The sequence below is a fragment of the Amborella trichopoda genome, chromosome 11 (assembly GCF_054954075.1).
Source record: "Amborella trichopoda isolate Santa Cruz 75 chromosome 11, AtrichopodaSantaCruz75HAP2 v2.0, whole genome shotgun sequence".
Lineage (NCBI taxonomy): Eukaryota > Viridiplantae > Streptophyta > Magnoliopsida > Amborellales > Amborellaceae > Amborella > Amborella trichopoda.
This window is the reverse complement of record NC_142346.1, coordinates 47,349,407-47,466,016: the sequence shown is the minus strand read 5'-3', so window position 1 is coordinate 47,466,016 and position 116,610 is coordinate 47,349,407. Positions and strand designations below refer to the sequence as shown.

Genomic DNA, 116,610 nt, shown 5'->3' with positions numbered 1-116,610 from the left:
CTAAAATTCAGCGTCATTCGAGGTTTGCTGTTACGCGCATAGTGCAGGCCGAACTTTTGCCACTATTGCCATGTTGCAACGATTTTTAGCCAATTATTGCCTGGCTAAAATCCTTAGTGGGAAAATTAGCTTTGTAATATTGTAATTAAGGCTTTAAAAAGCCCTAGAGCTAACATTGGGTTGATTTCATATGGTGTTTCGGGAGAGCACAAGTCCTAAACAATGGTAGAATAAAACTGAGGGAATTGCATAACAGGTAATCTGTTACTTAAATAATGGATAGCATACCATTTGAAATACGAAAATGATCTCATTTAATCTGCAACTGAAATTAAGTAGCACTTTGAAATATGAGAGAGATATCTCATTTACCCAAAAATAGCTTCAAACTCTCAATATGTGGCAATTCGAAGGAAATAATAATTGATAAGTAAGTTAATATAAAATGATGTAAGTTAAAATAAATTTCAGGTATTTTAATTTGGAAAAAGTTTATATAGAGTTTGGGCTTCAAACAATCAAATTTGAGCTTACCTCAAAAGTTTTATTAGAAGAGGTTCTTTTGATACCCAAATATCTTCAAATTGATCATCTCGACATCAAGATGCATGGACATGAGAAAAAAATAGATTTAAAGTTTTGGAAATAGTGTATTTTGTAACGCTTTTTTGGACCGTCAATTTTCAAGATTTTCAAGATTTCATATATCTATTGATCTACACTATTTTTGAAGCTTTAAATTTTATAAATAAATATGAAAATACAGGTAGGTTCTATACAAACCACACCCTTTTAATTTTATTACACATTTCAAATTATTGCCAACTTTATCATTTCTAAATTTTTTGAATATTTATGTTTTTTATTATGTGCAATTTGAGTTCATGTTTACTATTCTCAGCAACAAAAAAAAAAATGTTCCATAAGAAACAAAATATAAATTTAATTTAAAGGATATTTATCAAAATAATCATTGGAGATACACTATTTAGCATTTTACGCATTCGGTACTAATTCCGACTCAAGATCATGAACCGAGCTCTTCATGTATTAGGAAAGAAAATAATGTCTCACGATTGAACAAAGACCGTCCAATTTTTGAAGGGAAGATCTAAGTATCAAAAATCTCAAAATTCAAACTTTTTCTTTTGAAATTAATCATCCAGTGATTCTTAGGTGATAGCCAACATTTGAAACTAAAGAAATTCTCCCAAGTAGGTCTTTAGACTGAGGGAGTAGGTGCACAATATGCTCCCAGGTGAGCATAGTACATGTTTACGAACAATAAAGTCAAAAAGATTTTATGCTTCTGGGAGATCATATTGTACATTTACTCCTTCAGCTAAAATTTGACCTAAGATGGGATTTAGCCTCTTCAACGTATTATCTAATATCAAAAGAGAACTTCCATATTGCATTTTGTGTCTCCCAAGATAGAATGGAGGTCATCTGATATTTGGAGGGTATGATCAGAATGCATAAGAACCCAAAATTTAAAGTTTATTTTTTTAAATATAGGCATCCAGTTATTATTGCATGGATCCTTAAAAAGTTTATCAAAAAATCATCTTAAATAACTCTTTTGAGTAAGCATACAATACGCTCCAACAAGAGCAAGGTGAATACCCTCGCAAATACAAAGAAGAATGAGATACAGACCTACTAAAAGCTAAAAAGAAATGAGAGGGAGAGAGTAAAAAAATCAGAAAACTAAGCATGTCGATGGAGAGAGAGACTATAGAAAGATAGAAGAGCTAGGATATCAAAAGGTCTTAGTACCTTTGGATTTAAAAATACTTGTGTATGTTTCAAAATGATATAGTATCTTATGTGGGAAAAAAGTATTGGTTTTTAATCCCACATTGAAAAGGAGAGTGTGGATTGAGTGGCATTTAAGTGTAGACATCCCCACAGCGAACATTCTTAATACAAAAGTGAGAGTGATGGTCCATGTGCAGAGCACCCACACATGTTGCGGCCTCTTGAGACTTTTCTCACACAATAGACTCCATAAGGGGTTCTTTTTCTCAAAGCTTATAAATTACATTCTTTTAAGCTTATAAATTACATTCTTTTAAGATCTTTTCTCACACAATACTCCATACTCTCTACGATTTATCAAAGAGCATTCTCAAACACTCATTCATCACTTGTACTTGTTTTTTTTATCTCTCTTTCTAAAATACAAGACTTTGATGCTCTACACAATGGGATTCAAGCTTGGGTACATATAAAAAGGATTCTTTTTCCCATATACAAATTACACTAGTCTAATACCCTTTCTCACACAAAACTTCATATTCTCTACGATTTTTCAAATAGCATTCGTTTTTTTCTCTCTCTTTCAAATAGAAGACTTTGGTGCTCTACACCATGAGCTTCAAGTTTAGGTGCATAATAATAAGATAACCTTTTGTTTTCTTGTATCCCCATAACGATTACTCTTTCTTATACATATCATTTATAGTATCAAAGAGGGAAAGTTTTTTACGTGACTCGATTAGTTTTTGCCTCCTTTTTTACCCAACCGACTCCCAACAAATTGAGCTCGAGAGAGAATAAAAAAAAGAGCAAGTAAGAGAGCGAAAGAATAAGAGGAATTTATGGGAGGGACAGAAGATAGGAAGTAAAAGAGAGAGTATGAGTATGAGGAATGAGATATGGAAGGCAAGTTAAAGAGCTAATCTTGTCACCATGTCCTCCAAAATCAAGAGACAAATATCATGGCAATAGAGAGAAGAAAGAAGAAATAAGTATGCATGCATGCATGTCCTTTTGCCTTAAATCTAACGTGCCTAGAGAAAGAGAGAGAGACATGAAAGCACAAGAAAGGAAGCAGGGTAGGTAACCTCTTCGTCTTGACAAACCTGCCACCTGCCCCAATAATTGGTGACAAACAATTGGGACAGATTCTCGTATCAAAAAATCTTTCCCGTACGTTCCCTCTATCATTCATAATTTATTAAGAGAATAAAATCTACTCAAATACTTAATTTGTTGTTATACCTCTTATTTGGTTTGTTAAGAGAAGTGATATGCTTTCCATGGGTCATCATGGGTGGGAATTGGTCGGGTGGTCATGTCGACGTGACAAGTCCACCCAACTAGATTTTGGACCTAACGGGTTAAATTTGGGTCCATTTAACCTTGATTATGGATTGGGAATTGGGTTTAGGTTCACTTGATACATTGGAGTGGAGCTAGATCCGAGTCTCCCCAACCCAAAATACATGTAACCTCTCATTATTATATGGGAAAAGTTTATATAGAGCTGAGGCTCTAAACAATCACATTAGAGCTTACCTCAAATATCCTCAAATTGATCATCTTGATGTCAAGATGCGTGGACATTAAAAAAAAAAAGTAGATTTCAAGTTTTGGAAATAGTGTATTTTGTAACGCTTTTTTTTTACCATCAATTTTCAAGATTTTCAATTTTTCATGGATCTGTTGATCAATACTATTTTTGAAGCTTTAAACTTTATAAATAAACATGAAAATATATTTTAAAGCTATCACAAAGATTTTCGGTATTGAAACACATTTCTCGACACTATTTGAAGGTAGGCTCTAATTTGATCGCTTAGAGCCTAGGCTCTATACAAACCGCACCCAATATATATATATATATATATATATATATATATATATATATATATATATATATATATATATGAGAAAGATCCTGTCAGCCCACTAGCTGACCGCTACAGTAAACACCAACGACCCAGATTGAATCTGGGCCGATCTAACGATCACATATGTCCAATAGTGGTTGAATTTTAATTTTTTTTCTACAAATCGAAAAGATATGAAATTTGGAGCATGTGTACATAAAAAATAGGTGAATATTAGAAAAATATAAAACAAATATTTTACATGAAAAAATTGATCATAATACCTATGTAAAGTTTCAGGGGTATTTTGGTTATTTTTGTGGATTATTTTTTTTTATATTTTTATTAGGTGTTCCTTGATGAGAAGAACATACATCTAAAATTTTAAATGATTTGGATTTATAAAAAAAAATTAAAATTCAAATACAAAAAGAGGTCGTGATCGTCAAATTGGTACAGATTCAATCTGGGCCATTGGCGTTTACGCGGTCCGCTAGTGGGCGAACAAAATCCACTCTCATTTTTTTTAGCTTATTTAATGTTCATGAAGTTCTCTCTAAATCACCACCTCATGAATCTCAACTTTAATTTTTTTTATTTTATATGTTTAATTTTTAGGAATAATGGTCAACCCTAATTAGTTTGAAAAAAGCTTTGATGATGATGAATTTTTTGGATTAATTATTTGGACGGATCCGAATCTCTACCCTAGCGATCTCAAATGGATACAAAGGATGTACAGGTCATCTTACCTATTTGGATTTTGAAGCACTGATTATGCTTATTTTTATTTTATTTTTTTGGATAGTTTAGTAGGAATCATATACCCTATCCGTTTTTTCAAATAAATTAGGAATTAGCCTTTTAAAGTCTTAGGTTGGTGGTGGTAACGGTGGGAAGGAGGCCATGCCACTTAAGCTTAATTTCTTAAGTGTCTTCATTCTTAATTAGTCGTATTCTTTATTAAGGAATATATCAAAAGTATCGGCTTTATTACCCTTAACTTCATATAATTGACAAATACAACCAATTGGCTGTTTGGCTATACTTTTTGAAAGGAAATTTTATCGAAACAACTGTTTAATAGTTAATACATATTTTTTTTGTCTAAGTTTTAATAGCCCCTCATTTTTTGTGTTCAGATTTCAAATGGCCCATCAAATGATACATCGAAAAGGTTTTATAATTTATCAAATTACACGTGGATTAGAAATGTTATATAGTTCGTCTTTTAGATGTATTTTAATAAATTTTCCTTTTTGAATTTTAGAACTAAGTACAATAAATCTTTTACATTAGTACACTTGTGCAATGTTGCATGTATCTTGATCATCCATTCTTGTAACATATCCAAGTAGTTATAATGGTAAATTGAGTTCATTCATTGATTTTATTCAAGGGCAAATTGGATTGGCTGAGCAGTGTTCAATTTTGCCAAGAGCAGATCGACTTGGCTTCGTCCATGTCTATCAAATCTTGATCCAGTTCATCTTTATTTTAGACCCAAACATAGACATAGACCCATGTGGGGTGAATCCAGTGGACCCGCAAGTTCCGCCCACATATATACAAATACAACCAGGTTGGGTCCCAAACTTACCTAAACTTAGACCCCAGCCTGCAATGTCCACATCCAAACTCGAGTTGACCCAGTGCAATTGGTGCACATAGTTCGATCGAGAGGGAGAGAGTTGGGAATCAATGATCTAAAAAATATTAAAACATTAATGAACCAATGGGGTTAGGATTTTTAGGGGATCTATGAAGTGCGACCAATGTGAACCCCTTTATTTTTTTTATCTTTTGGCGAAGATCGCATACAAGTAGCTTTATTACAACTACTCTTGATTCAAAGAATATAAAACTTTGATGCCACTAAACCAATTTTCTTTAACGAAAGAAAATAACCACAAATTTTGTGCTTGAGAATATAAGGACGATACAATTAAATATGCAATAAACAAAAGTTAATGCTGGATATTACTTCAACCAGACTTATTACACCCCACACCGACTCACCACCATCCGATGGCACGGGATCGACGTTCTTTATTCTTATTACACCCCATACCGAGTTACCATCATCCAATGGTGCGGGATAGACGATTCTTCATTCAATTTCAACCGAGATGGCTAATTTCGACAAAGCTCTTCAATAGGACCATTAAACATTCTTTATTCAATCTCAATCAGGAAAACGAATTTCGGCAAAACTTTTTAATGTGACCCTTATGCGTAAGCAACTCTTAGGATCAATCCCCAATAAACTACTTTAAAAAAAAAATTATCCTTTTTAGTTTTTTCAAAACCCAAAGTTAGAGAGAGAAGAGAGTACCTTGAGAATGGAGGGCGTACACCCTTTTATATAGTGTTGAGGAGAGAGAATGAAGCGTAGCCCCTCCATTATCTTCTTTGGATGAGATAAAGTATGAGAGAGAATGAAGTGAACCCCATTTTTTTCTTTTAAAATATAAAGTTAACCCCATTTTTTTCTTTTAAAAGATAAAGTTTGAGTGATGAGAGAGAAAGAGGAGAGAGAGAGTGATGCGTGGTAGAGAGAAGAGAGATATGACCCTATAGTATTTGGTGCAAGGTTTCGATTGCTTGCTTCATAAAATTGAATTTTACCGTCGATGAGTACTTCAATTCAATGCCATAATACATAGGATCATCCCTTTTGGAGTCTTATATATGGATTTAAAATTTAATAAAAATATATAAATTATATAATTATAAATAAATAAGTAAATAATATAAATAAAGTAGTAGCCTCTCTTTTTTTTTTGGAAGGAATAATAATCAAGAAAAAAAAAAGAAATAATAGTTGGTGAATCGAAAACATTTGATAAGAATATAAAAAGTTTAATTTTTCTATGGAAATAATACTTTCTTGTCAATACCTCACATAAATATACCATTGATCTAGCTAAAGCAGCAGTAGTATTTATATCATTTGTAGGTGCAGCTAACTTCGCCTGAGGTAACTCTGTAATTTTCCCCTTGAGGTAACTCTATAATTTTCGAGGTAAAAGAGCGGTGACTTGTGGGGTGAGAGATTTGAGTCATTCATTTTATAGATGGGCCATCAACATTACTATGCTAAACCATTATCCTCATTTCTTTTGACCATTATCCCATCTCTTAAGGATAAAATATATCAACAAATTCAATAAATAGGGGGAGGTGCCACTCATGGGATAAGCCTCCCCTGAAAAGGTGTATTGCCACGATAGGGACTCATGGCCTTACCTTCTAGAATATGGTGGGCCCACGTGCACAATGAGTATCTATAAAAATGTTTATATATTAAAAATAAAACTAAAAATTTGAAATATTATTTGAATATTTAAATCATTAAAAAATCAATATATTTAATTTTATAAATCCAAATATTATAAATAAAATATTCATGGGTTTATAAAAATTCAAATAAAAATTCTAAAATAATATCTACCATAAAAGAAATACAGTTAAATTAATTTGATAAGAAAATGATCCATATGGTCAAGGAACGAAATCAATAATGAGGCACTCTACCTTCAATTGTGGACCATAGATCACATTTTTTTTATCATGCCAACTCAGCGTTGCCCATGACCGGTAGTTCAAGCAGGGCTCATTAGCAGGTCACCAAAATCTTGCCGATGAGCCAAGGGGTCGCAATCCCAGTCTTTAAATTTCAGGTTCTCCTCTATAGACGAGCCAATATCACCTAGACCATATGCAACCACAATTTTATAGCGCATATGGGTATCTCTCGCATATGCATACACTTTACTCTAAAAGATGACTTGCTTGCTTTTCCGAACGGTCTATCAATATGCATGTCATGTAATGGTACATGGATGAGGCTTTGGCCCCATCTCTGTAGACCATTATCACACAAGAGTCACACAGTCCATCGGCTCACTCATTCGAGCATGTACTTCCACCTCATTTGATGATCCATTAGAACCCTTCTCGATTTATTCTCTCTACCTAGGTAACATGAGTTTTTTCCAATCGACCGGCCTAGACCGTCAAGCACAGTCTGGTATCTGCAAACATCGTTTACATGGTATGATCCACGAGAGACCACACTCCCACTGATTTCATAATCTACTGTTTCAAATGTCTCGTCATAGTCACTCATAAAATCTTTAAAGGCCACATAAACCCAATAATCTAAAAATACATTAGATAATCTTAAAAAAAAAAAAAAATCATATAATTCTACAAACTTACAAAGGATATAATCATTCCTCTGCATGTAGTAGTTACATAATAGATTCAGGGTACTTTAGTAATTTATGTATCTATTAGACAATACCGCAACAACCCCCATGGATATCCAGGATCCCACAAAACCTTACGTATTCAGGCCCACCACCCTTACCCGGTCAGAGCACGTGGCCACAGATACAACTCATAGCCAATAATTTAATGCCACGCAATAAAGACAACACGTAGCAGTACCATGGGGACATGACCACGGGCTAGGCGATCTGCATATCCTTTTTGTGTTGTGAATCAAAAGGCAGACAGGCTAATTTTCCCTATTTTATTTGGCATTTGTTGCTTTTCTTTCTTTTAATTTTTTATTTTGGTTTATTTATTCCTCTACCAACAAAAAAAATGTCTATTTAATTGTTGAAAAAGAGAGGTGCAACTCAGAAGGAACAATACAATATTACCCAAAGAGGTCATAAAATATCCAAAATAACCCCCTCAAATTCTAGTTCAAATCTACGCTAAAATCCATGGAAAGATGTAGTGTGAATACGAGTGAGCATAATGTAGAAAACACTTGTGAGCATTCATAATCCACCAAGTATTTGATTAGAGAGAGAGAGAGAGAGAGAGGATCCATGGTACAAAATTACAAACCTTCAGTAGTATATAATTGTAACAAATGATGTAATTGTAGTCAACATAGTCCATACTCTTACCAATTTTGCGGTCTGGACTTGTTTGTCAAAAGCTAGTCGATAGCTAGGCGGTCACATCGGTACAAGCTACAGAATGCTCCTCATTGAATGTAATGTTTCTTCCCAAAATCTATCTTAACTTTGGGATCTCTATATATGCTAACGAGGGAGTATAATGTAGGCTTGCGGTGATATAGTCCCTAGGGAGCATTTTCTATGTTGTAGCCTTGTTGGACAGTGGAGATTGGACAATCAAATCACAAAAGTGAGTCTCTTTGCACATGTTCAATATCCACCATCCATTATCAATGAAAATATGGTGCTCACAAGGGAGGGACCACTGGTTCAATATGCTCCCTAGTTAGTGACCATAATACAGTTCCCTGCCTCAAAGTTATGGGAGATGAATTTTGTCTTAAGCCTTGGTTTTGTTACGACATGGGTCTCTATAGTTACTAACTTCGAGCATTAGCATCGAGTTTGGAGAAGGTGATCATGTACACTTATAGAATATCGATGTCCTTAACATATTAAGAAAAGATATGATATGGGGCACAATTACCACTTCAATGGCTACATAAGGAGGGAGAGTAGAGTGGGGTTAAGGCAGACAAGAAAAAGGATGGGAGCCAAAGGCCTACTCAAATCCCTCTCCGTAAGGTTCACGGCTCGGGGCTCGGTTCCAATCACGCCGATCCCTCTCTCTGGCGGCTCCGACAAGTTTATAATCGCTCGGCTCGCTTCCTCAAGCCAGGCCGAGCCCAATTGTTGCCTCAGCTTGGCTTGGCTCCTCGAAGCCCTAGACACAATTGTGACACTACAAAGCGCAGCAGCTCCGTGGCTCGAAGCCCACACTGTACATGTCAGAGCTGTCTATGTGCACTCTGAAGCCATACTAGACAACATCTTGGACTCGTGCAATGTGCTGCGCCAATCGCTTGGCTCCATGGCTCGGCTAGCTGAGTCTCTCTACTTGGCTTCTCGTGCCCTGAGTGCCTGCCCTAGCCCTGGCCCTAACCCTAGCCCTTGTCCTAAAGTACGATCTCGGGCTGCATTGGATGGCTTCATGGCTTGGGAGCTTACCTCGTGCACTGATCTAGAGAATTGCGTCACTTCACTCTCACGACTCGCTCGATCCAGTGACCTAGCACCAATGACCAAAGCCAGTGTGGCCTTGGTAATAGTGCTTCACGCATTGGCTTTTGGGCTTAACATTGAGCCAAGCCGCTCGTGCTGTCAATGGCTTAGACGAGTCGGGAGCTTATTCTCTTCAAAAAAAGGATGCAAATCTCTAGTTCAGTGCACCAGCTCAGCTCCCAACCCCGGCAGCCATGCGGCACATCTTGAACAAATTCTCAAAGAAGGGATGGGGTTGCCATTCATGGTGCAAGAAGTTGATTGGAAACACTCAGGTGAGCAAGCTACAGAGCTCAGCCGCTCTTGCGGCGACATGCAAGGGTCCAAAAGCATAAACTGTTCTTTTCCTTTGAGGAGAGAAAGAACAATAAACTACTCGATCATGGCCGAATTGTCTTCAATGGCTCGAGCCACAAGCGAGCTCCGAGCCCTCTTGTTGCCAAAACATGAGGAAAAAGAGTTAAGAGGCGAGGCAGTTTTCTGTCGACAAGAAAGTGGAGAATTAAGAGGTCAGGCCGTTTTCCAATGGGAGAAAGATAGAAAATTAGGAAGACAAGTGGTTTTCCAGTGGCAAAAAGACAAAAATCTAAGCCAAAAAGTGGTTTTCCGATTGCCAGAAAATGGGAAAGTGCAGGAAAAGCTGAGAATGGCAGCCGAAACATTAGGAATGAGAAGCGAGGAGTTAAAAAAATGAGATTACATCATCAGAAATAGCAAGAGAAGGTACAGAAACTCCAACCTTAGCCAAAGCATTTTTTTTCTTTTTATTTTTTTCTTTATTTTTATTTTTATTTTTATTTTTTCCAAGAGCTTTTGAGGAGATTTATGTTCAAGAGTTCTAAGGGACCTTTAATGTCATATCCGTATAAATACCAGTCTCGCATCTCCGTGTGGAACCTCCCAACACAATCTAATACCTTGTAGTCTTGTACATACATTTGCCTCTCTCTCCCATATAACTTGTGTAGAAATTCAATTTGGAACCATGAAAAGTAGAAACTTGTGTAGAAGTTCAATTTGGAACCATGAAAAGTAGAGGTCTTGTTCTTTTGGTTGAGTAAGAAAAATTAAAACTTGGGACTCAAAATCAATGGAAGTTTATTATTCATACAACTCAAATTTGAAAAGAATATAGCTGTTTTTACTTTCCCCATCACTTTCCTTTTGTGATTTTTCTCTTTTGTTTTCAGAAGAAATGGAAAAAGACAGAGACCCCTTTTTAAAATTTGCAATCCTAAATAAACCGTGTGGTCTACTGAAACTTTATAAGGTACTACAAAAAGCATGAGATTTAAACTTGGAATCCAAGGTTAAAAATTTCAAGGAGGCTTATAAGGTGGTGCTTGAACTTGCAACTCAAGCCCTTGTTGTCAAGAGGAGAGGAGAGGAGAAGATAGAGCAAGAATGGGGTATTTAAGGAATGAAAGTGAACTGAAGACAAACCATTTGTTCCAACTAAGAATCCTATCAATCCCCACTAATTCCCAATTCGCAATGCTATAACGAATCAACATCTCAAGAACATAAACTACACTAAAGATAGAGACTGTTGGCCTTTAGTTATTAAGGTAATAAGAATTACAAATGTGCGACTATAGCAATTAATATATACTGCACCTCATATTAGGAAGGTTATTGATTTCGTACATTGTTTTGTAACCTTATAAATTAGAGGTAATGTATACAATTTTAACATACAAAAAAACCACAAATTTCTCACAAACTGATCCTTTCCTTTGTGTCGGAATGAAGCATGCTTGCAATTCGTTTCACTTGCATAATTTTATTGTGGCTTAGCCTTACTATTCTGATCATATTGTCCTTTAAAACTTTTGTTTTATTCCATTGATACCAAGGTAATGCTCTTGCATTAATCTTCACTATATCTCTCGTATGTCTCTCCTACATTCTTTATCCGAGATACTTTCTAATGAAAAACTAAAATTAAAAAAAGGACAGAAATCCCTCTACTTTCCATAAATGAGAAATATCCTAGACACAAGATGATTCCAAAGAAATAATAAAATTCACAAAAGTTCCACCATCTTGCTCGCTTTAAAATTTTACTTGAAAAGTTGGACTTTATTTTTAAATTACAGTGAGCAACGCAAGGAATATTCCAAAAATGCAAGCCTAAAATTATGACAACTTTATCCCATATCTGTGGGGACACGTATTCACCGATGAATATGAGTCAGATGGCTGGATGGGTAATCCCGATCTTGCCAGGTTAGGTTGAATGAACCAAAATTAATATAATAAATAAAATAATCTAAAAGCAAATATACGAGCCGTACGAGGTGGGTTTTTAGGGGGACCCAAAAAGAAATTTTAACAAGCTTAAAAAGAGAAAACTATATATATATATATATATATATATATATATATATAAAGTTTATATAGAGCCGAAACTCTAAACCGTCATGTTTGAGCCGACCGCAAAAATTTTACTAGAAGAGAATGTTTTGATGCCTAAATATCTTCAAATTGATCATCTCGACATCAAGATGCATAAACACTAGAAAAAAAATAGATTCCAACGTTTGGAAATAGTGTATTTTATAACACATTTTTGGACCATCACTTTCAATATTTTCAAGCTTTTATAGATCTGTCGACCTACACTATTTTTGAAGCTTTAAATTTTATAAATAAATATGAAAATATATTATAAATTTCCGATATCGAAACCACATTTCTCGATGCTATTTGAAGTTAAGCTCTAATTTGATTGTTTAGAACCTAAGCTCTATACAAACCACACCCTCTCTCTCTCTCTCTTTTTATATATATATATATATATATATATATGGTGTAGTTGGCATACGGATGAATCGATAGTCCATAGCTGTAGAGGTAAAATGCGCCTTCAAATTTATTTTATCATGGTATGTAATTTTGATGTCAAATGTTCTTAGAATTATCTCAAAGTCTATTTTTATATCTAATTATAAAATTTTAAATTTAAAAAATGATTAAAATCAAGTAGATCTATAAATATATGAAAATCTTGAAAATGGACATATTTCTAAGACTAAAAAATCTTTTTATTTTTCATGGTCATACATCTCAATGTCGAGATGATCAATCAAATGGTTTGTCAACATTAAAACTACCTTTCCCGATGGATTTTTGAAGTGCATTTGTAACTCTACATTATAATGTTGCAACCTTATATAAACTTTTTCCATATATAAATGAACAGTGATCTAATGCAACGATTATATCATAATATAATACAACACTTCTAAAAAACCATGATCACAGTATTTGCATGAGTCAATATTTTGCCCGCACACTCTTCATCTAAATAATCAATTCCAAAAAAAAACAAAATTTCAATTAGAACACTGGTCAAAATAACTCCCCTCCAACAACAAATCTAAATCATTCATTTGTGGAATTTCAAGATCTTAACCCTTACAAACTCAAATTTTTTTTTTCCTTTTAAACATTGTTCATAATAAAGCCATCTAAAAAAAGAAAAAATGAAGAACTTCTAAATCCTAAATCCAACCATCTTATCAAAATAAACGGCTTATATTAATTGGGCTAAAAAAATATTTTTCAATTTCCATTTTCCAATTTTTCTTCTTTGCAGTTGTCCATTAGAATAAAAATAGTATATATTTCAAAATTTGGAAATAAAGCCAAACCCATCCCATCCCAAAATCAGTTCAGTCCCAACTGACTCCCATTCAAATTAAAAATTACCGGGTTCTAAAACTCTGATCAAAAAAGTGTTCATAACAGGAGAATCTTCATTTTCATCTCTTTTCAATTGTACGATCATATACATTGCAAACCATGACCAAAGCTTGCTTCCCACGAAGAGATCAATGCATTAGTTCTCAAATTTCTATATTACGTTCCAGAATTTGTGATAAGATCTAACCCAGACCAAACAATATAAACGTTCTCAAACTTCCTTTCCTTAACTTGCCACCTACCACTCCACTATAACTAAAAATGAATCTATTTTTAATGCTTCAACTTCCAAAAAAATGGAGTTCATTTCTCAATTGAAAATGGATATTGTTTTTTTGGGCGTGGGGAAGACATCAGCCCCTACCCGCTTTGTCAAATGGTTTAGACGTTAGTTTCTTAAAGGCTTGCAATGGCCAACATGGGAACCAAGGGGTGCTTACCGCCACGACGGCCCCAAAGTTTAAGGTCTCTCTCTCACCACCATCAGTATAAATGGTTTAATACTTTAAACAGTGAATCAAAACACTTTAAAGATTAACATTTAACATTTGATATTGGGAAAATATCCTATTAAACTGACTTCTATACCTCATCAGACCTAATAATTGAAAATATTACTTGTAAATAAAAAAACTCCTTTTTTTATGTTCCGATCCCCCGAAACCCTTTTGACCATATATTATTGACCTCAACAACTTATGAAATGACTCTCTCTAAAAGTCCATCTATCTTACATCATCGTCTCTCTCAAAATTCCATTTCTCTCTAAAACCCAAACTTCGTCTCTCTCACATCATCTCTCGCTCTCTCAAAACTCCATCTCTCCCCTTAAAACTCAAGCTCCATCTCTCTCTAAAACTCCGATCTCTCTCACACCCATAAGAAATATACTCGTGTTCGAACTCAAGCTAAACCTCTGGTCTGATAAACTCAATGAGAAACAAAAAGAAAAAGATGGAGTTTTAGAGAGAGACATAGTTTGAATAAGATGCCATTTTAGTACTTGTTTGGATAAAAAAATTTATAATCAAAGAGATCCAAGAAGTTGTAAGATGAAAAAGTTAAAGACATTTTGCTTACAAGTAATATTTTCAATTCTTGAGACTCATAAGATATGGAAGTTTAAAATACGGAAGGTAAAAATAAAAGATAAAAAGATATTTTCCCTTTACTATTCTCAACCATTCCAACACTCATGATCATGCATTTTTTCAACAAGCTTTTTGAAATTAAATAAAAAATAAATACAATGTCCGATACCACAACTCAAAAGTGCATTTGGAAATTTTCTCCAAGAAATTCGACAATGTTATATTTTGAGAAGAATTCATGATGCCATCATATCCAAAGTATAAATACGACGCACCCGACATAAGCCAAATATTGAATATACCAAATCTATGCAATTGTACCGTTCAGTTGGGTACACTTGCCATCTCAATAGTAAGTTTATTGGGATGGTAGTTTTTTATGAACAATGTTAAATGACTGATAACAGGCATGCAACACAAATGCGAAGGAAGGTGAACAATGATAAATGACTGATAACAGGCATACACTACTAATTTCAAAAATTAATCTTTTCAAGTTAGAAGGAAGGTGACGCATTCACAATATCAAGTTCAACGCAAATGTGAAGGCAAACAAACTGAAACATGGAAGAAAACAAAATGCTGCATAGCAATTGGGAAGGCAAAAAACTGAAAAACATGGAACAGCACAAAATGCTGCATAGCAATTTGAAATTTCCCCCCTGTATAACCCAGAGAGAGAGAGAGAGACTCAACTGCAATTTGTTCACAGAGAGAGAGAGAGAGAGAGAGAGAGAGAGAAAGAAAGAGAGAGAGGTTGCACAAACAACTGGGGCAGAGCCCATCTAAGAGCGAGCATGTCAATCTTCTGTCTAAACACGTTACATAAGTAGTCAGCGATGCTAACGAAGTCCAGCACAGAAAGGCACACGTCCATCAGGAATCAACTTTCAGTCAACCATTTAAGTTCTACCACTATTACAAAACACATCTAAATTTATCGATCTAAACACAAACACCTATTCAGAACTAAAAGCTAGCAATTAGTGCCTCCAGCCTACAGAAAACTATAGTACAAAGGGATTTGAACGAGAGAGAGATTGTCCCTGCTAAAAACCATGAACCATGAGGCAGCTAGAAAGAATTAGTGATAGGATACCTCGAGTCATATAATTGTGGGACATGCCTGGGCTGGTTTGGAGTACCAAAACGTTGATAGGCAGATTGAGGTTGTCGGTGATTTCCATAGTATGAACTAGTTTCCATTCTAGGGCCATTAGACATAGGCACTGGAGAGCAAGCTGAAGAAACAAAGAAGGAAATCTACTAATTACCATTAAAATTATTTTTTTAAAAAAAAGTTTGAACATAAAGAAAATAACCCCAAAACTAAAAACAAAGGTAACATGACTATCAAAAGGAACTCGAACAACAATAGTGAGGAACCACCAGCTGGCTCATCATCACATGATGAACGACTGAGAAAAAGGATGAAGGAAAAAGGAGTAAGAAACAAAACAACATAACTTGAAGAGATAAGGAGATATAAAAACTATTGAGCCCCATCCATCAAATTTCAAGGAAAATACAATATCCAATAGACGATCCCTTGTCAGAGGCCAACTGTCAGAGGGTAAACGGGCGATGTCAACAAGAAGAGAAAGAAACAGAAAAAAATAAGTTGAAGAGAACGGGTGAGAAGTAAGAGAGGAAAATAAGGTGAAAGACTGAATCCATTAGAGTTTGAGTGCCACAGAAAGGAAACAGTACCGTAAACATACTGCATAAAAGGCAGAGAGAAGAAGGATTTAATAAGCGGCAATGAACGAATGGTATCAGGAAAAATAATCACAATTCAGATGAAGTGATATTATGACAAAAAAACTGCAAGCAAGCAGCAGATTTATGCAACTCAAGGGCATGGCAAGGAAGAATGTGAAGAGAATAAAAAAGAGAGAAGCCACAACTCCCAAAATTTGCTCCTTTCCAACAGTATCAAAAGCAAACACCCCACCACCACCACCCCACACATACAGACATGCACGTGCACAAAAGTACCTTCGCTTGTCATGCACATGTCTAAGGGCAAGAGAATTTGCCAAGATGGTGCCTCATCAACAAATAGATGACCACATAAATTAGACATGGCATCACCAAACGCCCCAACCAGTACCTTCTATATAATTTCCAGCAGCCAAAAAATACCCACTAAACTACATGTACTACAGTTCCTAAAAAGAACTCTCCCAACTTCAATCAGTACATTTGTTTGCATGCATGTATATATGTGTATATATAATATATATATATATATACACTCATGCATGTGTGCATATACCATCTGTTGTTGGTTGATTCCCACACCTAGTGGCATTTTTTGCAGCTATTTACCAGCTGAGACAATTAACCCAAAAAAGACAACAAAATAAGAAAAATACGGGTTAGATAAAAGACAGAAGGTAACGATATTCACCTTGAGAGTAACTAGAGGCATTCGAATGCAAGTAGGCATCGGATCTGCATGGTGTAAATAATTGCGGAGAAGAATTGGAAACCTCCAAATGTTTTCTCTTACTAGGCGGCGATCTCCGAAGAGAAGGCATGTTTGGATTAGGATTGGGATCCTGAGATGCAACCTTGTTTTGACCAGACATCTGATTAAAAAAACAAAAGATTGTGAATACTCTGCTTTAACTTATCCCTTACCCATGGTTTACAAGAGCCCATCTCTCTATCTTGACCCTTGCCATGGTTTATAAGAAGCCATCCACACATTTTCTCGATATCTTTCTATGATTGTCTATCTATGGTAACAGCATAATTGCTTAAATTTCTATGTTTTTCATCTAACTATAGGGGACCAACTACTAAGCTGAGATTGGAGAATGGTTGAATGAGTAGGGAATAAATGTAGGTGACGCACCGAAAAGCGAAGGGTTTTTTTATGAATTGAAACAAGGCCTGAGAACAACTTCACAGCATACTGAGCTATCTCCTCAGTTTCATACTCTGCAAAGGCATAGCCTTTATGGCGGTTTGTTTCCTTGTCCCTTGGGATGTGCATGTCTACTATACGGCCAGCCTGAATCAGTATCTCATATAGTACTCTATCATTTACCTTCTCATCCAAATTACCTATTCAAACATTTTAGGGAAAAATATCAGAACACTGGATGAAGTAAATATGGGAAACAAAGACCCAAATAAAACCTAGAAAAAAAACACACTTTAGACATGTAAAGAAGAGATCCGGGAATGAGATTTCCATCTGAATTCCAAAACTAATAACCAGAAAAAAAAAATATGAGAGGACAAAAGAGAATACATAATTCAGGACAAGTAAAAATAAATACTGCATATTTCCAGAAAAAGGTGCATAAATACCAAAAAAAAAAAAGAACTTCCTTGTATCAAAACAAAACCATGCTGCAAAAATTCAAACTATACAATTGCTCAACAAAAACAAAACAAGAGTAGAGGGGAGGAAAAAAGATTCACTGAACAATGAAGAAAGTTTTAAACTGTGATTGTAAGTACACAGTGATTTACACTTCGTCACCATTATCAACCAACATGCACAAACCCCACATCTGAATGCTGGGGTTCAGACTCTCACAGATCAATCATGTACAAAAAAAAAATTAAAAATAAAAAATAAACTGCAGAAGAAACCTACATCTGCAACTAAAAGTTCCAAATAAAGGAGAGATGTCATGCAAAACATACCACATCAAGCAACCATCACATAAAATTAAGAAAATAGAGAGTACGGAAATATTGAAATAAAACCAAAAAAGTATGTTTGAAATATAAGAATCTATTGCTAAAAATTGTAAAGGCTAAGACAAAACTATGAGGAAATAAGTAAAAATAGATAACTTATGAGAGAAACGGAAGAACATAAGCACGAAGAGTATCCGATTTCGGATGCTCTAAATTACGCGATCAAAGACTATCTAACTCGGAGTAATAAGACGAGCAAATTCTCTAACCTTATGTTAGTCTCAACCCAGGTCACAAAAACAATACCAAGATTGGGGAAACCTAAATAATAGAGACAGCAGTTATAAAGGTAAAGTTTTCAAGCCAATAATCAAATCCAGAGGCAGATCCTCACATCACATCATTGCAAATGCAAATGATATCCAATACAAAACTATGGGATTCCGTTTGTGTTTGCCCATTTTAAGGGTTTCTGTTCACATTACTGCGTGGGCTTGTATCAATGTTCAAATTTCTTATTATTTCTATAAATTAGAGAGAAATCTCAGTTTCAAACAATTAGCCTAGAAACATACATTAGAGGCAAATCAATCAAATATTAAAACCAGTATTCAACATTTATAACCTCTTCTTGACTTTAACAAGAAGAAAGAGTACAAAAATAAAAGCAATGCCAGCTGATCACAGTATTAAATGGAATGTACTTTTCAAAGACTAAAAAGAAAAGGAAAATTGTTTCATGCGGGCTGGACCGCATTTTTACATATGCGGTCCAGAAAGTGTAAAGCATCCATCTTAAAAATGGATGCAAGTAGGTGTTCCATCTAACGGCACAAATATTTCCTTACTAGAATTATTATTTCTAGTTTTTTTAATTTATTTATTTTTTCATATTCGTGATCTGCATGTTGGAGATTACATGTCCTTACAAATTAAGTTTAAAATCCAATCTCAAAAATAGATTTATTAAGAGGCCCGCATTTCTACATATGCAGGCTTGGCGGCATAGAAACCGGGTCCAAAAGAAAAACAGAGGGAAGTGGATAACAAATAAAATATGCAATAGAAAAGGAAAACAGAAATTGCAAAAGTACAAAGCAAAAAGGAAAAGCAAAGCAATTGCAGAACCAATACCCTACAGGAATCAAATAAAAGTATCCAAATGTGATCCTTAGATGTAAAAAAGCAAAGCACAAAAATTGGAAGTCCTCTATTATAAGGCAAGAATCTGTTTAGAATATGAAAAGATGGGGAAGAGCATTTTCCTCCATTACGGTTAAGATCAACACAGATACATACACATCATACATACAGGTGGTCCTAACTTTAATGTTGAAAAGATAATGAGAAATCAACAAATACTATAACTGAAACATGAGCGTAAGAAGAAAATAAGCCCACATATAAAAAAACTACTGGTACCTGTAAAATAGATTGAAAAGAGAAAACATGAAAGTCTAATTCAAGCTAAGAGTAAGTGTCAACCAAGACCCTTCCAAGAACCCTAATTCAATGCCTTGGCCATAAGAAAAGCCAAATCCTCAAAAGAATATTATAATAAAAGGAAACGTGAACCAGTTTTAACACAGTTAATCAAACAAAAGCAACCCTAGGTATGTATCTCTAAGGGCCACACCCTACCCTAATACACAAACCCCCTACCCTAATACACAAGCCCCACTTACATGCATAACCTAATTACTAAAAAACAATATAGAGAAACCCCAGACCTAATCTAAATCTTCTCTTGGACCATCAATTCAGCCAACTAAGAAGCATAAAAAATTCAGCCCTTTTACAACAGGATGAACTAAACACGAGAAAACCTAGATCTCGATGGATAAAAACAAGAAACGCAAAATAAACCTTAACTACATGGAATACATGCAGATGCGAGCATTAGAAACCATCCAATCGATTTTGACAAAAATAAATAATCAAAAAGATACCTAGCCCAATATCACTATGGCCAAAACAAGCACAGGAAACCCTAGATATCAGAGGATACAACCAAATAACGCACTAACGAACCCTAATCACATGGAACATATGTAAAAACGATGAAGAAACTTGCCTATAAAGATGGTACAAGCAGTGTTTCCAGTCATGATTGCCTGATTACAACAAAACTAAACCCTAACAAAGACTTTGCCACGGAAATTAACAGAAGATGTCTCTCCAGCACCGGATCTGTAGCTTTCCCCGTCCAAATCACCGGCAATCGCAACGAAAAGATCTCTAGAATTCCCGGAAAACGTCGACGGCTCGCCGGTAAATTTAGAGCGCGTATGATCTCAATTAGTAGGGCGGCCACAGTTTATATGGCGCCCTTTGGTCGACACAAAACTGGGTTTTTTTTTATCTTAACAAAATAAATACCCAATTAATAAGAGAATTAGCGATCGTACCCTTTCCCTTGTGGTTTTTAAAGAGGCGGCTTTTTAATTTTTGAGTATCTCTAAAGTAATGGTCATACGTGATCCTCTTACACCCATATGCACAAAACTTTAATGGATCACTATTAAATTTGATATAAATATCTAAAAAAGTCAAATTTCATATTTATGTGATAACTTTTCTAAATATCTATATCAAATTTAATAGTAATCCTTTTGAATCTTATACACATGGGTGTGGGAAGGTCTCATATGATCATTACTCATCTCTAAAATACCAATAAAACGTGGGGAATTTATCAAAATATTTCTAAAAGACAAAACAATTTAAAACGTTACTCACAGGTTTAGTTTCAAAAAAACTACCAATAAAAAATATATATGATTTTATATTGGACTATTTGTATATATTTTTTATGTTGGACTATTTGTAATTAGGCATGTTGTTAAATAATTGACCTCTTATAGATATTGTGATAAATTTCTCATAAAATTAGTCTTATAAGACACCGACACAAGTTTCGAGTCTAGCAAGTGTTTGGGTGTCTAGTAGGTGTGGCCAAATAGCCAATACTTCTCCGATATATCCATCCATTCCTATTTATAAACTATTTTTTTTATAGGGTGCAGTTTGTATAGAGTCACTGCTCTAAACAATCAAATTAGAGCCTACTTTCAAATAGTATCGAGAAATGTGGTTTCAATATTGAAAATTTTTATGATTGCTTTAAAATATATGTTTATCTTTATTTGTAAAGTTTAATGCTTAAAAAACAGTGTAAATCGATTGATCTATGAAAACTTTAAAATCTTGAAAATTGACAGTCAAAAAATGCATTACAAAGTACACTATTTCCAAACCTTGAAATCCATTTTTATCTCATGTCCATGCTTATTATTGTCGAGATGATCAATTTGAGGATATTTGACCATCAAAACAACCTCTTCTAATGGAATTTTTGATGTAGGCTCTAATTTTACTGTTTAGAGCCTCGGCTCTAAATAAACTTTTCCCTTCTTTGTATAATAAAAAAAATTATATAAGGTTGCAACCCTAAAATGTAGAATTATAGGTGCACCTCAAAAATCCATTATAAAAGATTGTTTGACTAATTGAACATGTCGGCATCAAGATATATGAATATGAAAAGAAAAACAGATTTTGAGTATGCAAAATAGTATATCTTACAAAACATTATCTGATCCGTCTATTTTCAAGATTTTTATGTGTTTTATAGATCTATTTGACTTTAACCATTTTTAAAGTTTAAATTTCTACAATTATAGATAAAAATAGATTCTCCCTACATCCTAAGAATTTTTTATATTAAAATTACATTTATGATATAATTTATAAGTGCGCCTTAATTGGATTGTTTAAGGTTGCAACCTTATTTCCCTGAAAATATATATGATTTTGTGTTGGGCTTTTTGTAAACGGACAAGTTGTTAAATAATTTATGTCTTACCGATTTTTTGATAAATTTATCATAAAACTAATATTACAGAGACGCTGACAAAAGTGTAAGTGTCAAGCAAGTGTCTATGTGTCTAATACGTGAGGCCAAATACGTAGATATAAATTATTTTCTCTATATAATATATGAAAATAGTATAATGAAAAAGTTAGCAAAATAACTTAGTAATTATTAAATAAGAAAAAAAGGTGGAGTACTAGAATATCTAAAAAAATTTGAATAAAATTATTCTATTAAAAAATATTTAAATCCATATGTGGTATGTATGTATTGATACATATCGACACGCAACACAACCTCACGGGAAGTGTTGAGATAACACTGCATAAAACAATCGAAATATAGTAAATAACTATCCTGACCTAGCATAGGCCAAACTACGATGTAGTGTTTGACCCCATCTTTAAAATATGAACGGCTAAGGTGTGTGCATCTTTATTTATTTAATTTTTTTCTATAATTTATTTTGGTTTGAAATTTTAGGAATGGATAAAGGGAAAAGTTTATATAGAGCCGAGGCTCTAAACAAACAAATTTGAGCGTATCACAAAAAATTCACTAGAAGAGGTTGTTTTGATGTTTAAATATCTTCAAATTGATCATCTCAACATCAAGAAGCATGGAGATAAGAAAAAAACGGATTTCCAGTTTTCGAAATAATGTTTTGGAAATAATGTATTTCGTAAAGCATTTTTTGACCGTCAATTTTCAAGTTTTCATAGATCTATCAGATCTACACTATTTTGAATCTTTAAAGTTTATAAATAACTATAAAAATATATGTTAAGGCTATCACAAAGATTTCAAATATTGAAAACACATTTTTCGATACCATTTGAAAGTAGACTCTAATTTGATTGTTTAGAGCCTAGGCTCTATACAAACCACACCCATGGATAAATACCATTTCCCTTCATTCGGGGTCATGTTCGGCCATGAATTGACACATAAAAATGTCAGTAATATAGGTGCATCCAAACAAATCCTAAGATTTCATAATTCAAGCCTATTAGGACTTGATAATGATTTATTTTCCATGACAAATATAGTTTTAAGTTAGTAATAATTAGCAAATAAATTTATAACGCATATGATAATTAGTTGCATTCACAATTGTAACAGTAAAAAAAATGCATCCAAACAAGTTCCAAAACATACTTCTAGCCTCTCAAAATTCAAGCCCATCGACATCACCATTGCAAGAGTAACGGATGCATTCAAACAAGTCCTCGAGACTTTTTTATTCAAGCATGTTAAAAAAGGGAAAAGTCTACGGATGCACTTAAAAAATCCATCGAAAAATGTTGTTTTAATATTGAAAAACCCTTGAACATCTCAAAGGTGAGATGAATGACTATGAAAAAAACAGAAAAGGATTTTAAGTCTAAAAAATGGTGCATCTTACAATACATTATCTGTGACTGTCCATTTTCAATATTTTCATATATTTATAGATCTACTTGATTTTAATCATTTTTTAACCATAAAATTTTATAATTAGATATAAAAATAGATTTTGAGATAATCTTAAGAATCTTTCACATCAAAATTATATGTTATGATAAAATTTTAAGGTGCACCTTAAATGGATTGTTTAAGGTTGCAACCTTATGGAAACCACACCCATTAAGAAATTCAAATAAATTCAAATCCATTGATAATTAAGTCAAAGCCTATAACTGTTTGAAACTAATGATAATTGTGAAATTAACCCAGTGGGTTACCTGACCTCCAAGCTGAATGCTATTTTGGATATTTTTATCTATTGAATGGGTTGAAGTTTTCTCTTAGATTAATTGTCCTAGGTGCATTCCAGCCATACATCTGTTAGCTTCTAGAAACTCCTCCTTGTGCAGTGGTTTATTTTAAATTTTTAATAAATGAAATTTGTTTTGGATTCAAATGGACCCACAAAAAATTGGAATTACAAATCGCCCCATTCAAAATTGGAATCTGCTTTATCTGGAAATGGGGTTCTGCTCATGCACACCCAGTCATTTACATATTACATATTTGCTTTTTAAATTCGCTGGTCCAAATTCGTCGATCCGGATTGAGACATGTGAGCATATGAGTGAGCAAATCAAGTTTATGAATTCTTCACTTGATTCCAACTATTTTTTGATTTTTCCTCTACTATGTGTTTTGTTTCTTTGTTATTTGACCTGGAGACTAAATTGAGCCTACTACTTAAAATGGCCAAACAACGTTCCCCCAATAGGTGAATGAGTCGGTCATTGGACCGAGTTTTAGGGTAGCGGTATGCATTATTTTTAGGATTTGAAATTTTTTTTCTTTATATACACACATCTCGTAGTCGAAATGATCAATTAGACGATTTTCCAACGTCATGACTCCCTCTTCTAGAGAATTTTTGAGGCTCACATTGCTTCAATAGTTTAAAGTTGCAACCTTGTATATAAACTTTTCATTTTTTATGAGTTCGCATAAAATTACAACTTTTGAATTACCAGATCAGTAAATCAACAAGAAAAGGGATTTGGAGCACCCAACAACAATGTGCTAAACCAAAAATTTGACTACCTCTATGCAATCACAGGGTATGAATTTTCCTAGGAACTTGAAGCTTCTCTTTAAGGCTGATCTCCTAGTTGAGTAGGTTACATTCTAAATTTTGATGTCATAAAGTTGCTTCTAGGGGTCGTTTGATTCATAGAAGAGTTTTTATAGAAAGAGCTTTACACTCCACCCATGGAAAAGCTGAGTATATAAGGTATGCGTGTGCATTCCCACAAAATAGCGTCTAGGTAATCCCACACGGGAAAGTCCTTTCCCGAGGGGAAACCCATTTTTCCATAAACCAAATGAGGAAAGTGGTGGCTACCGAATGGAGTTGTTTCACGAAATAAACTCTACCACAAACTAAAGACCCTTCGAGTTTTGGTCAACAGAACAAGTATACAATTTAGTCTTATGGTATCACAAAATCTCTCCATAAATATCAACAAAACAGCATCCTTAGTAAAAATATTAAAGGAATGCGTAGATGCACTACTTGTGACAATTCAGTGCTTCAATAAATTTAATACTTATAATAAATTATCTATTGTTCATCAGTATCCATTACAAAGTGAAATAAACTTATAGCCTTTGCTAAAAAAAAAAGGAAAGGAAAAAAAAAAATTTTAGGTAGTGTTCCACATAAAGTTCATGGAAAATCTATATTTACTTTAATGAAAATGATTCGTTGAAAATCACATGTTTTCATCTAGAAATAGCTAAGAATAGTTGAGATTTTTTTAAAAAGTTAAATATTTATATTATTTGTATATAATACAGAATATGTATCAAATAACTAACAAATTAATATTATCAACAGTATACCAATTTCATATGGGTGTGGTTTGCTTAAGGCTACCGCCTTAAATGATAAAATTAAATTAAGGTGCAACCCCAATATTTATCACAAGAAGCAATTTTGGTGTTGAAAGTTTATAGGATGATGTGAGAAGTCTCTAATTATTACATTTTAAATTTAAAAAATAGTTTAAATCAAATAGCTCTATAAACATATAAAAATCTTGAAAATTGACGGTCCAAATAATGTGTTGTAGGATGTACTATTTTTAAGATTTTAAATCTCTTTTTTTTCTCCATATTTATACATCTCTATATCGAGATGATCAATTAAATATTTTTGCAACATCAAAAACAACTTTTTTTGAAGGATTTTAGATGTACACCTTAATTCTACATTTTAAAATCTAAACCTAATAGATAAAATAGAGAGCGACTGTGTACAAACATGGTTCGGGGGGCATTATTACCATTTGAAGATAAAGCTTTTTATATATATAAAAGTAATGATCTTATGATACCCTCCCACACCCATGTGTATAGGACCCCAAAGGATCACCAATAAATTTGGTACAGATCTCTAAAACAGTCAAGTCCTACACCCATGTGATGAAAGAAAGACCAATGTGATCTTTCGCTGGGGAAATACAATTTTATTTTATTTTTTAGTTATAATCATCCCTTATAATTTGGGCAACAATATCATTCACAGATAATCTTATTACAAACAATAAAAATTCCAAAATTAAATAACACATCAATAAAATAAATCTCAACTACTTGATGTCATTCATACAATCTAATATTGTGCTTGAGAATATGGAATAAATAAAAGTAAATATCAGATAAAGATGCCAGATATTACATCAACCGGGTTTCTTACACCCCATACCGAGTCACCACATCCAATGGAGTGGGATATTAGGTCTAGCTTCAATCTCGAATCGGAAAAGTTGATTTCGGCCAAACTACGTAACCACCCTTAATTCTCCACAAAACCCTAACCTCCAAAAATAACTTAGGCTTCCCTCTAATTTCTAGAACCCTTGGTTTTTTTCTCAGGTCTAAGGAAAAAAAGAGTAGTAGCTAAAGTAGGGGCGCCTTTTGAAACTTTATGATAGAGAGGGTTAGAGAGAGAAACTCAAAGGAGAGAGCGTGGGGTGTGCCCCTCAAAGAGAGAGAGAGTGGGGCCTGTCCCTCAAAGAGAGAGAGAGACAATTATAGAGAGAGATTGTTATTTTATTAGAGATGGAAAGAACTCCCCTATTTATTGAGAAAATTAGATCTAGGGTTTCTTTAGGGTTTCCCATAGTTTGCCTCCTTCATAAGATTGAATCTGTACCGTTGGTCAATGTGACTTGTGGTGCGAGAGATCTGAATTATCTATTCCATAAATGGGTCATCAACATTATGGAATGTGCTTAGACCATTATCCGCTTTTTCTTAAACCATTTTCAATGTTATCCCCATTTCCTTAAACCATTATCTCATAAATATATTTAGATAAAATAGATATCATGCATTCCATAAAAATAACATGATCATATCACATATTCCATAAGGATATGTCAAACATTATCAAGTAAATAAATACTACAAATTTTTTTAAACAAGATAAGGTCAATATTTATCATCTATTCAAATTGACCATATCCTTTTTAAAGCATACTTATCATATTACAAAATATGTCATGGCCGCTATAACATTTCTAAGATTTGATCACATGCCTCAAATCAAAATTATCATAATCTTAAAGACCTTGATCACAAAGAAACAAGATGAATCCAAAGGGTGGGGCGTGCCACCCCTTTGTGGCACATGTGGGCCCCCACCCACATGCCACATGGTGGCCCATGTGCAGTTTGGGCCCCCATGGTATTTTATAAAAAAGTTTTAAAATTAAATAAAAATAATTAATATGTATTTGAATTTTTACAACTTTTTTAAATCGATAACTGTATTTTTATAAGTAAAAAAATCATAATTAAAATATTGAGAGGTTCTTAAAAATTCAAATAATAAAACTAAAATCATTTCAATAATAAAATGAACACAATTGAATTAATATGATGGAAAAAAGATCCATATGGTTTTAGGAATTCAATCTGTAATAATAGGGTACTCCACCTTCAACTGTGGCCTATAGACCACATTAGCTTTATCGAATCGACCCAGTGTTTCCCATGACCTATAGTTCCAGTAGGGGCCCATTAACGGGTCACCAAAATTAGGTCAATGAATTAAAGGGTCGCAATCTCAGTCTGTGGATTATAAGTCCTCCCCTAAAGACGAGTTAAGGTCACCACAATCTGATGCGACTACAGCTCTATGATGCATAGGGGTATCTCTCGCCCATGTATACACTTCACCCAAAGGTGGATATCTGGCTTTCCCGAACGATCTATCAATATGCATGCTATGTGATAGAATATGGATGAGGTTTTGGTCCCTGTATCAGTAGGCCTACCATCACACACAAGGGTCACACAGTCCTTCGGCTTTTTCATCTAGGCCTAAGCTCTGACCTCATCAAGGGCTAACCCAAAACCCTTATCGGTTTATTCTTTATGCTCAGGTACTTTGGGTTTTACAACCGACTCGCCTAGATCGATAATCACAGTCTCGTATAAGCAAACATCATTCGTTTAGTATGGTCTTCGAGGGACCACACTTCCACTGAGTTTATATTTCACTATAATAAAAATATTTCAATACACATTCATAATACTTTTATATACCATATAAACCCAACGTGTGATAATTTTTTTAGAGATCTGTGCCAAATTTAATGGTGATCATTTGAAATCTAACACACATCGATGTGGGAGGATCTCATAGGATCATCACTTTATTTATATATATATATAAAATTAATTTTTTTTCTTGAAGTTGCCCTCATGTTCGGCAACAACAACGCCAAACAGGAGGGCCTCTTTCCACATAGCACAGTCCGGTATTTACAGATACCAAACAATATTTGTCTTTGTTATTTTTTGTGCCTAGTAGTATTGATACCAAACACTAATCTAAGATTATATTGCCCGGGTGTTTATATTACTGGACAACTCTTTAGAATGCCCCAAAACCCATCCTACCCTTCTTTCCCTTCTTTATTCTTCTCTCTGACGGTCTCTCTATCCTATCCCCCCACAGCCACTAATCAAACAGTTTTCAGCACCAACTCTAACAATCCGGACTTACCAAATCGGAAGTTACAGTTACAATTTGGGGTCTTTTGTCATTTGTTAAAAACTCGAGCCGGTCAAACCAGGACTGCAATTTCTTCCCCCTCTCGTCCTTTTCCTCTCTCTCATCACGGGCTCTCTCTCGTCTCTTTTCCTTTCTCTCCCATCGCAGTTTTTTCATGTGCGTTGACTCCCCTCTCTCGGACACACTCCCTCTCCAGAATTGCGTACAGGTTATTCACCAGGGATTGTCTCTGAACAAGGGTTTCTTCCTTGGAGTTTATGGATTCTCACTTTCATACCGGATTCAAGATCTACTCCTATTCGAAGATCTTCGACTCTCAACCGTCCAATTCTTCAATCGCCACCTACCAGCCGTCGGATATCTCGTTCTCTGCTTCAACACCGTGGTTTCGAGAGCTTTGGGATCTGGTTTGCAAATAGTATCGCTGTAAATTAGGTATTTCAAATTTCTGAAAATTTTATTTTGGATTTTTTAGGGTAGAAAATCCATTTTTTAATTTTTAGTTGTCAAAAGAGCCCTATATTTTTTATTGGCTTTGTGTTAGAGTTTTTTGAGTTTATCTCTGAAGGACTATTGCTTAACCTGCGATTCATGCAACAAAATTACTGAATTATTTGCTATCTGGTTATATGGAGATTATAGTTGCTTGCTTCTCTTTTGTATTTTGAATATTACGAATTCTGTTTATTCTGGTGAATTATATAGAGAAGTTCACAAAGACCAGTAATACTTAATTGGTGTGACCTTTTCGTGTCATTTTGGTCCATTTTAGCATAGAACATGTTGAAATCCCTAAAATTGTAGTAACCATTCAATTAGGTATTTTTATTGCTTTTAGCATGAAATCAATGGGGAATTTTCATACTGATGTGGGAATTTTTTGACGTATAAATTACCCAAACCGTGGCTAAAAACATTATGTGACCATAAATTTATTAGTGTTATAATGGCAAGGGCCCTTCACGATTGTTGCTATTGTGCGAATGCAATGCTTTGGAATCACCTCCACCTTGGCTACTAACTGGATTTGGCCGATTATGTACAACACAAGAAGAATGAATAAAAGTCAGAAAAATGGTGTTTTTTTTTTTAAGAAGTTAGAAATAAGAGAAAAATAAAAGAGGTCATAGGAGCCGTTAGACTAAAAACTTAAAAAAAAATCTATAGAACATGGATTATTGAAAATTTTGATTTAGAACTTTAATATCTCAAAAAAACAATTGAAAAAGGGAAAAAATATGAAAGTTCCAAATCAGCTTAAAAATTATCAAAATTGTCAAACAACTTAACTCTAACTAATATAGTGGTGTTTCCCTTTTTTTTTTGCATTTTTTTATCCTTTTACTTTTTTTTTAAGACCTTTATAAGGGTGGGGCAAGTTGCTGCAGAACTTTCCATAACTTGGCTAACATATGTGCAATGCGTTGTTTCTTTAATTTTCGCCTCTTCCATGCTTAAATCGGTTGTTAGCGCCATTATATGTTATTACAATGGTTGTGGCTTTCGGTTATTATCATGGTAAATTATGTTAACTTGACCCATAAACCTAATGTTCCCAACAATTTCAGAGGTGCAAAAATCTTCCTTTGGGTCAAGGTTTCAACCTGCCAGGTGGACCTGGTAGATCAGGTCTGGGTCCACTTGACCAGGTATGGAACCAGCTTTAGCCCGGACCTAATAGGAGCGGTGTTGAACAGACCCGGCCCTTCATACGTGTGTATGTTGTTCGGGAGCATGTGTATATATAATTATATGTATGTCATAAAATGGATATAATAAATATTTAGTATTTATTTTGTATTTTGATCTGGGCCACCCTAGAGATCTGCTCTTGACCGCAACCTGAAAACGACTCGTTTACATTCCTACCTCCATTCAATGATGTGGATGTTGGCACATACGACAAATCATGTGATTTGGTCCTCAACATTTAAAATGTTGGGAAGTGGGATATTATGCGATCTCCTCTCCCTTATTTATCAGCTTTTGTTTGTCATATATTTGTGTAGAAAGTAGAGAGGTTGAGTTCCTTCTCCTCGTAATGAGGAGGAGGGATCGTGTTCCTTCTTCTCAATCGTAGATCATGAAGGAGAATTGCTTTATCCCTTCCTCTCTATAATAGGTAGTAATCAATAAGAACTCATTTAGACTTGGACTAATATTGTCCAAGTTGGGAAAGTTTTATCGATGAAAAATTGGGGGTCCTCTAAGCTTACCTATATATAATTTTTCAGGACAATCTGACAAGCAAATGGTATCCTCGAAGGTGATAACATGATTGTATCTCTAGATGACAAGCTGGGTTTATCACATATGCTTTTGTGTATTAAAATTTTTGACAAATTTTGAAAATCTGGCAGGGCTTTTTCGTGTCAACTATGTTACTTGATTTTGATGGTAACCGAGTAGGCAACCGAACTTCTTCCACATGCAATTTTTTTTTTCTTTCGAGCTGGAGTTAGTGCTTCTTATTCTGTGAATTTTGGGTTTTAGCTACATTTTTGCTCTAAATCTAAAGAGAAGATTTAGATATACTATGACAACCTTACTTTTGGGCTACAGAGGTGAAGGTTTAGGAGTGTTTATCCAAAAATCAAAGAAAGATGTGGAATTCATAGAGTAGTTTTAGTTAATGAGGGGAGTTGTTCTAGTGGTTTTTATTGGATGACGGGTTTAGACCGAGGTTCAGGGTTTCAACAACATTTTTGGGTTTTATAAAATAAGATCTTATTGCTAAGATTTAATGCGAAGAGCTAATATATTGGTTTTGGGTGGGAGAAGGGGACAATAGTGAGAAGAAAATTCTGCTAGCAAGGTCTTTGGACTATATGCAAAAGGACGAGATTTAATGTAAACATTTAGGGAGTTGACATAACATTTTAAGAGTGGAGCTAATGTGATGGTGTTTAGGAGATAAATAATAGTGGAAGTAAGGATTGTTACCAAAGTTTTAGGCTTACAACCACATTTTAGGGCTTACTAGCAGAGTGCACATACTCCTCACGTGATTTGAATTCTATCTACATTTGGTAACTCTCTAACCGTGCATTTTCTCTTTCCAATAACATCCTTACCATGTCATTTATCTAAGTTCTTTCTCTCTGACCATGTCCTTTCTCTCTCTAACTCATCTCATTATTAAAATCCATTTCTATGCATGAAAATGCATGTAGTCCTAGATCCTTTAAACTAACTTGTGACCATCCTACATCCATGAAGTAGTCACCCAATAGAGTAGCTAATCTATTTGCTACATTTTTTATTAAAATGTGGGTTTTTATATTGATCATAAGTAAACTACTGCTTAGAACAATTCTGTGTGTTACTTTTGTGGTGGCACTATGTTGTGCGACTTGTGTCACAAGTAATATACAAATCTATTGTATATAAAAAATCATCAAGCTTGTGGCACATGTAGTAGGTAAGAAATATGTCCTCAAACCTCAGGTTTGGAGGTTCCAAACCTTAGGTTCAGACTGGCTTCATTTATTAAGATCATAGTTCTTACAAGCCAAAGAAATACCATTGCCATGACTTTACTAATATAATATAATATGACATGAGCAATCAGACAAAATAAACAAATGCCACAATGAAATATAATGTAGTAAACACATGCCATAATATAATATAATACTTTTTTAAAATCAATATTACAACCCACATTTTGGTAAAACTCATAGCAGGTAGATTATTATACACTAATGGGTGACTACTTCATGGATAGGATGGCTACAAGTTATTTTAAAGGATCTAGGGCTGCATGCATTTTCATGCATAAATATGGATTTCAAATAACATTTCCAGGCCACAAAATTCTATTTATGTACTATGAAGAACGTAGAGCATGGTTAGAGATAGAAAAGATGTGTTTAGAGAGAGAAAAGTAGATAGAGTGATATGGCAATTGGAAACAATGGATATAGTTATAGAGAGAGGAGTTAGAGAAAAAGGGCCATGGTTAGAGATAAGTGACTTAGATAAACGATATATTCAGGAAGTTCTTAGAGAGTGAAAAGATATGGTTAGAGAGTTATCTATGTAGATTGGATTCAAATCGCGTTTGACGCACATCCACTCTGCTAGTTATTTGGACACATGAAACATTGGTCTTAGGCTCGTTGTCTTATTTTTCCAGATTCCAGTACATCACCACACCATTTAATCAGTGATAGGTGTACCAGCTTGTCTCACCGCTATTCATTGGGAAGCTTACCTTTTGGAACTTGGTTGTCGCTACCAGTAGAGCAACTTTATCTTTGCAAGGAAACAAGAAATTTTTTTCCCTCTATGCCAAAAAAGTTGGTCATCTTTGATAAGATTGCAATTGCCTATGACTGCATATTTTCAGGATTGCACATAAGTAACTAGGGCTATCAAATCAATATGACTACTAAGTCATTCAACTAGAGCCTTAGGCTTTGATTATAGGATAACGATAGGTTAATGCTAATATTTTAGGACCTATCTGAGTGTCTTAGTAGTCACATTGAAGACTTAGCCCTAGTTAGCTTTAGGAGCAATCCCTAAAAATGTAATCGTTAAGTAATTATAACCGTATCAAAGGAGTTATTTTTTAGGAACATGGGAAAAATAGTGTGTTTTTCTCTGTTAGCGATAAGGGTGTATGGTGGCATTTTGGGTATAAGCAAGGTTCCAAAAGTTATCTTCCCCGTGAATAGTGGCGTGCCAAGCTGGCATGCCTGGCGCTCTTTAATGGCTGTAAAGGAATAGTAATTGTACGACTAAAAATCTGTATGCCAGAATGGGGCCACATGGTTCTCATGGTAGTGGTTCCTCCATTGATCCAAAATTTCAAACTTGAAAATGTTTCTAACACCTTATAAGCCCTTTCCCTCAACCATTACTGTAACTCCCCTCTTTAGATTGAACTTCTTCATTCCTATATCTTTAAATTCCTAGATAAATACTTTAGAAGATACCACCAGTACCCTAAAATGTGGTTAGTTGAAGCATACATCATTTTGTTCTATTTTAGAGTGGAAGGTTAACCAAAGTTCTTAATTTGATGGAAATAAAAAGCCCTAACTTCACCTTAACTTCACCTCAAGAACAAGGTTTAATATGTGCGAGAGGGAGGATTATCTCATCATGCACAATATGACTATTTAGTTATTAAAACCATATCTATATCTACATGTGCTCAATGACAAACAAAAATATGAATAGAAGAGGAAGTTGGCAAAGTTTTAGGGTGCTGATCTTCAAGCAAGGCATTTGTCTTTGCATTTATGTGATGATCTAATTAGAATCTTTGAGAGTTATGAAGTATTTGGAGAAACATTAGGAATCATCTTTAGAAGGTAGGGCATTACTATAAACTTTCTACTATTTAGCTTCTCAAGTCTCAATTTTTGAGAGTTCAATCATACCAATCCTACTGTTGCGCATTTTGAAGTTTGTCAAAATGTAAATAGTATAAAAAAACCGAGATTATAGTTCTCAATATATATCTTTACAAGTTAAAATCACACTATCCCCAATGTAAACTTAATAAACAACAAGCCCCAAATGAAATTTTCCTGTTACCAATATCATTATTTCTGTTTTTTGCTCTCATGGAGCTCGCCCATTGTGAGTAAATAATGCTATTTGCGACAAAAAATGCCCCTGCCTATTTCCTTTCCCATTGATTTTACCTCTCTCTTTGCCAAATACACCTAAATCCAAAGCTCTTTCTCTCACGTCTCATGTTTTGCTCTATCTCTCCCTCTCAATGGTCTTTAAGTTATTGCCGGGATTGCTATTTTCCCAAGTGTCCCCATTGAGTACTGATATTTGTCAAGCTCCATTAACACTAGGTCTTGGACATCCACATCAGGATTGAGTTTCATATTGAACTGGTTGATTGCTTGCATGGAACAACCCTTAGACTCTATCTCAAGAGTAATATAGTAATTGCAGGGGTGAGATAGTACCCTGCTAGATGTAGGTGTTGAGGATTGATGTCTTCTATTATGAGGAAATAGATTTGCCAAGGTGGAGGAAAAAAGACGACTCCGGAGGGCCGAAGGCCTGTAGGGTTTGAGGCCCGGAAGAAAAATTCGGATATGTCCGTACACGGGATTCGATATATCTGGGACTTAAATATATATCCATACAAGGGTATTTTGGTAATTTGTACTATCTATTTGAGACTCGATATATATTGTTGCGATTGGGGGTTCATCAAGGGTTAAAGGACAAACGCAGATTGCTTTGTAATAAGAGAGGCGTGAGGAAGAGAGCTTTTGTAACCCTATCCTCCATTGCCAGTAAAGAAGTTTTCATTTTCCGTGGACGTAGGCACGTTGTCGAACCACGTATATCATTGCGTTGTGGTTGGTTGTCTCTTTCTTTTGCGTTTGTTTCTTCTTTCTAGTTTTCGTGAATTGCTTTTCGTTTCTACGGGAGGGGCCTCTTCAGTTGTGAAATCAATTTATCCTCTACACTTTTGAAAATAGGGGCATATCTACTTTCTTCATTGCTCAAGTTCCTCATGATCTCGTCTTTTGGAACCTTCGTTACCTTGTGAATATGTCGCATTACTGGTTTCCTGTCACTATTTGCAAGGTGCAGCAGTGGCTAAAAAAAAAAATGCAGTAGTGATCCGGATTCCACAATTAGGGTTCCAGGACAATGCTTCCACACCTTTCCTTTTCTATCCTTTGACTCTAATCTAAAGAGATAAACACGCTTCTAAGTCTGTCTTTTTGGTCCAAATTAAATTTCAAAGATAAGCATGGAGTAGCAGACCTTGTGACTTTTGGCTTCAAGAACTCGCTATTTTGTGTATTCTTCCTCATCATGTCCAAGACATTGGGGTGATGATTCTTGCTTTCTTCAGTATCCCCTCCACCACTTTCATCTTGCTGATTACCTCAAGCATTTGGTCAATGCAACGTTCTGCACTCGATGTCCAAAAAATGCACCTCGTTTTCACCTCCAACATTGGCTGTTGCCATATTTGCCTTAGCCATGTCTGTGCAGGGTTATGTTCGAAGTAAGAATGCGTAGGCCTTTTTTTAGAGTCTTCTTATGCCCAAGCTATCTTGGCCTAGAAGTAGAGCCCCCTACAGCATATTCATCTTCATCTTGTCCTCCAAAAATATCTATAGATCTTGCAATATCTTTTTTATTTTGAGTAAATGTTAACAATTGTATTAAGGAAGTAGATAGAAAGTACATACTAAATCAGAAGTCAACTATGGTAGCCCACTATTCGGCTGCTCTATACATCCCAAAACATGAGATGCAACCTTAGGTGCTTTGTACAATCGGACTATCAGAGTACGGGCCATTTGGACCCCTGAAATTACTGAAAGAAAACCCAAAATTAAATGGAACCAAGCTAAAAAATTACCAAAATAATTTCACTAACGTTGCCCACAGCAGCCCCTTCTTTGGCAAGGGAGTTGATTGTGTTGAAAGGAGGGCTGAATAGGTCTGTACAGATTGAATCTTTGGTAAAAATATGTTCAAGGTGCGATGGGCAGGGGGGAGTGACTGGATGCCCAGAATATCACATTTTTTCGGTCACCCTATATCACTGAATGGGTACCCCATTCTTGATTAAATCTTTTAATGCCCTCTTAAAGGGCCATGGTTTCAGCCATAGTGGAGTTAAGGTGCCCAGTGAAACCATCGTAGAAATCAATGATGTTCCCAAAGTGGTCTTTGAATAAAACCCCCTAACCCCCAGGTCCCGAGTCGCCAGTCAAAATTTAGTTTGATTTGGCCATATTCCATTGGTCTCCTTAGGGATGACTGGGAAATCAGTCGTGACCTTGCTGTCATCATTGCTTACCAACCATTGATGGGCAATAAAATAGAAAAAAGGGGGGGCAATAAAATTGAAAAAATAAATGTGCTGCTCCTTTTCAATTTATGGACAATCTAAGGACTAATGAAGTAGAACAAAACCTAGCAGGCTTAAGTTTGTTTATGTTCTTTTATGATTGAGTTGCCTGATAAAAAAAACTCAATAAAACCTACACTGTAATAAGGGCCGATAATCCAAAGCTAATAATAAAAAGGCACAAAAACAATAACCAATTTGAGAACCTCAATATTTGTAAATATCACTAAACCCCGAATTGAGAAATGAAATACACTAATCTCTCAAAACCCAAGTGAACTTGGTTCAAATTGGTGAGCTTTGAACTGTGTACTTTTCATTTTCTTGATCGAAAAGGTTGAATTTTTTCTTGATCCAGAAAGAAAAAAACTCAAAATTCAAAATTAGGTACTCATTATTTTCGTTTTCCTTTTTCTCTGTATTGTTAATAGTAGTAATGGAGCCTTGGACACTATGTTTTTTGCCTTTTTCTCTGTAGTGTTAATGGTAGGAATGGAGCCTAAGATGTTATGTTGAGGCACCTCCCCCCTACCCACCAATGGCTCTATCTCATCCCCGCATTGTCTTGAAAAACACATACACAATGTTGCTTCAAAACTATTTTCCCTATACCAAAATCGTTTTTCTCCGGTGGGTCATTGTACAATGGATGTTGGGATAAGGCTTGAATGATGATGACAATGTACAATGGATATGCAGGTATCTGATAAATGGGCATCTTTCATGATTCTACAACAAAATTTAATAATTGAAATTCAGTTATCACTCTAAGATAACAAAAATTGAATTATGCATAACTTATCCGAGGACCATGTTCTCAAAACAATGAAATTGCATGGTAGATGATCGGATTATTAATTTCTTATAAATTAGCACCTGATAAGTTGGCTTTGAGCTGCAACAGCTTCATTCAACCACTTTTTGTTTTTTTTTATTTTTAACATAGAGTGAGTCAGAGATCTGGGCCCCTAAATTGAAAAAAACAAAATTGAAACTCAATATTCATAAATATCACTAAACCCTAAACTGAGAAATGAAATATACTAATCTCTCAAAACCGAATTGAACTTGGTTCAATCAGTGGGCTTTGAATTGAATACTTGATTGTCCCGCCTTTACTTATGTTAGAAAAGGGTTTAGGGGCTATTTAATTGACTATTGTGTGGTACTCATAGGCTAGGAGGCCATATTTTTTAAAGGCTGCGCTGTGTGGTCTATTTTAACAAAGGATGAAACTCAGGGGTGCATGGGGAACATGGTGGATATAAGGCAGGTCATTTGGTCCCTTCTTTCCTTGTGGATGGGGTGAGGAAAAATCCCTATTGAGAACTGTTGTTGGAGGGTAGCAGATGCCATAAGGAGAGACAAAATGCTATGTGTCTCTCTTTTGTAGGTGGAGCTGCCAATGGACACAGCCGGGCCTGGGCCTCAGACGCTAGCGGGCCAGTCCACATGCCAATTTCAGGCTACGGATTGGACCAGGCCGGGCTAGAATATAGATGTAGTGGTTTTTGGACGAGCCGGGCTGTTAATGGGCTGGCACTGAAAAGGCCCGTTTTTTTCATCAAGTTGGGCTGGACCTGTAAACTACCTAAGGCATGCGGCCTGGCCCATTGAGAGTTTTTTTTTTTTAAATTATTTCACTCTTCAATTTTTTATAGGTAACTATTCAATTTTTTTTATAATTAAAAAAAAAAACTTTACCTTTCCCCCTTTCTTTTTCTCAATTAACCTTTTACCCAAATAAACCTAACCCCCTCTCTCTCTCTAAACCAATGTTAGAAAAATCAGGTGATCTAACCGGTAACCGCCCGGTTCTGCCTTCACAAAGCCCCCTCTCTCTCTCTCTCTCTCTCTCTCTCTCTGTAAACCCTCTCTCTTTCTCTCGCATTTTGTCACCTCGGTCTCTCTCTCTGCTTTCTCACAAACCCCCCCACTCCTCGCTCTCTCTGGCCTCACTCACAAATCCTGCTCTCCCATAAAGCCCTCTCTCTCTCTCTAGAAGCAGATCGACCACCTCTCTCTCTCTAAAATCAGATTACCAACACAAGGATCAGATCAACCTCTCTCTGTGTGTTAAATCAGATTAACAAAAAAAGGTATGTATTTTTTGTTTGGTTCCTGAAATGGGGTTTCGTTTTTTAGGGTTTCTTATCGATATTAATCCATGGAAAATTGATGGGTTTTTTAGCCTGGAGTTGTTTCCAAAATTTCATTAGTCCTTTGTTTTTTCTTGGATATGTTTGATATATACATAGATGGGTTCTTCTTAGTCCATTGCATGGTTTTCCATTTTTGAAATTGTTTTGGTTTTGAGATGAATTCTCTGATTTCTCCTGATATTTCTCATAGCTATCCTTTTCTGAAGTTGTGTTGGTTTTTGTAAGCCGAATCCTCTGTTTTATCCTCCTCCTCCTCATGGTTTTTTATTTTCTCTGCAAATATTTGTACAATCATCATTACCCATTTGAGACAATTGGTTAAAGTTTCCAGAAGGAAAAAAAATCATTGTTCCCCTATTATTTTGCATGCATATGTAGAATCATCAGTTCCCCTTAGAATTGATTAAAAGTTTTGAGACTGAATACTTTTTTTGAAAAGCAGTCCTATGTGAGAGAATTGCTTTAAAAGTCATGAAATAAATCCTTAGGAGAACTCAATGTTTGTGGGCATTTTCATCAGATTTTACTCTCTCTCATACACCCATACATATGGAAAATCAAAAGTATCCATTATCATAATCTAATTGAAATCCTTAAACTGATTAGATTCAAATAGGTGGTTTGAATACTGGTTCTGAGAATTCATTTGGTGTGATAGAATTGCGCTTGATGATCTTTTAATATACATGTTTTAATTTATGTGGTTGTTTGTTTGTTTGTCAAGTGTTTTTGTTTTCCTCTTTGAGTTCTTTCTGTTGCATCTTTTCTTTTTCTATTTTCTAGAATTTGGAGGTTCCATTGACGATTGAGATTCAAAATTGTATTAATTGGTCTATTAGATTCTTTACTTATTTGTTTTACCTTTTTTATTTTGCTTTCCTATTCTTTTTCCTATATCAGTTTATGTGTTCTACTTCTTGATGATGATGAGAAACTAAGATTCTATTTGAGGCTTAGTTTATTCTTGCTTTCACTATTCCGTTGCTTGCTTCTTTGTTATTGGTGTTGCATTGGTAGATCATCATTTGTATATGGGCTTATGTTTGTGGCTGATTGAGCGTTTCCTTTACTGTTATTAATGCTTATATTTCTTTGCTCATATTTTTTCTTGGCAATGGTGGACTCACTGTTGGTGATTCTTTGAGTTGCTTGTCGATTCATTTATAAAATTCTGAATCGATCCCTGTGTGGTTGTATGTATGTGTGTAAGTGTACATCTGCATGTTTTTCCTTGTCTCTGAGTCACTGTTACTTCCTTTTCATGTTCTTTTTAAGTTTTTGATTTTGTTATCCATCATGGTATTGAAGAAATGGGATTGGCTAGACTTGTTTCTTTTCAACTTCCAAAGCATGATTAGAAATTTAGAATATTGCTGGCTGATCTATTGGTTTGATATTTTGAGTTCTTTTTAAGTACCAAAGAAGTGACAAATAACTATGAAAATGCCTAGTTCATTGTTTCCTATTGCTGTGGTCACACACACAGAGACATACACACATACACTCATGTAAATGCTTCCAAAACTCATGAATTTTGAACGATTTGATGCTAAATATAGATTTTTAAGAGTTAGCATCATTATGTCGGTTTGCGGGTAATTACTAACAAAGATGTCTGAAGTTAGTGAGAATGAGAACACTGTAGAAAGCCAAGTGGCTTCAATAGGTCCAACTTCTTGAAAGGAAGTTAAAATCCAAAGTTTGGGAGGATTTCACTTTAGAAATTAAACAAGATGGAACTAGAAATGCCATTTGTAAGCATTGTAATCGTACCTTTGTGGCAAAAACTAGTGCCAGAGAGAGAGGGGGTTTTGTGAGAGAGCAGAGAGAAAGACCGAGGTGACAAAATGTGTGTGTGAGAGAGAGAGAGAGAGGGCTTTGTGAAAGCAGGACCAGAGAGGCGAGTAAGAGAGACAACGAACCAAATTTTAGGGTTTAGAGAGAGAGAGAGTGGGGGTTAGGTTTATTTGGGTAAAAGGTTAATTGAGAGAGAGAAAGGTGGAAACGAAAAGTTAATTTTTTATTATAATTTTTTTTTGAATAGTGAACTAAAAATAATAATTGACGAGTAAAATAATTATTAAAAAAAGCTTCTAAATGGGCCAGGCTGGGTTCATTTGGGCCGGTTCATGGTCCCATGCCTTAAGGTAGTTTACAGGTCCAGCCCATCCCGATGGGAAAAACAGGCCTTTTGAAGGTTGGCCCGTTAACAGCCCCGGCTCGTCCAAAAACCAATGTACCAATATTCTGGTCCGCTCCGTAGCCTGAAATTGGCCCGTGGACTGGCCTGCTAGCGGCCCGAAACCGTGCCCGGCCTGGAAGACCGAGGTTCGGCCCTGTCCATTGGAAGCCCTACACATGGTGGGTTGAGGTGGGCTAATCCATCACATTTTCCGATTATGTAAGAAAAGTTGGGGCTTATACCGCATGCAACTGGCTCCTATTCAAGAAAATAAACGAGAGAGAAGGGGATACGCGAATCCTTTTAGATACAAACCACCCCCCATTCCTGCTTCTGTTCCCTTTCTTGGTCTGACTCCCTTGCTTTTATTACTAGTGAATGACTGGATTGTGATAAATAAGTTGTCCATCTCAATAATAGTGTTTAGTAGCCAACTTGTATTTAGTTTCTGCGTCACAACTTGATTCAACAACGCAGTACACTTTGATGGTGTTTTGCGATTGGGGAAATATTTTGATAAATGATTTTGAAAAATTTTCAGCATCGTTCGCATTTAGTTGTAAATTGTGTTTTCTGGTATTTGCATTTGTTGAATTTTGTGATCTCAAGAGTTGATTTTCTTCTTCTTTTTTATTTTTAACAGAGGATCATTGAGGGAATCATCTCTTTTTGAAAGATTGAATTGCTAAAGATTTACTGTTTTTGTGGGAACACAAACACGAAATACCTACAATATTTCGAAATGACTATTAGATCTGATCCCCTCCGTTCCAAAATATCTTGGAAGGGAAGGTCTTCTGGTTGGGCCGCCTTTGATCGGAAGCAGCGTGAAGCTCGTGGTGATTTACCAAAAATTGAAGCAGACCCATACCCACCAATGCCCCATTCCTCTTCATCGTCTTCAATAACCCAATCGAAAAAGATCATAAGAACTTACGACAATGGAGATAACATGGGTTATGGGAATCCTAGGGCTGCTTCGCTTATTCCATCAATCATAGTGTTGAAAGATTTCTCGCCACAAAAGTCTTTTTCTTCAGTACTAAAACCCTCCACAGATTCCGACTCATCTATTAACAATTCTAAACTCAGAGGTCAGACTACTGAAGAAACTAGCAACGAAGTTGTTATTGAGAATCTGAAGAAGCAGTATGGTTGGGCTGATCTCAGTTTGATTGGGGATGTCTTAGTTGCAGTCAATTATGACAAGGACCAGGCTTGCACCCTCTTGGAATCCATGGAATATCAACCTAGAAAATCTGAAGAATCGAAGGAAGAATCCATAGATCCAACTGGTGGTCTTTGTGAGAGGATGGAATGTGTTGAACTTGGAAAGCCATTAGCACTTGATTCGAACAGTGACTTATGTCGGACACCAGCTATGCGGAGTGTGCTTTCTGCACCTGTTGAGCCTGAGTGGGAAGAGGATGATGTATATTTGACCCATCGAAAAGATGCGATTCGGACGGTCAGGTGTGTGTGTGTGTAGGAAAAAGATCCTGTCAGTCCAAGGGCTGATGTAAAATAGTATAAGTCCAATGGCAATCTAGGCTGATCCGATTGTCACAATTGTATGTCATCTTGGAAGTTTCATTTTTTTTCTACAAATCTAAATTGCTTGAAATTTGGAGCGCCTTCTCTTGAAAACTAAGTGCACCTAATAAAAATATTTAAAAAATATTTCACAAAAAATAAATTACCCAAAATACCTTTAGAACTTTAAGGGGTATTTTGGTCAATATTTTTTTACAAATAATTTTTTTAAATATTTTTATTAGGTGCACCTTAATTAGAAGAGTGGACGCTTTAAATTTCAAGTGGTTTGGATTCATAGAAAAAAGATTAAAATTCAAATATGAAATGCAATTATGGTCATCATATTGGCCCAGATTCAATTTGGGCCACTGGGTGTCTGCTAGGCGGTGTACATCAGATAATCCCATATGTATATGACTTGTTGGTATTTTCATTTGTATTAACAATTGCATTTCATCTATCAGTATCTTGTACCATTTTTTTTTCTTAAATAACTGAAATAGGTTGCTGTTTTCTGAATTCTATAAAACTGTTGGCCTTGGATAATTATTCTTCAAAGTTCCAACCATGGTTTCAGAAATTCTTTATTTTCTTACTTCATTCATAGTGCTACTTTATTTCTTAGGGTGGCTAGTCAGCACTCACGGGCTGCCAGTAATGCATATTTAAGAGGGGACCACCATGTGGCACAACAGCTCTCATCGAAGGCCAACAAGGAGTGGTTAAAAGCCGAGCAATTAAATGCTAAGGCAGCTGAAGAAATTCTTCGTATTAGAAATAGTGAGAATGACATGTGGAAATTGGATTTACATGGCCTTCATGCATCAGAAGCAGTGCATGCCTTGGAGATTCATTTGAAAAGGATTGAGACTCAACTGATGAAGAGCAAGAATTCTTTATCTTATGATGCAATAACTAGTCTGATAGAGGGGAAAGAAGGTCCTAGTTTTGCTGGGAATGTGGATGGTTTAGATGGGGTGAAGGGTGGTGATGAAACATCACTACCTGTACTTCCACTGCCAAGGCCAAGCCAGACACTACTGCAGGTTATAACCGGTATGGAGACAACTCAACTAAGTTAGGTTTCCCCTAACTAAGTATTGCACTTTTTTTTGGGTTAATATTCGTTTCTTTCTTGGGTAGGCTAGTGTTATGGGTTTCACTTTCTACAAGTTGAGCTGCATGAGATCGAAAATTTAGGAACGTCTGTTCATGTACACCCAGTGTTTTAAAAACCGGCGTGCCGATTCGGAACTGCCCGAGCTGGCTTGGAACTGGTGGGTATTGGTCCAGGTCTCCATTTGGCCTGGTTCCCACCAGTATCTCTTTACTTTTTCTTTTTTTCTTCTATACAAATAATCCCTGCAGGACCAGTGAACAGGATCAGAACAGCTGACCCACGCCGGTTCACATAGTGATGTTCCTAGTGATATTCCTTCGTCATTGATTTGCTGGTGATCGTATTGATACTTGCTACTATTATAATCTAGTCATTTAAAAACAATAGTTATTTTTAAGTCAGTAATAACTGCTGATTTTATGTATTCTGCTCCTCAGTCAATTCACCAAGTAGGAATCATTACTCGATGACTTCTCTCAATTAGTCGTTGAACTTAGATCACTTGTTCTGCTTTTGGGTTTCATGAGATGGGAATGACAATTATGATGCCTCGTGTATTTCATCTCTCAAGAATGCATAGACTCAGTAAACTTATTTGAGCACCATAAATTAGGCTGTATGTGCATTTAATTTTTGATTGCTTTGTTGGGGATACAATATTGAAGTTTCCTGCAACTTTACTTTCCAATCGGTGTGGGCAAAACTGGGACAGACATTCTGTATCAGGATATAGCTTTTGTCTGATGGATTGATGTTGTGATAGCTATTTCATGTAGTAATTGGTCAATTTTGCTGTGCAAAAATTGGAAATAGTAGCAGAGCATATTAGTTGATATGGGAAAATTTGGCACACTTGGTGGTTCAGTACTAAATGTCCAAAATATCAATTTACAAACACAGACTGTGTACCAAATGCAATTATGATTTCCCCAAACTGCAGATGTGATGGCTTTTCTTTGGAACATATTTAAAAGTTTTTATGAATGGACTTGAAGATCTGCATGAGAGACCTTCTTAAAGTCATTTTGAATTCTTGGATATTTCTAACCTCTTTAAGATTGTGATGATGGATTTGTTTATCACCATTTCATGAACTTTGATCATTTCTAAAGTTGTTGAGATAGTCTTGTGGTTTTTTTTAGTTTGTTGACTTCGAATTTGCAGTCTCTTGCGCTGTGTTGCTAACTTGCAATCGTGTTTGGACATGTGGATAATGTTGTACCGCTTTCCTTTGACTGCAAGCTGAGCATTCCTATCTGTTCTTTTTCTCGTTTTTGTTCTTTCGGGCTTCTGAAAATGATTGAGAATTTCTGAAAGGGTAGGGAAACCCTAAAAATCAATAAGTTTTTGTTTCTAGAGGAGATAAGACTAACCATCCCTACGCTGGTTATAGGGACAGGCAACCATAGTCATGGAGGCGCATCTCTTCCTGCAGCTGTAAGAAGTTTCCTGTTGTCCAAAGGGTAAATTTACCGTAAACTTTTAACCGTTTAGCAATTTTAAAACTCTCTAAAATGCCCCATGAATATTCTTGTCATATATAAATCTGTGGTTTTCAGCAATTTTATTCATTTATCCTTCCTTGGGATTCCTGTAACGTTTTGTACCTTGCTCTGCATGCAGGTATAATTTTCACGAGGCTAGACCTGGGGTAATCGCCCTAAGGCCCAAGTTTCGCCTCAACTGAATCCTGTAATTGTACACGAGTTGTATCTAATTTATACGTTCATGTTTCTTGGTACTGTCACAATAGTAACATGAAATAAGGAGTTCACGATACAGGGGCCTCATAAACATGCACTAAAGATTTTGAAAGTATGCATCCATAACCATTTTCTGTAAGGTGGCAAGGGGCCCGGCTGTGTGGACTAGCATATGTGGCCCATTGCGCTGGGCCAGTCCGTCCTGGAGCAGTCCAAGGATGAAAGTATGCATCCATAACCGTTTTCTGTAAGGTGGCAATGGGCCCGGCTGTGTGGGCCAGCATATGTGGCCCATTGGGCTGGGCCAGTCCGTCCTGGAGCAGGCCTATCATGGCACGGCTCGACATTCTATCAGGGTGGATAGGGTCCAACCCAGCTCTGGATTCCCGGCCCGGCTCCATCGATGCTTGGCGCATTGCCACCCCTAGGTCAATTTTTTGCGCGTGCGTGCATGATTGACGAACGATGGACATAGAATTCCAAACAATCCTTTCAATCTTTTAGAGCTTACTTTTTCGAATCAAAACAAAACGTGTCTGATTGGTGGACAATGAATCCCTTGAGCGACTGCCTTTCATTTATATAAGCCCAATGGGGCACACACACGTACGCATATAGAAAACTAGTGTTTCAAAATCCGGGGTGGATCGTTCACCACAAAATCAATATCGGATTGCTGGAACGGCGATCTGGATTGGGTTTGAATCGGTTCGAATTGATGATCCAGAAAATATTAAAAATAAATGAAATAAAATTAAAATTAAAACAGGATTTGTGGAATAGGGATTTAGAAGGGGCATACACTGCACAACTACTTTGGGCAAAAGAGTAACTAGGGATGAGTTATTTTATCATAAATTTTGAGATAAAAATGATTATTTCTGAGAAAAAAAATTGGACCAAGCTTTTGAAACTTAGAATTTGCCATCCGAAAATTAGATGGCTCTTGTTGAATCAAGGGATGTTATTTTTTTTTGGCGGCACATAAAAGTCCTATTTATTGTTTATTTATTTATTTTTGAGTTTGGTTATTAGGGCCTAGAGGTTATATTCCAAGGTTAAAAAATAAGGTTCGTATACAATGAGACCATTTACCTTTGGGTGTAGTTTGTATAGAGCCTAGCTTCTAAACAATCAAATTAGAGCCTACTTTCAAATAGTATCGAGAAATGTGGTTTTATTATTGGAAATTTTTGTGTTAGCCTTAAAATATATTTTCATATGTATTTATGAAGTTTAAAGCTTCAAAAATAGTGTAGAACGACATATCTATGAAAACTTGAAAATCGTGAACATTAACGATCTAAAAATACGTTACAAAATATAGTATGTCCAAAACTCGAAATCCATTTTTTTTTTTTATGTCCATGCATCTTGATGTCGAGATGATCAATCTAAAGACATTTGGGCATCAAAACAACCTCTTCTAGTGAACTTTTTGAGGTAGGCTCAAATTTGATTGTTGAGAGCCTTGGTTCTATATAAGCTTTTTCCTTTACGTTTTTTACATGGATGTCACAATTATTTACCACCATTTCATGTGAAATCTGAGAGCTTGGGTATGTCATAAAATTCGAAAAAATTTCTTTTGAACTTTGAACCTGATCAATGAAATAAATGCAGCCACAAATTTTACATCTAATGGTCAAGTTAAATTGTGACCACCTTGTATAAAAAATAAATGGTCTCATTATATACTTTCCCAAAAAAAATATTCCTTATGTGAGTTTTAGCCGAGGGAGTAAATACACAATATGCTTTTGGGGGAACAGAAAATCTTTAAACCATTAATTGTTTGGAGTTTAGTTTTTGAGTTAAGGATGGGTTGGCAATGACCCTTGTAATTCATTAAAAAGGCAATGAAGAGGGAGAGGAGGTGGAGAGAGAGAGAGACTTCAATCAATTAATCGTTAATAAAATAATCCTAGTAACTACCCAATTTGATGGAAATAATTTACGAATAATAATTTGTGTTATTAATAATAAATCAATGATTTACTATATCAACGGTTCATTTGCAGTTTTTATATTTTTTAGTTTATTTTGTTAGTCTGAATATTTTTTTGTTTCTGAGATGGTAAATATGTTTCTGAGATGGTAAGTAGGAAAGGGTTTCCTACCGGCAGTAGTAGGAGTGGAATTTAGGAATTTTAAAAAATGGTTAAAATCAAGTAGATCTACAAACATACGAAAATCTTGAAAATAGTCGGTGTAGATAATATATTGTAAAATACACGATATCTGAGACTTAAAATCTTTTTATTTTTCATTGTCATACATCTCGATGTCAAGATGATCAATCTTTCAACATTAAAACTACTTTTTTGTATGGATTTTTGAGGTGCATTCGTAGTTCTACATTATAAGATTGCATTCTCATATAAACTTTTTCCATAAAAAAGACGGCACTTAGAGAGAGTAAGAGAGAGATTGAAGAATAGCGAGAGAGGGAGAAGAGACCAACAGTGGCACCATATTTATATGACTGAGAAAGAGAATAAGCAGGTAGAAATAACTATTAAATTAGAAATAAGGGCCTCCAATGTAAATTAGGAGATAGAGGTGGATAAAAAGGGGGAAGCTTTCTATGCTTCCCCTATAGGATAGAAGTTCTATCTTCCCCTTTATCCAACCGTCAATTCTGATTGGAGGGCTAAGATTTCCCCAATGACAATGTCACATCTCTACACTATTTTATTTTTAATTTTTTTTATAAATTATTTTGACATCAAATTTTGGATGTCCATTCCTCTATTAAACTCGCACTAGCGAAAAATATAAAAAAAATATTTTCAATAAAATAAAATGACCAAACTACCTTTGAAAGATTCAAAGGGTATTTTGTCATTATATGTTATTGAAAAATTATTTTTAATATTTTTTACAGGTGTGTTCCAATGAGAAGATGGTACGTACCAAATTTCATATTCATACAATTTGTATAAAAAAATTAAAAATAAAATACTTTGAGACGTCGAATCTAAGATCAAAAGGTAAGTGGCTCTCTTGATCAAAATTGGACGGCTGGATGGTAGGGGGAGGATAGAACTTCTATGTTGTAGAAGAAGCAAAGAAACCTTTCCCGGATAAAAAACATATCCAAAAAGATTTTAAGAAAACTAAATCTATAAAATTTAAATATAATTATCATAATTCCACAAATTATTATAACCAACATAAATCTCATATTAGTTTCTTAGCCCTAATTTAAATGTAATTAGGAAAGTATCCAAATTAGGGATGTGTCATAACAATTAACCCTAATTTTTAAAGCCAAAAACAAATTTCATATTAGGCTCTTAGCCTTAATTTAAATGCAATTAGAAAAGTATTTTTATAATTAACCGCAGTTTGTATGTCACATATCCACATAGATTATTTTTTTTGCAAAAAAAAGAAAGCATAAGAAAATTGATTTAAATGTAATTGAGAAAATTTCTAAATTAGGAATGAATCCTTAGAATTAACCATAATTTTTGTATTCCAGCATGAATTTTAATTTGGGTTCTTAGCTTAATTTAAATATAATTACGTATCCTAAGTAAACAAAATTACTCGCATATCCACATGAATCTTTTTTTTTAAAAAAAAACAAGACTTTTTGTTCAAAAAAAAAAAAACATCTCTTATCTCAAAATTTAATTAAAATGTCCGGTAATAGTGATTCTATTAGGATCACCTTACCAATAATTTACACCGTTATCTTCAAAAAACTTATTTTTTATCCTTATTAATTTTGATTAAATTATGGAAAGGTATTCTTATTTTTTTTCTTTCACAATAAGATTAGGAAACGACTTACGTGTTGCATCTAACTTAGTTTTTTTAAGAATTAAATAATATACACCTAATTTAAGTTCCTTGCAAAATGGATAGTATCTCAAGTTACAAAAGAAATAAGAATATCTAAAAAATCCTAAAAAATGGGAACTATGTGTGTGATTTTAAGATAGGATAAAACTCCATATATGGATAAAATTGAGAAATATAATTATGTATTTGTATTAAACATAATTTGTCCCATATCCTCATAGATTAAAAAAAAAGGAAAAAAAAAAAAAAAAAAAAGGCATATGAGAAATTATATATATTATATTCATCATAATTTAAATGTAATTAAAAAAGTATGAATCCTTATAAGAACCATAATTACACATTTATTTTTTTAGTGGAGGAAAAAAAAAAAAAAGAGGGGCTATGCTAAACTTCCAAGGGAGTTGTGTATTTACTCCCTCACTCAAAAAGAGATAATTGGGTTGATTTTTTTATTCTAAAATTTATGAGAACCACCTAAAAGCTATTAGACAAGAATATTAAAAATAAAAATAAAAATCATATACACTTTCTTATAGGATTGGTATCAATAGAATTCTACGATTGAATAGTGGCCGTTAAATTTTCATATTATCAAATCTAAATTTTTCGAAACCCCAAAATTCAAATATTTTATGGAAATACGCATCCAATGAAACCACAGTAGATTGCATAATTTCAAATATAAAACAACTTTGACATACCTCTTTTGCTTGTGGGACTAAATGTACATTCTTCACCCTAGGACCAACTTCCAAAGGGAAAAAAAAATCAGACCGTCCAATTTTCAGACAAACTAATCTAACGGTTTAAAAACACAAAATCCTGTTTTTATTTAAAATATTCAACTTGTTGTTAAACAAATCCCAAAATTTTAGATTAAAAAAAAAAAAATCTTAAGTATCACCCAAGAGTCTAAGCATGCTCTCCATGCACCGTTTTTTTATAGAAGAAGACCAAAGGAAATCCTTCTCTTACACAAATTATCTACGTTTGGGCAATCTCTTTCTCTCTCTCTCTTTTCTTTTGGCCAAGAAATATTTCTCTATGTGCATTCTCTCTATCTACACTTTTGGCCAAGAAATCTCTCTCCGTGCATTCTCTCTCTACACTTTTGGCAAAAAAATCTCTATCCGTGCATTATCTCTCTCTCTCTCTCTCTAATTTTGACCGAAATCTCTCTCCATACGAAATGGACGTGAGTGCACAAGAAGCAGTCATCTTGAGTAATATTATCCAAATAACGCATTAAAAGCAAAGAAATTGCTCTAAAAAAAATCTTAATATCTCATAACGGTACATGCTTTTCTTTAATAAAAAATGTTAATTTTGTTGTGTTTTATATAATGTTACATCCTGTAACTATAACCAACTAATTTTGTTAGAGATCGTTGAAGCCTTGAACAAAGATCTCTAACAAAACTAGTTAGAAGGCTAGTTTTACATGTTACAGGATGGAACATTATATGAAATGTTACAAAATTAAAGTTCAAGAAAAAAAATAAAAAAATAAAAAACACATAACCAAATTGATAACTATAACATAACACAATGTTGTAAAATTAAATAAAAGAACAAAATTACATATCTAGGAGTGAACAAAAAAAAAAAGAAAAAAAAAAGAAGAAGCAGTAGACGAGAACTGATTTCACTAGCTGCTGGCGGATCAGTCTTCAGGCAATTGGTACCTGCATATGGGACATGAATTGCTCAGCTCGAGCCACTTCAATATGCAACTCTCATGGTACTTATGAGAGCAGGGGAGCGCCCTGGCATCAGCATTGATCTCAACGATGCAAATAGTGCAAAGAACCTCTTCTTGCGCTCCAATATCCACCCTCGCCAAGGACTCTACTGCTACCCTAGATGCGGGTCTCGGAGGGCGGTGATCCTCTTGTCTGGAGGCCTCAAGCACTCGAAGTAAACCCTCATTCTCAGTTTCTGCTACAATCAATTCTCCCTCTCCTTCAATATCCACCGATCTCGGAGTGCGGTGATCCTCTTGTGCGGATGCCTCAAGCTCTCGAAGTAAACCCTCATTCTCAGTTTCTGCTGCAATCAATTCTCCCTCTCCTTCAATATCCACATCGACGTATAGCTGCAGCTTTACATCGGACTCGTGAAACCAGCGTGCCTCGGCACATACACGACGGGTGATATCCAAATATACGTTATGCTTGATGTGCGAGGGTATATGTGCGTGCTGCAACTTGTCCGAGACAAAGAGGTACGCGCTTCTGATCGTTCCCAGGTCTCGAGTCGAAGAGGCAGCAGTAACAGTACTAGAGACCGCCATGTAATCTGCTAAACGAATGTCCCCCGTTTCTGTCACGCTCCTGAATGTTGTCCTCTCATGGATAACAAATTTAAGTTCCAAGTTTTGATGGAGTCTCAAAGGGTTTGGAACTGAATCCACACGGAATGAAACTCTATAATATGGATTGTTGGATCCCATTAGGAGATTTCCAAGAACTTGTATGGTGAGGAGAGAGGGAGTTCGAATAAGAAAGAGAGAGAAGAAGGAAAAGATGGACGGTGACAAGAGACTTATTGCAGAAGAGATGAGGGAGAAGAAAGTCGAGGGAAGAGGGAGAGATTCAGTATTAGAAAGAGAAAGACGGATCAAAAGTTGAGAGTGAGGAAAAGTTCAGAGAGAGAGCAGAGGCGTAAACTTGGAAAAGAAAGAGAGGCAGGCCGCTAGAGAGAGAATCCTTATTTAATCTTAGAAATAGAAAGAGTAGGTATATTAACTCATAGAGATAATTAATTACCCTAAAAGATTTAGAGAGAGAATTAATAGTGATCCTAACTCCCAAACCAAGAAGCGTCTAGATAGAGGAATTAATAGTGATCTTAATTCCTAACCCAAGAAGCGTTTAGAGAGAGGGTTATCAGGGCCTGATCATAGTTAAATTAGGATTTAAAAAGCACGTAGAGGGAAAGAGGACGGCGTCTGGAGATAGGGTTATCAGGACATTGATCATAGTTAAATTTGGATTTGAAAAGCACGTAGAGAGAAAAGTACTGTTTATTGGGACTTATTGGAAAGGTCGTAATTTTCGTGGGATTAGGATTTAGAATAGAGAATAATCCTTCTTAAAAATAAAATAACGCCCTACATTTTAAATTAGGAGATTAAGTAATTAAAAAAATATCCAAAATTTTAAGAAAGTGATTCTTAGCTGATGTAACATATAATTAGTAGTTTTCCACATTTTTTATACGTCAACCTAAATTTCGTATTGGGTTTTTAGTCCTAAATTTCGTATTGGGTTTTTAGTCCTAATTTAAATATAATTTGAATTGTTTCTTAATAGAAATATATCCTTATAATTGAGATAAATTTAGGTTTTGAACCCTAATTTAAATGTACTGGAGAGTGTTTCCTAATAGGAATATATTCCTATAATTGAGAGAAAATTACGGGAATACCGTTATTACTAAAATGCACAGAAATATCTGAAATATTTTTCTCTCATCAAATGCGATCTGTCAAATGCATCTAAGGGACTTTGATAAACTTCAAATCTTAGAAATCCGAATCACATCTTTGTAATTTTCACAAAAAAAAAAAAAAAAAAAAACTGCACAAATTGTGTATGGATGTAACACTTGAGAAAGGGGAAATTTAATTTTGGAAGGATGTGCGCGGTAACTACTATGTAGTTAACCATAGAAAATTTGACGGTCCCTATTTGCTCCTAGATGAAGTAATTATTTTTTTGAATAGTAAAATAATTAACCATAGTCTATAAAGACTGTTTATAAGTATCCTAAATAGGAGCATATTATTATCCTGAGTAGGAATGTATCTATCAATGTTCGCGAACTCGGCTGAGTTTGACTTAGACTCGACCGAGTGAAGTTCCTGTGAGCAACATGTCATTTTAAATGCTTTTTAAAAAAGAACATTTTTTATTAAAAGCTACAATAATATGATCTAAAAGTACATTGTGGTTTATGATGATTTGGGGATCTTTCTTATTACATGCTCTAATTTTGTTATTTTTTGCTTTTCTTATTTTTGTACAATTTTTCTAAGCACAAATAAAAAATTTTAATAATTCGTCTTTTACATATTTTTTCATATTTTATAAACTTTAATGATTTCTATTGCCAATTTGTAATTCTTTTAAATTTTTTTAACTTTTTTTTTTTTTTAGTTTATGGGCATATTTTACCCTTATATATATATATGACTCGACATATTCGAATTGATCCTTACAATTAAGGATAGAGACCTTATTGTAAGCACCCTAATACGGAACGTATCCTCATAATTATCCACATAGACCTTTAACTTCTTCAACCTAGCAACCAAACTAAAGAATAAGAAGTAGAAAAACCCCAACTTTTGCGGATGTAACTTCTTTGACCTAGCAACCAAAGTCAAAAGAATAAGAAGAAGAGAAAGAACCAAATACATTGTCTTAATCTGAAAAATAATTTACTAGGATTGAACAGAGATCATCCAAAGGACGATCTAATCTAAGTATTAAAAAACTCTAAATACAGTTTTTAATTGAAAATAATAATCTAGTTCTTAAATGGATCCTAAAATTTCAGATGAGAAAAAAAAAATCCTAAATTGTTCATTACAAGACGGAAAAGGGTTTACAAAAAGTTTAGCATTCACATCACGTCACATTATCAGTGCCGGGAACGATAGCGTACAATGGTTAAGAACTTAAGAGAGATGATGGTTAGCATTTTCGTGCAGTCGTTTAGAAAATTAAACATAAGAAAAATTGTTTGCATTGTCCATAAATATGATATGGACGGTGTATAAAAAAAATTAAAAAATTATATTTTTAGTATTAAAAATTTATTTTTCTTTTCATAATTAGATCATCTTGACCTAGAAGATGAATCTAAAAAAAAAAATCTAAAATGAATTTTAGTTGGGGCGTATACATATGAGTCGGCCGACTCATAGAAGCCCATCTAAAACATAACTAGGTTGATTAAGGAAAAGTTTATGACGAGACCAGATACAAAGTGATCACAAACATTGTCACCAGATGGATGTAAAATGGGATGGGTGATGATGTGACACTAGAGCATAATGTCTTAAATTTTCTCGGAAGTTGTGATACTTTAGCACGGTAAATTTCACATCTAATAGCTAAAAAAAAGTTGAACACCTTTAAAATGTTAAATTTCACATCTAATGGAGAAGAAAAGTACACCTTTTACCAAAAATAAATTGGATTGATTTCGTTATAAATGGTTCATTCTAATAAACAAAATGCAGCTAGGATTCTTTGGGAAGGACTGGGAGGACAAGGAAAAAGGATCATGAGATATTTTCTTGATTCAACCATCCAGGAAAGTAATAAACTACTTTGTATTCAAAAAACTCATGTATCCCATGAATTCATAGTTTAAACCTGATGTTAAACCCAATCATTATCTAGATTCCTCATCTCAGGGTCTCCCATAAATATTTTAGTATTAGGGAGGCATACAATTTGTGAAGCTTGATTTTTGAAAATGTCTGTTAGTTGAATTTTGCAAACTTTATAACGAACCAATGCTTTAAAAATCACCGTTCAAGATTCGGAATAGCCGATCTCGATTGGGGATAGAGGGTGATCAGCCAATTCCCTCCGACTCAAGAATCGGCACTAATCTCTTAATCCAAATCCTAAACTTAAATCATTAAAAAACATATTCTCGATGGATGAACTGGATCAGTCCAGTGGAGTGTTGATCCACTGGGATAATCCAGGTTTTAAAACACTAGTTAAAACAGAGAGTAAACTTAAGAGAAATTATGATAAAAAAACAGAGAGTACACTAAGAGAAATTATGGTAAAAAAATGTAATTGGAAGATTCAATCTTCAACTGCTCATGAAGTAGAAGAATTAAGTAGAAGAATTGTTGCTAGGAACAAAAGCCTGCAAGGAAAAATTGTTCATTCCTAATGATAAAAATACAAATTAACTTTATACCAGCCAGAGGAAAACCCCATTCGTAAACAAAATGGCACCAATTGACAAAAACCAAATTGATGCATGGATAACAAGAATCTCATCTAATAAAACCTGCGGAGGAGCAAATAAAGTTGCCTCTTGGAAACTTCACAATAGTACCATTTGACATGTTAGGCTCCAGCTTTCTGCTTCTTGGGCATTCGGTATCCTCCAACAACACATGCGTGGTCTCTCTCAAACGGCTCGAGAGTCACTTGCTCAGCAGGCTTAAACTCTTGACTTTGCAAGGTCTTGACTTCTGATGCAAAAACAGCCTCAGCAGGGACTGTAGAGTCTATGCAGTTCGCCTGCAAAAAGGAATAGGAAATATGAAAGGAAAAACCAATGACAAATAGAATAAGCAAAATAAGAAAAAAATAAATAACTGTGAAGGAATAGGATGATCCACATATGATAGTGTTAACAATATTGTCCTTGGGGTCATCACCATCGAATCAATGGGTCCAATAGTGACAGGAAGATAGTGGTACATAGAATTGAGATATGACATTCTTTTATGACCACTATGAATAACCAGTTACCACTAGTGGGGCATTGATAATCCCTATGAAAAATGGTTTGTATGGGTCGTTATATGCTTCCTCAAACACCAAACCATTGGAGGATGACAGAAGAGGCCATGACTGAATAGGAGCACTGTGCCATTTCATTTGGTTGAGGGGAAGTTGGTTTGAATTTGATTGTTTTGAAGAGGATTTTATTGGAAGATAGCTCACATAGTAGTTTATTGTTTGATACAGAAGGGTTGTTGATTAGTTTGAGTTCAGTATTGAAGTCAGATTTGTAAATGTGAGAATGTGACAACAGTCCCTTTATAATAGTTATTAGGATGTCAAACTCTCAGTTGAAGTACTTTTTGCCTGAGATATCCAGTTAATGGAAAGAGGCAAGAGGGGTTCTTCAAACTCTCAGGTTTAGTACTTATTGATTAAAAAAGGATGTGTGTGTGTGTGTGTGCGAGAGAGAGAGAGAGAGAGAGAGGGGTTCTTCAGGGAGGGGGAAAAATACCAGAAGGAACAAATTCTTTGTATCTTAGGATATTGTTATACCCAAAGTTTTTATACTTCCGTGGGAGTGTAATGTCCATGAACTCCCTCAGACAATATTCATCCTCGGAATATTTTTTAGATCCCAAATATTGGGGACGTAATATCTAGAACCCAATGACCAACCTCAAAAGGAAAAATAAATAAATAAATTAACTTGCACTCTTTATGTAACTAAAAACATCACAAGATAGCACAGGAATCTTTCAATTTTTGGAGGGAAAGACGTAGATGTTCAAGAACCAAAATCCAAAAAATTGTAAACAATCATCTAGTGATAGATAGATCCCAAACTTTCAAATAAAGAATGCTCCGGCTGGAGCATGCTACACACACTCATTACATTATTTTCAATTTCTCTCTTTTGGTATGCTAATAATACAAATGGACTAGGCATTCACACATGTAAACCAACAAACAACACAAATACATGGGCATGACATATAATGTGCATGTGGGAAAAATGGGGTTATGGAGAAAGCCGATAAAAGGACATTGACAACATACCTTTATTGATATCACAAAATGGCCACCACTCTTTAGAAAGAAAGAAGCGTTCAAACCTATAATGCGAGCCTGCAGAAAGACACAAACCGTAGTAACAGATCCCCAAAAGTGTTGATAAGCAATAAAACAAGAAATGCCAATCGTATACAATGAGACATGATAAACGGAAGTATACAGCATTCAAACAAAATCCCACCCCCTCCCCCTCCCCCCCAACCCACCCACCCACCCACCCACCCAAAAAATAAAAACTACACAAACGCAAATACACATAAACACTCAAACTGACACCAACACAGAAAATCTGTCAAAACAGATCCTAGCTCCTCATCAGTTCCTCACACGAACACATAGACACACAAACAAATGCATCAGGTCAAACAGAGAACCTATGTATCTAGTAGCTCAAAGTTAGTGCTCCCAAGTACAACTTCATGTATAAATCAGTCTCTCCTTTTCCCTTTTTCCAATAGGTAGCAGACTCATTCCCTTTGATGAATGAATGGAATTATTCAACAAATAAATATAAAAAAAGCAGAACACAAATCAAAGACAAGATTTTCAAATAAAATAGAAACACATTTCTCACACAAAGCAATAAGCCTTAATCAGGAAACATGCCCTCATATACCTTGGCTTCTACAAAGAGATGCACCTTATGCAACTTAAAGCCACACTATTCCTCTTGGGATTGAGGAAAACAAGGACCTCCTCAGAGCTCCTTAAGGTGCAAAGCCAACTCTCCTCATCATAAGAGAGGTGTTGGGGACAGCAATGCTATAAATTTTTTTTAATATGTTAACTGTTGTGAGCAATGCTATTACTTGAAAGTTTTTTCATAATAACTTTTCGTCTCCATTGACAATGATTGGAATTAAAAATTACATGTGCATAAAATTTGTATCAGAACAGGAACTGGGTTGAGGTCAAGGTGGTAGCACCACCGTGACTCAACTATCAGTCTCTCTTTCGAAAACTACTAATGGTCTCAAAAAATTGCTAGACGACTACTAATAGTTAACGTCCAAACAAAAATGCATCAGAAACTCGAATTAACATCATCCAGGCTGTCCTGAAGGGGAATCCGAGTATTTCATCATGTGCTTAGATTTGATGCAAGCTCGCTAACATATTAATTAAAAATAAAAAAGACAATTGCCAAATATTACATATTATGAAGTGTTGGACAATGGTTGGGGTAAGCAATTTTAGAACTTAAAACCATTTCCCCTATAAATATTATCTACTTAGAACAATGACTAGATGTGAATGTTACATGTACAGCAAAGCTGCATCAGAAACTCGAATTAACATCATCCAGGTTGTCCTGAAGGGGAATCCGAGTTTCTTCATGTGCTTAGATTTGATGCAGACACGTTAAAATATTAATTAAAAAAAGAAAAAAGACAACAGCCAAATATTATATTTATGAAGTGTTGGACAATGGTTGGGGTATGCAATTTTAGAATTTAAACCATTTCCCCTACAGATATTATCTACTTAAAACAATGACAGAATTTGAATATTACATGTACAGAAAAGTTGCATCAGAAACTCGAATTAACATCATCCATGCTGTCCTGAAGGGGAATCCGAGTATTTCATCATGTGCTTGAAATCTTATCAATACTTGTTATATAAAAAATAAATAAATAAATAAGAGAACAGCCCAATATTGTATATCATGAAATGTTTTACATGTCCCAAAGAACATAAAAGTAAAAAGGAAAATAAAGCAAATAAAAATAAATAATCAATTACTAAAATTTTTTTGCCATGCAACCATAATGATGCGAATAAAAACACTGTTAAAATCCATCCAATCAAATAAAGGATACAAAATGGTAGACCTTAATGGCCACCAATTGCAAGTTCCATGTGATTAATTTGTAGGGGGGGAAAACACCTATCAAAATGATTTGCAACACTTAGAATTGTGTATCTAGCCATCAAATCGCAAAAGAACTGACTTCCTCGAATGTTGAAATTTCAAATGTCCTGAAATTTCAAATGCAAGAGGATGCAATATGGCCACTAAGACAGCCACTGAGATACAGCAACAGCTACACACACAGAGACAGACAAACAGAGAAAGAGAGAGAGAGAGACAGAGAGACAGAGAGACGCACACGCGCACACACACACATGCGCACACACACACACGCACACACACACAACAAACAAAAAAAAGAAAAAGGGTCTGCCATAGAAGTGTATCATATTTGCATTTGGGATCTAGATTTTTGTCAGAAATTATTTTAGTTAAGTACATACAGTGCTCAAAGAGTAATTGGATGAACATCAACAAAGACATATAGAATGACTAAATGAATAATCACTAGATGATATTTAAGCAGTAAAATAAACAGACAAACAAAGTTACACGTTCAAACAGACACATAAATACTCGTTGAAAACAAAAATTAAAGCCTAGATATGCACATAGACCATATAATAACACATACACGTTCATGCAAATTCAGACAAATACATTCACAAGTACGTGTGAATGTGTGTTCGAGAAATCGACACAAAAATTAAAGCCTAGATAACATGTAGACAATAAAATAGCACATACGTTCATGTGCATTCAGACACATACATTCACAAGTATGTGTCATTGTGTGTTCAAGAAAGTGTTTGCGCATCAGATTATTTTCTCACTAATTTGCACATGGACATATACACAAGCAAACAACCCTATCATTGATAAAGAGATTAAAAATATGTGCTTTGTGCATTGAATTATTTTATCACTAATTTGCACATGGAAATATACACAAGCATATGATCGCATCATTGATAAATGATATGATATATTATATATATTTGAGGTAGCCCTTCAAGAATTTTGGCTATGTCAAAACAGCAAAGAAAAAACTTACTTGATCCGGTTGGGCTACATCAGAAAATATAACATCCACCATGCCAACTAGCATCCTATATTTCCATGGATGTCTGGCATCTTCAATGATTGGTATAACATTGGGACGCTTCTTTGCCATGTTGAGCAAGTCCCTACCACTTCTTGGAGAAAACTCAACAGCATACACCATGCCCGTCTATCCATTAAAATTTCAGAAGAAATACTAGTATCAGATATCTCAAGATCCAACTAAATCACACAATAATAGTGACCAGTTCTAGAAGTAAATAAATATACATGCCTTTACAAAATCCATTCCACCAATACAGAAGCAAACAATTGAAACACCAAACTTACAGGTCCAACTATGTCGGACACATGAGATACAGTAGTTCCTGAAGCAGCACCAAGATAAAGTACACGGGACCCTGGAGCCTTCAACACAAAAGGAAGCATCGGTTTCTAAGGTCGTTGTCTTTTGTCAAAAAGCAAAAAGTTCATACATATACATATGGGTGGATTGGAGTGTTCAAAACTTCTATATCGACAACTCACTTATCATCATTGAGCACTAAAACGGGGGGAAAAGAATTTAATGCAAATGACAAACAACAAAACTTACGATCCAGATATTGTCGACACCACTGAGAACAGCCGCAGCAAGTTTTGAACGAAAAGGGTTCCAAACCCGATATTCCTCCTTCGTTCCATCCTCATTCTGGAGAAGCAAGTAGAATCAATAAAATAGCAATCTTTTGAAATTCATTAACACACCAATAGCCTAATGAACGCACATATAAATAAAACATATTTGACTATAAACTGAACCTGTGCAAAATATTATCGCACTTGAGATAAAAAACAGATTGTGTATGTAAATTTGCGACTTTGTAAGCGATCCAATACACAAAAACTAAATAAAATGAAATAGGATTATATAATGGGTGCGGTTTGTATAGAGCTGAGGCTCTAAACGACCAAATTAGAGCCCACCTTTAAATAGGATACTAGTATCGAGAAATATGGTTTTAATACTGGAAAGTTTTGCGATAGCCTTACATCATATTTTCATCTTTAGTTGTAAAATTTAAAGCTTCAAAAATAGTGTAGATCGAGCAGATCTATGAAAACTGAAAATATTTAAAATTGACGATCCAAAAATGTGTTACAAGATGTACAATTTATAAAACTTGAAATCCATTTTTTTCTTATGTCCATGCATCTTGATATGGAGATGACCAATTTAATGATATTTGGGCATCAAAACAAGCTCTTCTAGTGGAAATTTTGAGGAAGGTTCTAATTTGATTGTTTAGAGCCTAAGTTCTATATAAACATTTCCTTTGTATAATAGAACTAAATTAAATTGAATCAGACAAGAAAAAAAGACTTGCTTAATATAAATACATAGAACACGCACCATTCATGGAATTAGTTACAGAAAAATAAATAAAAAATAATCATAAAAGACTATTCACAACTGAACAATTGTAAGCAAACAAGTAGTGTATATCTTGCTTCCTGCAACGTATAAGAACATACAATAGATATAGAGCTAGAGAGAGAGAGAGAGAGAGAGAGAGAGAGAGAGAGAGAGAGAGAGAGAGAGAGAGAGAGAGAGAGAGAGAGATTGACATTACTAGCCTATTAGAATGCAAAAATTATGTAGAATAAACACTATAGAGAATGAACAAGAGAGAGAAGAAATAAAAAACAAATGTATACAAATATAGAATTACAAACTATTAAAAAAAGTACAGGGAGAGAAGAAAATAGCATTTCCCATTTATTTGAACTAAAGCCCACTTTAAAAAAAAAAGATGAACTTTATCAATATGGGTTTACAACTGTTGATAAAAACAAAAGATTAGAAAATAAAAAAAATTGAGAAAAATATTGATAAGCATGAGACCACAAAGTACTTGTAGACATAGCAATGGACGAAAAATAGCAAAAAGCAACAGAAAAACATCAATAAGAGAAAAGCCAACTACTAGTTACAATATGTGTGTGTGTCTATAGAGGAAAAAATCACAGAGAAAGAGGACCAAATGAGAACAAATATAACCACTCAATAAAATAGCAACGCACTTTCTTCTTAATCCAGACTAAAACCACAACAAAACCAACAAAACACAAAATCCTAAGCCCTAAACCCTAATCCTACCTGAACAGATATCCTCTTCTCTCCGTAGACAGCCTCTCCTGGAACGAGATTCTTAGTAACCAGAGCATCTTCCTTTCCTTTTGCCACGAATACGCCTTCATGTCTATGAGGCTCTATCAGAACCTTGATCCCTCCTCTCATGGGGCCGCCACCTCTCCCTCTTCCTCCCCCTCTTCCTCTTCCTCCTCCTCCTCCTCTACCTCTTTCACCTCCGCCTCCTCTTCCACCAAAGCCTCCTCTTCCACCACCACCACCTCTGCCCCTTCCTCTTCCTCCCCCATCTCCTCTACCCTGAAATCGACCACTTCCACCTCTACCACCACCTGAAAATCGCCAGATTCCATACAAAATAGAGGCTTTATACCAGATTACGGCCAAAAAGTCAACGGAAAAAGAAACAGAAATAGAGCATAAATTTGCAGTGAAGAGAGGATTTCAGAGAAGGGGAATGATGTCATTTCGCTTACCTCGAGGAGGTCTCATTCTGAGCTCGCTCTCTCTCTCTCTCTCTCTGAAATGAGCAGAGCACACCACTCTCTCTCTCTCTCTCTCTCTCTCGCTGTCTGAGCTTTTTAGGGTTTTAGGCTTCCAGAGCATTTAAATCGTTTTACTGAACCCTAGACCGCATGCAACCCTGTCCCGCCCCTCAAATTCGGCCTGTGGACCGGGACGCAAACTCGGGATGGGGAACGTGGCCGGTATGCATTGACACAGACCGGACCCGCCCACTGAAAATTAGCCAAAAAAGTATAAGGTGAGGGTGTACATAGTGCAAGGGTCCGATTTGTATAGAGCCCGATGCTTGAACAATCAAGTTACATGCCACCTTCAAATATTGTGAAATATGGTTTTCATGCTGAAAGTTTTTGTGATAGTCTTAAAATATATTTTTAATTTTAATTATAAAATTTAAAGCTTCCAATATAGTGTATGTCAAGTAAATCTATGAAAACCTAAAAATTGACAGTCCAAAAAATGCTTACAAGATGCACTATTTTCAAAACTTGAAACTCTTTGTTTTCTCATGTCTTTACAGTTTGATGTTTAGATGATCAATTTGATGATATTTGGGCATCAAAACAACATCTTCTAATGAAAATTTTGAAGTAGGTTCTAGTTTGATTGTTTAGATCCTAGGCTTTATATAAACTTTTCCCACAATGCAAAGGCGTGTTTGATTTATAAAAATTGCGCCTTTCATAGAAGTGGGCTCGTAGTCATACAGGTATCCACATTTCAACCATGAATAAAAGTCAAGTACATACCGCTAGATCTACTTTAATATAAGGAAAAGTATACAAGGAGACCATTATCGTCAATACAAGATGGCTACAATTAATATTGACCATTGGATGTAAAATTAGATAATTGCATTTATTTTATTGACCAAGCTCACACTTCAAAAGTAATTTTTTCAAACTTTACGACGTACCCAAGCTATCAAATTTCACATGGGATGGTTGTAAGTACTTGTGACCTCTTTGTATTAAAAGTAAATGGTCTCATTATATACAACTCCTTAATATAAAACTACCCTATTATCAATTCGGGACATGCCACAGTACTCAAATATGTAATCTTCTAGAAATCAAACACACATTAGGATTAGCCGAAGAAGATGGACCAATCAATTCGATTAAATTTTGAAATAAATAAGAAAAATAAACCGAACATGATCAATATAAAAGATATATTAGTAAAAAAATTCCACAATGTTGTTTAACTAATCAAAACTGGATGGTCCGACTAGCTAAAATCACTCAAACACTAATTTTAATTAGTTTTTGACCAAATCAATATTTTGAAACCCAATGATCCACCAATCCAAGCTATGAATGGGTTGGGACTATAGAAATGACAAGCAATCCACGAAAACTAAAAAGAAGAAACGAACACAAAAGAAAGAGACAACCAACCACAACGCAATAATATACGCTGTTCGGCAACGTGCCTACATCAACGGGGGATGAGAACTACTTTACTTATATATTGAGTCTCAGATAGATTGTGTAAATTATTCAAAATACCATTATATGGATATATATTAAATCCCAAATATATCAAATCCCATGTACGGATATATTCGAAAGTTTCCTCAGGGTCTCAAGCCCCACGGGCCTTCGGCCTTTGGGGCTTTTAATGGCCCTCCAAAGTCATCTTTTTAACTCCACATTAGCAAATCTATTTCATCAGAATACAAGACATCAATCCTCAACAGGGACCATATCAATTGTAAACCCCAACACACACACATACAAAAACCCCTGCTTTCCCCCTTTAAAACCTCCATTTCATATTTCTTTCCTTTTTTTTTTAAGTTTATTTAATATTTTATTATTCTCGTTCTAAACCCCACCCACATGCGCCTTAAATTTATTCTTTAAAATATTTCTCTGGATCGATGATTCGGAGCAATCGAGATCAACAACTCGGCAATATGGGTTTGGACCAAACAAGTTTTTACTGTAGACCACACCGGTCTGACCAAGCGTCCAATCCAATCTTGATAACTATGCTTTAGATTTTCATAACATTTGGAGCAACTGAATAAACTTTTATGCTTATGTAACCAGTCATTCCCCTTTTATTTTCATTTTAGTCCTAGAGTCGGGCCAGAAACTCAAGATGGGGGACCGAGCCAAAGCATAGGCTAGGGTTAACTGAATCGGCCCTAACAGAATATTGAAAATACACCTAACAGTTGAACTATTTAATAACATGGTAATAGTTGAAATCTCGTGAGCAGTTTAATAAATTTTATTGAATGGTGTAAAAAATGGAAAAACATCATACATAATCTAAAAATGGCTTTCCTATAAAGGGGCATTGCATTTTGGATTTTGAATTCATGGACCCCCTCCATACCACTGTAAACCAAGAAAATTTATCTTTCATGGAGTACTTTCTTTCCAAAATGAGTCCCCATTCTACATCATCTCCATTTTATTCTCTCTTTCTCCAAAATCCTCTATACAGGGGGAGTCTAGACGTGTGTTTTTTTTAGTTTTCCAGACAAAAGAATATTTCACTCTCAAATCCTACTTTTGATGATAGTTGATACTTGTCACTATATCACACTTTTAAAAAAACACCAAAATATATTTTTTTTAAAAAATAACTAAAATACCCCAATAAGTGTTTTGTGCAACAATAACAATATGGCAAAGCAAGCAATGAAGCTATTGCCGATTAGGTAGTGAGCATGAGCATAGGGGTTCTAAATTAAAGCATTTCTTTTCTTACTTGACAGGGATTAGGTTCTTGATAGGCTTTGACTATTCTTTAAGATTTGCAAAACCTCTTTGCTCTTTGCAACAATAGGAAGAGCGATAAGTTTAATTTCGTAGGAGTATTTTGGTCATTTTATTTTATTTAATTATATTTTTAATATTTTACAAGTTTATAGTTAGAAGTATGGCTGCTCAAATTTTGAGATTAAATAGATATATAAAAAAATTAAAAATATAATATTCACTGTAAAAAAGTGAGACTTGAATATAAATTATAAAGTATATGGTATTATTTTTAAAATTTAAAAATATAAATATGTTAAGTTCCATTAATTCAAAACATAGTATTTTTATGTTTCAAGGATGCTATGAAACCTTGAAATGGATGTAGTCTCCAGGAGTAGTGGGATATGAACAAAAATTAGGGTTTTTTTTTAAGTCAATTAGGATTCTTTTAAGGGTGGGTTTGTATAAGGTTTCAACCTTAAATAATCAAATTAAGTGGTACCTCCAAACTTTATCATGAGATACAATTTTGGTGTCAAAAATCATAGGATGGTAAAAGAATCCATTTTTATCTCTAATTATAAATTGTTGACCTCAAAAAATGGTTCAAATCAAGTGGACCATGAATGCATGGAAATCTTGAAAACATACGGTCTAGGTAATGTATTGTAAGATGCATTTTTTTTAAGACTTGAAATCTCTTTTTTTCTCCATATCTGTATATCGAGGTGATCCATTAGATATTTTTTCAACATCAAAACAAGTTTTTTCAAAGAATTTAAAGGTATATCTTAATTCTACATTTTAAGGTATCAACATTATATAAACTTTTTCATGTAGACACATTACAACCCCCAAATCCACATTTGAGGCATCTCAGTAGCGAAAAGATTTGATGCTCCAGAGGAAGGAAACTATCTATTTTCTCCATTGGGCAAAACTCATGCTAGAAGTATATTTTAGGACCTAATATTTTGGAATAAATCTCTAGAACCTAGCGACTAATCTTAGAGAAAAAATAATAATAATTCACAATCTCTACGTGCCTAGAAAGAGTGACATCCCAATTCTAGTAACACTTAGATGGATCCCAAAATTAAGGATTAAAAAATTCCTGCCATGCATCTATTTTGTTGAAGGAATTGCTATGTAACATGCTCCCGCGGGATCCTACTACATGCGCCCATCTTAGTAAAGATACAGATATTTAGATTTTTTTTCCCGATATTTTAGTCCCTCCCAAATGCTAATTTAATATGTTTGTAACAATGGCTTAAAAAGCGGATCGGTGACCCGGATCGGGCACCTCAAAAACCGATTCGGATCGGCGAATCGGCGATTCAGATAAAGAATCGGGTGAATCGGTCAGAATAAAGCTTCAAAAAAATCCCAAAAAATTATTAAAAATTATTATAAATATTATTTTTTAGGAATTCAATAAGAAATGAAGGTACTCCATGAAGAATTTTCATGTTTTTGCATGAATATGCGAATATTGATATGTTCTTTCCCTGCATGAACTACTATTCAGCATTTAATTTACATCACACAAAAGGATAAACATAAAATTATCATGGAATAAGTATATCAACATACATGGACTATAATAAAGCATACAATTAGTAACATACGATCTAAAAATAAAATGACAGACGACGTTGTTGTTCTTCTTGATCACGCTGGTGCCATTGATTGAATTCGTTTGACAATTCATAGATTCGATCTAAAAACGAATCATTGATATTAGCAGGCGTCTAACTATACTCAAATCCCTGAGTGTTAGTGTTTTGTTGTGTTCCCAATCCAAAATCCCCGAAGCTTGTCCATTCTTCATGCTCACTTACACTGTCGTCCGCATCCCTACATTGTTGCTGTTGGGACTCGATATGTGAATAATATGGCTGGGATAGGGTGGCCTCAGAATCATCGTCTCTCTCATTTTCTCTTAGATCCCCTTCCTACTCTCCCTCATTAGGTGCAATATCACCGACATCTCCGACGAATTGTAGATACATTGATTGGCTGTTTCCTCTTTCATGCTGCTCATCACCTTCTTCAAGATCTTCCTCACCGATAGCCTCAAGGAATGCTCTCTTGTGCAACACTGACTCCTCCTTTTCTACTATCCATTGGTCTGCTGTGTCTGTGACAAATATTGTGTTTAAGTCTATCGCCCCATAGTCTTCAAGCTTCCTTCTTATTTGTTGCTCTCGGAGGTTTAAATTATAATGAACGCACACTAGTTTATGAAGCTTCTCAGAAGCAAGTCGATTCCTCATAGTAGTGTGCAACCATTGGAACGTACTCCAGTTGCGCTCACAACCAGTAGCAAAACATGTCTGGGAGAGCAACTTGATTACTATCCTCTTTAGGTGAGGTGCATCAGTACTATATATCTCCCACCATTCAGCTGGATTAAAATGCAAAAAGCATTGTAAGGGCAAGAACAATTCATAAGATTAAATATATGAATGAACAACATATTAGCGAGGAGATAACCTGGATCCATCATAGTTCGAGAATTCCTGGCAAGTCTAGTTCCGAAGGATCCTATAACATCCTTATACATAGCAAGCTAAAACAAATATATTACGTTTTAGTGCATTATTCCTCACAAATATAACAACTCAATGAAGTTATTACCCAAACATTAAATAATACCACTTGTATTGCTGCTACTTGGTTTCGATGGCTTCTCTCCAACCTTGCAATAATGTATCTGACTCCTTCCATAATCTTGTGGGGATGTTCAGGTGTCAAATAGAAAAATTTTGGGTTGAAGTAGTAAGTTACAAAATATATAGATAAAAAAATGTCATTTACAATTTCATAAAAAAATGATTTAAAATGAAACATTGTAATGATATAATTATATATTTACCAGCATAATGAATTGGACATTCAAATTTGGTGTTCCACCTCATTTCTATAATCTCGATCACTTTGCTAGCAAAACTACACTTCTCTCCAATAGCTAATTTCGCCCTCTCAATACCTTCATAAAGGATACCCATGATAGCTTTCTTGTCAGCATCCACCATTCTTAACACCATGACCAAAGGGGCAGTAGCCTCTACAACACTGGAACATTGAGACCAAAACCGCCTATTTGAGACTATGTTGTTCACTTTTATACCGGTACTGAACTTTGAGAGGCGGTCATTTAACCACTCTTCACAAGTAAACAATCTCTTTAATGTACCTTCAGATTCTCGAATGGAGTCCACAGCTAAGTAATCGGTCGCAAAGCGGGTTATGGTATGCCTGATTATCTCTTTTTTCTTAGAGTGTTCTCTAGGCATAAATAAAATTTTAGAGTGGTTGTATATAAATCTCGACACCAACCTTGCTTCCTCTAGAGTCTCCTTCACAATTTTGATCTCACTGATCTCCTCTAACATAAGATTGATGCTATGTGCAGCACACGGGGTCTATACTAGATGCTTTCTCTTATCCATCAACTTGTTGTTCGCAGAAACACATGCTCGCGCATTGTCCGTAATAAACTGGACTACATGCTTATCTCTCACCTCTTCCACTATCTGATCATATAGTCATACGTAGAAGTTTGCATCCTTCTTCGTCCATGATACTTCTTTGCTAGACAAAAAAGCTGTACCTTTTGAGGAATAGGCCAAGAAGTTTAAAAATTCCTTTTTGTTAATTTTATTCAACCAACCATCACTTATGAGAGTAATGCCTGTCCTTGGCCAACTCTGTTTATATTCTTCAATCCATTTTGTAAGTTCCTCCACCTCTTCATCTAATATTGGCCCACCGAGGTCATATGCCGTCGAGGGTTTTACCCCGGGCCCGACTCTCTGGATTGCACTGACCATAGGTGGAAAATATGGTCTATTAGCTGCATCAAAGGGAATCCCTTTATCGTAGAACCATTTACCAATATATCTCCCCAACATGTTTCTTGTACCTTTAATCATGCATTTTAGGGTCATCTGTTGTGACTTAGGCTTTGAGAGAAATGGGTATTTACGATCATGACCTGCAATACTGACACTCCTAGGTAACCTAGAAACAAGTTTTTCAACATCTGATTCTCTTTGATATATTGCCACCAACCCCTCCATACATATTTGAGCTGGGCCCGCCATACATGGTCGAGCTGGGCCTGCCATGCATGTCTGAGCTAGGCCCACCATGCATGTCTGAGCTAGACCCACAGGGTATTCTAAACCCACGTTCACTTTGATATTGTTCATGTAAACTCAATATTGTGGCCATGTCCAAGTCATTATTATATTGCTCTTCTAGGTCATTATTATATTGCTTTTCTGTATCATTCATGCTTGATGACGTATATAAACTAGCTATCTCCTCATTTATTTTATGTTTGGCAATTTTTTTACCTTTGTTAGCATTAAGAATTGCCGCCATCTTTTTTTTTACATTATTAAGGACACTAGTGCATGTAGAAACATCTCCCTTAACCCCTGTCAAGTGTTGCTTGAACCTATGTACCCCACTACTTATCACTCTTTGACAGTAATTACAAATAATTTTGTCTTTTTTGTTGGGATCAAGTCTGACCCCATGTTGCCATGCAGGGTCTTCTGCAGATCTTGACATGATTCAACTGTTTTAAGATATAAAAAGTTAAAAATTAACCTGACAGTTCAACAAGAAAAGATCACCATGTGTAGTGATAATATGTTGGGGTAGCTCATGTAGTCATATTTGTTATTGCAAAATGCCTCTATTGACAATAATATTTTCGTACATATCAATTACAAACATTCAGGATAATATAATACAAAATGCAAGCTCCAAACATGGCTACAACTCAATTATCAAGAACATACATTTTTTGCATTAAAAAATTAATAATAAAAACAATGCTTCATAGAGCCACCTAACATCAGTCATTCCAACAAGCGTTTTAAAAAACGGCGAGTCGAACCGGACTCGCCCGGTTCGACTCGGAAACAAGCGTGCCCGTGCCGTTTCCAACCGCAAATCCGTAACGTCCCGGTTCTAGAGTGGAACCGCCAGTTCCCATCTGGTTTAGCCCGGTTCTAGAGTAGAACCGCCGGTTCCCATTTGGTTCAGCCTGGTTCACACAGGTAACACATGACATGCACGTGCGAGCGTGCCCCACGCAGACGCACACTCACACGTGCACACGTGCGTCCGAGCGCACGTGCGAGCATGCCCCACACACACTCACACGTGTACACGTGTGTCTGAGCATACGTGCGAGCGTGCCCCACGCACACTCACACGACACGTGTGTGCGAGCGCATGTGCGAGCGTGCCCTACGCACACTCACACGTGCACACGTGTGTCCAAACGCACGTACGAGCGTGCCCCACGCACACTCACACGCGCAAACGTGTGTCTAAACGCACATGCGAGGTTGCCCTAATATTTTTATACATATTTTATAATTCATATTGCATAGGTATTTATATACCAAATTTGAATACCCATCTTTCGATGTGGGATAATTCCCAAACATCATTAAATAAAAACGAAATGTAAATCTAGTCTATTAATCAGCAGTTTATAATCACATGTAGTTAGATGGCTTGATGGTTATGACTTTGATTTTTTTACTTGAGGTCGTTCCCAAGGTCGAATCCCCTTGGGCATGTGTTGCATTTTTGTTGTGTATATAGTGGTTTGTATAAATATTTTTGTTGTTTTCGAATCCCCTTGGGCATGTGTTGCATTTTTGTTGTATATATAAGGGTTGGTATAAATATAAATATTTTTGTCGTGTATATAGTGGTTGGTATAAATATAAATATTTTTGTAAATAATATAAAAGACATAAAAAAATGAAAAATAAAAAAATTAATATTTTATATAACAGTTAATTTTTGTTGTATATAGTGGTATAATTATTTTTGTAAATAATATGAAAGGTATAAAAAAATAAAAATAAAAAGTTTATTCTATTTGAAATCTCCATCTTTCTACTAACAATCTCTTTTACTAAATTTATTATAAAAACCTAAAAAAATAATTTTTTGAAAAATTGAAGTGTTATTTCCAAAATTTGTACGCATTTTATTAATTTTTACATTGATAACCAAATCTTTTATTTTATTTATGAATTTTTACATTATAAATCATGCAATGTACTATTTTTCTTACAGTTGTCAATAATACATTTTAAATTAGATAATATTATAAAATATTTTTAATTTGTTATTATTTGACTAATAAAATAATTATAAAATGTAAACTAATAATTATAATTTCAGTATATAATATTGTAATTAGTGAGGTTGTAATAATTTAGGATTATAGTTAGTTAGGCTGTAATAGTTTGGGTTTTTTTAGCGGGTTGGAGTTTTTCGCCAAAACGAGATTTTAGTGGCCATTCTTTCATTGGTTAGTCTACTCTTTATAATAATCTACAGATATAATTATATATTTTATCCATGATGATTTTATGATTTTTCTTTTATGTGATGCAAATTTAATAGTTAAAATAAATTTATACAGGGAAAGAACATCTCAATATTCACAAATTGATAAAAAAAATGAAAGTTAATAATGTAGTGCCGTTATTTTTTATTGGATTCATAAAAAACAACATTTATAATGAATTTTAATAATTTTTTCGGATTTTTTTGAAGCTTTAATCCGACTGATTCAGCCGATTCTCGATCCGGATCGCCGATTCACAGATCCGGATAAGTTTTTGAGGTGCCTGATCCGGGTCACCGATCCGCTTTTTAAACCATTGATTCCAACTAAAAAATGCATTAACAACATATTAAAAAAATACAGTTTTGCATTAAAAATATAATAACATGCATTTTTTTCTATAAATAATCTATCAACATACAATTTTTTCAACAAAAACATTAACAATAAAAATTTTAAATATGGTTTAATACCTCATGATAATTAAAACCTTGTCACGATTTTCACATCTTTTCGAAAAATTATCATTTTTCAAAATATTCGATCACGGAAAAAAAAAAAAAAAGTACAGCAAACTCAAACAATAAAAATTAAAAATTGGGTTTAATACATCATGATAATCAAAACCTTATCACGATTTTCACATCTTTTTGAAAAATCAACATTTTTCAAAAAAATCGATCATGGATAATAAATAAATAAATAAAAATACAGCAAATTTCAAAAAATTCGATCATGGATTACAAAAAAAAATTCAATCATGGATTAAAAAAAAAAAAATAACAAATTTTCAAAAAATTCGATCATTGATTACAAAAACAATTCGATCATGGATTAAAAAAAAATTCACAAAATTTCAAAAAATTCGATCATGGATTAAAAAAAAAAAATCACAAATTTTTAAAAAATTCGATCATTGATTACAAAAAAAAATTCGATCATGGATTAAAAAAAACAAATCACAAATTTTCAAAAAATCGATCATGGATTAAAAAAAAAAATCGCAAATTTTCAAAAAATTCGATCATGGATTAAAAAAAAAAAAAATCATAAATTTTCAAAAAATTCGATCATGGATTAAAAAAAAAAAAAAAACAAATTTTCAAAAAATTCGATCATGGATTACAAAAAAAATTCGATCATGGATTAAAAAAAAAATCACAAATTTTCAAAAAATTCAATCATGGATTACAAAAAATTCGAGCATGGATTACAAAAAGTTCGATCATGGATTACAAAAAATTCGATCATGGATTACATAAAATTCGATCATGGATTACAAAAACAAAAAAAAACAAAAAATTCGTTCATGGATTACAAAAAAAGAAAAAAACAATTCGATCAGGGATTATAAAAAATTCGATCATGGATTACAAAAAACTCTATCATGGGTTACAAAAAAAACAAAAAACAAAAAATTCGATCATGGATTACAAAAAAAAAAACAAACATTTCGATCATGGATTACAAAAAATTCGATCATGGATTACAAAAAAAAAAGAAAAAGTATATATATATATATATATTTTCTTCACAAGGCCATCTTACATAAGCCATTTTAACTCAAAAATCCACCTCTAAGCGAATAATTTACATCCAATTGAGTACATTTTCTGATAAACAACAATATAAAGAATTAAAACCCTAAATTTTGAACACATTATCATCAATAAATCAAATCAAATCAATTAAATTGAGCAAAAAAAAAAAACCGCAGTTCTTTTCTTCACAGACAACAGTCATTGAATCTAAAAAATGAGCTCAAATTGAATAAATCAGATCAAATTGAATACATCTAATTATAAACAACACTATAACGATTAAAAACGCTAAAAATCTAACACATTATTTGTAATATATCATGAACAAAAAATCGAAAGGCCGAAAAAAAAAAAAACAGCAGAAATTTTTTTCCACAAACATCACTGTGTTCATCTAAAAATTCATGCTGTAATTGACAAAATTAAATAAAATTGAATATGTTCAATCATAATAGACACAATAAAGATTAAAAACCATACAAATTGAACTCATTATCTTCAAAATATGTATGAAATTAATCATATGGCGGGAAAAAAAAAAAAACCCAAACTTCTTATCTGGTTTTATGAACCCGAGTCTTCAATCTCCAAATAACTATGTTTTTCTCAACGATTATCACAAATTCGTAACATAAGGTTTTGATGGACAACTTTATGATCAAAATGCCTACAAATTTTGATAGATTCATGCCCTATTTGGCATGAAACACAAGGAAAGGCGGAAACCCTAAAAATGCAACTTTCGTAATCCAAAAACACAAAATTTCTCAACCATTTAATCCGTGAAAAAGCTGAATAAAGCTGTTTAAAGCCTGCATATTAGATCACATGTCAAAAAAAACAAGAAAAATGATAAAAAAAAATGACAAATTTTGAAGAATCCCGTGAAGAACATTGTGCAGCACGTGTTCTTCACGGGACTCGCCGATTCCGTACAGTGAATCGGCGAGTCACTGTACAGAATCGCCTGGTTCTCTCTAGAACCGGGCGATTCCCGTTTTTTTGAGCGATTCGAGACGTCTACTGTCGATTCTCGAGTCGAATCGGGTCCGGTTTGACCCGACGTTTTTTAATCACTGGTTTGTAGAGACTCACATGTGGTATTTTAGTACAGATGCGTTTTGCATGTTAGCATATTGACAGATGGGGTTTTATATATGGGAAACGTTGATATAGTGCCTGGGCTCTAAACAATCAAATTAGAGCCTACCCCAAAAATTTTATTAGAATAGGTCATTTTGATTCTCAAATATCTTAAAATGGATTTCAAGTTTTGGAAATAGTGTATTTTATAACGCATTTTAGATCGTCAATTTTCTAGATTTTTATTTATTTGTCAATCTACACTAATTTTGAAGCTTTAAGCTTTATAAATAAAGATGAAAATATATTTTAAGGCTATGACAAAGATTTTCAGTATTGAAACCACATTTCTCAATACTATTTGAATGTAGGCTCTAATTTGATTGTTTAGAGCCTAGGCTCTATACAAATCGCACCCTTTATATATATATAGACGGTTGTATAGTATTATGATGCAATAACCTTAAAAAACTATCTTATGGTCATTTGTCTGATCCAAAATTTGAAATATACACTCTTGTTATTCTAATGAACATTGACAAAAAAGGAAAATTTGAAAACACGACCTAGAAAGTATTTTTTTAACCCAATTAACATATGCCGTTCATTTTTGTGAGATGCTTAGATCTAGGCCTTAGAAGGAGTTTTTTCATTTCTAATTTTTTTGGATGGCTTTATTATCATTAGATGAATAATGTTAAAAAAGAAAAAAAAGAATGATTTTTAGTTTATAAAGGCTAAGATCTTGAAATTTACAAAATGAATGGTCTAGATTCGTTTTTGGAGGAGACTCATTTTGACCATATCTAGGATTCAAATAAAATTTTTTTTTTTTTAATGATTATTGAGATGAAGAGAGTGTGTGTGAAAAATTTGGGGTCATAAAAATACCACAAACATGGTTTTCCAAAAGTGTCGTTGCATTATACTATGATACAACCGTTGCATTAGATCATTGCTATATATATATATATATATATATAGGGTGTGGTTTCTATAAGGTTGCAACCTTAAACCATCCAATTAAGGCATACCTCCAAATTGTATATGTAGTTTTGGTGAAAAAAATTATTAATATTATCTCAAAATCTATTTTTATATCTAGTTATAAAATTTAAAACTCCAAAAATGGTTAAAATCAAGTAGTTCTATAAACATATGAAAATCTTGAAAATGGACGGTCTAGATAATGTATTGCAAGATGCACTATTTTTGGGACTTAAAATCTTTTTTTTTCTATATTCATACATCGCGATGACCAATTAGAGGTTTTTTCAACATTAAAACAACCTTTTCTGATAGATTTTTGAGGTGCATCTGTAATTCTATATTTTAAGGATGCAACCTTATATAATATTTTTTCATATATATATATATATATATATATATATATATATATAAATGATCCTATAGGAGCCTCCCTCACCCATGTGTATAAGACCTCAAAGGATCACCATTAAATTTGACATTGATCTATAGAAAAGTCAAGTCCCACACCCATGTGATAATTTTTCTAGAGATCCATATCAACTTTAATGATGATCATTTGAAGTCCTACACACATGGGTGGAAACGAATCCTATAGGATCATTACTTATATATATATATATATATATATATATATATATATATATATATATATATATATATATATATATATATATATATATATATATATATATATAATAGTCTCTCACCAAACACACATTTGGTAGTGGAGATTAAGACATTAGGGTTTTGATCATACAAAGGCCCCTCAGGAACATTATGTATATTTACTCTATCAGGCAAATGACCAACTTCAAAGGATTGGATTTGAAGGGATTGAGGAATCATTAGATAGTTATTTAAAAAAAGAAGAAGTGGATTTTGAGATGTTCAATATCAGGTTTTGCCTTCAAAAAAATTGGATGGTCTCTATTCAATATTGAGTTTGCACCTCTTACATGACTTGTATGATGGGTGGTTGAGTTTGTACCCCTTTTGGCTAGAGCATGACCAGTCGAGTGACTCGACTCGACTCGCAGACAGTGGTGCTTAAACTTAGATGAGGAGTTATACATGTTTACTCGGGAATCGCCTAGTTCAACTTAGATTAGGAGCTATAGGGCAATTCTGTACTAAGAGCCATGAAATCTTATGAGTCTTCAAATGATTTCACGATGTTGTAATTTTTCTGGTTAAAAGTTCCCTAGTCCGACTCAAATTCGCCCTTGTTGGATTCGGGAAACTCAGGCCTGAGCCACGTCGAGCCTGACCTCGAGTCTGATATGTTAAACAATGGTACTTAGAAAAGAGAGAAAGGTCCACTTGATAACAGGGAGCTAGGGTCACTGACGGATATAGAGACGATTTCATAGTTCATGTGCTTGTGTTCTCTTCAACAAATTCATAATGCTAAGCATTTATTCAACTTGATCCTCCATTTCATAGTGGTCCCTTGGCCTTGCCATTTGTGCTCTTCCAAAACTCCCAATTTAGAATGTGCTATCGTTTTTTGTTTTTCACCGCTTTGATTTGGATACAATCATTTAAAATTTTCGGTTTATGTGGATGAGCTATATGTTGAAGATTGATGCCTTGTATTTTGAAGAAAAATATCTGTCAACCTAGGGACTGGCGTCAAAAAAAAACATGCTGAAAAAATAATGTCCCAAGATTCAACAAGGAATGGAGGGCAGTATATAAATTTTGAAGCACTCAAAGTCCTTCAATTTTTTTTTTCAAAAGTTATACTCTAGTGATTCTTAGATGGATTCCGAAATTTAAAACAAACATTTTCCATTAGACTCTTTTGCATGTGGTGGACCTTTAAATATGGTTACTTCGGTGATTGTGGAATTTGAAGATCAAACAATATATTGACTTGATGATTTTATGTCGACTTGAAATGATTTGTATGGAAAATGTGTTGTAAGATAAACCATTTTTAGAGTTTGAAATTTATGTTTTTAGATCATTCAATGCAGAGAGTGGAGATCACCAATTCACAAGTTCCTCAAAGCTTCATTTCGAAGAATTTGAAGTTCATAACCATTAAACTAAAGTAATTAAGCATAATGTATTTTTTTGTTTTTTTAACCAAAACGCATGGGGTGATTATGATTTGAGGGTTGCATACAAAGATCCTTGAGTAAGATAGTAATTTTGTCAAGAAATAGGACAATTGAGTCCTAAAAAATCAAGCGTTAGCAAAATGTTAGAATGTTAAGATTATAAGAATGTGAGTGGTATAATTCTTTTTACCAAATATACTTTTAAGAGGCGGTGGTCAGGATGGTGGGTGCTACAACATGACTGTTGAAAATACGTATGGAAGCTTTAGGTATTAATGAGCACAATTTAATACGCATATAGGTGGGAAAAAATAAGAGCCGAAAGAAAAAAAAATTTATTGAAAAATATTTGGCCTCGGTGGATTGTTACACACTCTTTCTCACTCTACAATTTCTCTCTACATAAGGCATGGTCGCCTCTCTCTTATTTTACATCTCTTTTCTAACTCACACTGACCCCTTTGTTTTTTACCTTGCCCTCTTACTAAAACCAAACCACCTGTACATCACCTATAACCCACCTTTCAATAGACCTTTACTTTTCGCTTTCCTAGTAGGAGTCTAGGTAATCCTTTATTTTATCTTAAGCCTAATTGGATTCTATCTAACTAACCCTTGAGATAGGGATTTATCTTGATCTTAAATCTTATTTGATCTTAATTATTTGCCCATTAAAATTTAACCTTAGCAATGTTTTATCTTTAAAAATGACGACTTGAGTTCCACTCCTACGAATGGATGACCTATTAGTGGTTACTAAATCTTATGGCTACATCACATTTGAAAAAAATCACCCTAAGTTCACATTCGCAAAAATAAACTTGCGCAGAGTGAAACCTCTTATACAAATGCCACAAATACTTCAAGCCGTCATAAATAAATGAAAAGGGTGATTTATCAAAATACATCTTATTTTTCAACTATTTAATATTTTGTCATTTTTTACTATTCTAGCTCAAAATAATGTGTATTTTAATAGCCATTTTGAAATTAATTCGAAATACATGGTTAAAATATTAAATAGTTAATATCTTATGAGTATTTGACAAATTTCCCAAAAAAAGGGATAGCTGCATAAAGTTATTTCTTCGCACAAGCTTGAAAGAATTTGTTTAACTTTGAGCATGGCCAATAGCACACTCTTAGCCACATAATTTTACATTTGACAATTAAAAGTAATTGTAATATTTTTTCACGAATAAACAATCTTTAATTATGTACTTTTTGTTCTTTATCAATAGGAAAGTTTTCTATCCACATGATGTGGATAATGGATGCATGCACAAGCACCTTCTAACAGTGCAGTTTGAAGCTGGCCATAATCTAACGACTAAAAAACGTCTATATTTTTATTTAAAGATAACAAAAATTTAGTTTGAACAAAATAGATTGACCAAACACCCTTGACTATTTTAGGGGTATTTTGGTTAAATCTTTTAAATTTTTATTATTTTTATTTGGAACGATCTATAAAAATGAATATCCCTCCAAGCCTCAAACAAAATAAAATTTATAAATAAAATAAAAAATATAGGATGAGGCTATATTCGGTCTAAACTGTTGAAGAGTACTCACTCTCGAAAACTAAGTGTTAATTTCTCACCTATTCTAATAGTCAATTCACAATATACAACTTATATAACGCCCGAGCATATCGGTAAGGCATAAGAGCTTAGATGTTGTAAAGTGTAAACAAATGTTCAAAACAAATGTTCAAATCATTTATAGCAACAAAAAAAAAAGGAGGGGTTTTACCCCAACTGAAGAAATATAACGAGATAGTTTTTGTTCATTTGACTGACAATCTCGCATGGAATTTCACCGTATTGTTTCAATTAGAGGGCATACAGTGTACTCCAGCGGGAACAAACTATGTAATAAGTCCTTGAGCCAACTAATTGATTACAATGACCTTTTTTAAAAAATAAAAAAATAAATAAAATAAATACTGGAATCCACTTCAGAATTAGAAAAGAGTATATATTTTGGGCAAAAAGGTTGGAATTTGAGTTACTAAACACTTAGGGCACATTTCTTTGACTGATATAGAACATGCTAGAAATTGGCGACCGAGCTATTTGGGTGTGAAAGCGCTTTTCCAAGCTAAAAGGAAAGCTACTTCAGTCACGAAGTTTTCCAAGGATTTTGGGATCGCACTTTCACACGAAGCAAAGGTCTTAGATCTGAAATTGGACGATCCATGTTTAACCTCTGACATTGTTTTTTTGTAAGCATATATGAAATTTTTAAATTTTTGCTATTTTTCATTAGGTCGAGGAGGTTACATCTCTAAAATTTGGGGACCTCCAAACAAGACTCTTGTAATGCTCTTATATTCTCTATTTTCTTTTCTTTTTTGCTTCAATTAGATGGTAAAAAGGTTTACATAGTTGTCACATCTTTAAGTTGCACTTAGAGACTTAAATTCTCAAATCATCTGACCAACCATATTGGTGGTTGGTCTCTTTTAACAGTTAATGTGTAAAGATTAGAACTCAGTCACCTCATCCTCCCTAAAAGAGGTTAGAAAAAAATCTAACAAATTGTCACTAAAAAGTGAGTGTCACTATCTTTATGGGTCCAAGATGCTTGTTTGAATGAATCCCCTAAAGATTTTATACTAAGAAAGTGATTTATTTAACCATTTAAAGACCCTCTAATGGCTACTTCAGACAACACTTTATGATAAAAGGCAAAAAAAGGGAAAAGCTTTCTCCTATCTTAACTTTCCACAAATCACAAAGGAATCCTTATTCCTTAGCACCATGTCTTTTCAAGTCTCTCTTTCTTCTTTTGTGGGTGGAAATGGTCTAATCCTTCTGGAATTATTCTTTGCTGAAAAGATAAACTGCCCAAAAATGAAAGGAAAAGTATCATGTCCACATCATATGGACGGGTGGATGGTTGAGATCTCATAGGCCGTATCCCACTATAGAAAATTAGTCTCGTATTTAATTTTTATATTTTATTTATATAAGATACTTACTTGATTTTGGAATGTAGGTGTATTTTTCTACATGGGTGCCGTTTGTATAGAGATGAGGCTTTAAACAATCAAATTAGAGCCCACCTTCAAATAGTATCGAGAAATATGATTTTAAAATTGGAAAGTTTTGTGATATCCTTACATTATAGTTTTTATCTTTAGTTATAAAATTTAAAGTTTAAAATAGTATAAATTGAGCAGATCTATGAAAATCTTGAAAATTGACAATCCAAAAATACATTACAAGAAGCATTTTTTCCTAAACTTTAAATCTATTTTTTTTATCATGTCCATGCATCTTGATGTCGAGATGATCAATTTGATGATATTTGGGAATCAAAACAGCCTCTTATAGTGAAAGTTTTGAGGTAGGCTCTAATTTGATTGTTTAGAGCCTATGCTCTATATAAACTTTTCCCTTTCTACATATAACATTTTAAAAAAATGATTAAAAATATTTTAAATAAAAAGTGACCAAAATACCTATAAATTTATTTTTGTCGATATTTTTATTCAAAATGTTTTTTTAGTGATTTTATTCAATGTTACTTGTAAAAATGAACCTAAAACAAATTTTTTTGAATAATAGTATTTTTATAAAAAATTGAACATAAATAAATATATATATATATATATATATGAAAAACACTACAAAATGCCTATAGGTGAAGTTCTACAGGACTTCACCAACGGCTTTATCACCATTCAAAGTTTATCACATGGTCACAAATATCTGATAGTGTTTGAATTTTAATATTTATTTAACAAATCATAATGATCTGAAATTTTGTAGGTGCATGCGCCTTAGTGAAGTTTGAAATCACAAATTTTGTAGGTGTCTAATAGTATTTGAAATCACAATTTTTTTACAAATCACAATTACTTACAACCATCCAATGTGAAGTTTGATAGCTTGGACGTGTCACAAAGTTCGAGAAAATTTCTTTTGAAATTTGAGCATAGTCAATGGAATAATTACAGTCACCCAATCTCACATCCAATGGTCAATATTGATGTCTCACTTTGTACCAAAGATAAATTATCTCATTTTATATATATATATATATATATATATATGGAAAAGATGGGGATTAGCCCACTAGCTCATATGAATATATGAACCTAACGTTCCAGATTAAATATGTGCCGACCTGACGATCACAGATGTCCAGTAGTGTTTGAATTTTAGCTTTTTTTTCTACAAATCAAAATCAATTGTAATTTTAGGAGTGTGTTCATAAAAAATCGATGAATATTCAAAAAATATCAAAAAATATTTTACATGAAATAAATTGACCAAAATACCCTCGAAAATTTTTGGAGGTATTTTGATTATTTTTTTCAAAAATAATATTTTTTTAATATATTTTTATTAGGTGCGTCTTGATGAGAAGAACACACACCTAAAATTTTCAATAATTTGGATTTGTAAAAAATAAAAAATAAATAAATAAAAATAAAAAACTAAAATTCAATTACTATTGGATATCCGTGACCGTCAGATCGGCCCAAATTCAATCTAGGTCGTTGGGCTAATATGTTCATATGAGCTAGTGGGTTAATCCCATCTTTTCCCATATATATATATATATATATATATATATATATATATATATATATATATATATATATATATATATATATATATATATATATATATATATATATGGAAGATACTACAATACAAAATGTCTATAGGCGAAACTGAACAGTGATTTCACCTACTCTCATTACTGTTCAAAGTTCATCGTACAGTCACGATTGTCCGGTAGTGTTTCATTTTTCAATTTTTTTTTTTTACTGATCGGAATGACATGAAATTTGGAGTGTGTGTTCATAAACAATAGACGAATCTACGAAAAATATCAAAAAAAATATTTTACATGAAATAAATTGATTAAAATACCCCCGAAAAATTTTAGGGGTATTTTGATCATTTTTACGATTTTTTTTTTTTTATGATTTTATTAGGCGTGCCTCACTAAGATGTACACATGCTCCAAATTTCAGATTATTCTGATTAGTAGAAAACAAATGAAAAAATAAAACAATATCGGACAATCGTGACCGTACGATGAACTTTGAATGGTGATGATGGTAGAAAAAATCACTGTTCATTTTCGCCTATAGGCATTGGGAAGATACATATATATATATATATATGAAACTGGATGACTTAGAATATGTGATTTTTTTCTGCACACAATTTGAAAGATCAATGGTACACTATGAGCTAGTCGATTTCAATTTTGATGGGTAGGGGTGGTTACTACTTTCTTCTGCTTAGTGTTTTAAAACCCAAATTGGTGGGGTGGATTTTTCACCTACATACATGTTGAATCGTTGGATCCATAATTTGAAATAGGTCCAAATCGGTGATCTAGAAAAATATTAAAAATAAATAAAATAAAATAAAAAATTAAAATAAGGGTTTATTGGGTGGGAATTATATGGGAGCTAAGACAAATTATATATATAGGGGGTTTTAGTGAAGAAACTGGTTGGAGGCATACCATCTCAAAACCGGTTCAATCTCGACCGATTCCCATCCAATTTGGATCAACAATCTTTGTTTAGAATACTACTTATACCAAAAGTAAATAATCTTACCGCATAAGGTTAAGAGCTCCATGAGAAACTTGCTTATCATATATTATCCATATGGAATGGTTTGGATGCCCTCATAGATGTTATTGTTTCATTATATTTTTGTTAGGCAAATCATTTATTCTCTCCTATGGTTGAGTGGTGTGTAAGTTGGTGCGGGATAAAAGGTAAGATTCTGCAAATGCCCGAATAGCATGCTCTACTGCAAGAGCATACTATACATCTCCTTCCAAATCTCCTTCCCCAGGTAAAAGACCTATCGGAGATGATTTTTTTCAATTTGAAATTATGGATTTCACGTAGTAAACACCGAATAATTATTTTCATGAGAAGAAATTGATTTTTCAAGCTCCTAAACACTTATATCTCACTACCCAAAAATAGAATGACCTTTCTTAAAACTTAAGATAATTTTTTCAAGCACATTTATATAGAGTACATTTATTACCTTAGAAAAACAAATAAACCCCCTTCCCTAAAATTATAAAGGTGTGGATGCCATAAGGTTGTAATCTTAAACAATCCATTAAAGGCACACCTTCAAATTTTATCATAAGATATAATTTTGATGTAAAATATTCTTAAAATTATCTCAAATCTATATTCAAATCTAGTTATAAAATTTTAAACTCAAAAAATGATTAAAATCAAGTACATCTATAAACATATGAAACTCTTGAAAATAGACAATCTAGATAATGTGTTGTAAGATGCACTATTTCTGGGACTCAAAATCTTTTTTTTTTCATGTTCATACATCTTGATGTCGAGATGATCAATTAGAGGGTTTTTTAACATTAAAACAACCTTTACTAATGGATTTTTTAGGTGCATCAAGAGTTCTACATTTAAAGTTGCAACCTTATATAAACTTTTCCCAAATTATAATTCCAAAAATCCCACTAGTGCTGTAAATATCTCATAAAACCCCCCAAAAGTTAAGTTAGAAAAGACGTTTAATACATTTTTACCTTGTCAATGGTCCAAATGACATGATTTTTTCTTTTTTTATTAATCACCTTACTATCTAAACATGGAAAAGCTATCTTTTTCTTTCTCACCAAAAGACCTCTTACTTGCTCTTTCCCTCTAGCAACCTTCCGTTAATTCTTATCTCTCTCTCTCATCTCGAAAACCGTAAATTAGGTTAAAAGAGGGATCACATTGATTTTTAAGATGAAGTTATTAGATAAAAGAAGGGTAAATTTTATAATTTGGATAATGAATATCATTTTGTTATTTAATTTGGGGGTTTTCCGTGTGCTTTTTACGAGACCAAAGGGTTACTTGGGACAAAAGTTTTAGAGAGGGGTAATACATTTTTTTTCTCTAATTCTTTTATTTTTAAATACATGTTGATCATTGAGTTGATGATGAAGAGATTACATTCCCAAATTTTGAGTCCCAAAAACTAGAGCAGTACGAGGGAGTTAAGCTATAGTATAATCCTATGGAAGCATACAATCTTTTGGCATTTGCTAACCGCAATGCATAGAGGTCAAGAGACTCAACGTACAATCAAAATATGGCTAATTTATCAATAATTTAATATTTTAATCTTTTTCAACTTATATGTATTTTGATGGGTATTTTGAAAAAGAAAAAAATTATATAAGGTTGCAACCTTAAAAGGTAGAATTACAGATGCACTTTAAAAATCCATCAAAAAAATGTTATTTTAATATTGAAAAACCCTCTAATTAATCATCTCGACATCGAGATATATGAATATAAAAAAAAAAACATTTTGACTCTCAGAAATAGTGCATCTTGCAACATATTATCTAGACCGTCCATTTTCAAGATTTTCATATGTTAATAGATCTACTTGATTTTAACCATTTTTAAAATTTAAAATTTTATAATAAATTTCAAAATAATCTTAATAAATTTTTACACTAAAATTACATGTTATAATAAGATTTGGAGGTGTGCCTTAATTGGATTGTTTAAAGTTGCAACCTTATAAAAACCACACCCAAAACAATACGTCCTCTGTTTTATATAGGAGGAGGTCCTGTTTGCTTTTCCCCAGTGTTTTTTTTTTTTTCTATGGGTAAAGAAAGCTATTCAAAGGAATGGAATAAGTTTTGACTTCTTAGTGATTTTTTATTCTTCTTTAACACTCCAATGTGGTTGAAACCTTGCCATATAACAACACACATAAGTGGCACATAATCATACATGGGATATTACTCGGTGTCAATAATTTGGCATCTATCTGTTTGTGGCATTTTAGATAGAAGGTAGTGTTTCACACAAGAGGAGGAGAGATAAAGAGAGAAGAGAAAAAAAAAGAAAAAAGAAGAAGTTTATATTTTCTAAGAAGAGGAACAGGAAAGTTGTGAAAATATGGTATTTGTATTATTAGGAATGATATAGGTGATTTTATTGTGGCTTTTGCAGCTATGTTGGGTATCAATTCGAATAACGCAGTTGAATTTTATGTATTTGAAAAAGGTATTTCATTGGCAATGGTGTTGAATTGTGTATCTTTTCTTACTGAGAGTGACTCTTAAGTTCCTTGGATATTGCTTTTAATTTTGGATAATAGTATATCTAAGCTTGTATCTTTTGTTGATCAGCAATGGAAGGCACAACACACTTATAGGGAGGGAAATATGGCTGCGGATTCTTTAGCCACAGTAGCGGGGATTCTTTAATCAAAGTAGCGGGCTCTATGAATGAAGCAATTGTATGGCGTGTTCACCTTTAATGCATTACATTGTTTCTGATGTTGCTAGTGTTCTCTTGCTAAAGGTTGTATAAAATTGTTTATGTAATACCTCTTTTGATTATTTAATAGACAGGTAGGGCCAATATCCCACTATTTCAAAAAAGAAAAAAAAAAACGCTCTCAACATCCACTGATTTGAGAGTGAGAGAGAGAGGGGTCAAACCAGCAAAAAGTGGGAAACTATATATTTTGCAAGTGCATCCCAAAAGGTCCATAATGCACACTCGTAAGTAGGGTTGGCAATGGGCCGGCACTGACCCTGGCCCGAGCTGCGCCAGGCCAAATCTGACTGGCCTAGACAACTGGGCTAGTGTTGCCAAATTTGCTTTGAAGCTTTATTTGATTTGGTTAGAAAGGAAATTAATTCAGTGCTTCAGCCAATTTAGAGAGACTTCCGACTTTTTGTAAAATTTAATATAAATAACGTATATACTTATATATAACAATATATCAAAATAATAGAAAAAACTTAAAATAATAATAAAATATATTTGTTCGCTTCGACCGAAACGGCTGTGTCAACTTGTTTAAAAATTCCATCGAATCTCAACCATTTCTTGATGCACACCGCTGTTTACAGATACAATCCCCATGACCTCGAATAGGTGGGGTGTCATATTCATCCGGTCTGCTTGACAACATGAGCACAGGTTCGGACTCAATGAGTCGGGTCCAGGTTCATTTGATACGGTATTGATTAAGTCGGTATTGGGGTTAACCTGACACACACACAAGCCTATGAAAATAGTATAAGCTCAACATCGAGGGATCTAATGATGAACCGCTAGTGTTGTGTCAAAAATTATTTTTAACTAGAAAGAAAAAAAAGAAGTTAGATGTTTCATACTTTTTGCACACTTATGTGCCTTATCTAGGTGCTCTAAACAAAAATAAAAAAAATATTGTGTAGAATGTGTCTACCATCTCAATTTGTCCAAATTTCCACATAATAGTCCATACACAGACCAAAACATGTGCAAACGACGAAGTATATTATACAAGTATACATTTATTATACAAGTATATTATACAAGTATACATTTATTTAATTTATTTAATTTTATATTTTAGGTCCAGTTGTGATTGACCTAGACTTCTAAATCTGGTTCGGATAAGATCAGGTGAGGTCAAGTAGACCCAAACCCGAAAATGCTTACATGCCTAGCGGTTATGGAAGTTCTCACCATTCAACAATGGATCATAAAGTGATAAATATCTCACCGTCCAACATAGCAAATGGGCCGTGATAACCTCCATGACCATGCCAGTCCCATGTTCAACACAGAGTCATACTCCACCTCCCTTGAAAAGGCCCATCGTAAAAAAAACAAGCTCTCCTTCATTTATGTAAATTTAAAAGAAGAGATAAATTTATCAAGTTACCCACCACAAAAGATGAATAACTTAAAAACTTTAGCATATTTTTTGCTTTAAATTCAAAATACCCAAAAAAAAAACCAAGATATTGAGTTGGAATAGTGACAATTAGGCATAATAATAGATAATTCAATTGTTTTGGGTGTTTTCATAATTTCTGCAAAAAGAAAAAAAAGGCTAATTATAAAAAAATTCCATATGTTTTCTAAAATTTTTAAAAACATTCAGATTTTTCTAAAATTATGTCCATACCTATTTTCCCACACTTTAATGTTTCTTTCTCAAAATACCATTCATATATCATAGTTCCAATAGAATGGAAATACTTCTTACACTCTCTCACGTCTGAAATCATTGTAAATAGTGCTATGGGCATCACAATACTATTAATATTGTGATGCTTTATTGCAGCACTTATAGTGCCGTGATATTGTGAGTGGCTTGATGCTTTTGAGACGTGTTTAAAAGCATCACGGTACTCGATAATGCATTATTACAAAATTACTATGTGCTTCAAGTATGAGAGAGAACACGGTGGGGATGTTATGATCACATTTTGGATACATAAACGGTATCTTAAAAAAAAAAAAAAAAGAAGTTGTGAGGAAAAAGATTTATAAATATAGTTTGAAAATAATTTAAATGATTTTTGAATTCATAAAATACAAGAGACATTTGTAATAATTACGCAGAGAAGAAAAAGCAAGGTTACTTTCTTTAGTCAAAAACCCTAGATTTCCTCAAAGCATGTCACCATCACACGTGCAAACCTACCCTCAAATCCCGGTCCAAAGACACCGGGATCTGACCCACAAGGGAAATTCCGACGGCGAACAATGAGGGCCCAATGAAATGTGTCCGAGTGGACAAATCACTGGTGTCGGGATCGGAGAGTGAAGCCATTTATGTCAGAAGGTGCACGCCTTTGTACTTTTGCCTGGCTATAACTTATAGCCTATAAATGGTACATCAAAAAGGTGCTCACGCGGGACATGCTGTAAACACAGTCGGGTTAGAAACCGCTTAGTATTATTTTGCAGAAATTAATGTTTCAGAATCCATATTATTACGGTAGATTGTTCACCCACATATATGTCTCTAGCAATTTAGATTGGATTTGGATCGATATCAATAAGTGATCTTCTTCATACTTGAATTTTATTTTTATTTTTTACAAATTCAATTTATTTGAATTTTGAGTGTACACTTTTGAAAAATAGACTAACCCAATAACGACATTAAAAAGAAATTATAAAAAATAAATCGATCAATATACTCTTAAAATTATAAAAGTATTTTGGTCAATTTATTTTTTATGAATAATTTCTTTAATATTTTTATTAGATGCACTTTGTTGAGAAGAACTGACACTCCAAATTTAATGTGATTTAAAATTATATCAAAAATATTAAAATTTAAATATGAAATACAATCGTGACTATCAAATCAACCCAAATTCATTATAGACCCTCGGGTTTACATTATTACATCAAATTTAAACCTTGAAGTCCTAATTTGTTTTCACAACCCTAATGTTCAAGCCACGATGATTTAAAGGTTTTCCCATGCTTGAATCGATTTAAAGGTCTTTCCATGCTTGAATTGCAATTTTTGATGACTTATGAGGTGAGGCTTTACTTATTTTTATAGGACTATCAAACCATTTTTCTCTATACATATTAAGGAGTTTTAGGGAAATGGGACCTATAACTACCTTAGAACTGGTTCGGTCCTAATCGATTCCCATAAAGATTGACGATTTAGATAAAAATTTACTTAGTTTTAAACATTGATTGATAAAAAATTTGGATAAATTATCAAAATATTCATGTGAGATAAACTATTTTAATAATTTATCCATATAATTTGATTTAATCCCCATCAAAAGATACATGAACATGGGTTGGAGTAGTGTCATATGTGCAAAATGCTAAATAGTGCATATCTCATGGATATTTTGACAAATTTCTCTAAAATTTAAGATCTAATTTAGAATCAATTATTGTTTTAAATCATGGAGTCGAGTTTTGGATAACTCACCCAATGTACAGATCTGGCTTAGTCGAATCAATAGTCCCGAAAAAAATTGATTGAACACAAAGGACCGGATCACCCACCCACTGATCTCTTCGAGTTCTATAAACTTTGAATTACTAGATGAGTTTTTCAAAAGAACTGAATTTTGGTACTCTGAAAACTCATTGTTTAACAGGCATAGAAGTTATCCTTTTTCCATGTTTTTAAGGTTCAAGGGATTCCATCCCATTGGTTCTTAGAAGTATTCATGCACCTGCTTTTGGGACTTGGATCATACACGTGCGGGAGCACAAAATTTCTTTTCTTCACATATTTTCAATCTCAAATCTGGTAATATCACGTTTATTTTTGGGTGAAAAATAGCAAAATACCGCATGATGTGGATGGGGCAATCCCAAATCCATGTTTTTAGAGAGAGAAGCTAAAGAAAATAGAGAGAGGGCTAGAGAGAGAGACAGGACTCCTCCTTTGTAGAGAGAGAAACTAAAGAGACGAGAGAGAGTAACTAGACAGAGAGAGCGAGAGGTGATTGCTCCTTTGTAGAGAGCAAAGAAATTAGAGAGAGAGAGAGAGTTGAGGTATGGTCAAATACAGAGACTAGAGAGTGAGGGGTGAAAGATTCGCCGACAAGAAGGGGCAACACGGGCAGGGGCCGGACTGACCGCGGGCAGCGGCTCCCCATTTAAGGGAGAAGGCCTGCGAGGGTTTGCGGGCAGGCTGGCAGATGGGCGGGCAGAAGAGACAGAGAGACGGGGAGGAGGGGGAGGGGGAGGGGGAGGGGGAGGGGGGGGAGGAGGAGAAGGAGGCGGAGGAGAGAGGAGGGTTCCATGCCCTGGTGGTGGATGACTGCCCCATTGACCGGAAAATAGTCGAGAGGCTCCTCAAAACTGGCTTTTCTAAGGGTAATGGTCCTCCTCTCTCTCTAACTTTCTCTCTCTAAATTCTCTCTGATTCCCCCCCTTTCTCTATCTAGTAGAGGAGTCTTAATGGGTGTCTCCACCCAAAACAGGCTTCTTCAAGGTTAACTGTCCTCTCACTCTCTCTCTCTCTCTCTAATTCTCTCCCCTTCTCTCTCTAGTATCTGTATTTTCTCCTGTTCTCTTTCTCTAGTAGAGGAGTCTTTTTAATGTGTTTACTGCCTCTCCAAGAGAGGGGTGTACTTTCATTTCATTGTTGTCCAGGTTCTCTTTTGGTATCCTTTCTCTCTCTTTCTGTTTTTTAGGTTCTATTTTGGAGTCCTATCTCTCTTTACTAATAGGACTCTTATTGGGCCTCTGACACACTCTCTCTCTACCAATAGGTCTCTCAACTGGGTCTTTATCTAAAGAAGAGATCAGTGTAATTTCATTTTCATGTTCTTGTGGGTTCTAATGGGTGTCCTCTCTCTCTACTGATAAGATCCCCAATGGGTCTTCCTCAAGAGATCAGTTGCTATTTTCACTCAATGTTTTTGTAAGTTCTATTAGCTCTCTCTCTCTCTCTAGAAGTCTCAATGGGTCTCTCTCAAAGGCCAAACAGTTTTTTTTTTTTTTTACCTTTTTTGTGGAATTGGTTCCCATTTTTTGCAAATGGTATTTTTTTTCTCTACTTGTATTTTTTCATGTTAATAAGTGGCATTCTTATTTTTTTCCTCTCTCTGTCTCTCTCTCTAGTTTGTTTGGTCTAAATTATGAACTCAGGCCATGTGTGCTTCAAGATGATCCATTTGTTGTTTTACCTTGCTCATGGCAGATTTTTATGAGGCTATAAAAGCTTATTTTTTGTGAACTTTCAGCTTTAAGGTTTCTCATTCAATATGTTCAGTGCTATTTAAGGGTTTTGCATCACCCCCTGAAATATACCTTATTTCTATTTGCCGGATTTTTGCTATTTTTCACCACCCCTTCTCTTTTCCTCCGAAGGCATGTATACTCACTATTTCTCTCTAGCTTCTGATTGCTTAGAATTTGATCTGTTTTGCTGTTCCCCCTTGTACTCAGCTTTATAATATGCTCTCTCTCTCTCTCTCTCTAGCTTCTATTTGCTTATAATTTACTCTCTCTCTAGCTTTGTTTGCTTCTAATTTGCTCTCTCTCTAGCTTCTGTTTGCTTCTAATTTGCTCTCTCTCTAGCTTCTGTTTGCTTCTAATTTGCTCTCTCTCTAGCTTCTGTTTGCTTCTAATTTGCTCTCTCTCTAGCTTCGGTTTGCTTCTAATTTGCTCTCTCTCTAGCTTCTGTTTGCTTCTAATTTGCTCTCTCTCTAGCTTCTGTTTGCTTCTAATTTGCTCTCTCTCTAGCTTCTGTTTGCTTCTAATTTGCTCTCTCTCTAGCTTCGGTTTGCTTCTAATTTACTCTCTCTCTAGCTTCGGTTTGCTTCTAATTTGCTCTCTCTAGCTTCTGTTTGCTTCTAATTTGCTCTCTCTCTAGCTTCTGTTTGCTTCTAATTTGCTCTCTCTAGCTTCTGTTTGCTTCTAATTTGCTCTCTCTCTAGCTTCGGTTTGCTTCTAATTTGCTCTCTCTCTAGCTTCTGTTTGCTTCTAAATTGCTCTCTCTCTAGCTTCTGTTTGCTTCTAAATTGCTCTCTCTCTAGCTTCGGTTTGCTTCTAATTTGCTCTCTCTCTAGCTTCGGTTTGCTTCTAATTTGCTCTCTCTCTAGCTTCTGTTTGCTTCTAATTTGCTCTCTCTCTCTCTATTGCTTCTGTTTGCTTATGATTTGCTCTCTAGCTTCTGTTTGCTTCTAATTTGCTCTCTCTATACCTTCTGTGTGCTTCTAATTTGCTCTCTCTCTATACCTCTGTTTGCTTCTAATTTACTCTCCAGCTTCTGTTTGCTTCTTATTTACTCTCTCTCTGGCTTTTGATTGCTAGTAATGTGATCTTTTTCTTGCTTATAATTTGATCTTTTTCTCTTGTACTCTTTTCTTTTTTCCAAATCACATCCACCTCTAAGCCTTCCCCTCTCCCAATATTTCTCTCTCTCTCTCTAAGCCTTCCCCTCTCCCAATATTTCTCTCTCTCTCTCTAAGCCTTCCCCTCTCCCAAGACTCCAGAACAGTGCATACTTCCCATTGCTCATGAGTTTGTGTAGTCCATGTTATACACTGTCAAGCTAAGGGAAGGCCTCGATTTTAGGAAATTCCATTTTGATTTCGTTTTCTTTAGGGGGAATTTCATTTTGGGAGTTTAAGAAGTGATTGATTTGTTCAACTGTGGTTTTGTAGTCACTGCTGTTGACAGTGGGAGGAGAGCATTGGAAGTCCTGGGCTTCAGTGAACACAACCATGAATCTCCCCCTGGCCCTGTAAGTCTCCCTCTCTCTCTTTCTCTAATCCCTCCCTCCCTTTGCTATGTGCCTATGTCTACCTTGATCAAGAACTCTGAACCCAGCCACGACCTGATGGGCTAGAGTCGAGCCTAGGGCCTGATCATCCCGACCTTGGATACTTATTTCCCGACCAGCCCAGCAGGCCAGAGTGAGTCCCACTTGACTTGGACTCGAGTACTCGACACACTTTAGTCTAACTGACTCTGGTTTGGGCATACTTGACTTGCACCCGACCCAAATAAAGCGGTATCCTCATCTAGCCTCGACCTGGTATCTCTTTCACTCTCTTTTAGTTCTCTCACACTCACACTCACACATCACTCTTTTTCCTGTATATCTTTCCCAGTCCTTCCACCAAGTTTAATATTATTTACACAAGGTACCCTAGCCTGAGAAAGTGATTGTCACAAAATGAAATTTCTCACTGACCTATGCATGCCGATTGTGCTCTGCTCCCAAAACCAATCTCTCTCTCTCTCTGTTTAATATTATTTACACAAGGTACCCTAGCCTGAGAAAGTGATTGTCACAAAATGAAATTTCTCACTGACCTATGCATGCCGATTGTGCTCTGCTCCCAAAACCAATCTCTCTCTCTCTCTTCTTTAAAAGACGAACATCTAGCTTTATCAATATGGGTGTAAACTGTAAAGAACCCACCTGCTCTTGTTTGCTTGTAATCACATTTAATCTCATTTATGGTGACTTCAATTCAATTTTTTTCCATTGGGAAAAAGTATAAGGTTGCAACACCTTAAAATGTAGCATTAAAGATGCACCTCAAAAATCCATTAGAAAAGGTTGTTTTAATGTTGAAAAGCCATTTAATTGATCATCTTGACATTGAGATGGACAAATATGAAAAAAAAAAAGAATTTGAGTCCCATATATAGTGCATCTTGCAACACATTATCTAGACCGTCCATTTTTAATATTTTCATATGTTTTATAGATCTACTTGATTTTAACCATTTTTCGAGCTTAAAATTTTAGAGGTAGATATGAAAACAGATTTTCAGATAATCTTAAGAATTTTTATGCCAAAATTACATGTTATGTTGAAATTCGGAGGTGCACCGTAATTGGATTGTTTAAGGTTGCAACGGCATAGAAACCAATCCCTTTCCATTCTTGTGTTTTTGCTAAGAAACCAAATCTCTTGTGTCATCTCCTTCCCTATCACTCTTATGGCCCTCTCACTTTGATTATTATGTTTTTGCAAAGAAACCTAAGTCTCTTCATATCTCTGTCTCTCTCTCACCTTTGATTAATTATGTTTTTATAAAGAAAGCCTTAAGTCCCTTGTTTCATATCTCTCTCTCTCTCTCAAAACATACCATATAACAATGTTCCCTTCATCTCTCTCTCCATACCATATAAGAAGGGTCCCTTCACCCCTCTCTCTCTCTCTCCAAACATGCCATATAAGAAGGGTCCCTTCACCTCTCTCTCTATCTCTCTCTCAAAACATGCCATATAAGAAGGGTCGCGTCACCTCTCTCTCTCTCTCTCTCTCTCTCTCACTCTCACACACAAACATCAAAACAAATGAGAATCCATGGAAATGATTACACAGGCCTGCAAAGTCGACATTATCCTCACAGATTACTGCATGCCTGAGATGAGCGGTTATGATCTTCTTGCCTTAGTTAAGGTACCCCTATGGTTCCACTATTGAATTTTTAAGCAATTTTCATTGATAAATGTTCTTGTTTAATTAATATTAGGGTTTCTTATTTATTTTTCTTCACTTGAAAATCAACCAGGGAAATAAGGGCATGAAAGATATTCCAGTGGTCATGATGTCATCAGAAAATGTACCTCAGAGAATTAGGAGGTAATCCCTCTTCTGCATTTTGCTTATCCAACTCTGAACTGCCTGAGCCGAATCTGAACTAGCCCCACCCGAACCTCGTCTATCCCTGTATCAAAACTTGGACCTAGGAGTGTACAAACAACATTAAAAAGAGTTTTATCCTTATAAAACTAAAGTTTTTAGGAGTTCTATCATGATAAAACTGAAGTTTTTAGGAAGATTTGAAGTTCCTGGGCCTTGTTTAAACATTTTAAACTCTTTACATTTTGATTAGATTTTTTTTTTGTTTTGTTTACCCTTTTTTTAGTTGGCCGAGTAGGTGTAATTGAGTCGCCGACTGGGCCAATGGCGTAGACTGGTTGGCAATCACTTCACCAGTCCTCGTTTTTAAACACTGATTTTAGGGTTGAGAAGATACCATGCACCATGTTCTATGGTACATAGCATCTTAACCATCAAATCCAAAATGAGCAAATTATAGATGACAATGGGTCTTTTCTAGCTTGGTTGGCAATTAGTTGGGAGTTACTGGTGTAGCTTTCACTTCATATATGACTATCCATTTTGGAAATGGACGGTTGAGATGATATATTGCATTCATGTAATATGGTACACAGTGCCATGATGTACAATCTCAAATAACATTTGCATTTATTCATTGGATGGTTTGTGGTAGCTCACTTGCCTATTCAAATGTCTCCTTCAAAAATCCGTCTCCTTCAAAAATCCATCTTGGACATGCATTTTGGACCTAAAATTTAACATATGGATAATTTCAACCAGCCCGATAACAAATTTGTAAAAAAATGGATCTTGAGCCTTGCAATAATAATATATATTTACTGGAATGTTTATTTTTAATTATTTGAGAACATCTCATTGCCACTATATTTTAAGCTGCAAAATCATAAATCATCATCATTGTCAAAGTCTTTTCTCAACTAATTGAGATCGTTACACGAATCTTGGTCCGTCATTTTGCTATGTTAAGAGTCATACTTTCAATAAGGCCATAAGTCCCTGTATCTTTTCACTACTTCTAGATCCATCCTTAATGTAGATTTAAAAAAGGGGACTGCATCTTAATTGTACTATATTTAAACTTTTACATGTTTAAAGGAAGAGGTTTTTGGTGAGACTGCGGCTCTATATTCTTGCAATTAAAATTCATGTCAGTAAACTAAAAATTTGTGCAAGAAAACATCATGATGGCTTTATGTTAACCTTCTCTCTCAAAAAAAAAAAAAAATTAAACCTTCTCTCAAAAAAAAAAAAAACAAAAAATGTTAACCTTCTCTCAAAAGATATCATGATGGCTTGCAAACCAGTTGGAGATGGAGATGATGGATTTGCAGAGTTTCCCTTGCTGGGATTCGTTTTTCAGCCGCAGCCTTGTGCTCCAGAACCCTCCAAATCCCCTGTTCAGACCTCTTCCAGTTCTGATTCCCCTATTTCAAAAGATTTTCTTCACTGTTTTGGATCTTTTCATTTTTCCTATTCTTTTTCGTGTTGCATATTTTTCCATTGTTAACTGAATGTGCATATGCCAAAATTTAAAAAGTTCACATTCTGAATAAAAGATTGTAAACATTGAATGCACATTGTACTTTTAAGTCATTTGTAAGGGTATCTGCATTGAGTAGGGCATCTAATTAACATGACAACTTTTCCTTTCTTCAAGAAGGAACAAAATGTGGGAGAAAGACAAAAACCTCTCAAATAAGAACACAATGTTTGTGGGCCTACATGCTATATTTTGTTGCCTAGAGAAGAAACATCAAAATATTTGTGAAGCCGACCTCTGCTAAGATGCTTCCACCAAAACAACCAAATCATTACATTCATCTTACTATTCTCTAAAAAAATCTAAGGTGGCTTATTATATGATTATCACTATTATTGTTATTATCACTATTTATACATTGCTAATTATTGTTAAATGTTGACATTACTGTTTTCTTGCAGTATTTATTTTAATTGAATTTTAACTTTGTTTCTTTTGTCCCTAAGGCTTGTAGACATATCGATTTAGGTGACGAGGTCAAGGGCTTGAGTTACTGTAGTTTGTCCAAAAAAAGCCAAAACAAGCATAGTACTGACTAGGGAAACTGATCACAAGAGACCGCTATTTGTTCTAGAGCAAGGATATCGAAACTGGATAAATAATTTATTTTTATAACACAGTTTCTTGTGCAGTTGTCTTGCCATAGGTGCAGAAGAGTTCATACTAAAGCCGCTACGGTTAGGAGATGTTATGAAACTCAGAAACTACATTAGACCCTTAGCCCCTGTTCCTAAGACCAATTCGAAGAGAAAGGTGCCCTCAGATCGGTTGCCAGAGAAAGGATCGGAGAGGCAGCCCCACCTAACCGGAGTTGCAGAGAAAGGATCAGAGAGGCAGCCCCACCTAACTGGAGTTGCAGTTGCATGACTCGCGTCTGTCTGTCTCTCTCTCTCTCTCTCTCTCATGTTACAGGGTAATTGAAGTGGGGGTTTGCGGCGTATGGTATTCTTAGTGTTGTGTTTGGTATTTCAGAGTAATATTTGGTGATGTATGGGGCTCACCATGTGGGTGCTGTGTACATACTATTTAAAATATCATTGAAGTTTATTACCCCGTTTTTCGGTGCCTATGGAGTTGTTTCTCTAACATGTTCCTATAAACAGTCGTGATGGAGTGAATGACTTCATACCCTCAAGAATCCATATACAATAAAATGGGTTATTCTCTCTCTTGTTTTTCTTTCCTAGTTCCAAAAGTCAGCAAACTAAACTGATGCATAGTTGCAGACTGCTATGCATCCCTGTTCTTTATTCATGCTAATAGTCTTATTAAACCTGAACAAAAACATGTAAATGATTGTATCACTAGATGGGTTTCAGAAAAATCACTGCAAAAATTCAAGAACATAGACAAAATGTTTCTGCATTTATCATCTGCAAACAATCACTTGTTGGTACAGGACACCAAATGCAGAAGACCTTAATGTATCACTGGTTTAAACTCCACATGAATAGTCTTCCCAAATGTGAAGCTCCTTCCCAGTGAACCAGAAAGAAGTGTAGATAAACAAAGCAAAAAGTAAGAAAGGTTTCAACATTTCAAAACCTGCCGCTCATCCATGAGGTCCAATAAATCAAGCAATCAAATGGAATTTCAAAGGAAAGAAATTGTATAGTTGGCTTCTGTTTCTTAAAAGTGATTTTGCTCAACACAATTTGCACTTTTTTTTTAAAGTGTTAACTGTAATATAATTTGCACTTGCTGAGGTAAAATAAATAATGCAAGGATGAAAATTAAGACAAGCTCCAGTTCTGCCTATTTAACAAAGGATATTTCTGGTTCATCAAAGGGCTCAACCAAACTTGTAATAACAATACACCCCCCAATCCACAGGTTATGAATTTAAATTTTGAGGGTAGTGCTCATCATAACCCTGGACCAGCAGGCATTGGTGGACTGCAGCCTGCAGGGAAACTATCCTAACCTTCTCGGGACCTATGGAAACCGTGGATGCTTCACTTGTGAAGCCCCTTGCATTGTTGCGTGGCAGTTCCCTGTTATGCCACCGAGAATGGGAGCAAATCGCTCCTTATTAAAGTTGACTCCCTCAAACTCATCTCTAGGGCCAACAAAGCTGCACAGTGCCCTTAGAGATTAGATGATATTTTCAGCAGATTTTTTTTCATTGCCAAGACCTCTCAGTTCCCTTCCGAGATAGCTCTGCGAAGCGAATTCAGAGCCAGATTGTCTTGCTCATCTGAGGGTCTCCGTCCCTGCCATTGTTGTCTCCCCCGACCCCTAACCCATTGAGATGACACTAGTTTTTCTTTGACAGCCACGGTTTGCCTCCGTTACATTTCCCTGTAAACTCTCTTGTTCTCTCTCCCTCTAGGAAAAACTTTTTGCAGCCTTTTCTGTATCAACCAAACTCAGTGGTCTCTCCTACCCAAAACCGAGTGTACAAGTTTAACAGTACAATATCCTCCACCCTCCCCCCCCCCCCCCCTAAAGAAAAAAGAGGAAAAATAGTTTCTCGAGGCAGCAGAAGATAATTCCACAATTGTAATTGGTGATGGCGAACATGATAAAAAAGTCGGCATCCATTCATTCTAGGGGATTGCACTGCTATGAGCATACTCACATCTATGCCAAATCAAAATTATTGTGTTTGTAAGCAAACATGTCTAAGGGGAATGAACAAGCATTATGGCAAGCATATCCATTGACTAAATGAGATGATACCATTGAAAATACTGACCACCACCATGACTGCAAGCACCACTATCTCCACTACTGCAACCAACTAAAGACAAAAAAGTAAAGAACACTGACCTCTAACTATTACAATTCCAATAAATACAATTACCACCACCAATATTACCATAAATAGCACCACCACCAACGAGACTTCTAGACAAAAATGGTGAAGACCCCTGCAACTCTAACTAGTAGCATCACTAACACTACCATTATCACAGCTAGTACCATGACAAATATCACCACCACCACCCACCACCACCACCACCACCACCACCACCACCATCACCACCAACAAGACTGCTACCACATACCAACTACCAAAACGACCAACTGCCATGTACTAACTACCAACCTACTACCAAAAATGACCAACTGCCATGTACTAACTACCAATCTAGTACTATTAGTTATTGCTACTACCATTACTCATGTCACCACCACTTCTACCACCATTACTTTACAAACTACAACTACAACTATTAGCACTACCACTCACTTCTGCAACAACTATCAGTATCAATTTGTGTAAATTAGCTCGATTTGCAAATGTGATGAAACCAAGGTTCAGACCTTTGACTTCTCCGCCCAACTCAGGTACTGTACTATTGCATAAAAACCATGCATTGTATTACAAGCACGCCCAAGACCTAAGTAGAATTAATTATTGATAAAAACACTATGCACTAAACCATACTAGAAAATTTGCACCTTATGCTTGATTCATCTCACCTTAATACATAAATATTTTTTTGTCATACATTAGACTGTTTCAGAAAGCTGAGGCCTTGGGAGTGGGCGGATTTGGTCTTCTCTGACTAGCCAAATGGAATCCATCTAGCACGGCCTCGGGGTATTATGCCCATTTTCCATAGGGGTGCTATGCCCATTTTCCCTCTTTAATAGGCAACAATAGTTGTTCGTGTACTGTGGAGTATCAAATCCAAATGTGTGAAGGGAGAATAATGGTACATGAACAACTATTGTTGCTTATTAGGTTCAGTTAAAATTATGAGTGTGTCACATACAACTCTCATATTGTACTACCATAGATCCACACAAACAATGTCACACAGACACATACACTCACAACCTCACATGCAAAAGCAGTGATACAGCCCCACCTCAAACTCAAATTTTTTTGTATGAACCAATGCTTCTTTCAAAATAAAATGCTAAAGAACCAAATATTATTCAAAACCATTCAAAATCTGTTAAACCCCTATAGTCGTGATCCTAGGCCACCTAGGGGTCACCTCACACCTTTTAAAACCCAGCATTTATACATGCAAGCGTCATTAAAACCAGAGCAGACACATACTGCTTAAACAGCCAGCAGAAGTGGGGGAATTTGCATACCTTAAAAGGGTCCGAAGGCACAACTTGAGACCTGAGACCTGCCACCTATCAATTCCAGGAACCTTACTGCTTCTGGTTTGAAAAAATTGGGCAGAACCAGCAAGTCCAAATTGGCTTTAATTATACTACAAATATTTTCTGATTCCAACCATAGCCTAAAGACTCGAGGAAGAGCTCAGGACTTGTTTGAGTTAGTAACAGGAAAGATCATGAAACCATCCAAGTTGGCTCAATTGAGACAGCCAGCAGGGCCAATCACACTCAGTTCAGAATTCCCCTTCGTCTCAAGCCAAGCAGGCTAACCAAGTCTCATTTCAATTTAACAACTTTTTCAAGTCTCAACAACTTCTAAGATTATGTAATGGCTTGAGTAGTCACCTGAGTCTTAAAAAGATCCTGCAACTCGAAACCCAAATATTTCCCTTGCCTTGTTTTTTTCTCTTTTCTAATAGAAAAAAAAAAAAAAACTCTTCAAGTCGCTGAATCAAGTCAATTCAAGCAAGCCCCAATTCTCCCTTCAAGGTTTCTACACAATGCTAACTATAGGACTTAGAGACTTATGCTACACTAGCTTCAGCCTTTCAAATCTCTATTAAGAGTCAATGCAACCCCAAAAATGAAACAGAGCAGCAGAAAAAGTTGTGCAAAGACCAGTTATATTTTGAGTTTTTACAATATCTTCCTATTTCTCATGAATATTTAGGATTCTATATATTCTTTTTTAGTAAGGTTACCATTTGTATTAATAGTAAAAAAATTAGGATTCTACATATTTATATTATATAGCATTAATGGGTGCGGTTTGTATAAGGATGCAACCTTACTTGTAAAGTAAGGTTTGTGGTGTCTGCACCATCAATTTTAGTTTGACAGTATAGATTTGACACGTCTATTAAAGCAGAGTAAAAAAAATAGCACATCTTTTGAGACAGTGTCAAATCTATACCGTTCAAATAGAACGGATGGTATAGATAAATGCACCCTTATTTCTATAAGTAAGGTTGCATCCTTATATAAAATTTTCCTTATAAGAGTTGGAAATCGTGGAATAAGCATAAGAAGGCATCAGAAGTACTTCGAGACATCGATTCAGTTTAAAAAAACAATCAGGCATAATTACTGCAAGTGGTGCATGTTTGAGAGTGCATCCCATTTGAGATTTTATAATGCTTTCTGATTCTTACGAGTAACTAGTAGTTTACATATTGAAATTCTTGCGCATTTTATAAATTCATAACAATTGACAATTTATGGGTTACTGGATTTGGCCTCCAATAGGTAGAAAGCCAAATCCCAAACATTAGAACCTTGGTTTTAATAACAGTTTATTTTATGGAAAATAAATTAATTAAGTCTTTAATCATGAAAAACCTCGAATTCAACGAAACAGAGCTTAAACCTCATATTTACAAGCAAGATAAGTCAGAAAAACCACTAATTTCACCGGCCCTAAACGATATATGCAGCTAGATAAAGGAGATAATAATCTGAAATAGTGCTATAACGGGAAAACCAGAGTAAAACCAAATACAACTGATTCAAGAGCATTTATATATAAAGGGCAATAACCAATTCATCACAAAAACAAATGAATAACAACACGCATGAGAAAATTCAATTGAAACAATCCCAGGAGTTATAAATAAGTATAAATGAAAAGAAAATGAACACACCAGATTTATGGCTCAATAAGAAAGAAAACGAAAGGTCAAAATACTAAGAATCATACAAGTGTAAACGGGGAAAGCTTAGAACCCGAACCTGGAACTACAGTTTGGAGAGGACCTCATCCAGTAGGGTTTTTAAGGGGTCCAAAAGAGGGAGTATTTAAGGGTCTGAAGAGAAATGCTACTAAATTAGGGTTTTCAGGGGTTTAAAGGCGGGAGATTTAGATACGGGGAGAGTTTTAAGTACGTAATTATTTTTGTCAAAAATTCGAGAAGGGTATTTGTGTCCTTATCTAAAAAGTATGGAACAGAAAATTAGAGGAAAAACTTTTTTAAAAAACGTAAAATAAATTTGAACTCCGCGTTATTGGATTCAGAGTCCAATGTACTTACAACTGGACCACGGAACGTTAATGCTTGCCCGTCTATATTTATTTAATTTCTCAAAAAGGGCTATATTAACCAAGTGGTTTAAAAGACGAATCGGTGCGGACACTGAATTAGTGGTTTAAAAGACGAATTGGTGCGGACACTGAATTAGTGGTTTAAGAGCCGAATCGGCTGAATAAAACGGATTCGGCCTTAAAAAAAAGTTTAAAAATTTATTTAAAATTATTATAAAAATATTAGTATTTAGGAATTCAATAAGAGATGGAGGTACTAAATTAAAAACTTTTACTTTTTTTTATAAGATTAAAAATAATATTATCCTATATAAAGTGAAATTAATATCAGATTAAATATTTATTAATTCTCTTTACTAATCCACAATTATCACAACCTAACTAACGATAATATTATCTAATGAAATTGAAATTATTGGTTTATACTTTATAATAATTTTATTATTCAAATAAAAATAAATTTGAAATTTGTCTTGTAATATCATCTAATTTTAAAATCTAATTTACAACTATAACAAAAGATACTAAATTATATAATTTATTATAAAAATATAATAATAAATAATATATAAGATTTTGTTATCAATGTAATTAGTATAATTATTGATTATAATATTATACTAAACGTGATTCAAAAAACAATATGGCTCTTGTATATATATTTTAAATTACTTGTATATTTTTTATAATAAACATAATTTATTATAAAAGATTCTCTCTATTAAATAAAAGGTGCGGTTAGTATACGGCCTCGGCTCTAAACAATCAAATTAGAGCCTACCGTCAAATAGTGTCGAGCAATGTGGTTCAATACTGGAAATATTTTTATAGCCTTAAAATATATTTTCATCTTTATTTATAAAGTTTAAAGCTTAAAAATAGTGTAGATCGAGAGATTTATGAAAACTTGAAAATCTCAGAAATTGACGGTCCAAAAATGCATTACAAAATACATTATTTTCAAAAGTTGAAATCTATTTTTTTCTCATGTCCATGCATCTTGATGTCGAGATGATCAATTTGAGGATATTTGAGCATCAAAACAACCTTTTCTAGTAAAATTTTTGAGGTAGGCTCGAATTTGATTGTTTTAGAGCCTCGGCTCTATATAAACTTTTCCCTTAAATAAATATTTTTTTATAATAAACATAATTATTAAAAGGCTTATGTTTTATTAATTTAATAAACATTTTTTATAATAAACTGAATTCCATAAGAGCTAATGGTTGCACTCTAATATGTTTGCAGGACCATGCGATAATAGTTTGTATGCTAAATAGGTGCAGGACCATGCGTTAACAGTTTGCAGGCAATATATTTGTTCTCTAGTTGCTACAGTGGGAATTGTCCCACATCGAAAGTTTCAAGGGGATTTCACATCTATTAAACACTTGACGACCAACATATTTGTTGGTGACGAATGAATGGGACATGGGGTCGTGTGACATCCAATTACCCTTGCAAATATTGAAAATAAATGTACCGTTGAGACATGGTGATGTGCCCGATTTTCTAGCGAAACTCGTCATGATGTGACCTACCTATGACGTGTCCGATTTTCTAGCGAAACTTGTCATGATGTCACCTACCGATTATGTACATTGACTTGGGCGATTCACTTTAGAGAATCGTCGGTTTTGAACTCCTCATGATGTCACCTACCGGATTCCTCTTGTCATGATGTCACCTATTGACTTGGGCGGTTCACTTTAGAGAATCAGGCGGATCGCCGGTTTTGAACTCGTCATGATGTCACCTATCGAATTCCATGATGTCACCTACCGATTCCGTGCATTGACTTGGGCGGTTTAGATTCCATGATTTTTCAAATCTTTAGAGAATCGTCAGTTTTGAACTCGTCATGATGTTACCTACCGGATTTCACCTACCGATTCCGTGCATTGACTTGGGCGGTTTGGATTCCATGATTTTTCAAATCTTTGAAGAATCGTCAGTTTTAAACTCGTCATGATGTTACCTACCGGATTCCATGATGTCACCTACCGATTCTGTGCATTGACTTGGGCAACTCGTCATGATGTTACCTACCGGATTCCATGATGTCACCTACCGATTCCGTGTTTTGACTTGGGCAGTTAACTGTAGAGATTACTGGAACTGCTGTATTTCGAATCTTTAACGTTTAAATCACATGAACGTCCTGATTCAGTTCATTATAGAGATTACTAGAACTGTTGTATTTCGGATCTTTAGAGTTTACTGAAACTGCTATATTTTGGATCTTCAACTTTTACATCGCATGAACATCCCGATTCAGTTCACTATAGAGATTACTGGAACTGTTGTATTTCAAATCTTTATCTTTAACGTTTAAATCACATGAATGTCCCGATTCAGTTCACTATAGAGATTACTGGAACTGCTGTATTTCGGATCTTTAACGTTAAAATTGCATGAACGTCCCTATTCAATTCACCGTAGAGATTACTGGAATTGCTGTATTTCGGATCTTTAACATTTAAATTGCATGAACGTCCCGATGCAATTCACCGTAGAGATTATTGGAACTGTTGTATTTCGGATCTTTATCTTTAATTTTTAAATTGCATGAACGTCCCTATTCAGTTCACTGTAGAGATTATCGCATGAACGTCTTGATTCAGTTCATTGTAAAGATTACTGGAACTGCTGTATTTCATATCTTTAACGTTTAAATCGCATGAACGTCCCGATTGAGTTCACTATAGAGATTACTGGAACTGTTGTATTTCGGATCTTTATCTTTAACATTTAAATCGCATGAACGCCCCGATTCAGTTCACTATAGAGATTATTGGAATTGCTATATTTCGGATCTTTAACGTTTAAATCGCATGAACGCACGTCTCGATTCAGTTCACTATAGAGATTACTGGAATCGCTGTATTTCGGATCTTTAACGTTTAAATCGCATGACCGTACGTCTCGATTCCGTTTAAATAGCATGACCGTATGTCCCGATTCAGTTCACTATAGAGATACTGACACTGCTTTATTTCAGATCTTTAACGTTTAAATCGCATGAACGGACGTCCCGATTCAGTTCACTATAGAGATTACTGGAACTGTTGTATTTCGGATCTTTAACGTTTAAATCGCATGAACGTATGTCCCGATTCAGTTCACTATAGAGATTACTGGAACTGCTGTATTTCGGATCTTTAATGTTTAAATCGCATGAACGTACGTCCCGATTCAGTTCACTATAGAGATTACTGGAACTGCTGTATTTCAGATCTTTAACGTTTAATCGCATGAACATACGTCCCGATTCAGTTCACTATAGAGATTATTGGAACTGCTATACTTCGGATCTTTAACGTTTAAATCGCATGAACGCATGTCCCGATTCAGTTCACTATAGAGATTACTGGAACTGATATATTTCGAATCTTTAACGTTTAAATCGCATAAATGTACGTCCCAATTCAGTTCACTATAGAGATTACTGGAACTGCTATATTTCGAATCTTTAACGTTTAAATCGCATGAATGTACATCCCGATTCAGTTCACTATAGAGATTACTTGAACTGCTTTATTTCGAATCTTCAACGTTGTATTTTGAATTTTTAACGTTTAAATCGCATGAACATCACATGGAACTATATTTCAGATGGAAGAAGCCGTCACGCATTGGCCTTTTTTCCAAACAATTATTTGGCAATGATGTTGTTGCACCTCACTTTATATGCCTTTTTCGTCCCACATCCGTTCGATGTGGGACAATTCTCATAGCCCAACCCAAAAAATAATGACATTGAATGAGCATATAGATTAATACCATTAGGTAGGGATGGGTGGGCTTTATAAATAGATCTTTAATTATATTTATTTATTTTTAAGATTTAATCATTTTTAATATATATATATATATATATATATATATATATATACACACACACAAAAACATAAGATACATATAATTAATATTTAATTATAGAGTAATGATCTTATAGGACCCTCTCCCCCCCCCCCCCCCCCCCACCTATGTGTAGGACCCCAAAGGATCACCATTAAAATTGGCATGGATCTCTAGAAAAGTTATCCCATGGGTGTTGGACTTGACCTTTCTATAAATCCGTACCAAATTTAATGGTGATCCTTTGGGGTCCTACACACATGGGTGGGGCAGGGTCCTATAGGATCATTTCTCTTAATTATATATAATTACAAATATAAAATTCCATATAATAATTTACAAAAGTTAACATAATTATATGAAATTATTGTACTAGCTCATAGGATATTAAAAAAAGCAAAAAATAATACTAATACTAGTTTATTGAACATTAAAAAAATACTAGTTATGAGATATTTGAAAAGATAAAAATAACACTAGCTCATACTACTTTAGAATTTATTTCAAGTTGTTTTATCAATTATCTCACATTCTAAATATGAATTTATTTATTTATTTTTCTAATTTTATTAAAATATGATTAAAAAATTATACTACTAAATTCTATATTTCTATCAATAATAATTATTATACATTAGATTTATTTATTTGTGAGGGTCATACCCTTGTTTTTTTAATCACTTTTATTATAATATTATAATTAATAATTATACTAATTTGCTAATCAAATATTATATTTTATCTATTAAATTTTTTACATTATAAATTATGCAATGTATTATTTTTTGTTATAGTTGTAAATTAAAATTTTTAAATTAGATAATATCAAAAGACAAATTTCAAATTTATTCTTATTTATATAGTAAAATAATGATAAAAATAAAAAATACAAACCAATAATTCTAATTTCAATATATAATATTGTATTTAGTTAAGTTTTAATAAATGTTTGATGAGAATCTACATACAGGAAAATAACATCGCAATATTCGTATATTGATGTAAAAAATTAAAATTTATTAATGTAGTGCCTTAATTTCTTATTGGATTTCTAAAAAACAACATTTATAATGATTTATAATAATTTTTTGGAATTTTTTTTTTAAGGCTGCATCCGACTGATTCGACTAATTCTCGATCTGAAACATTGGTTCACCAATCCAAATGAGTTTTTTGGATGTCCAATCAAGAGCACCGATCCGTTTTTTAAGCCACTGCTTAGTCCTCATTAACTCTCTCTCCCCCTTCTCTCTTTCTCTCTCATATCTTATTGCATGACTTTCTATCTTATTGACTCTCTCCTCCCTCCCCTCCCCTCCCCCTACAACCCCTCTCCCAAACCTCATCGACTCTCACTCTCTCTCCCCGCCCATAGTCCGTAGAAATGCATTCGGGTCCATTCGCAATAAGTATAGACTGTTAGAAATGTTAACATAGAAAATGACTTTTATATACAATAAATCTATACAATATATGGATACTTTTATATATATATATATACTGGTTTGATAGGATTGCATAAAGCCTCACCTAATAATTCCTCAAAAAATGTAATTCCAACATCGGAAAATTTTTAGATCGATCAACTCGATTTGAGCATTATGGTTGTGGAAAGAATATATATTTTAAACTCTAAAAAATAGTGTATATTTTACCTAATCATCTAGACTATCTATTTCGCCAAAAAAATAAGTGTTCAAAGATTTGTATATTTTTTTGGTTTCAAATTTTATTGTCGTTGTTGGAAATTAATTTTAGAGCCATCATGAAGATTTTTGTTGCCAAAAATGCCTAGGCCTTATATATATATATATATATATATATATATATATATATATATATAAAATGAAAAGTCTTCCCAACGCCTATAGGAGATCATCACTGTCCACGGTCACAATTGTCCACTAGTGTTTCATTTTTTTTCTATAAATCGGAATGATGTGAAATTTGGAGTGTGTGTACATCTCAGTGAGACACACCTAATAAAAATATGAAAAAAAAAAGAGATCAAAATACCCTCAAAATCAATTTATTTCATGTAAAATATTTGTTTGATATTTTTTGTAGATTCATCTATTTTTATGAACACACGCTTCAAACTTCAAATCATTCTGATTTGTAGAAAAAATGAAACACTACTGAACAATTGTAACCGTGCGATGAACTTTGGACGGTGATGAGAGTAGGCGAAATCACAATACACTTTTGCCTATAGGCATTTTGTAGTATCTTCATTCATATGGATATATATATATATATATATATATATATATATATATATATATGAGTCACTACTGTACGCCCATACACAAATGACCCAGATTGAATCTAAGCCATTCTGTGGCCGATCTGACGCTCATGGATGTCCGATAGTGTTTAAATTTTAATTTTTTTTTATACAAATCCAAATCACTTGAAATTTTGGGCATGTGTTTTTCTCATCAAGGTACACCTAATAAAAATATAAAAAAAAAATCACAAAAAATTTGACCAAAATACCCCCCAAAACTTTTCGTGGGGTATTTTGGTCAATTTATTTCATGTAATTTGTTTTTGATATTTTTCGCAGATTTACCTATTTTTGAAAAACATACGCTTAAAATATTAAAATTCAAGTGATTTGAATTTGTAGAAAAAATCTTAAAATTCAAACACTATCAGATATCCATGATCGTTTGATCGGCCTAGATTGAATTTGTGCCGGGCATTTGCCGCAGCAGTACGTATCTGGGCGCACAGGATCTTTTCGCTATATATATATATAGTGCCTTTGTCATTTAGTTAAAATTTCAATTTTACCTCTTATGGAGATGACAAAAGTACTGTCTTATAGTAATATTTACAAAATTACCCTACAAAAGTAACTGTTTTAAAAAAATAGACTACAAAATTAATAAATCCACCATTTACAACTCTCTCTATCTTGAACCTTTGTAATTTGAAGGGTTTTGAATATCCCTATATATATATATATGGAAGATACTACAAAATGCCTACAAGCGAAAATGAACTATGATTTCATCTACCCTCATCACCATCCAAAGTTCATCGCATGATCACGATTGTTCGGTAGTGTTTCATTTTTCATTTTTTTTTCTACAAATCAGAATGATCTGAAATTTGAAGCGTGTTCATAAAAAATGGACGAATCTATGAAAAATATCAAAAAAATATTTTACATGAAATAAATTGAACAAAATACCTCCGAAAAGTTTTAGAGGTATTTTGATCTTTTTTTTTGTGAATTATTTTTTTATATTTTTATTAGGTGCGCCTCACTAAGATATACACATTCTCCAAATTTTAGATCATTCCAATTTATAGAAAAACATAAAAAATGAAACATTACCAAACAATCGTGACTATGCGATAAACTTTAGACGGTGATGAAGGTAAGCGAAATCACTATTTATTTTCACCTATAGGCATCGGGAAGAGTTTTATTTTATATATATATATATATATATATATATATATAAGTAAAAGATTCTGTAAGCCCAAAGATGTACTGCTACAGTAAACACCAACAACCCAAAGTCAATCTAGGCTGATCTGATGATCCTGAATGTCTGATAGTGTTTGAATTTTAATTTTTTTTCTACAAATCGGATTGATATGAAATTTAGAGTGTGTGTACATAAAAAATTGGTGAACCTTCCAAAAATATAAAAAAAATATTTTACATGAAAAAAATTGACCAAAATACCCTTATAAAGTTTCATAAGTTTTTTTTTTTGTGAATTATTATTATTATTTATTAAGTGCGCCTTGATGAAAAGAATATACAGCTAAAATTTCAAGTGATTTGGATTTATAAAAAAAAAAATTCAAATTCAAATACGAAAAGAGATCGTGACTATCAGATCGATCCAGATTCAATCTAAACCATTGACGTTTACTGTAGCGGTCAGCTAGCAGGCGTACAGAATCCACTCCTATTAGCTAGATTGGGAAGACTTTTCCTATATATATATATATATATATATATATATATATATATATATATATATATATATATATATATATATATAACATCACAAAAATAAAAATAACTAAATTACCAAAAAAGGTTAATATGTGAGTTTGAATTTTGTTCAATATAATTTATTATAATTCAATATAAAGTTCCATCATAGCAACATGAAGTTAAAAACTATTAAGAAATTATTTATTAGGCTTTGGTCGCTTCGGTCAAAGCGATACGAATATGACAACATTGCTACAAAACACTGTCAAAACACATGTAAGACTTGAAAACAAAAACATATTTTCCCTCTTTTTATAAGAAGATAAATAGAAAAACAGAAAAACTAATTCTCAAAAGCAATGTTAAAAAAAAAAACGAATCCAAGATCTGAATCACCCATCCAAAAGATCAGTCGAGATAGGCCAAATTGGCCAGTTCCATCAAAGAAATTCTGGCCCCAACCATTCCCAATCCTAATCAAGCAAGCAATTCCCATCTGATTCAATCGGCATTTTTAAAACTCCGACTCAAAAGAAGAATACAATGGCCCATAAAAGGCAAAAAGAAAGCATGGCTCTTAAATGTCTTTGATATGACAATCAGGGCCTACAGAGTGCGCAAGTTAAAATGTGGCATTCAAACCTGGGATGCAAGACATTTTTTGGCATTTTGGCCCATAAATATTTCTACATTTTAATCTATAAACTCCCTCCCTCCCTCTCTCTCAATCTCCTCCCCTCCCCCCCCCCCCCCCCTTATTTAGCTGCAGGTCCACTTCCATCCATCTCTCTCTCTCTATCTAGTTGTAGGTCCACCTTCTCTCTTATTTAGGGGTCCATCACTCTCTCACGCGCGTGCGCACACACGAATTAAGACTAGCAGGTTGATATTGAAGCATCATCCGCCATTCCCCTATTTACATGTTTTTTTTTTAACTGTTATTTACATGTTTAATTTGTCAATTACAATAAATACATTGCTACTGATTACAAGTTCAGGCAGACGAGCCACAAAGAAGACGTATATTACAATCACAGCTATGATCACAATTTTGGTAAGATTGAGATAAATTTCACCCGCTAAATTAATTTTCCTTGAAAGGACTTGAATCTTTCAACATTTTCACAACAAGCTTAACCTGAAAATAAGACACATTATCGGACAAAATTTATAAAAGATTCCATAAGCATGTGAATAAGATAAAGTCATTTGGAAAAAGAAAAAAAAAAACCAGAAGAAAAGAATGAAAAAACTCACAAAAGAAATTGAATCAAACACTTCCATGCCATAACATTTAAAGCAAGGACTCAAGTTGGGACTCACTAGCTTCCCGAGCTTGAGCCCAAGCAACTCGACTTTGATGAGTCTGTTACTGACTCAGCCAAGTATCGAAAAACTTAAGAATAGAAGACATGGCCGGTTCCCAAGGTTTTCTTCTTCAGACACGGCTGCACGCCGAGCAGGACTTGTGGAGTTTCATGTACTGATTTACTACATAGTTCACCATTGAATGCAAATCTAATATTTTTAGTTAGCAGAAGTAAGATATTGTTGCACTGAAATTTGCATGGAGCCAAAGGTTTTGCAGACTACTATAGGGGGAATCATGGAAGCCAAAATTATGCTGTAATTAATAGGAGGTTTCGGTATAGAATTGATAAAGAGAATGATTCCATAGGGGTGATAAAGGGGTCAATCGACCAGCCAGCCCGACCCAGTCCAGGTCTGGACTAACATGCTGGACCTGGCTGATCACGTTGCAGTCCAGTTGACCTTAACCTGATCGTTCCAAGTCCATATCAAGTCGAGTCAGGGTTGGGTTAACCCATTTACAAGCCTATTATTCTTCTTGTTTGAGAGAGGTAGAGTCAGAGGGTTATGGCATAAAATTGAACATGTAACAGCATCTGTGGTTCCTTTTGTTAACGTTTAAAGATCATAAACTAGAATGATAAATAAGCAGCATTTCTGAGTATTGGACTGCTCAAGGCAAAGAAATCCAAGCAAAGTTGAAGTACAATAAGATATATGGTATACTATAACTCATCTTTGGATTTTAAAGTTCATGCAGTAGTATGCACTTCTATAATTGCTAAAAAGTTGAAATAGCCAATCCTTAAATAACAAATGCTCACAAAAAATACTTCCAAGGTGGTGAAATGATTTCAATGAAATATTCATAGTTTTCAATATTTATCTTAATAGCATATAACGTCATCCTAACAATGAAAAATGACAGCGATGAGGCTAAAGATGATAAGAAATGCAGTAACATTGTTGATGAGCTGACAATGACATGCTTCACTCGATAGGAAGTAGTTTAGCAAATGGGAGATTTACCAGACATAATAATGATAGATTTTGGATATGCATAGCAACACATAATGAAATGTCCCTCTAAGGCATGGGCTCGAGGCATAGGTGGTTAGAGTGGTGGGTGCAACAACATGATGTCTTGAGTTCCATTTTTACCATGGGTATGGGATCCATTCTCCACTGATCTATATGCCAAAAAAAAAATATCCCTCGCAGGAAGGACCATTTGTCTTGCCATTGCATGGAGGACTTTGACAAACATCTCAAATAATAATTCAGCATATATTGGAAACCACATACCACACATATTCTTCCAAGTGGACATTGATGAAACTATATTTCTTAGACACGTGCCAAATTTGCATAATCTAGAGAAAAGTATATGACAATCCAATTGGATCATCACCATCCATTGAAATGATGGAGTGCAACCGACAAGAACAGGGCATGAAAAATGTTGGTTTGCGTCTAAAGAAGAAAATCAAAACCAACGCAGGTTCCACCATCTCTCCATCACCATCCTTCATTAGATTGGATGGTGATGACTCCAATGAACTAAGGTTTCTCATAATACATTGGATTATGGTATATGTTTTCTCCTACCGTAAAGCACCACATAACAATAGAAGCTATGAACATATAGGATACTCTTCAGTATAATCGACTTTAAGTTCTAGTAAGTGTTGCAGAATACTTGAAAAAAAACTAGAAAGCAATGGATTACCTGTTCTGTCTCATGCACTAGAAAGTCCTCAATGGCTTGCTTGAAAGAATCATTCCGGATGTAGTGGCAACTATATGTTGTCACGGGCAAATAACCACGCTGAATTTTATGTTCTCCCTGGGCTCCAGCTTCTACTGTGCTTAGCTTTAACTCAATCGCTGCTTCTATTGCCTATGGCAATGCTCAATACTTCCACAAATGAGCTGGCATTTTTGCCGAGTATAGAAGAGTATATAATTCAATTTCTGCAAATTTATTAAATTAATGTTATTGTTGTTGTTGATGATGATGATAAGACCAATAGTTCTCATCATCATCATCAATTCATCCATACACACACACATGCGCACATATGAACAGATGTCCGATAGAATTTAGTAGTATAACATATGATAATAATTTTGAAATTATTTTTCATTTTTGTTACCAAAATCTTCATTTCCATTAATTAGATTTCCTTTATCTTATCATCTGGTATTAACATTATCTAATTTTCTCAAGTTTCCCCTATTTTAGTAAAATGTTAAAAGTTTTTTAAGTCTCCCCCCCCCCCCCCCCAACAACCCCAAAAAAAGAAAACGAAATAGGACAGCTGAAACATGCAGTGTTTTCCCTCCCTCGTGATGCAATGAGTTTTTTTTATTTTTTTATTTTGTCATTTTTAGTTATTAGGTTTAGGGTTATTTTTGTTTTTTGGTGTTATAGAGAATTAAGGGCTAGAATAGGAAATTTGCTAAGGGAGTTAGTTAGTATATTTATTTTAGATTTTTATGCAGGATATAGTTTATATTTTTATGGGGGTTGAGGTTCTTATCTCTTAATGGCTTGAAAAGCATTAACAAAGTAAGGAGAGATTAGGAACGGCGTAGAGATGGGTGGGGGCTTCCTAAATTAATGGGCTTCAAGTAATGGGAAAAGAGAGAAATAATAACATGTGGGTTAGAATGAGAAAACGTGGAGGTTACAGGGAGAGAGAGAGTATTTTTGGGGTTTTACTTTATGTTATTTTATTCTCTTTTTTTTTTAGTTTGTATTTAAGGGAAAGACATCCCACTTATGAAACAGATGGTGAATAGAGTAAAGAAAGAGTTTTCTTGATCTTGTGAAGAGGTCTTTGGGATGGACTTCCTTGAAAGCTCTAAGAGAGGGTATATTCTCTCATCTATTATTTTATCTTTTATTTTTTTCTGTTTATTATTTCTGTTTTTCGCTGCATCACCTCGCCTAACTAAATGGCTGCTCTCAGGGAAGATGACAGTAATAGACTAACCCAATTAAGACATGTTACAGATAAGCCATGCAGAAGATAATCAAGAAAACACAATTCCTGGGGACAGCCCTTCAAACCTGAACATAGGAACGAAGTTCTCAGTAATGGAATAAGATCATGCTATTCTAATTGAGGGGCAATCCAGCTCAAAGAGACTCAACAAAAGACCTGATCCCTCCTCTACCGTTTCTGTTAAGATAAATGTGTGGTTGATAAAACATTCAGTTGGATTCACGAAGGACCCTTCCATTACCCCTCAGTAGATTCATTGGTCACTCAGAAGTACCATGCCTACTTCTTAAGAGTTTCAACAACATGGCATTTATGTCTTCTCTACTTTATTCCAGTTGAAGCAAAATTTCTGATTATAGCATCCGATTGTGATTCAGTTTTAATACAATGTTAATTATCAAAAAAAAAAAAAGGTGACATCATCAATCCAAAATATGATTCCAACTTCTGCAATAACAAAATCTAACCTATATTTCTTAGCTTTTCTTAGTTCTTGAGTTTCAAACCTGGTAATAGCAGGCCTCAAAATGTAAGCTTGGGTAGTAGGCTCGAGGGTGACAACCCCACAACCGGCCAAATAAGTTATCTCCTCCAACAAGATTAAGGGCACCTGCAACAAGTTCATCCTCTTCTTCAGCAACAACAAGCAATACCCGATCTCCCAATTTGGAACCAATAGTATGGAAGAAATCCCTAGTGAGATAAGCTCGACCCCACCTACACACAAATGAATAATCTTAAAAAGAAATATACAAAGATAAATATGATAAATAACTTGACTGCTTGAAGTTATATAGAAACTCATCTGCTTGATCATAAAAACTATTGGCATAAATAAAATGGTCAAAAGCCAGTTTCATTTTCAAATTTTGTTGCAGCCAATGATCAAATTTAGATGTCACATCTCCAATCTCACTTGCATATTATAGTTAAAAGAGAACAAAAAGAAAGAAGAGGATATAACTTGTTATCTGTAGTGTTCTGATAAAACTTGTAGAACGAATCCCAATGCCTAGCCTGCAAGATAAGAGCCAAATTCTTGCATTACATAAAACAAACATGGAAGAGAAGTCACAAAGATGAAAAGATGGAACTGGAGTACGATACACATTTTTGGACCAGAATATTAGAGCTTAAGTAAATTATTGGTCTGCTTTGCTTCTCCCTTAACCTTTATTTAATTTGAACATAAAACACGCCATGAATTTCTAAAATTGTAGCATATAACTCAATAGAACAGGAACCTAAGACATCCACTCCCTATGCATAACTAAATAGCCAACTTTCCATTAGAGAAAGTAGACAACAAGTTGCTTAAACTATTTAACTATTAATTCAGTAGACATATGAGCATGTTTTAAGCATATGTCATGTCTTGTTGATAGCAATGAGGATCACACAGCAGTCAGTCCTATGAATTAAATGGAAAAGGGAGAATAGATCTGAAACAAATACATGGCTACTTCATTAAGCAAGATGAAGACAGGTTAATCTGAACCCCAGATGCAAATGGGGTTTGAAGTCGATGGTAGTGCCTTTACAAGAAGGACCGAGGAAATTAGTTTTGGCAATAGAGTCTTGTCCCTTTCTGGGGTGCCAAAGATTCGAGCTTTTGCATGGCTTGTTCTCCTGGATAGAGTGCTGACAGCAGACCATTTGAGAAGTAGAGGTATGCTAATACCCAACATCTGTTTAGTGTGTGAAGCTAATAACTATAAACCATCTATTCCTGGACCGTTCGCATGCTACCCAGAGATGGTTTTGAAAGTTTTGAATTTTACAATGGTTACAACCCCATTCTATAAAAGCCTTGTTCAAGCAGTGGTTCTCCTCACCTTTATCAAATGTGGGTCTAGTACCATGAAGGTTGACTTCATAGCAACTCTCTGAGTATTATGGCTGGAGCAAAAAGGATGGTGTTTCAAAGATTAAAAATGGGAGTTGAGTTAGACAAGGAGCACCATGAATCCACAATCACTTCATGTGCTATATCAAGGAAAGAATTCTGAGGTTATACAATGACAGACTATGAGAATCACAGGAAAAACATAATTATGAAATGTCAAGTAAGTGGCATCCAACCTGGAGGGAATTGTAAAGTTGAATTTTGATGGTAGATTGAAAGGCAATCTCAATTGTGTGGAATCATAAGGGACTACTAAGGGTGCATAACTGCATATTAAAGACTTGACCCCGGTCTGCTGCATGTTCGTAATTCATATGAAACTGAGGTGTGGATACTTGTGTTTGGTCTTAGTAATCTAGATTTGAGTTGGGAGTCAATTATCATAGAAGGGAATTCTAGTTATGTTATCAGATGGTAAAACAAGGATAGATACGTCCTTGGTGCTTGCAAATTGTATTCGATGAAATTTGGTGTTGATATAGTAGGCTGCAAATCTCTCAAGAACATGGTGAGAGGCTAACCATGAAGGAGATGCCCTGGCCAGATAGGGGATTTCCAAATCTCAATTACTGATTCCAATGTACAGCCTGCAAGTTTGTTCAACATAAGCTCATATTTTGGTAGTTTGCAGTTGTGCTTACACAAGATTCAGTTTTATAGATGCAATGTTATAAATTGTAAAGCATTTTACATGAATATAAATGATATTCAGTTAAAAATCAGGAAAAAAGGAAGAAAAGAGGTAACAATGCAAGGTTAAGAAATAAAATGCTCGTTTATGTGCCTTCAGGATAGGTTATTGACCATGTGTGTGGATTCCATAGACCCCTCTACAGAATGGTTAATGTTCGTAACCCTCTCCTGGCCTTACTCTACTTTCACTTGGCATATGGAAGTCATTAAATTAATGGTGGATGCCATTTCAAGGCTTGAAATAACTCAAGGATTCAAGATCAGATTACTAAAGAATGTAAACAGAATCATGAAGGGATCTTTATTTTCTTGTAGCCTATCACATTTCCATGAATCCATTTCATATTGTCCTAAATCTCTGCGAAAGACTTTTCCCTTTTAGACAGTATCACAGTAAAAGCTTATATACAAAAATCTCACACTTGAGTAACATTTCCACTCCCAAACTTGACACTACCATCAAATGCCTACGCAATTTCTGAAGAAAAGTCATCTCTTCAGCATTGCTCTC

General features: G+C 34.5%; 6 protein-coding genes, 1 long non-coding RNA gene and 3 other non-coding genes across 22 annotated transcripts in view; 2 read left to right on the top strand and 8 right to left on the bottom strand.

Annotated features, from left to right (window-relative positions):
• Positions 1-15,217: 15,217 nt before the first annotated feature.
• On the bottom strand, positions 15,218-20,413 carry LOC18427758 (RNA-binding (RRM/RBD/RNP motifs) family protein). Its single transcript, XM_011622691.3, has 4 exons — positions 20,198-20,413; positions 17,324-17,535; positions 16,874-17,054; positions 15,218-15,701 (listed from the first exon to the last, which is right to left on the bottom strand). Exons 1-4 carry the CDS (start codon positions 20,229-20,231, stop codon positions 15,535-15,537), a joined length of 594 nt encoding a protein of 197 aa, XP_011620993.1. The 5' UTR covers positions 20,232-20,413; the 3' UTR covers positions 15,218-15,534.
• An 8,377-nt stretch (positions 20,414-28,790) lies between these two features.
• Positions 28,791-45,161, top strand: LOC18427756 (smr (Small MutS Related) domain-containing protein). The gene is made up of 5 exons (XM_011622690.3): positions 28,791-28,961; positions 41,372-42,201; positions 42,890-43,320; positions 44,778-44,847; positions 45,008-45,161. The coding sequence occupies exons 2-5, from the start codon at positions 41,471-41,473 to the stop codon at positions 45,069-45,071; spliced, it is 1,296 nt and encodes a 431-aa protein (XP_011620992.1). The 5' UTR covers positions 28,791-28,961; positions 41,372-41,470; the 3' UTR covers positions 45,072-45,161.
• Positions 45,162-50,444: 5,283 nt separating this feature from the next.
• On the bottom strand, positions 50,445-51,608 carry LOC18427754 (uncharacterized). The gene has a single exon (XM_006836800.2). It carries the CDS (start codon positions 51,353-51,355, stop codon positions 50,567-50,569), a length of 789 nt encoding a protein of 262 aa, XP_006836863.1. The 5' UTR covers positions 51,356-51,608; the 3' UTR covers positions 50,445-50,566.
• A 3,101-nt stretch (positions 51,609-54,709) lies between these two features.
• LOC18427753 (rRNA 2'-O-methyltransferase fibrillarin 1) lies at positions 54,710-62,055 on the bottom strand. Of its 2 annotated transcripts, XM_006836799.4 has the most exons (7): positions 61,951-62,055; positions 61,484-61,806; positions 59,939-60,034; positions 59,674-59,751; positions 59,336-59,512; positions 56,451-56,519; positions 54,710-55,184 (listed from the first exon to the last, which is right to left on the bottom strand). In XM_006836799.4, exons 1-7 carry the CDS (start codon positions 61,964-61,966, stop codon positions 55,008-55,010), a joined length of 936 nt encoding a protein of 311 aa, XP_006836862.3. In that variant the 5' UTR covers positions 61,967-62,055; the 3' UTR covers positions 54,710-55,007. The 2 variants fall into 2 exon arrangements, with proteins under 2 accessions (XP_006836862.3, XP_088707275.1); XM_088851149.1 differs by lacking the exons at positions 59,674-59,751; positions 61,951-62,055 and having other exon boundaries at positions 61,484-61,605.
• On the bottom strand, positions 57,486-57,556 carry LOC148779972 (small nucleolar RNA snoR60). Its single transcript, XR_016045127.1, has one exon. It is a non-coding gene; the product is annotated as a small nucleolar RNA snoR60 (small nucleolar RNA).
• Positions 57,741-57,809, bottom strand: LOC148779971 (small nucleolar RNA snoR60). The gene has a single exon (XR_016045128.1). It is a non-coding gene; the product is annotated as a small nucleolar RNA snoR60 (small nucleolar RNA).
• LOC148779970 (small nucleolar RNA snoR60) lies at positions 57,994-58,064 on the bottom strand. The gene has a single exon (XR_016045126.1). It is a non-coding gene; the product is annotated as a small nucleolar RNA snoR60 (small nucleolar RNA).
• A 27,191-nt stretch (positions 62,056-89,246) lies between the features above and the next one.
• Positions 89,247-96,290, top strand: LOC18427751 (two-component response regulator ORR3). 2 transcript variants are annotated; one of them, XM_020663318.2, is made up of 5 exons: positions 89,247-89,442; positions 91,740-91,819; positions 93,420-93,497; positions 93,610-93,680; positions 95,856-96,290. In XM_020663318.2, exons 1-5 carry the CDS (start codon positions 89,265-89,267, stop codon positions 96,088-96,090), a joined length of 642 nt encoding a protein of 213 aa, XP_020518977.2. In that variant the 5' UTR covers positions 89,247-89,264; the 3' UTR covers positions 96,091-96,290. The 2 variants fall into 2 exon arrangements, with proteins under 2 accessions (XP_020518977.2, XP_088707273.1); XM_088851147.1 differs by having other exon boundaries at positions 95,844-96,290.
• On the bottom strand, positions 93,518-101,165 carry LOC148779969 (uncharacterized). Of its 4 annotated transcripts, XR_016043782.1 has the most exons (3): positions 101,041-101,165; positions 94,345-94,410; positions 93,518-93,783 (listed from the first exon to the last, which is right to left on the bottom strand). It is a non-coding gene; the product is annotated as an uncharacterized LOC148779969 (long non-coding RNA). The 4 variants fall into 4 exon arrangements; XR_016043779.1 differs by having other exon boundaries at positions 93,518-97,806; XR_016043780.1 differs by having other exon boundaries at positions 93,518-96,497.
• An 8,896-nt stretch (positions 101,166-110,061) lies between these two features.
• Positions 110,062-116,610, bottom strand: part of LOC18427750 (acyl-CoA) — a 19,735-nt gene continuing 13,186 nt past the window's right edge. For 6 of the 8 annotated variants that reach the window (XM_006836796.4, XM_088851144.1, XM_088851142.1 and 3 more), the window contains 4 exons: positions 114,465-114,517; positions 114,007-114,217; positions 112,219-112,389; positions 110,062-110,316 (listed from right to left, as the gene is read on the bottom strand). In XM_006836796.4, coding sequence (XP_006836859.3) covers positions 110,263-110,316; positions 112,219-112,389; positions 114,007-114,217; positions 114,465-114,517 — 489 coding nt within the window. In that variant the 3' untranslated portion in view covers positions 110,062-110,262. Of the gene's footprint in view, positions 110,317-112,218; positions 112,464-114,006; positions 114,218-114,464; positions 114,518-116,610 lie in introns of all 8 variants that reach the window. The other 2 variants (XR_016043777.1, XR_016043778.1) reach the window with 1 other exon arrangement.

Excerpts from the sequence above, each read along its gene's own strand:
- LOC18427758 (XM_011622691.3), bottom strand. The coding sequence starts at position 20,231 with ATGACTGGAAACACTGCTTGTACCATCTTTATAG. Across the intron at positions 17,055-17,323 it reads AAAAAACCCTTCGCTTTTCG|ATGTCTGGTCAAAACAAGGT; the intron begins GTGCGTCACCTA and ends TTTTTTAATCAG. Across the intron at positions 15,702-16,873 it reads TGCCTCTAGTTACTCTCAAG|CTTGCTCTCCAGTGCCTATG; the intron begins GTGAATATCGTT and ends TTGTTTCTTCAG.
- LOC18427756 (XM_011622690.3), top strand. The coding sequence starts at position 41,471 with ATGACTATTAGATCTGATCCCCTCCGTTCCAAAATATCTTGGAAGGGA. Across the intron at positions 42,202-42,889 it reads GATGCGATTCGGACGGTCAG|GGTGGCTAGTCAGCACTCAC; the intron begins GTGTGTGTGTGT and ends TTTATTTCTTAG. Across the intron at positions 43,321-44,777 it reads ACTACTGCAGGTTATAACCG|GGACAGGCAACCATAGTCAT; the intron begins GTATGGAGACAA and ends CGCTGGTTATAG.
- LOC18427754 (XM_006836800.2), bottom strand. The coding sequence starts at position 51,355 with ATGGGATCCAACAATCCATATTATAGAGTTTCATTCCGTGTGGATTCA.
- LOC18427753 (XM_006836799.4), bottom strand. Across the intron at positions 59,513-59,673 it reads TGTCCGACATAGTTGGACCT|ACGGGCATGGTGTATGCTGT; the intron begins GTAAGTTTGGTG and ends TTTAATGGATAG. Across the intron at positions 55,185-56,450 it reads ATTTTGTGATATCAATAAAG|GCGAACTGCATAGACTCTAC; the intron begins GTATGTTGTCAA and ends TCCTTTTTGCAG.
- LOC18427751 (XM_088851147.1), top strand. The coding sequence starts at position 89,265 with ATGGGCGGGCAGAAGAGACAGAGAGACGGGGAGGAGGGGGAGGGGGAG. Across the intron at positions 91,820-93,419 it reads ATGAATCTCCCCCTGGCCCT|GCCTGCAAAGTCGACATTAT; the intron begins GTAAGTCTCCCT and ends ATGATTACACAG. Across the intron at positions 93,681-95,843 it reads GTACCTCAGAGAATTAGGAG|TTTCTTGTGCAGTTGTCTTG; the intron begins GTAATCCCTCTT and ends TTTATAACACAG.